The following is a 141,614-nucleotide window of genomic DNA, read 5'->3' as shown; positions in this document are numbered from 1 at the left end:
GAGCACAGATCCCAGAGGAAAAAACATGCAAATATTTCCTTTGTTTTCTTAGGGCAAGAATAAAACAATAATTTCAATTATCTGGCAACTAGCACCAGGGCCAAGTTCTGTGGTTCCAGACCTGGAAGCAAACTCCACCTGCCTCTGTGTGAAGGAGCAGGGTGGAGCTTGTCCTGGGTGATGATGTAAGGTATGTTCAGCCAGGCAACCTAGAAAGCACCCACTTGCTACTGCTGATCTGCCAGAAACACCACATTTGAACATTTTCAAAGATATGGAGAGCTACCCTTGTCCTGGATGTGAAGGAAAGCCCTGCTTGGAGAAGCCTGTGGTGTACACAAGGTTGCTCTGGGGCACTGCAGTGTGTGGCCACCACAGTTTTGCGTGGGTTACCACCCAGCAGAGAAGCAGACTGAAATATTTGGAGGTTTTGGCCATGACAGCTCCCTGCAAACCTCCATAGCAGCCTCAAGCTCAGGTCTAACCTCTCCCTTTTGCTTCCTGTGGGGCTGGACAGGGTGTCCCAAGAGCCTGCAAGGCGTGGCCAGGGATCCAGGCTGGCTGCAAGAGGCACCCACAGCCACGGCCTGACAAAATGTGCCCTGCTCAGGGCTCTCCTTGCTGGCATCAGGGTGGCACAAACTGGTGTTTAGCTACAGGTGTTTTATCAGCCCATAGGTGTGAAAATCCCATTGGTGCAGTAAGAATTAGGTGCCCAAATACTTTCAGAAATTTATTAGTCTCTGGGTAAGCTCTGACTCTGGTGTCCCACTCACTGTTGGTCCAGTGGATGCTGCCAGCTTACCTGTGTTCTCCTTGTGGTCCACGGGACTGACAACTCCTGAGCCCAATGAAATGGAGAAAACTGTCTTGTTCCCAGCTTTTCCAGCACTACCCTTTCTCAGCTGGCCAAGCAGCTCTGCTGTCTACCCCACCATCTGCCTCGAGATGTCACAGCTCACCTTCACATAGTCGTATTCACAGAGGTAGGATGACTCCAAGTCAAAATGCATGAAGTACAGCTTGATTTTAAATCCATCAGGCACAGAGATGTTCCATGTCATTTCCGAGTCACTGGGATAGGAGTCGGGGAAGTTGGGAGACTGGATCTCCCCAAACATGTCTGTCAGCTCCACGGCATCTGCCACGCAGAGCAGCAAGGCACAGAAGGGCCAGACCAGGGGGTACCTGGAACACACATGTGAGGGCATGAAATGAAACTCTGGCAGTGACAATACCTGTGGAAGGCTCATCTCTTTTCCCAGGTGGATCGTGCAATAGGAGGTGCAGCACCATGGCACCACGAGCAGCCCCTGGGAGGTGGAGGTGGGATCTGCATGTGGCTCCCATGAGGGGAAAGCCCCTTTGAAAGGTGGGTGCCACAGGTGCTGCAAAGGCATCACCACAGCTCCCAGCCAGCCTGAAGTGCCATCAGGAGCTCGGTGTTTCCCATGCTTCTGGGAGCAGCAGCCATTGGCAACACATCCGTTAACTAATGGAGCTCTGGTGGGCAAATCTTCATTTAATGGAAGAATAAACATAAGCATGCTTAATAAAATAATGATACTTTCTAAATCGATTTGTGAAAGCATCATGGCAATAACTGCTAAGTATCATTATTATTATTATTATCACTATTACTGCTGAGCCTCATCCTGCCAAATTGGGATCATTAACTCTCAGTAAATAGCACACATCTTTGCAGCTGGGCAAAGATGGAACCAGGCCTCAGCTTTGCAACCCTGCATGTTACACTCCTTCTCTCTTCTCTTCTCTTCTCTTCTCTTCTCTTCTCTTCTCTTCTCTTCTCTTCTCTTCTCTTCTCTTCTCTTCTCCACACAGAGGCTGAGATTCATAAAGGTGTTTTGTCGTCAATCCATCAATCAAATCCATCTTTTAAAAAATCTCAGCCTGAATTCAGAGTTTGTCCCAACTTATTTATGCCAGAGGAGGGCAGAGAGAACAGGTAAATCTGTGGTGGTCCAGCTGACTTCACACCAGCCTCGAGCTTCATTTGACATGAAAGGGAGCATGAGCTGAGTATTCCTCTGCACAAGGAGAGAACACCACCCATGCTGGAGGTGTGAACACAAAAGCCTGTGCTATTGCATAGGACCCAGGAAGAGGAGCAGACCCCAGGCTCTTTACACATAGTGGAGCATACAAAGGAAAAGAAACATGCAGGAAATAAGAGCCATTAGACATTAAAATTTCTAAAATAGGCACTAAGGCCTGCCAAAGGCTTGTAGGTGTGTACAACAGACATTGGAACTACTCACATGTACACCTGGTTTCAAAATCAGGGCTTGATTTAGGTATGCTGGTGAGGAAATTGAAGCTGCATTAGTGGATTATTTTAAACCTGTCTGTGTTCTTTCAAAACCAGGGCAGCACATTTCTGGGGTTCATTTGTGTAGCGCCATCACTTTTCTCAGCTCTTCTTTACAAAGAAAAGTAAATGGGAGCTGAGAAATTTGGATTGATTTTTCTTTCAAGCAGAGTGAGGTTGAACATGCCCTTTTCTGACAGCTGTTCTGAAACCACAAAAATGTGTGAAGGGAAAAACTGTTACTCCTCTGGTCAGAGGACATGCACGGGGCTGGATGCTGAGCTGGTGTAATGGGCATCACCTCCTCCATTTCAACAGGCTGTTTTCTTGTGCGGCTCTGCTTTCTCCGAAGCAGGGGAGCCAAAACAGCATCAAACTTCTTCCTCATGACGGGAAAGTGATAAATGACCGTGGTGTGCACAGAAACCTGAAGCCCGCGCAGCAGGTCGCACCTCGCTGTACCTGTACCCCTCGGCCGTGGCAGAGCGCTGCCCGTGCCGGGATGTCCCTCCGGCTGTGCCGGGATGCCGGCTGCGGCACGAAGCCGGGCCGTCAGCATTGCCTCGTTCGCTCAGGGATAGGGGAACCGGAGCCGCGGTGATCCCCGAGAAGCCTTCCTCGGCAGGACGGCCCCCCCTGCCCGGCCGTGCCCGGAGAGCGCGGGGTGCGGCAGCCCGGGCTCAGCCCGTGGCCGGGTACTCACCTCATCTTGCTGCTGGCAGAGTTTCCCGGCGGCTTTGGTGCGGAGGATCGATGGCTCGCTGGCGGGGGACGGCTCTGCCTCTTTCCCGACGCTGTCCGCCTTATCTCTGTCCGGAGATTTGCGAGCGTGTGTGCGCCTATGTGTGTGCGCGTCTGGAGCTGTCTGGCATTTTCCATGCAGGTCACGCCTTCCCGTGCCTGCAGCCGTTCCCCACATCCAGGCAGGCAGGCAGGGAGACCTGCCCGCATCCGAGCCCTCCTCCCCGCCCGCCTCTCCCTCCTCTCCGCCGCGGGGCTGCCCTGCGCTCCAGCATTCAGCGGAGTTTTTGTCTTCCCTAATCTCCAGAGTTTTGTGTGTGTGTGTGTGCCCGTGCACATTGTGTTTTCTCTCTCTCTTTTTTTCTCCCCCCTCACAGCCTGCTTTGCCAGATGGCTAAAATTTGCCTCTCAATAGGGTCTGAGGCTCCAGCAAAAACAGAAGGCAAGAATGTGTGAAAAAAAAAAAAAAAAACACCAAAAAAACCTGTGCGGGGATAAATAGCTTTAGTGGTGGTGCTGCCGCTGGGATCGGCGCTCGGGAGTTGCTTTCAGCATCTCTGCTTAGTGCCGAGCAGCGTTTGGGATGGGGATCTGGCTTCCAAGAAACTTTGGAGCTGTGACAGTCTGAATAAAATCAAGCCCTAATTTGCATCCTCCTGTAGAACTGAGGAATTGCCAGATTCAGTATTTTGTCCCAGGGCAAAAGAGCAGCTTTAGAAGTGGACTCTGCTCAGGAGTGAAAACTTCAAACACTAAAGTCTCAGTGTTTTGAGCCTGACTCCCTCCTGTTCAGGAAACAGGTTAAAACATGAACACTCCCCGCTAAGCCACGGGAGATTGATCTCCCCTCCCTGTGCCAGGCACAAACCAACCCAAACTCCTCTGTCTGCATAGCTAAGTGGGAAGAAGATCTATCTGGACTGCAAATAAGGGAATAGCACGTAGGACGTCAAAGGATGCGAGCGACTCCCTCATTCAGAAATCTCCTTGGACACACGAGGAGCAAAACTTTAATAATTGTTTACCAACTTCAGCTTGAGCTGGTTAATGTAAACCCCGCAGATATCCACTGGCAGGCACGGATACACATGCGGCACGTTGAAAGGCACACAAAAACAAGAGCCGGGAAGAGGCAGGGAAACAGGGATGTGTTGGCACCACTCCGGGAGCAGCAGCTCCCAGCCCTCCCGGGCTCGCTGATGTCAGGCTGTGGCGCTGCCGTTAAAGGGGCGATGGTACCGCCAGACTCTGCACAGGCTCTGCCCCTCCAGCAATCCTAGAGAAGCTGGAAAGGAACGGGATAGAGCGAAAAAAGTAAAATTTTCTTTTTCCACTTCTTGTCTTTGTATTTTGGGGGGTTATGGTTCCTTGGTTTCCCGTGCAGGAGCTGCTTCTCTTGTTACTGCGAGTCTCTGGTTCTGCACTGAGAAAGAAATGGTACCTAAGAGACACAGTGAAAGAAAATAGAAAAATATGGGTGGAAAAGCACTAGAAAAACAGAAGAAAGGCCTTGAGTAAAGGGAAGATCTCAGTCTGCCATAATTTCTAGCTCTATTTGGAAAGTTTTAACAGCTTATCACTAAACAGAGTTCTCACTCATGCTAACACACCCAGGCAAGCTGATCAAACTAATTAATATGTAAGCAATGTGTCAAATGCAAGGATTTATTTTTGCAGGCAAGTGTGGTCCTGTCTGAGCCCTGAATACACTGTGATCTATTTTTTTCCTGCCACTTCTGCAGGGTGGGTCCTTTATGCATTAATTTTTCCATCACGGCAGTCTTCTATAGCTTTTTGGAATGGCTTCTCTAATTCAGGGGCAATATTAATCCTGAAGTGAGATCTTCTTTGCCTGCTGATACTTCTTTCAAGACAGATCACCTCAGATCAAAGTCAATGTTTACACTTCAAGGCTGGACTGGGAAGTGTAAAGTGGTAGCAGAAGCTCTGCAGGTTTTTGGACCATGTTGGTGGATGCAGCATGGGCTTAGAGCATCCACGCTGACCATATAGGCTCTGGAAGGCAGGAGAGGATGCCCAAGAGGCAGCACACTGAGATCCCATTCAGCAGCCCTCTGAGCTGGTATCCCTGCTAGGCTGCTGAATCCTAGGGGTTTTCCTTGATCCAGTGCTTGTGCCACCCCCCCAACCCCCTTGGTGTGCAGAATCATATCTCTCTGAAAGCTCATGCTGACCAGCTCAGGACTCAGTTTTTTTCCTGGCCAAATCTTACCTGAGACATTGTGGGCTCCTCAAGAAAGTTGAGGGGCAGTGGCTGCACGGCGACCACTTCAATTCTGCTCTACCCAAGTGCTTAAAATTACCTGCAGCCTCCTGCGTCCCCACTGCCTCCTGCTCCAAACTCCAGCCCCAACAGCTACATTGCTGAATCCTCCAGGAAGGGGGACTCTGATCTCCAAATGAGTCCTACTGGAGCCCTAATGAGCTGGCCTGCCTAATTGCACTGCCTCCCTGGGTTACAGCAGGTCAGCCCTGATTGCCCTCTGTAGCCACATAAACCCTGTGCTGCAGTGTCTGCTGGTGGGGAGGCAGATGAGGACCTGCAAGGAGAGGTGATGAGAGCTGTTTTGGCTGCAATGCCTTCTCCAGTGTCATTCCCATCTGATAGAGAGGAGGGCTCATCATAGCCAGGCCTGGCCACTGACACAGCTGTGTGAAGTGTCCATGAAGGGTAAAGGGAAAAAAGCTCACCAGGAGAGGGTCTGGTGCTGTCCAGGCAAGGTCTCATGTGTGCTGTTACCTGCTTTTCATCTGAAACATCCAGCTGCTTCACAGCTACCAGTGATGCCAGGGCTGTGGAAACATGTCCCACCTTACTGGGGCACTTGCAAAAATATTACCTGAGGTCTCACCATGCAGTGACCGGAGTGGGCATGCTGAGTTTTTGGGAAGGAGTGTTTTCTTCCCCAGGTGCTGGTGGAACAGTGGAGTCAGACTGTGACAGGTCACCAAACAGGCCTGGACCTGCTTTCTCACCAATGTCTCCCATACCAGGAGAGATAATTTCTGGAATTACTTCTGCATGTCCATGATGCTCATCAAGGACTGAGCTCACCAGTGTTGTCCAAAGCATTTCTTTAATGTTGGGGTCAAATTCACCTCCTTGAAATAACACCCCAGCACTGAGTGGAGTTAGACAGGGATAAAACAGATGTGAGGGATAAGTATGGACCCACAGGAATACGACTGTGGGGTGAATCTATTACTAGAATAAAAGGTCATACACTGAAAACCAATACCTTGCCAATGTGTGTGACCCTGCTGCTCTCTGGGTCAGGCCAGCACAGCCCACACCACAGCCTGTCTCAGTGCTGGGCACACTGCAACATGTGCACTGCTGCTTGTCATGGTGTATGTGACAGGGACAAAAGCGCTGGCAGATCCTGCTCCTGGTCTGAGCTGGGGCATCTCCTCTGCTCTTTTTCACCTGGGATGCTGGAGGAGACTCATTCTGCAGGAAATGTGAGCTCTGCTCTTAACATCCTTCCTCAATCCAGCAGGAGATGCAGGCTCTGCTCCTGGCATTTCTCCCCCATCTCTGACGGGTTCCTGGAGCCCCCTCGTGGCTCCTGCCACTGACGAGGTCCCACCGAAGCCACCCTTGGGGAGCTGCTGGGGGCGTACAGCACCTCTGCTGCAGCTCCAGCGCTGGGGAGTCACCTTGGGGGTGTCACAGGAGGACAGACCATGGGGGTGACAACAGAGACGCTCAGGGGTGTGAACAGGGCGGACAGTCCCACACCAGAGCCATTTCCCTGCTCTGTGAGCCTGGGAGGAGATGAGTCCTTCAGTGGCTTTGCAGTGCCTGCCCTTGGAGCCTGCTGCTCGACGTGACAGCCCCAGGGGAGGTGGCCAGAGGCCAGATCCGGATGGAGGAAAGGGAGGATGCATGGGAAAGGGGGGATGTGAGACCGCGGGAAAAAGAAGGAAGGTGGAGATCGGGGGAGGAGGCGACGCCAAGGTGGGGAAAGGGGCTGTGTGGTGACAAAGGGTCTCTGTGGAGAGGAGGGCAGAGCGGCTGGGAAGCGGCGTGCGGGGCGGTGGGCAGCGCAAGGCTCGCTGCCAGGAGCTGGGGACGCCCGTCTGTCCCACGGGGCCCGGAGCCGCTAGGTGGCACTTGAAGCTGCGCGGGGCGGCGGCGGGACAGCGCCGGGCGACACGGGGGGCCGGGATGCGCTGGGCTCCGGGGGCTCCCAAAGTGCTCCAGGCAGCAGTTCCCACGGGTGATTCTGTCCGGGGGACTGGATAAGGAGAAAACGTAGAGGCTTTTGGGACAGGTACTTCCCTCCTTCCCTGGGCTGTGCTGGCCCTCCTCCAGCACTTGGCGCTCATGCCACAGTCCCTTGCAGAGGTGACCTGCTGAGGTACCACACAGCTTCCACTGGAAGGTACCTCAAAAGAATCTAGCGCACTCTCAGCACAGCCCAGTGGTTATTCTATAAATCGATGCTTTGTTCGGCTGTGAGAGAAAATCAGATCTATAATGCTGTGGATGGAAATATTGAGCCCCTTTCCCCATTTTCTGTCCCATCCTCTGCCTCTGCATGCACACTGTGAGGTCACGGGAGGCACCCTGACTGTCACAGCACGTTCATGACTGGCACGAGATGACCAGGATTGTTTCAGCAACCAGACATTCCCCTCTCTGCTGAAACTGAGGGATGCTTGGGTGACCCCAAAAGGGTGCACAGAGGATAAAAACGCATATAACATTGAAATAAAACCAGAGAAATCAGGATGTTGTGTCATATATTGGCCAAGTCAAACATATCTTGTCTCCTCTGGATCCCAGCACTGCATCACTGGCTCCTGACAGCTGCCAGATCTGAGACTTTGTGCTGCTGTGTAACCGTGTGTGCTGGGTCTGACTTTGATGGATGTTTTGTCATTGCTCCCCTTTGTATTCCACTGGAAGGGAAGCCCATGAGTGCTTTTGAGAGTGTGAGACCTGAGGTGCTGAGGCACCATCCACCTGACAGGATACAGGCTTGGCTGAGCCCACACCACTGTTGAAGGACAGGCACAAGACTTGTGAAGGGCTGAGGCACTTAACACCCACAGAGGGAAGCAGCAGAGCATTTCTTGCAGACCTTTGAGAGAAAAAGACCTCTGAAATTTATTTTGAGCAGTCCAGGGAAAACCTGGGGTAGGGACAGGCTTTGAAACCTGGTCCTGCCTCATAACCTGTTGCCCCACACCCTCCCCAGTTCAGGGGAGCACTTGGCATGAGAAGGGCTCAGTTTTCCACCCCCAGGTACCCAGACTCAGCATCCTTTATTTGTCCAAGCACTTTTCTTGGTGACAAGTGAGTCACTGGGGAGCTCTGCAGCCTGTAAGGGTCACACCATGACCAATCCCTCTGTGCAAACCAGCGTCCTCTTAAGAGGCAGAGTGCAGTTGTAATGCTTTCAGACAAGCCCAAATTGCTGTGATTTCCCCCTGACAGAGCAGCTGTGAAATTGCAGTGGGACAGAGCGTGGTGTGACAGATTATGTGGGTGGCAGGGGATGATAGCAAATCCATGGCGCTGGAGGGGGCTGAGCTGTGCTCCCGAGCACAGATAACGTGAGCTGCCTGAGCTCACTCAACAGTTTGTTTGCAGGACCTCGCTTTGCTGGAAAAAAAAAAGACCCAGAAAAATCCCAGAGCATTGTTTCCTTCTCTTTTTTTCATTTCCAAAAGCTTGGCCCTGCTGAAGCTGGTGGGTGTTGGACCGTGATGTGAGTCATTGCTGGTCCTGATAGCAGCAGCCCCTGCTCACATGCCCAGGGTTCACTGCAGGTCCCTGTAGCTCATAGCTCCCAGATCTGCAGCCCCTGCTGCAGGTGTGTCACTCTCTACCCTAAATGCAGCTTCTTTCTCCTCTTGGGAAGCCTGAGAATAAATGTCCTGGGAACCCAAAGCTTCCTGCTACGGAATGTGCATTTTTTCTCAGGACCAGTAGACCTCCTGAAGCTCCCCAAAGGGGAGCCCTCTGCCCTGAGTGGCTGGAGTTACTTCTAGACATGGTGGTGAGGGTGTGATGGCTGTGGAAGCCTGCAGGTCTTTGTTAGCTGCAGCAATGAGCAGTCCTGTCCCTGAGAGTGTTGTGTTGGGTCCACCTGCTCCATGGGGTCAGGTTACAGTGGCACCAAGTAGAATGGTGACTGGGGAGCAATTTGTCATGAGTGGTGGCTCCTGGGGGTGCCATTTGGTCCTTGGTGGAGCAGGGGTTGGCAGGCAATTTGCTGTGTGTCACTGGTGCTGGGGACAGTGCCCACACGTGCCATGAACAATGCAAATTCATGCTTCAGGCCCCTGTCTGTGCCTGTGGTAGAGGGAGCATTTTTAAGGCTGGTGATGTCCTCACAATGTTGGCCATCTCAAGCAACATGGCCTGGAAAGAAAATGACCTAAAGAAGGTCTGGTGTACAGAGAAATGTCATGGTGACATCCACTGCTTCTGGACTTGGCGAGGCCAAAACTGTTGGGAAAGCCCTGGTGCTGGGGCTGCTTCAGAGATGAGGCAGCTGGTACAGACATCTGTGCCAAGTGACTCATTTCCTGCTGGCCACAAGGGGAAACTGCTGCTGCCAGCATGGAAACCCACATGTTTTGTAGGGCCTTTCAGTCAATCCAGGGATCATCCCCCTTGCTTCCCATTTCTGGGGTGGGACGTGGCAGCTGGGCTGCTGAGGAGCTGCTAAGGCTGGAAGGTGAGGCAGGAGTATGGGGGTGTTGCAAGAAGGAGAAGGTGTCTCAGACACATCCTTTGGCACTGGTGCACACTGTGTCACTGCTGAGGAGACCCCCGGGCCCCCACACCACAGCTGGGTGTGTGCCTTGCACCTTTCACACAGGGCAACATCCACGGCAGAGGCCTGATGTCCCCCACCTCAGTTTCTCATGGTGCCATTGGACACAATGACAACACAAACGTTGAGGCCATCGTGCCACTACCTGGCAAATGTGCCTCCCGAACTGCTGCCTCTCATGTGGCCATCCGAGAGGCCAGCTGTCCCAGCCCACCGAGCACCCCCTCCTAAGGCAGGTTTGGATCTTCAACCCTTCCACTGGCCATCCCTTGGAGCAGCAATAGGAGGGCTGGAAACTCGTGGCTGTGTGCAGACAGGGGAGTAGAAGAGGACTCAGGGATTGAGGGATGCTGGAGAGGACTGCGAGCTGTTTGCCTGCCTCTGCACTGCTCTGAACCAGCTCGGGAGCTGTCGTTCTTCATGAGGGCTTTGTGAGTCTTGCTGAGGAGGATTATCGACAAGCAGCAGCTCTGCCCTCATTAGAAGCCGTTAATCACCCACCGCGGGTCGTTAGGGGGTGTGCAGAACGGCAGGAAATGCATAATCTGTTCTGTGGGCTGGAGGTGAACACAGCTTGTAGATCACATAGCTGGAGACAGGAGTATGGGGGGATGGAGGGCTGATTCCAACAACTCACCTGGAGATATGAGACCCAGCAATGGACCCTTAGTTGCCTTCAACATCTGCTGTGCCTTGTGCTTTTAGGGACAACCACATTTACAATCTCTTTCAAATCACATCTTACTTCTTCCTCATGCTCCAACCAACCCTTCCAAGACATAAAAATTCAGCTGATGATGAGCCGTGGGTTTGGGAAAAGCAGAAGGTTGTTAGTCCTGAGGGCAGCAGTGGGCAGAAAGGGATGGTGCCCTGGGCTGAATTTGTGAAGAGCAATTTTTGCATTATTCATTCGTGAGTGAGCTCTTTGGGAGAGTATTTGAGCGCAGAAAAATGATATTGAACATTTGTAGCATCACAAATGGACTGCACACAGGTGATTTCAGTTGCTGTCAGGATGTGGCCACTTCTGGGGCAGAGTACAGGTACCTGAGCTACCTGAGCACATTACCAGGGGAGGGGCAGGGGCAGACTGGGCAAGGGAGAAGTTTGCAGCCAGTGTCTGCCTGAGCCACCATCAGGCAGTGACCCAGACACTCTGTGCCCTTGCTTACAGACAGGAGATATTTAAACATCAGTTTTACACCTCAAGGAAAGCTCCACATGGGCCATGGCTCTGAGCTGTGCTCCCACCTCAGAGCAGGGTGCTGAGCACGGCTGGAAGCTGGGGGTTAATGGTGCTTGCTGGTCTGACACAGCTGCACTGGCTTTGCCTTCAGACCAGTTAGAAACTGCAGAAATAGCTACAGAGAAGCTGAGAGTCGTTTTGCTATCCTGGACCTTGGGAAGACTTTCCCCATGATTCCTTTGCTCTGTCTCCCTCCTCTGCTGTTTCCATCGGGCTTGGGGCACACAGGAGTGTGAGAAGCAGCTCAGAAAGCTGAGGGATGGTTTGGGTGAAGCGTGGTCCTTAGGAAAGCTTGGTGATTTGGGTGGGGGCACCTGTGACCTCCTGCAGGAGAAGGATGTAGGCTTGGCTTGCCCAGGAGGACTTCCTTGACCAGGAGGACTTCCTTGCAAGCCAGCAATTCTCCTTAATGGTGTCTCCCAATTTCTCCTTAATGGTGTCTTTTAGGACTTGTGGGGGCTGAGCTGGGACTCACAAACCTTTTCTCAGCTCTCAGTCTGGGCTTCCTGGGGAAAGCCAGTCTGTGATGAGTGGAGGCCAGAGGGCACAATGTGCAGGGGATAAGCTGTGTCGATAGCGTAGGTGGGTGCAGATTCTGTGTGCTACCATGCTATAAACAGTAATAAAGATACCAAACCCACACAGACAGGTCGCTGATGAGACACCAGCAGCATTAACAAGAGACTGAGGAACCATCCAGCTGCCTCCAGCAGGTGCTGGTGGTGAGATATGCTTCATGTCTCATCAGTGCTGGGGAAGTGCTGACAAGAGAAACAAAAGGTGTGAGCAGGGATGGAGAAGGAGAAGCTGGATGGAAAATGTGATTTAGATCTGTTTCCAAGTGAGAAAAATCTTTACCATATCAGAAGACTGCAAGGGGAGGGGTTGCCTGCTCAGCAGGGTTTGGATCACCCCCAGCAGCACTGGAGCACGATGGGCTCTCGGTGAAGTCAATGAGAGCATCCAGTTTGGACCGTGCATCCATGGAGTGACTCCAGCAAACACTTGTGCACCAGTGCTGTGAGCAAAGCTGAACTGAATCCTGGCTCCTGGGCCTCTTACTGCTGGAACTGTCAGCCTGGGAATGTCCTGTACCTTCCTCTGGAGCAGCTGAGTTTGGGAACTGGGTGATGAAGGAGGGCACAGCATAGAGGGGCTGTCACTTCCAACCTGTCCCATCTGCTTTGTACCAAGGTCAGAAATGTTTTGTGGTTTTTTTTTGTTTGGTTGTTTTTTGGAGTCTTTTTTTCACCCCCTAGCTGCATAATTTCATCTATAAAATGCTGAAGTGTCAGCTAGGATCAAGTCCTGCCTTTCATTTTCTGTTTCTGCTTAAATTAATATTGATGTAGTGTTTATCTATATTTAATATTCATGATGATAAAAGACTTGGAGCCATTCACTTTTAATTACATCCTTCTTATAGAAGCAGTCTAGTGCAATTAGAAGTCTTCCAGTGCATGAAAGAAAAATAAACAAAGTTTTTGCCTCCATTTCCAGAAGTGCCAAGTGGGGTTCCCAGGGGCATCCCCTTTCCCTCTGCTATGGTGGCCTGTGAGCAGAAGTTTCTGTGTAGCACTCCTCTGGGCTGTGCTCTTAGGGAACCCACAACACTTGGTGACCATGTGCAGCCCTCCAATGTGGGGCAGTGTCTGGGAGAGATGGGAAAGGGGCAAATGTGCAGCTCCACTGGATGGGGGTGGGTGGCTTTGAATGCAAGGAAAAGCAGCTGGGGTTTCCTGAGTGGGGAGTTGTGATGTGGGGGCTCCATTTCTGTCCTTGCAGCAGCCCCTCTATGGGGGTGGTTGGAGCCCTTGGGCTTGGACGGGGGCAATTGGCGCCCCTGTGCTCTCTACCCTCCTTTCTGGCTGGGCACATGTCCTTGTACAGCTCAGTCTGTCCCTTCTCCCCCAGCAATAACAGCCACTTAAATAAAATCTGGAAAATGACCATGGAGTGACGCCTTGACGGCAAGGCAATAAGCAGCTCTCCTCTTCAGCACTCAGACAGCATTTCTCCTCTCTCCCATTATCTTATCCATGAGCAAATTGTTATATTGAGCTGTGCAAATTGCCCAGGAGCTTCTGCTGGAAGCCTGAACCTTTTCTGACACATAAAGCCAATCTGTCTGAGTGTGCCTAATGTTCAGACATGGTCTGGTGATCAGCATCTCTTTTAGCAGCTGTGGCAGTGGTGGCTTCTCCTCTTGGTATGGCTGGTGACAGGAGGCAGCAAGCCTGAGGACTTCCTGTGGACTGTAAGAACTCTCCTGCTGTCTCAGAGCTGGGTTTTCACAAGTCTCTGAAAATTTGAGCCCTTAAGAGTTAAATGTCAACACCCTATGTGGAAACACCCCATGTTACAGCTCTGTTTGACCCCTGTGCCAAAGAGCTTTCTGTTCTTGGGCTGCCTTTTGGTGAGCTATCAGACGTTGTTGGTCACATCCTGCTCACAAGCAGCTGATTGCTACCTGGGGCTTTCTCATGTTCAGTGGCTGTTTCCAGCAGCAAGGCCCTTTGGCTGAGACAACACCTTAATGAGGAGCTCCTTCAAAGTCTGCTCTGTTCAGGCGGGGCTGAGTGCAACAGGTTGATCATTTCCACCCTGTAAAATGTACATCATTCCATTTTACATAGGGGATAATCACTGCAGAACTGACTCTTATTTTCATCCTTTTCCTGCTGTAATTACTATCCCCCTGCTGGATGTCTGTGCATGATGAGTGAAAATTTAAACTGCCCTGGGTGATGGGACATAGACCTTGCTGAAAAATTTAAATGTCTTGTATCCAGAGAAGGCTGGCCCATAAATAAAGGATGAAGTCTCCACTGCAGGAGGGGGAGAGCTAGTGCAGCTCCCGATTTAACACCTTCCTGCCCACCTCCATCCATGCTTGGAGCTGTAGTTCTTCTCCTTGCTGAAATCTGGGAACTAGTAGGAGCCCCAGGGTGTGGTGGGCTGGAGACCCAGAGCTAGGAAGCCTGGCTGAGTTCACTGTGTGTGTTTTGAGGAAGCCTTGGATTTAGGAGCGAACTGAAAACCATCCTGAGTTTAAGTGAGCATGTTGATCCATTTAACCTAAGAGCTAAAGCTGCTGGGACCTGTGGAGCAGAGAGGCTTAGCTAGAACAGAACTAATAGGCCAGTTTTCTTCATTGAAAAATGAGGAATACAAGTAATTAATCTCCTTGTGACATGGAGGGGATGCTGGGGGAGAGTGATTATAACATGCTATGAGCACTACCATGAATAACTCACTATCCCTTCAAAGGTCAGAGATTTTTTTAGTTTCGCTGCAGAGAACTGTTTCTATTCCCACATCTCTTCAGAGGTATTTTACACTCATAATTTGCAGATCAGCCCAGACAGTCACAGATGAAATGACAGTTTGGTGAAAAATCTCTCCCAGTAGTAAGTTGCTATTTCTGTGCATTACTGACTGTGCTGCTTGAGTTCACTGTAAAGAACAGGAGTTGGAGAGCTACGGCATCATCAGGTCTGACTCCCTTCTGTCACATGCACATCACCACACAGACTTCAGGGATCCCTTCCCCACCTTCTGCGGCTGGCAAGGGCTCATCCAGCACACAAATATAGGGGTCAGTCTCCCCCAGGATGTCTGTCTTCAGTCCACACTGATTTAAGCAGTTGCATGAAGGAGGAAATTGTGTAGGATGGACCAATGTTTCAGGAGGAGGCAGTGACTCTTCTCACTTCCCCGGTGGTAATTTACTCTGCATGTGAAATCTCTCATTTCCAGCTTCATGTCCCAGGAATGAGCTAAGGGGCTGGGTCTCCTGTCTCTCACCCCAGCACCAGGCACCTTTAGCCAACTGATAGTCTCAAAGGTGTTAAATTCCTCTTCAGTTCCATGAAAGGTGGAAGACCGAAATTGGTGTCTCCAAGGGGTGAAGTGACAGCCTCAGAGGTGAGAATCCACTTGGGAAAGTCCCTGAAAAGCCACCCTCAAGTATCCGCTATCTGTGGAAGATGGGGTGTGAACGAGTGGGATGCAGAGGCAGACAAGTTAAAAGCTGTGCTTAGATGGCTCTGTGGCACCTTCTGCCATCAGCCCTCGGGGGTGGGGAGAGGGACTAAGACGGGCAGGATGGAATATTTGCTTCCATTAGCATGGGTAATTACTTTGTCATTCCCTTTTCAGAGCTGGGTGCAGCGAGCTGTGCAGAGTGATGGAAATTGCATTGGCATAATTTGGGGGTGATGTAGAAATTAGCTGAACTGCCAGGACATCCTTCACTGGGGTCCCATGGGTGACTCCACTGTAGTGGGTGTGCTAAAAAGCCATCTTATGGGGTGGTATGGGGTCACAGGGATAGGGAGGAGCTCATTCCTGGGAATTGCTTCTTAGGGAGGTTTGTGTGGGTTCTTCCAATTAAAGGATTACACTTAATTAGTAGGAGCTCCCTGTGGAGGCTGACAGGTAACAAACTTGAGGGTTGGTCCTGATTAACTCTGGGTTAGGATATTGGGTGGGGAAGTGCAGCTTGCTCTGGAATTTGCTGTCTGAATCCTGGAGAAACTGCTCCCATCTCCCGAGCGTCCCTGTCCCCAAGGCAGGCAGTGTCCTACAGTCCCTGATAGCAGTGTGCTCTCTGCAAGGTGTTTCCATGAGGTGGCTCTTCGCCTTCCCAGGACTGAAGGGGCTCTAGATTTTGCAGGAACACCTCAAGGGCTGCAGATTTTTTTTTTTTTTTTTTTTTTTTTTTTTTTTTTTGTTTGCAGGTCTTCTTTAGAGGGAAACTCCCAGAAATGGAATGTTACCCCCAGAGTGCAACCAGGAAAGATCATATTGGTGGCTTGGGGGCTCTGCAACAACCTGGTGGAGTTAACCAGAGATGCCTGTCTGTTCCATCTTCCTGCATTCCAGCTATTTTTTATGCTGGAGACTTTGGATGGCGGTTTTCTAAAGGCCAGAGCAGTCTATCCAGCTCTATTCCAGCTGCATTCTGCCTGCAGCAAGTAGTTTGTGATAGTTCTTTTTTCTTCCTTGTACTGCCTGTTCACACCTCTCTGGTGTGGCCCACCCTCCCCCAAGCGCAGTGAGGGAGCCCTTTCATTTTGCAGCTGCACTGTAGAGAAACAAGGAACTCTGGGTTTGTATTAATTTTGAAGAAATAGATATTTTGATTGTTAAGTCAATCCCAGGTTATTTTGGGCAAATGCAGTTCGACAGACCATTATTTGGAAGGGACATGGATCATTTAACTAAGCCTAATTGCATCTTTGTGACAATTAGTCACTCGGGCTGAGGAGGAATTGGTGTCAGCATCGTTTTGTATTTGGAAGCCAGTGACTAAATATAATGGAAGTGTTTGAATCAGAACTTCTATGTACGTACATTCATTTTAATGCAAAATTGGCCACATCTCATGGGACTGGGCAGGACTGTTGTGAGCGTGTGGTTGTGCTGCAAGGGTGAAAAGAAGTGCTGAGGATTTGGGAGAGGAGAATGAGGTTTTCAAGTGCCTCTTTGGCTGGAGATATGGTTGCCTTCTCCTGCAGGTATGGAGAGCGGTGCTCACTGCCAGTTTTGGCTCTGAGATAGAGTTAACCTCTTGGCAAGGGTGATAGGCTCCTGTTTGCAGCACAAACCTAGAGGAGGGAGGAAAACAGCCAAAGGTCTGGAGAAAGGAAAGGTTCCACAGTCCTTGGACTGCTCCATCACCTGGTGGAGTCACCTTGAAAAGCAAGTCAAGAAGCCTGAGAACAAGGGTGCAAGGCTGTTCCTCAGGATGAGGTGAAAGACTGTCCTCTTTAATTTCCAGGAGGTAAATGATGCTCTGTGGTTGTGCCCTGGCAGTGGTCAGGGTTACGCTGCAGGAGTAAAGCCTTGCAAGCTTCCACTGCCACCCCATAGCACACCATGTGATGCTGAGGTGGTTTATTTGCTATTTACACTTTAAATGTTTCAGGTAAATCTCGTCAGACTTTGAGGCTCTCAGTCGTCTTCAGTGTGGAGTTCAGTGGTGGGAATGTTTTGGGAAGGAAAGGTGGGAGGGCAGTGTTCCTTTGCTTCAGGTACCACAGGCCCTGGAATGCCACTGCAGAATTGGAGGGTGGTAAGTGGTTTCTGGGAACTCGCCCTCTTGTCCCACAAAGCCCAGAGTTTCCAAAGTCTTTCAGTTTTTCAGAGAACTGCAGACCGTCAGCTGAACGTCGCAAGCGAGCAAAGGAGCCAGGAAATGAACTCCTCCATGAAACAAAAATCAAACTGACTCATTTGTTTTCAAGGTTCTTTACCCCAGCAAAATGAAAGCCATAATCACACAGGGGAAATAGGAAGATAAATTGGGTGTTATTTCAAGTATTGCTTGCTCACATAATTTTATTGTGATGTTTGCAAGAATGGGCATTTGTTCCAAAGCTTTGGAATCTGGATTCAGACATTCTTGTTACTCTAAGCTTTTAGTTAAAAAAAAAGATGGTTTATGCCTCATAATCATAGAACACAGCTTGAAAATTGTGGCCTGAGATTGACTTCAGAAGCTCAGCAACCAGAAAATGAGTAAGGAGAGCTCAGAGGACACTTTGTCAGATTCAGGCCAGGAGGCCTTGCCTTTGCACACCTCTGCCACAATGCAGTACAGATAATGAATGTGTCTCAATGTCTGGGGACACCGAGGTGTTGGATGTGTGAGCTGACTGTGACCGAGCCAGCCTCCTGGGGAGCTCATTTGTCTGCAGCATCTCTGCAGCTTGAACTTACAGGGAGCAGAGGAACAGGATCTGTGGGTTATTTGTCTCACTGAATGGGGGAAGGACTTGGTGCTGACGTCGGGGAAGATATTGTGGGAGCTGCCAGACCCTCTGACCACTGAATTTCGGATTTTATTGTGCCCCAATGCTGTCATCAGATGGATGGGGTGAGATGGATGCAACTCCTGCTTCTCCTCTGAACAGCTTTGACAGCTGCTCTGATGAAAACAAAACTGCATTGGTCCCTCTCCTTTTTGATCAAGACAAATGTTTCTGTGCTTTCAAACAGCCAAACACACAGTCTGAGAAGGATAGTAAATTTTAGGGACATATCAGGTAATCTGTGTGTGAGATAGAAAGCAGTGCAACATCAGGGGAGATTTGGATCTAACACAATCTTTCCATGCTCTTGAGAAACCAAATACCCCGGCCCACTATGGCTTTAAGGGAAGGGAGTGAAGGGGACACAGGATCAGTGTGGCACAGTTGAGGTAAGATCATGCCAGGCTCCCTCACATCTCCATCCCACTCCCAACAGATGGATGCCCATCACAAGAGGACCCTGGTGTGACACACACCATTTTGTACCCGTCTGAGCCAAGTGAAGCCCTGGATGGCTGCTAATGAGCCTTGCAGAGCTGTGTCCTCTCTTCATTATTGATGTTTAAATCCCGTTCAGAAGCACAGCCATTAATTTTGCCATTGCCTTCGTGTTGAGGAGCCAGCACAGACAATGTTGAATGTTCCTGGAGGCAAATGTCTGGCTGAAAACACCTCCCACTCCACTCAGCTCCTGTCCTCATCCACACTATCCAGGAGGAGCTGGACTCAGGTCCTTGGGTGCAGGAGCTGCTGAGAAGGTTGGCTTCAATGAAGAAGAGACAAATGTCTCTAAGAGCCAGGAGGATTTTTGTCCTGCTTGGTTGTTTTACTCATTTTTATGTCCTGTGGGAGAGGAAGCTGAAGGCCTGGGATGAAGCTGTGGGATGGCTCCAGAGCATTAATCTTTGACCCAGTAGACAAAGTTTTGTTGACAGAGGGTGTTCAAGACAACAAAGGAAGCATTTGTAATTCTGGCCATAGATGCAATGTTGGGACTAGAACTGGTCAGAAGAGTTCCTGGGGAAAACTTCCCATGCAGTGCAGGCCCCTGGGCATCCCCTAGGGCCAGAGCATCCCGCAGTAGAGAAGGCCAGGCTTCTCCAGATGGAGCATGAATGAATTTGGTTGGATTTACTGTCAGAGCCAGCTCCAGCACTTGGACAGCTGCAGATCCAACAGCTACCCACAATCAGCTGCATGGCTGAAGCTGTGCTGGGGATGGAGCTGCTTCCAGGCATGCTGCAGGTGCTGTGGATGTGGGTGGCGCATCTGTGAGGTCTGGGATGTGTCTCTTGGTACCTCTGGGCAGAGCAGGGGGTCAGAGGAGTTTGGAGGAGCAGGAAGCGGCACCTGAGAGGTGGCTGTGGCAGCAGGGAGGCAGGGATGTAAAAGAGGGAGGGGAAGTCCAAGGACCCATGTTTCTAGGCTATGGGGCAGTCCAGCAGCGCAGGCTGTGGCTTGTTCAGGTGGATGCTGTGGGAGCAAACATCCCTCCACACACGGGTTTGGGGACCACATTTCCTGGCTTGCAGCCACTAGAGGCTGCCCTGCTCCAGCTCCTGAGCTTCCACTCCTTGGGATAACTGCAGCTTTGCTGCCAGTACTGGAGGAATCAGGAGAAGACCTGAAGTTTTTATTTTCTCCTTTCTTCTACTGGCAGCTTGTCACAGCAAACCTGTGACCTCAGGTTTGTATCTTGTGTCCCTGTTCACAGGCAGAGGAACTGGGGTACCAGAAGCTGCATGGGGGCTGTTATCACAAACAGAGCCCAGTGCCTGTCTGCGGCTGCTGCCACAAAAGGGGGCAGGAGCACACCCTGTGTGTGTCTGTGTGTCTGTCTCTGTGTGTGTAATAACAGCAAAATCCTTAGACCTGCTGGGACAGCTTGGGGGGACCGATTCTGGGAACAGCTGGGCAAACCTGATGGCTGGGCCCTGAAGCACCAGAGCTTCTCTGGGAGAACTGTAGTGTCTCCAGCTGCAGATGCACCCTCAATTCTGCACTCATACACCTGTGCAAGCCCAGCACCCCTTTGCTAAGCCACTGTGCTGGGGGAAGCTCACTTCTTCTTAACTTCATTGTCAACACACCCACTGCAATGTCCTGTTCGACAAAAATCCTGCCTGTGTGGTCCAGGCATTTCTGCCCTGCATGGTGGCTGATGCAGAGATGTAGCTGTAGAGTGGGAGTGGGTTGGAAATATCCCTGAGACAATCCTGCTGCCCTGGCAAAAAGCCATGGTGATGGAGATGTGAATTCCAGGCAGGGTGCATGAGGTGAACCCATGGGGGTGCTGAACAGATTATCCTGATGGTTCCTCATAGCCTTCAGATGGCTCAAAAGCTTCTGGGCTGATGTCATCAAATGCTCAGCACCAAACCTTCCCTCTGCTCCCTTTCATTTGAGGGGTGTGTGTGGGTCCCAGCCCGGGTTTTCAAGGTGCCACAGGAGACACTGGGCTGGCTCATGGGCCAGGTCTAGTGTCACTGGATCTGGCACAACTCCTCCATGTCCCAGACATCCCAGAAACAGCTGTGTGCTCCACCGTGTGGCAGCGGGCAAGGCGGTGCTGGGGAGGGATGGTTCCCAGGGAGTCAGGCAGGTTTGGGGTGCTCGTGGGGCTGAGCCACCACTCCTCTGTTTCTCCTTTGATCTCATTCATCGCTGCTCTTCTCTTTTCTCCTGTGCCCTACAGAGGTTGTCATAAATCTCTGCTTCTGCCTTGCTGCTAATGGGCTGCGTTGTCCAGTGCCAGCAGGCTCCTCAGGTGGTGTAAATTGATGCAGCTGCCCTGTGATGAGGGTCCTGGCACTGAATTAGCCCAGGTGAGGATCTGCTCCATAGTCTCTATTTCATTGTTATCAAAGTCCAAGCATGGTTTCTAGTGCCTGAAAGTCGCTGCCTTCTATCACATTTGGTCTTTGGCAGACCAACATGTTGACAAAGACGTCTTCGTTTATCTTCTCAGTACATCTGTTGCAGCCGGATGCTTCTCTGACCCTCATGTTTTCAATAATCTTTCTCCTCCTTCCCTCCAGCATTACAGAGCCTCTTATTCGTTTGAGAGATAAGTATTTATGTATGTGTTGGTGAGGAAAACTTAATCAATAATGCCTGTGAATAACATTTCTTTGTGTGTTAGACCCATCAGCTCTCTCCCCCACCCCCACCTTCCTTTGTTTTGTTGAGGGTTGTTTGGAGAGGTTTTTTGTTTATTTTTATCCTTTCCCTGCAGGATTCACATTCTGCTCTGGCCTCTTTTTTTTTTTTTTTTTTTTTTTTTCCTTCCCAAGGTTCAGTTGTCAGCAGGAGAAAGTGTACTCCAAGTAAAAGCTGTTGTTTTGGAGACACAATCTCATCAGTCCCCCCCACCCACACCATGCCTGTCCAGGGGGCTGCTCACCCTGCTGCCCCCAGCCTTTCCTTGAGGGACAGGGAAGCCTCTCCCTGAAAATTCAGTCTCACATCTTCTGAGCACAGACTTCACTGTTGGCAAGTGGTTCCCCAAATCTGCACATTTCAGAACTGAGCAGTGACATGCAGCTGCAAAATCCTCACACACAGGTTTGTTTTGTTGGTTGGTTTTTTTCCTTCAGGTGATTTAAAAATAAGAGACACGAAATTGTGTCTTCCAGAGCAAGAGTCTTAATGAGGCTTCAGCTGCTCTCTTTGCAAGGGCAGGGTGCTGTGGGCACTGGACCTGTTGCCTTCTCAGGGTGAGCTGGGGCAGCCCAGAGGTTGCTCTGGCCAGGGATTGTGATGGGATGCTCCAGCTCCTGCTGTAGCTGAAGGGCTGGATGGTGGAAAAACGCTGGTGGGAAAACCCCCTCTAATCCTTCTCCCTGCTGTATTTTCTATGCAGTGGGTGCCAGATGGGTCTCATGTAAACCACACTGTGCTGGGATGGTCTCAGTGTGGACCAGTCCTCAGCTAGTGGTTCAGCTCAGTGTTTCTGCACCTCACGCATCGTGTGCTGGCTGTTCCGGCCATCAGCATCCCTGGGGATCCTGCTCCATGGCTGAGCTGCTCTTCCTCTGCCCCTGCAGCAAGTGTGGCAGCTGCAAGTGCATTCTGCCTGTAGTGAGAGGGAAGCTCATACACCAAGGTGATGTCTGTGTGTTTGTGGGAAGCAGCTACAGGAAACTAATGGACCGTGAAATGATCCAAGGAAAGAAAAAAGAAGGAAACTGCACTGCATCCACAACCTGCTCCACTCTCAGCCAGCTTAATGCACTGGCAAATAAGATATAGTAGTTTTATGCTGAAGACAGGAGGGGCTGGTAAAATGGCTCTTTCCAGCTTAGTTGGGTGACCTAGTGTGAAGCTACACTGGAAAGATCGATTTCCTGGCGGGACCTACAAGGAATTGTTACTGCATTAAAAGAAAAGGAAAAAAGAAAAACAAACAAACAAAAAAAAAGGCTTTCAGGGGAAAATGGATAGTCATCATCATCCTTGTGACAGTAAAGTGGACCAATCTAGCAGTCTTTATCCCAAGGGATCCCAAAGCATGTTGTCAAATTGTGTGTACAGAAATTCCTTGCCATTTTTCTGGAGCTCCACCTCCAGTGGGGGAAAGACACATGGGGGAAAAATGTGCTTGAAAACAGAGACTGCAGGGAGAAATTGAGAGACATGGAATAGCTACTTAGATCAGAATTCAGCAATGGGGCAGCATCCCTGGGTGAGAGGGGTGGAGGTTGCTAATGGCCCCGGACGGGTGCAAGGAGAGCAGCAGCAGCTTTTCATCACCAGGCTCCCTATCTAACCTAATCTGGTCTAATCAATTCTGCTTTTTACATTCCTGCCACAGCAGTGTCTGAGATGGGAAATGAAGTTGTCTGCAGTAACAAGAGCTGTTTGGGAAATGTGTTATTTTTTTCCCATCAAAAGCGTCTGGTGAGAACCTATGTTTTTGTTGAAGCAAGAGAAAAGCCCTCTGATTTTTATTTAGTCTATTCAAAATCTGAAGCTCAAGGTTTCAGGTTGCTGGAGTGTCTATTGGAATTACTGCACTTCTCAACTCACAGAGAGGAATTGTCTGGGGAAATGTTAAGTGTCCATTTGATCAAAAAGCTGCTTTATTGCTGTGTTGCTCCAGGAGTAGAACACGACCGGTCTGACTCTGCCAAAGAATCAGTCAGAGATCATTTATCCATCCTGCTGCAAGCTCACCAGGTGATGATAGCCTGTTATGGCTGCACCTTTCTCCACACCTTCCTATACAGAATCAGAGAATACCAGGTTGGAAGGGACCTCAGGGATTATCTGGTCCAACATTCTTGGCAAAAATATGGTCCAGACAAGATGGCCTGGAACTGTCTCCAGCTGAAAGTTAGAAGTGCCCAGTGATGGGGAATCTGCCACTGGGAAGATGATTCCAATGGCTAATTATTATCATAGTGAAAAAATTTCCTTTTGTGACCAATAATCTTATTTAGCCTTAGGTTTTGCATCCCCCAAAACAGAATCTGTCACTGGGACCCAACCCAGGCCTCAGCAACAACTTCAGTTCCCTGTTGCCAGGTCTGAGAGGGATTTCAGAGTGCACCTGCTCAGGGCCCTCTTTTTATCCTGCTAGAAATATCTGGAGAGGGAATTTCATCTGATAAGAGAAAGATCAAGAGGATGTTCTGGGGCTGTTTTGTGCTGCTTGAACCTGTGCAGTAATTCAATTTCTCCACTGCCATGTTCATCCTACACCAGCTGAGGATCTGAAATCTGTTTGCCAGGTTAATTTGCTTGCAAACAACAGAAAATTGACACCAGTGCTGCAGCTTAAATGCTACCTGAGAGAATATAAGCTGATGTGAAAGAGCAAACACCCCCCAAAATAATGGACGGTGCCCATGTGCTCTGCTAAATACAGCTCCAGCTGGGATGCAGAAAGTGGAAAACGTGTAAATAAGAAAGAGGTGGGATTGTCTGATGTGACTGCTTTGAGTCATGCACAAAGGCAGCTACAGGAGGTGGATGGGAGACCAGAACACGTGGGTTTTCCTCCACCTCTTCTGTTTTTTCCTTTGCAAAATCTTTTGTGGAAAGAATAGAAAGAAGTCCCTGGCAAATGAAGCTGTGCTGGGGATCTGTGGGATGAAGCTCCCGCAGAGCTCTCCTAACTGAGATCCTCTCCTCTCACCTGGCTGAGAGGGACAGCTCTCCTCTGGTCCCATGTGCCAGCAGGAGAGGTGGCCCAAAGTTCCTCACCCACAAATGATGTCCTGGGTCATGATCTCCACCCTGTCCACATCCCAGACCAAACCAGGTGGTCCCAGCTGGTCGGTCTCAGGGTGATGGGCTACCAGAGCTATCACAGCTCATGCTGTGCCCATGTCCCTCGGGTAAAGAGAGCTCTCTTCCCATCATGGGTCTGCCTAAGATTAGTCCTCTTGAATTGCAATGAGCAGTGTGTCCCACTGTGTCACCAGAGTGGGAGCAGCCTGGAGCAATGCCGGGCTCCGGCAGTCCGTCACCGCTCAGCCAAGCACAGAGCCCGGCTCTCTGCTTATGAAAAGAAAGTTACATTAGAAAGGCCTTTTACCCAGATACTTAATTAAAATAATATTGAAACAAGCAAGACACACTGTGTGCTAAGCACACGGTCACAGCTTCCCACAGCTCATTTGCAAGAGTGCTCAATAATGGCTGTGGGTAATTATTTTTTAATCAGCCAGTGTAAAGAACGATTGGCATGTTAACAAATGGTACTTATTTTCTCCTGCTCCAACGGGGCGAGATCAGAGGGATGTGGTGCCAGCCAAAGAGTATCCCCTGGCACAGCAAAATCCTTCAGCTCACCATGGCTGGGTCTTGTGTTTGGAGATGCAAAGAAGTGGCTGGGATTAGGAATAGCTGGGGGCAGGCAGGAGGAGGCTGCAGGCATGGGGCAATCCAAAAGCACCGAGATGCTTGGGAATGAGGCTCTGGGTGCAAAAACAGGAGGAGGAAAACTAGACAGAGATACCTTTGCAGCTATAAGGCTCCCATCCTCTGTCCCAGGTGAGCCAGGAGATAATTCAGGATGGTTTTGGGATACTGACTTACATCTGTCCAGGACCAATTCTTCAATCGGGGAGACTTGGGCCGGCTTTCTTATTAATTAGCTGAAATGTCACTGAAGCTCAGATGTTATTTTGAGGGCAAGAGCAGTGTTGCCAGCCAGTGGTGAGCTCTACCCCTTGTGAATATTTTGCCCTTCCTAATTGCCTGCTGTCCCAGTCCCTGAAAGTCGGGACTGGCTCAGAAGCAGGGCAGCTCTGAATTAGTGCAATTAGACAATTTTTTGTCCTTTTAACAGCTAAGTGTCTGTTATATTTTATTCCTTCCAAACAGCAGAGCCATCAAGGGGGCACAGGACCCTTTCTCCAAGGTTCCTGCTTTTCTCCCTCTGCCTGCCTCCAAGGACAAGCCTGGCTGAACCCTGAAGAATGCACTTTCTCAATTCTGGCTTTTTCTTCCTCAGTTTGTCAGCCCTGCTTTGACTCTCAGAGGGCCTTGTGCTCCTGACAGTGCTTGGGTAACTTTGAACATTAATAATTCTGCTTGTTCTAAAACCACATTCTGGGTGCCATGAAAATTAATGAGGGAGCCTCTGGAAATCAATTTGCTGCTGTAAAGTCTCCTTTCTGCAGAGCTGGGTGCTGTGGGCCTTTGGGGTTTATTTTAGGATGGCAGTGTTCTGAATCCTTGGCCAAAGGATGTTCTGTCTTGGGCTTTTGCTGTGGAAAGATGCTCTTTATTTAACTGCCATGCATTTTCTGCCTCCTTTAAGTGACAAGGGTTTGTCAAGTCTTGCTCTGACTCTTCAGGTCTGGGTTTGCTCAGTTGACTTGGGCTCAGGAGGGTGCCAGCAGTGTCTCCTCAGCTTTGCAGGGTTAAGCCATGCCCTTTCTCCCAACCTTTCTGCATGGCTCTGGCTCTTCTTGCTGCTGCTCCATGCTGATCCTACAAATTTCAGCCTCCTAAGTTTTCAGGTTTTGCTCCCCTTAGGAGACATCCTGGCAGGTGAGGAGGAGCAGAAATCTATCTACAGTCCCCTGATATCACTGCTCAGCTGAGCAAGCCCTTGTCCTCTTGTGGCTCAGTGACCAAGTGTTCCTGGAACCTCAGCCCCAGTGGCTGGAAAAAGTTCAAAGATGATTCCTCACTTGGGAAATTCATTGTCATCACCACAAAGGGGGCTCCCAAGTCTTCCAGACAAGCTCTTGGTTTCCCAGCAGCTGGCTTCATGTGGCCTTTGTGTTCCCATGAGACTGTGTGGGCTCATCTTCATCTCGTCTTTCCATCTGGTTGATTTATTTCATTAAGTTGCAAAATTACAACTGACACATTCCTCCCACAATTGAGTTGTTTTTCAGGGTGCAAAAAAAAAAGACTTATCATACCACCCAAGTGCTGTAACTTCTGATTTTCCCATCTGGGCAGATGTGCTTGGTGCCTCCGGGATTTCAGTATCCACATTGCACCAGAGAGTTTTAAATCAGCCACTGTCTCCAACCTCTCCATTGTGAAGTGGTGTTCAGGGGGCAGAGGTGCGTAGTGGAGATTTCCCATTCCTTCGGTGCATGTTTAATTTATTTTCTATTTAGTTTTTGCTAATGATTTTGTTTGGTTCCCCCCAGGTACAGTGAGTTCTCATGGTTGCCTTTCCTTGCAGAGCCAGCAACACAAATAAACCCCAGCATGGAGTACGATCATAGGAGGGAGCTGGCCAAGAGGATGCTGATGCTGCTCCTACTGGGGATGACCTATGGGTTCCATTTAGAGTCTTGAGGTGGGTTTGAATCCAACACCACCAGCCAGCAGATGATCTGTCTGTCCTCTTCCCTCCTTTACTTTCCACTCCCAAGATGAGACTCCATCTATTCCCACCCTATTTTATTTCCCCTGAGCCAGTGTATAATACATTTTGTGCCCTCATCTTTGAGGTGCCCAAAGGTCAAATTTGTCAGAGCGCTTTTCCCTTTCTGCTTTTTAAAAGCAATTTGATTAAAACAGGTCTCTAAACCGTGCCCCTGCCCAGGCTCAGGGGACCCAGCCAGGTCTCTTCTTCTTGCAAGTCAATTTTCCTTCCCAGTCAGTCCATTAAAATGCTTTTCCCTGCCAGAGCTGTTCTGGGTGAGAGCACTTTGCTTTATTAATATGGACATGTTTGCTTGGGAATTGGAAAAGGGGATTTCTGAGTGAATTTTATCCTTTGAAACAATGCAGTGGTTCTGGCTGTTTGTGGTTTATTTTCCTAGAGTAAGGATGAGATGGTTTTGCTGGGGAATTGACCCGTTAGGGTTCAGCTCAGCTGGCTGGGGGGACATGTTCAGGTTAGTAAAACACCAGCAGTCAGTATTTAGGTGCTGCTGCATCCCTGGTCAAATCTACATTGCAGGGAAAGGGTAATCTGGGTCTTGACCCATTCCAAGCATGGGGACAGGGACAAGGTGAGGGGTGCTCTCTGCTCACCCAGCTCCTGGGGCAGTTGCTAGAGGTGAGGTTCTGTGTACAACACATTGCAGTGTTTGCATTGCAATGTAAGCAGCGTTTGCATGCATCAACTAGACAAACAGCTCACTCTCAGATCTGAGATAAACCACCTTTCCAATCTCAGAAGGCCCTCCATATCCATTACAGTTTCTATTTAGACTCACTCTTAGCTGGAAAATAAGTACACATCTCTGCTGGTGGAGACATTCAAGGTACACCCACATCTACATTTGGAGTTAATCTTGTAGTCACTCTCTGCTGGTTCCAATAAAATGAGCTCCCCTTTCTTGATCAAATCTCAGGTGGAAGTTGAGATTAAAGTGTGAAATGGATGTTGTGCAGCAAAGGCCTTTCTGGAATGGCCACTGAACACAGGGACCAAGCACAACTTCCCCACATGTGGGTACTTGCAGGGATGTGTGTGTACAGGCACACATCCTGTCCTTGCTTTTGAGATCACACACATTGACAGAGTCAGTCCCTGCTCCCCAGCCAGCACTCAGGCTCTCAGCAATATCTAATCTCTTCCTGTTGTTAGTGATGATTGCCATAAATACCCACAACACGAATGTGACTTCAGCCAGGCAGTTAAATTCCATTTGTTTTCCTATGATTTAAATCCCACTGTGTTAAAAAGTGTAATTTCTCTGCCTTTCCCCACTGCCCTCTGCTCTCCTCCATATGGAGATTATGAGCTGGGGGAAAGTAAATGTCTTATTTGAAGTAAAAAAAGAGAAAGATATTGTTGAAATAACTGCTGTTGGAGGAAGATACATTTTTCAAACACATCCTCTGTGCTCAGCGTGAGGCAGCAGCTGCCTGTGTTTCAGAGCATTATGGTACATTAGCCTCCACATGCAGTGTTGCTTGCTTTGTTTATTATTTTAATTTCCACATCTCTGGCAGGCGTAGATGATGCCAGGGTGATGGCATGGGAGGAGTGAAAGGCTCTCCTTTGCCGTGCAATGGGGCTGGGGCCACAGGTATCAGTCCCCAGGCAGCCACCTAAGGGAGAAGGGCAGGGTCTAGGACACTGCCAACCCAGCAAGGAACATGACAATTCCTTCTCTTTGCCTGAAAAAAAAGGTGATCTGGAGCCTCCAAACTCAGCCTGTATGGACTCCCTGGAGCCTTAGCTACTGGGGTCTTTGACAGGATGTTGTCCCAGCTACACAACCCTTACCTGCTCCAGGGAAGGAGCTGTCTCACTAACAGCAAGGGAAGGTCAGTGTCTGTCTGTGGAGAACGAGCTGGGTGAGATAAAAGGGGTTATTTTTCTTCTTTCCGACAGCAGCCCTTTCTCACTGAGCCCTCTGTGCTCCCCATGTGAAAGCAAAGATAGCAAAAGGTGGGTTCCAGTCAGTCCCCATCTTCACTCTATCCTGTGCAGATGGATTTCTTTGTCTGTGTTTTGTTTTAGTGTCTCCAGAAAATTAGGGCAAATTTTGAAGAAAAAAAAATTACTTTGTAATGGGGGGAGAAAGACAGAGAATATGTTTTGACATTCTGTCTCAAAACACCATCCTTTTGTCTCCACCAAGACTCTTTGCTGCATTTGACCAGAATTCTCAAATAGCTCTGGCCCTCCTGAAGGTCTGGTTTTCAACAAAAACACCCCTCTTGATTCACCAGATAAAGTTGCCCAGGTCCACTCAGGAGGCTGCCCACAGAGTGCTCTGGAGTTACAGAAGCTCACAGGGCTTCTAAATTCCCCATCAGCTGGGTGACTTGAGCAGAATATCTGTGATTCTGTCTCTGACCTCATCCCTGGGCTGTACTGATGGCTTCATCTGTCCCACTCCATTGCCTGGAGAACCCCAGAAGATGGGAGCCTTGGGAAATCTCTTGCTGCTCTGAGAAGCTATTTGCAAATATTAACACAAAGCCTATTTGTATGCATTAAAGGCCAAAGTTAGGCTGAGCTCCTCTTATCTCCAAAGCCCTGATGAGATGGGAGGGAGCAGACAGTATCTGATGGTGGGTGGATGGGAATGAGAGGTTGGATTCATTAATGACACTATTCCCTTTCTGCCTGGTTCTGGTACCAGCACAGATTTGCAAGGGAATGCAGTCAGTGGGTAGCAGAGATGCTTGGAAAACTGTGTCTGTTTGGCTTTGCAGATATGGAAAGGAAGTATAAATCAAAGTAAACTAATACTGACAGCTCTAGAAATGGACTTGACTTCTGATAACAAATTTGAGAGCCAAATGATTTGACAGAAAAGGGCTGAGCAGCTCTGGCAGCCAGGCAAGCAGCAGTGGCTGACTGACACATTGACCAGTGCTGAGTGCCAAATGGCTGATGGCCTTGGTGAGCTGGTTTGCCATTCCCTGTGAGCATCCCAGGGCATGGCTGTGGTCACCCAGCCTGAGCCCCCAGTGTCACAGCCAGTGGACCTGTGTGGTTGCACTCAATTGTGCCTTCTCAAAACCAAGTGGGTCCTGGTCCAGGATCCAGCTCTCTGGACTTCAGGCCTTGACAATGAGGAGTCTGCTCTGAGCTGGTCCTGCAGGAGAGGACAAAAGAAGGTGGTGTCCTGCCTTGTCATCATCCCATCTTCCTTGAAACCCCTTCCTGGAGTGGAGCAAAGCATCCTCTGGAAGTGCCCATCTCCCCTCTGACTGCAGGGAGAGCAGGACATGGCCAGTTCCAAGGCAGCCAGATTGCAGGGAACGGAATGTTTTCCTGCATTTAGTACCTTTTCACACCCCAGTGGAACAGATGGGAAAGGCATCTAGGGGCCCCAGTGGGAAAGGTGCAAATCCATCCTGCAGCCCTGCATGCCAGCATGGCCAAATGCTCAGCCACTGCAGCTGCTGCAGGTGAAGAGATAAGGGAAGGAGCAAGACTTTGATTGCTGTGAGTACCCAGCACATGGAGAAAACAAAAAGAGCCATTGATCTCCTTTACTGCTTGGTGCTGTCAACAGGAACGGAGCAAACAGCTGCTCAGTCCCACTTTGTCAGAAAATCCTGCCCTGAATATTAGTTTCAGCTCATCCAAAAGAGCCTGACACTAAACATAAATCACAGTCAGAGATGAATGAAATTATACATGGGTATGTGTCCTTACTCTGGTATTATTGTACAGCCCAAAGCTGGGACTTCAGAGTCAAATGCTACGAGTTCAGACAAAAAAATCCGGTCTAAGCTCCCCATAGTGTCTTTGAATCAAGCCAGCATTTCCAAGCCAGAAGGGGCGGCTCTGTCCAGTCTTTATTTTAGGTAGGACTGAAATTTGGAAAGATGAAATGAAATCACATGGCTTTGCCAGACAGCTGACAGTCAAAAATAAATGTGTTTCCATGGGAAAAGGGGAGAATTTTTAGCAAATGTATTAAGGCTTGCTAATCTCAAACCTCTGTTTCACTTTCTTTACAAAGCCAGTAATTGCAGAGAGGATCTGGAGGAGCTGGAGCCACTTGAGATGAGTGACTTGTAAGTAGAAACTAGTTTGAATTTCACTTTTTGGAACTGATGGTGAAGGGGCAGGGTTGGCTGGTTTTTAATGCAGTGTTTTCCAGGTATGTTGTATAACTTTTTTTCTTCCAAATCTCTGGAGTGGTCCATAATGAGCAATTATAAAAGGCTAATCTCATTAAAAGGAAAATCTCCTCATTCATTTAATTCTTAAATCTCTTTCTGTTGGGAGGGGAATATTTAAATGAGCTTCCTCCCATTATAAAGTTACTCCATGGTCTGTTTTTCATCACAGTTAAATCAGAACAGGGGCATGAGGTGCTTTTACTTTAATCTGTTTTTAATTTGATTTTCCTTAAATGAAGTTGGATCATTTCTGGTGCAGAGTCCTAGAAACCAGGGAGATGATGACTAGCAAGAGGTCATTTATTGTGCTCCATGGTCCCAACAGGGACCCTTAAAGTTTCATTAATGATCATTGCAGCCATAAAGAAACCCACTCATTTTACCCATTGGCCAATAAATACTTTATAGTATTTAATGGGACTCTTTATTTAAAGATGGGAGGGACAAGAGCCCTTTGTAGAAGCAGAATCTCACAGAGAGAGCTGTCAGCAGGGAGAAACGTTGTCTACACATCACGGGGGCTGGAGAGAGGGACCCAGACCTGGGGCAGCAGCTGGACCTCATGAAGCCATGTCTGGGGCTGGGGATGCTGGGCAGTGACAGAGGGGACAGCAGCACCCTGACATGGCAGGGGAGGCGGTCACAGGCTCTGCACCAGGATGGTGCTTTGTTATCTGGGCTCTGCACTCCAGCACTGCCAGCCTGCATGCCTGGATAGCCCTTCTGCCTGTGCCAAATTCGTCACTGGGCCTTTCTTCTGCTCCCCTTGTGTCCCTTATCAGCCACCCCCGCGCCTCAGTACCCACCAGTGCCATCAGGAGACAAGGCTGTGCCTCCACCACCGCCCCCTCCTCTCCCCAGGGCAGGACTTGGCCTCTCTGGTCACTCAGTGGGGGAAGGCAGAGCTCAACAGAACAAAAGTCAATCTTAATAATAAAGTGACAGAGTGCTCTAGGAGAAGGAGAGTACCTGCAATTACTTTTCCTTCAGAAGTCAGCCCAAGATAAGGCGTCAGCCCAAATGCCAATATGCTAATGCTGATCCTTCAGCAGGGTGCTCTGCCAGCATCTCTACCTTGCTTGTTCCACATCTGTGACAACCTGTCTCTCCTCAGCACCAGAGATACATATTTTGTATAGAAATTTGGGCAAATCATGCCAGTATTTCAATGTGAGTGATTAAAAAAGGCCAACACCCTTACGCCATCCTCTTAAGTGTCCTTTTTCTTTTTACCCATCACCCCTACCCTGCTGAGCTTCCCACCACATTGTCTTTGGAAGTGACTCCATGGTTTTGAGTTTGATCCCTGCCTTCCATCTGCTCCACTCTCCAACTTTCCAAAAGCAACTATCCAGAATTTGACGTGGAAGGATGGAAAATATTTTGCTAAGGAGAGGAGAAGAAGAATGGAGGATTTGTTCAAAGAGAGAAACTTCAGCACGATGTGGAACATTGTTTGAAATGGTCCAAAGCAAAACCTGGGGTCGAGACATTGTCAGAAAATGGCCAGCAGTAAAACTGGGACTTGGACCAGAGTGTCACAAATGGTTGCTTTGGCAAGAATCTGGAGCTCTTTCTCGGAAGAGGGTTTTGTCCTGGCTCTCTTTTTCTTTCTCTGTATTGTTTCATGTTTTAGGCTACTCTTAGACAGTCCATGAATGTTCTGTGCTTATCCCTGTAGGAACAGAGGAGCTGCACAGAGGCAAGGTTCAGTTTTTATCTTGTCTAAAAGCATTCACAGTCAATCCCGTCTCTCAATAAATGAAGTATTTCCTCTCCAGTTTATCTCCCTGGACTCCAGCAGCCCAGATTGCTAATAGGCAGCAGCCTCTTCCCTCAGCAGAACAATTCTTTCTCATTCATGGATTGTTCTCCTCGAATTCAGTCATGACAGAAGTGGAAATCCATTTTTACACCTCTTGGGCTTTTTGTCTGGAAGAAAACCCTTTCCTGTTGTTGAAATGAGTCCAACATTGAAAGTCTTTTTAAACCTGCTGACTGATTACTTTCTCTCTTGGTCTTGATTAATTTAAATGTAAAATTTAGGTGAGTAGTTCTTGACTGTAGGAGAAGGCTGGCTGTGGAGTCTTGTTTTCTAGGAGTCATCATCCAGAGCATAGCAAATAAGCACAAAATGAAATAAAACTATGGAAATATTATGAAACAGTGTATTCTTATTAGGAGATCTGCAAGTGATATTTTCATTTTGGAATCAATGGGGTAGCCATTATTATGGAAACAGTAACCTTAATAAAAAATGACTGTGGTAAAATGATCTGTGGAAGGAAAAGGTCTAAATCCCTGTATATAATTTGGAATCCAAAATGCTGACTTTAAAGGAAAAAAGGTTGGAAAATGGTTTTGTTTCTTTTCCTCTGAAAATGCTGACTTTAATACCCCCCCACCCCAAAAAATTCCATTGAAAAATGCAGAAAATATTTCAAGTGAAAATTATCCAACACTATAAATATCCCTTCCATTTTTGAGTGATGTGATTTATTTGTGAGGAATACTGCAACTTTCTAAAAAAGTCTACCAGTACTTATCAAGCTGCCTGATTCCCAGCAAAGTGTTCCTGCTTGGAAAAACCAAAGCCCAGCAGGCTGGCCCAGCCTAACTCCCACCAGCACAGACAGCAGCGAAAGGACCCTGGGCAAACCCTTCACCAGCTCTCCAAATAAAGATGGGTATTGTAGTTCAACCTACTCTTAAAACCTGCAGGGATGGAAAAAGGGATGGGTGGATGGATGGATGGATGGATGGATGGATGGATGGATGGATGGATGGATGGATGGATGGACGCTCAGCATCTCCCACCATTAACTCTTTTCCCTGCTTGGCTGGTGATGTTGCAGCTGTGTGTTGGCACAGAATCTACAGGATAATTCCTCGTTTTCAGACACTATGAGTGCCCAGATACCAGAGGGGAAAACAAGTGTAGCCTTGCCCTGAGGTCAGAGCCTGGTTAAACCCCAGCCCAAACATCTCCAGCTGGATGAGGGCTACGTTTAAGGAGAAACCTTTGCTCCTTTTTCCCTCAGGGCCCCAGGAAGCCTGTGAGAATATAGGAGATATGCTGGTAAAACAAGATTGGAGAAGCAAGACCAGCATGACAGAGCTATTCCTGCCTGTCAGTTCTTTCTAATCCCGAGGCTGCAGAAACAGCTGGAGCTACTGCTTTCACTCCTTTCTTCAGAGAGCCAGAGTCCTCACAAAGACGTGCATTTTTTCCATGTGCACAGCTTTCTGGCTGCTATTTTTGCTGCGCTGCTTGATCTGCTCCCGTGGCATGATGATATTTCTGTTCTATACAGCATCTTCCCTGACAGGGTGCACAGTGCCTTGCAAACATCCACAGTTATGAGCTTGCCTTCTCTCTTTGGTAGAGAAGGAAACTGAGGCAGGTGGAAGAGCTGTCACACAGTCACGGTTACTCAGAGAAAGTAGGAGACCTCAGGAGCTTAGCTCTGGGTTCAGTGCTTTAGCAGCAAGGCTGTCCTTCCCCTCTGAACTGGGCTACTTTAAGTTGCCTCCGCGTTTTATTATGTACAGGATTTTCGTCAGACGTGCAAAGTAAATTAGCACCGTATTCACAGCCATAATCACCTACCAATGATCTCATACATGTGGCACAAAGGGAAAGGATCTGCATGGGATTCTGTTCTGCAAGTATAATCCGCCCATAGCCTCCTTGTTAATTAGCTCCTCTCAAGCATCCAATCTGTGGCAATTATAGCAATCAAAAATGCATTCATCCCCCCACCCCTCCTGCTCCCCATCAGCACCTGACAAGCCGCAGGCACATTATCCCAAACCATGGCAAGTGCGCGCTGATAGGACAGAAACCTCCCCGCCGCCTGACTCAGGATTCATCACCCACAATACCAGCCCTGGCACAAGGCCTTGCATACCAGGAATTATTACAAAAAAAGGAAGAAAAGGAGACAGAAAGAGACAGATTTCAATTTTCTCCCATAGTTTTGGGAGCCCATAGAAAACTGAGTGAAAGATGCTATTTAGCCCATTGGGTTCAATTGGTGTCATCTTCTTCTTCTTCTTCTTCTTCTTTTTTTGCTGATGTCAATGAAAAAGTGAATGTCTCTCATTTTAATGTTGCCTGATTGAAAGTGCTGCTCGCCAATTGTGCCAGGAGGCCCAGGTGGGATGAATGCCTGGGTGATGGATGCGTGGTGCTGTGCTCCTCGAGGCACGCTTCGTGAGAGCAGTGGTGGGATTGCACTGGGGGAGCTGGATGTGGAATCCCACTATAAAGATCTGCCAGTTAAATGCAGCTCCTTCCTCCTCCTGCTGCTTCCCCATGCTTCTTACTCCAAGATCTCTGGGGCATGTGTGCAAGGGCAGCTACTGGTGGGAACCTCAGTTTGAAGATTGCACTACAGGCCCTCCTTGCTCCCACTGGGATCAATAATATTGTGTTTGTGGGCAAGCCCCTTTGATTTTGCACTAGTACCTGCTATCTCAGTACTCCTAGTGGTAAATTTTGCTCCTTAGCTTCCTGACTGGATTTTTTGTTTGCTGTCCAAGTATACAGATAAAGAGTATCTTTCTCAGTCCAGATCCTGGCACTGACCTGCATGCACTCACTCCCAGCAGCCCTCCACAGCTACCCATTGCTGTGTCTCAGTGCTGGCACACCGGACAATCCATGTGAGTGCTCCTAAGGCAATCCTATGCAAAATCAGCCAGCTGAGCTGGTTGCAGCAGTTCTCACAAGCCTCATAGCCCAGCTTGTTTGTGGGGAAATCATCCTTCAGGTAGACTGATCTCTAGGGAAAGCTGAACTCTCAGTCTCAAGTTCTAACCTGCCAATGTGAGAGAGACATCAGGCCCAGCTAGTTAAGCCATTCTGGGTCTTGTAAACTGCATGATGTGCCAGGCTTTTAGCTCTGAACTGTTGAGAAAAGTCCATCAAGGGAGAGATGGTCCAATAAAGCACAGGCTGAGCTCAGAAGAGCCCCCGAATGGCTGCTACATCCAATGTTACTTTCCCCTTGGTCCCCTACAAGGTCCTTCCAAAGAGGGAAGTACTGCTGTTGCTCACAGACAAAATTTGTCCCTCTGATGCTCTTGCACTCCTCTGCCTAGAAAAGAAATGTCAGGATATTCACACCCCAACATGGCCTGCACGGAGGAGAGGCAGGCTGATGAGGGAAGGACTACAGAGCCAGAGACAGGCAGAGCACCTCCACAAAGAACTTCTCTGCAGGTATTTGAACGACTGTATTGTGCCCTCTTCATCCATCACAGCAGTCTGGGCATGGCTCCAGCCCACACAGAAAGCACGTGGGGCTGGTCCTGCTTTTCAGGCTCCACTGACAGCTTGTGCTGCCCAGGTCCTCACTGCAGCCTGAGACACCTGCTGTGGCACAGGGCTGCTTCGGCAGGGACAAAGTGGGTGGAAGGTACAAAAAAAGGACAGGACCGTTGCTGCTGTAACCAGAGCTTTTCCACCTCTGTCTAACCAGGACAGTATGAGGAAGTGTCCCTGGGTAGAGCCAGCCCTGCGGGCAGCATCTGCCCTGGATGCACATGGAGACTGCAGTTCCCAGCCACTGTCCAGGGAGGATCACAGGGTCCTGGGCACTGGCTCAGCCACAGTGGCATTAATGGAGACCAGCTTAGATACAGCTGACATCTGGCCTTGGGGTCCAGCAGGATTTCCTCCTCCTGGCATTGCCATTTTTATCTCTCCTCTGCAACCCTCTGCACCTTACTTGGCATCTCCTTCTCTTGCCTCTCTTCTTTCAAGTTCATTTCTCTCTAACCTGGACTTGCCACAAAACCACCCTCACTGCAGGTCCTGCTGGCCCTGAACTTTGTCTGCCCTCGGGCATGCAGGCCAGCACCAGGTAGAGAACTAAGCCCCAGACACCAGCTCTGGCCATCTGCCATCCACTATGCTGCTTCCTTTTGCTTCCCAATAAATAGACACTGAAGAAGTAGCTCCAGCACTTGAGGCAATTCATGTGGCAGCTGAATGTCATGTGCAAGATTATTCAGACATGAAATGACTTTCCAGAGCACTGTGGTTGCCTCAAATCTACTGCTTATGTCCATTTGTTTAGAGGTTCATGGTGGGGTTTCTTTCCTTTGAGCACAAAGCCTGTTTGCTATCTTTCCTCCTTCCACATATTCCTGGTGGGGGTGAGAACTGAGTTGCATCCTGGGATGTGAATGCTTGAGGGGTAGTAGAAAGAGAGAGAGCTGGTAGTAAGAAAGCCCAATTGCCAGCATGCTCCATGGGGGGGATGCTGCATGGAGGTGTAGGAACCTCTGCAGAGGATCCGAGCCTTCGCATCGGTATGGAAATGGCTGGAGAATGGGAACTAATCAGTATACACGGAAATAGTGGGAATATTAGCTGAATTAGCTAAGCTGTCATTCAGTTTCCCTTTTCCCTTCCTGCTTTCTTTCCTTCCCAAGCCAAAAGAGCTGGTTTACATTCTAATGGCTTTAATTACTTCACGAAAATGTGAGCGGATGGGGAAGCGCTGCCACCAACAACGCTTTCATGGTCGGCTGCACGCAATTGGAATTCATTTGGCTGGGATGGCTATTAGCACTAATACTGCAGGGATGGCTATTAGCACTAATACTGCAGGGCTTGCCTCGCTGGTGGTGCTTTAACTTCCCGTGCCCCTGACGGAGTGGAGGCTTCCAGGCACTTGCTCAGTTGCCCACCCGCTGAGGCACCTCAAGGAGAGTTGGAAAGTGCTCCCTCTCCTCATCATCTCCCTCAGTCCTGGCTTTATTTCACTTATATGTGTTCTTCTTTTGGAAATGACTTAGAGCTGTCTTTGAGCCCATATCCAGCCATCTTTTCTGTGCCTCCATCTCTCACAATTGCACTCTCTGGCATCCAGAAGACGTGAAAAATGCATCCCAGCTTGGCTCTGTGCCTGTGTGCTTGTCTCTGTGGGTATATGTGTATATTCTCTGTTGTGGACTGAGGGGCTGAGCTCCAGCTGCTCTGCCTTGGTGGAAAAAATAGCAGGAGCCCCTCCTCAGCTTAGTCACATCTGCTAACTCACAACATTTGTGGGGACTTCACTTCTCTAGGATGTCTTCCTCTCTGGAAATGGCCTGAAGGTTTAAAAACATCAGCAGGGGGACAGGCAGCCCTTTGGCACCATGGTACTCCAAGGTTCAGCTGGTCCATATGAGCCTCATTTCTCCAGGAAGCCAAAGGAGAAGCAGCAGCTCTGGCAGCATTGGGGCAGCAGCTCTGTACCTGAGGGTTGAAACTGGCTGCTGTTTTCTTTACAAGATCCCCTGTTCTACAGCCTCAGAATGGGCTTTAACCCCAGAACCAGCCAGAGCTTCTGTGGGCTTTCTCCTCCCTCTCTGCCTGTGTGTCCTGCTTGGGATCAGGCCACGAGTGCCACCTTGCAGGCAGACCTTGGAGGCAAGTGGCTGCTGGACTGGCAGAGCTGTGCTGGCAGTAGGTATTATGCAGGCTTGAGCAGGTGTGGACTGGCCAGGAAATTACATCTTCACGTATTAGCACCTCTCAGAGCTGTGTTTGCAGCAGGTAACTTGGATTGGTCACTAAAAGCAAAAGCTTGTCACTGGTCCTTTATTCCCATGTCCCCTCCAGCCCCATCTGATCTCATGGCTGCTGTGAGAGAAGCAGGATGTGTAGATGCTTTGCAACCCCCTGCCATCACATTTAGCCTGGCCCCTACCACTGCTGCAACAGCCAGGGAGAGAGATCTGGCTGGGTGTTAATAAAGAGCCTGAAGGAGAAGGAAATTAAAGTAATCTTCTGCATTGTGTCCTTTCCTCTACCCCCACTGTGCTCCCTCCTCCCTGTCTCACACACACACACACACACACACACACACACACACACACACACTCTGCTTCTCGTTGCAAATATTCTCTCCTGGGATGGATTTTCTTTGATCTGTCTGCAACCAAATCCTCACAAGCACCACCAGCTTCACTGACTTACAAATCTGTTGTGCTTGAGTGGGCTAAGAAGCCTGACACTGCTTTGTATTTCATGTGCCTTTCAAACTTCAGCTGGAAAGAGCCAGTGCTGGGACCACCTTAGCCATTGCTGGAGACTGGTACTCCATATCCTCTCCTGCATTATCTGAAGTGCCTGTTTTCTGTGTCACACTGGGCTGGAGGTGGGACTGGCAGTGTTGAGGGTGAAGGTGCTGGTGAGTGCTGAGTGGGGCCAGGGTTACTCCTTTGGGAGCTTTTGCTCTTGGTCGTATCTTCAAGCAAAGCTTCCCCAGACTCTTGGGTCACCTGGCTCAGCCTGTTGCCTCCACCCGGCTTCACTCTCTTCCCTTGCATCTGCTGAATTGGCACAGGGTCTCCACAGCATAATGGATCAAAACTTTGATACACCCTAGTGCTTAGGAGGGCAGTAGGTCCATACCAAGGTCTTTGGATGCTCCAGAGCTTGATGTGAGACACCTTTTTGGACTCCAGCCAAAACCTGAGGCCAGGCAGGTTGCAGGCTGCAGGAGAAGTCAGTCTGGTTCCAGCCCTGCAACTGGACGTGCCAGGATACAAAGAGAACAATCAAATATTAATATTCATCTTTGAGCACTGGTGATGGACTGATTACTGTCTGCAAGGAGGATTTCAGACTGCTCACGGCAGGGACAGCTTTCTGAGGTAGAAAAGAGATTATTGTATATTTAAAATACAGACTTTGAGAAATGTTTTCTTGGCTCCAAAAAGAAAAGCTTCTTTATTTGTGGAGTTAATTTGCATTTACTGTAGCCTGCATTAAAGTTACCCGTTTCTTTTCATTCAAGGGACTTCTCCTTTGTTCACATGAAAGCAGGCAGATTAACCATCTGCAATGCACGTGTTCCTCCTGCTAATTGCTTACGGGATTCTTCCCTTTTCATTCCCCAGAGCGACTTCCCAAAGAGTAAGCCAAAGTCACCTCAACTTCCCAAGAAAATTACCTAGGAGGGGAGGCTCTGTCACAGCAGCATGAGAATACTGAGCATGGACAAACACCGAGGGATGGACCCAGCACCCAGTTCTGCTGATGCACTCTAGGTTACAGCAGCAATCAGAAACTGTGTCTGTCAGACATCGCTTCCCTGCTGGCCCTGTTAGCATCCTGCAAGCAGATCACAGGGGGACGTCAGGCAGCTTTGAAAGGAGCTCTTGACTTCTTGGGTGCATATGCAGCATGTCACAAAGTGTGGCAGTTCCTCCAGCATTCCCTGCCTGGCTTGCTAATGAGAGCTCCTTTGATTCAGCATCCCTCTTTGCCCTTGCTGGTATGTAGCAGGCTTTTGATGGCATCATCAAGTGGGCTCTGCGGTGCTAGGTGCTGTACATAATAAAAGAGACTTCCTGCTCTGAAACATTTACAGTCTGAAATGGCTACACAAAGGAGAGAGGCTGGAAACCCAGAGAAATGAAGACCCAACTTCAAAAAGGTATCTAAGAACCTCAAATGCTCACCAATGCTAAGAAACTCCCTGGAGGCCAAGGCAAAACTGGCACACCTCCCAGATGGGTATCCCACCAACAAAAGGGGCTTTTTTTCTTCTTTGGAGCAATGCTTGGGAAAAACTGGCTGAGGAAGTGATTCACCACAGTACCTGCCCTGCAGGAATGGGGCTTTGTGCCCTGCTCCTGGATCTGTGTGTTTCTCTGCAGAGGTCCTGCTCCCCCATACCACACCTGCAGTTTTGTTAGTTGTTGACAACTTTGCAGATGCAAATCCTTATTTACCTTTCCATCCGGAACACTCAGTCCTTGTCTCTTACAGGATTCAGGAGGCATGAGATATGGATGTGTATCATGGCTGTGCCCTGTTCTTTGGACAGAATACATGAGTGAAACTGGCTGTTTCTAAAGCCCTTGGTCTGGGAGGGACCCACCTCCCACATTTATAGTTTTTGTCGAGGATAAAATTGTCCAGCCAATGTCACTGCTGCCCATTTTCAGCAGGCCTGAATGTCTGTGAACCAGTGAGCAAATATCCTTTCGGTCCCTCACAGGGGGACCTGATCAGACTTTCCCCAGAGATGTTCAGCTTGCAGGAATTCAACACTTAGATTTATACATGTTTTAGCTAAGTGATTTAATGACTGCAAATCACTAAAACAAGTTGAAATAAGAACAAGTCATGCAGCTAAGAAAAGGCTTCCAGAGGAGACAGGTTTGTAAGTTGTCAGAGGGAACTCTCTTCCTGTCCTCCATTTAACATGAAAATTTGTCTATTTTTATGCTTCTAGCACCAAAAATGAGGATTTCTGACTCATTTCTGCGGGGTTGAAGTAACACAGCTTCTTAGGCTCTAAGGAAGAAAGCAGAAATCATGGGGACTAGAGCATCACATAACACCCCCCACAACAATGCTGTACCAGTTTTCAGCATCCAATGTCACTAAATCCTTTGTGGGAAAGCACTGCATCTCTCAGCTGAGCAGCCCAGAATGAAGATTTCATCTAAAGCGCCGCCTCGCCTTCGCACAGGGGAATTTGTAAAGAACAAAAGCTTCAAATAATCCTCCTCATCTTAATAAAAGCATAAGACACAGTTACAAGCAGTCTGGGGAAAATCTAGCCAGGTTTCAAATTTGGACAGGCAGCTTAAGCTGGGGAGATTAAACAGTTTGACTGATATAAGTACTTCTGTCCTCCTGAATTGTTGTGTGAGCAGAAGACAGCAACGTAGGTTCTTAGATGATCCTGGCAGCCTGCTGGGAAGAGCTGTCCAAATTCCTTGATTTCCTTCCTGTGAGGGAATACTGGTTCAGACTGTTGGCTGGCACAGGCTGGCTTTTCCCCTCTGACGGCAGGGGAACCCAGCCAATTCCAGCCTGCTGAGCTCCTGGCTGGCTTTCCGAGCTGCAGTGCTGAGGGTAAGCGTGCCGGGAGAGTCTTCAGTGAATGAGCCTGTGTGCTCACGAGAGACCATCTGGTTCTGCTGGAAGCACTGCAGATTAAAGGTCTCCTAATGGTATTTAATTTAGATTCCACAAGACCTCCAGTGGATAGCTAACAAAGGATCAAAAATGCATTTCTTAAAACATCTCCACTGAGAGATAGCAAAGCTGCTGGGGCTTAGTGGATTTAAGTGTGTAAACACTGCTCAGAAAGCTCGGTTCATGCAGAACAGCAAGAAAAAGCAGACAGCTCTTAAGTTTTTATCTCATCTCAAGGCTTTCCAGAGGGTTATGATGGTAAAATGGGTGCTGGAGCTTGGTGAAAGGGCTGCATGCTCCTGGCAGGGTTTCTCCTTTGCCTGCAGCACAGCTGTATATAGGAATATTCTTGACATTATATTGGTGAATTTGGACCAGACAGAGCGAGAAATGTGAATGTGTTTCTAGGGAGGAAACTGGGCACTTCTTCATGGATGCTCAGCATCTTTCAGATGCAGTCTTAGACTGCTGATAATTGGGTTTGAGATGCATCCTTTGGGATCATCTCCACTTTTAGGGATCGTGCCTGTGGAGCTTTGACCCTGCTGGATCTCAGCCACATTCACAAGAAGATTGCAACTGATTGTTTCATGCAGCATTCACCTGACTTCTCTTGTTCTTTCTGAGCAAAGTCCCCACTTCTTCCATTTGCTGCAATCAAGAGTATTTCCTGGGATGCCAGGAGTGGTGCTGGACCATCAGGCTGTGTAACTCTGTTTTTCACCACAGTAAAACCTTATGGCAGGAACTCTGTAGAACACTTTGCTGCTCTTTCTCCAGCCCGTGCCAGCAGGGAGATTTCCTGCTGTAGCAGTGCAGAACGGTACAACCTGAGCTGAGACTTCTACCACAACAGTACCGTAAATCCTCACTCCAATGCTCCAATTATCCCTCTCAGTGCACATCTGACTTCAGAATCCCATCAGAGAACTTCACTTAAATTCTACGAGCAACAGAGTCATTAAGTGCAGTCTGGGCACCCTAATTCCTTAATAATTTGACATGGGCATTTTTTCACCTTTTTTATGTCCATACAGGGAGGTGATTATAATCAGGGAAGTGACTTGGTTCAAATGACATAATTGGTTTTCATATTTATTCCCCCTCACTGATCTCAGTTCAAATGTGCTCAGCTCACAAGTCAAAAAGATGATTTCTTCTAATTATCAGTTCTGCAGAGCTCATCTTTGGCTCTGCAAATGCAACTGTATTCTTTGTGCCTCTGCCATGCTGTCACCAAGAATAAAGTGTTTGCAATCAGGATGCAGTCAGTCATGTTTTGTTGCTAATGTGCAACGCAGAACGGAGGCTTATTTGCTCCTTCACACTGTTACTGGCTCTGTTGAGCCAAGAGCAGAAAAATGCATGTTTTCAGCTGGGGCATGACTGCAGGAGGGAGATGCAGGGGGCTGTGTAGGGGGAGTAACACGAGAGGGATGTTCCAGGCTGCAGGAACAGCAGATGAGGTGAGGCTGATGAATGTCTTGGGGGATGAAGTCACTCATGAGTCAGTCTCCTTGCACAAAGGGTGAGTGAAAGGGCCATGTCCCCTTGCTTGAAAGCTTCCTGTTCTGTGGGCTGGGGTTTTACAGTAGTCTCCTTCAGCCTTTGTGACTATTCCTGTAGTCAGGAGTTTGGATCACACAGTTGTATTTATAGGTCTGTGACACAGTCCCAGAGCTGAGGCCATACTGGTATTGACTGATGTTCAAACAATCACTGATATTGATGCCATGGATCCTACTCACTGAAGGAGGATCTGTCTCTGCTAATCGAGCTCCTCCTGAACTTTCAAGTCTTGCATTTGTAGACTAAGAGCAAATCATGGCTCTTGGTGACAAACTGGGGTTGGGCTGCTCTTGCCGTGGGAGTGGGAAGGGACATAGAAAGGAAAGAGCCAGGACACCACAACTTTTGCTCCCTGCAGCTGCTGCATAAAGCCACTTCTGTGGATGAAGCCACCACAGGCTCCACATTCTGACCCATTTCCTGGCAGCAGTCACAGTCGATCTGACTCTGTGAAGTGTCAAATTCTGCCCTTGCCAGAGGAAGAAGTGGGTCCACAGCCTCTATATCATTCTCATCACTGTGTTGGCTTACCAATGACTTAATTTTGTGCACAGAGCTGGTGCTGCTAATGGGTTTGATAGACAGCTCATCAAAATCCAGGGCTCAAATGGGCCTTCGCTAAGAACCTCTATTTAGCATGTCCATCTGTTGTGTGGATGGCACAGATGGCAAAAGCCATATTTCAGCAAGACCTCGGCACATCTCCTCACCTGGCAGCCTGGGGGGTGAGCTGATGGCAGGGCAAAAGGGAGCAGCACCAAGTACTGGAAAGCTTTGTGGCCAGGTGGAGAGGAGCAACTGGGGATCAAGCAAGGCAGAGTGTTCCATGAGTCATACATTTTTACAAAGTGGCTTCTACCTGGAAGAGGAACATGCTGCCTGCTCCATCTACCAGTGCTTCCTGCCCCAGGCTGCAGGTCCTGCTACAGCACAACCCCTGTCACACACAAGTGGGCTCAGCACAGAGCAGCTGGGCACAGACCTGGGCTGTGATGGCTGCGGGTACACAGCTCCACTGTCTTATCTCCTGAGCTGAGCTCCTGAACTTCCCCAAGCAAACCCATTGCCTTTTCAGACATCTGGTGACACATTTGCTACCTCTTGTTCCCTCTCCCTGTGCCACCTGAGAGCCGTGGGTTTGTTTTCTGTCAGAGCTCCAGCATCTCAAGGGGATGTTGACGTGCTGTGTACATGGGATGTGGATGAGATGCTCTGGGGACTCTCCTGCATCACGTGGCTGCCCTGGGGCTGCAATTGCCGGGGATGTGGCTTGAAGTCCCTTTTCTTCCTTTCCAGTCTTCTGTGCCTAATTCCTCTGAAACAATCCCAAAAGGGTAGTCAAACATTTCCATAATAAGGAGCATTCTAAATAAGCAGTTTCTGTCTCTGCCTCATCTGTAGGCTTTTCTTAAGACAGCAAGTAGTTACTTTTGAAAGTAAGAACAAAAACCCAAAGAAACCAAACTGAATTTATTTCCTTTAAACTGTTGTAGAAAACGTTAATTATGATGATGAGCTTGTCATGCTCTGTGGGTTTTTTTCAGTGCTTCTACTTGGAGGGAATGAGTAAATTCTACCTACATTTAAAGTATGGACAATTTTATACACTTACACATTTATATATATATATATGTACATATATATACCTAAGCTTTCCTGATCTTGCCTACAGCTTTTTTGAGAAAGCTTGTGTTAGTATTGCAGATATGGATACTAAACTTGATGCATGATGCAGTAGTTCTGTACCTGAAATAAAGATAAGGTGAACAATTCCCACACTTCTATTAATAATTTTCCCAGCAGGAAGAATAATATTCATCCTTCACTTCAGATTGGTCACTTTCTGCAGTGTTATAAAATATCTCTCATACATTGAAAATCACTCCAAAATTAAGGACTGCTTTTCTCTGACTTAAAAAAAAAAGGATTAACACAGAGTACAAATGCAAAGCTGATAGATAATGGCATTTCTTTCTAAAGCTTCTATTACTTTCAGATTTCCAATCACCTGATGGACAAGTTCACCCCAAGTTACAGGAGCAGGCGATCCTTTTTGTTTACCCCTTTGGCATATGAAGGAGATTTATAAAAGCTTTTCCCATTTCTCTGAATTTGAGACTGACAAAGCAGACAGTCACAGTGAGTTCACAGCAGACATTACCAAGACTTTTCAAATATCTTGTTTCTGAGGATCTGCATTATTTTGCTATTTAGTGGATCCATCCATCCATGCATCCATCCATCTGCAGTGAACCCCGCAGTTATCTATGCACTGAAGTACAACCATTATTTTTGCACAAACACACCAGCCCACCCATCCGCCCTCATATTGTACTGGGGCTGGTAATGCAGCAGGAGCTCCCAGACTGGCACCTTGTGGTGTTTGTCAAGGAAAACCATCTTTTCTTCAGCAAATTTTACACTGGTCCTCCCAAGGTCCTCTTTCTGATAAATCAAACACTAAAGGGTTGCCTTGGATGATATCTCACAGCCTCTCAACAGGCTCCCATGTCCCAGCATGGCAAGAGCTGTCACACTGTGGATGAAAGAAGCACCCTGGGAATTTTCACATCCAGGCATGCAGCTGAGCCAGCTTCCAGAAGAGTGGGAGCACAGGTGTAGCAGGCAGGGCGTGGCAGAGTCAGGATCTTCTGCCCTGCATTTGTTGTCTACCCCTGCACATCTCACTTGTCCTGCTCCCATCTCATCTCACCACTACTCTTGTCTCTGTGTCTCTGTTCCCTGGATGGGGAGTGATGCTGTCCCCATCCTCACTGTCTCTGGTTGGGGAGGAAGAAGCAGGGAGGCATGGGATGAGGGGAAGGGACAGCATTCAAGAGAGGAGAAAGATGTGGGACAGCTCATCCATGGCTCATGGAGGGGAGGGATAGGAATCTACACTCCTGCAGAGACACCAGCCCAAGAGGAAAGATGCTGAGCAAGCATCTATCCCCCGCAGCAAGCAGCAGGGGAGGCTTTTGTAGTTGTCCATGAGAGACTGCCTCCTGTGTGGCATGTCACCCCTGCAAGAGTTCCCCTTCTCCTTCTTGGAGACTGCAAGAGGGCAGTGTTTTGAGACTGCACAGGGCAGTGCCAGTCTTGCATGACCAAGGCTTGGCTCCATCACCTGTGTCTGGTCCCTCAGTCCTGCCCCTGCAATGCACAGCAGCAGGCAGCTCTCATCAGCCACACAGGCTGGCAGGGCTCTGCAGGATAAAACACTGGATTTTCCCTTCTGTGAGTGACAACAGCTAAAGCAGCTCTCCTGGCAGCTTTCTGTGGGAGCAAACATGCTGAGAGGACCCTCTGAAGAGCAAGGCTCCATTTTCCATGGGTGCTTGGAGTCGATGCTTTGCATGTGGGAGAATAGAGAGCTCCAGTGCTCAGGGCAACGGAGAGCCCAACCCACTGCCAGGTGCCTCGGAGAGTCCTGCTGCACAAGGTGGCTGTAAACCACTCTGTGTCCTCGCTGAGGTCACCCAGTGTCCACCCCAGCTATGACAGTGGCCGATGTGCAGAGCCTCCTGTCTCCACCAAGAGAGGAGCAGGACCCTGGAGAGCCTCCACTGGCTGCTGTGCACCTCCAGTAGCCCTCAGACTCCCAGGCCAATTAAAATCCTCTTAAAACGATGCGCCTCATCTCCAGATCCCTCTGGGGAACTTGATCCTCATTAGTGTAATTGGGAGATGTTTCCACTCTAGCAGAGCCCACCCAGCCACTGAACCACCAGGCTGTTGCTGGAGTGAGTCCTGTAACTTGAGACACAACAGGGTGAAGGGGACCATCAGCTCTGACACCTCACGGGGACCTTCTGCTCTCACTCCTTGCAGGGCTCAGCAAACATTGCAGCAGCACTTTTAAAATAGCATCTGTTGTTTCTGTGGTGCTGGTGTTGCAACGCCTCTGCCCCTGGAGCTCCACTCACTTCATAAACGCTTGCCACTGTATCTAGGTACCCACAGGTTGTCTACAGTTTTGAAAAGCTCCCAATTTATCCTCAGGGATTGGGAAGTAGTTATCCAAGCCCCGTGTCACCGATAGGGAAACTGAGGCAGAGGGCTGTGAATTAGAAACAGGAACAGTGCTGTCTCCTCTCTGTCCCTGGAAGAAGGTGGGGCTAAAAAAGGTGGATGTGGGGAGTTCTCCCTCAAAAAAAAAAAAAAAAAAACCAAACCTCCCTCCAAAGCTGTTTCCAAAGAGCCAGGGGAAGGGAGCAGCAGTTTCATGGTGTCATGGTGTTGGTTCTCTAAGGTGTCCTTTCTTCCTGGGACAGTCTGGGTATGGCTGTCCACCTTCTACCAGACTCTGCCACATCAACTATGCTGTGGGGCAAGAAACCCCTGGCTCACAGTGGGGGCAAAACTGGTTTTAATGGAGCTGGCACTGGAGGGAAAGGCTGGGGGAGGCAGGCGGTGAGGTGAGCTAGCAAAGCTGCCTATGCTCTATCCTTCTTTCATGTGCGGGGAACTTAACACACCAAAGGCTTTACTGGATGAGAGTTGGCTGATGACCCCGAAATAAATGAGACAGCAGCATGGGGAGGTGCGAGACAGCAGCACGGGGAGGCTGTGGAGTGGGGAGGGGACAGCTCTGCCGGCTCCTGCCCTCTACACTGACACACGGCAGGGCTGTGGAAACTGAGCCCGGACTGCCTGGTCCCTGGAGAGCTGCTGTGCTCCTGGCAGCTGGTGTCCTGCGCCCTGCTTCACCACCGCGGGTTCAGGCAGCCCCATTGCCACCCTGCTCCCACCTAATCGAGTCAAACACCTTACTGAAGGAGAAACACAGCACTAAACTGCCTCATGCTCAGCACAGCAGTAAGTCCTCCCTGATTCCCACCTTAGTGAAGCAGTAAGCATAAAAAATTGCCATTTTCCTGAATATTTTTTCCACCTGCAAGGACCATGTTTGCTGCCTGATGCACTAGACACAGACTGGGACAAAGTAAATTCAGTGACAACGTAAAGACAGAAGGTTTTGATACAAGCTGGCTCAACGAAAAACAAATTTGCACGCCATTTAAGAGGTCTTCTGCTTCCTCTAAGTATTGGCTCCAAACGGATATAGAGCAGGACTTGTATGGCAGGATTCTCCCCTTCCTGTCTTAAAAGTATTATGAAAGATTAGTGCCTGCTGTCATCATGGTTTGCAGGCATGTTATTGTTATTAATTATGGTTATTACTGCAGCGCAGACCTACGCAGCATCTGGCCACGGGCTGCCTGCAGAGCCGGGCTGCCGGCGCCGAGAGCAGCTCCTCCTGCCCGGGCAGCTCGGGAGCCAAGAGCCGGCAGCTGCCCGAGCAGCAGGAGCTCACCCGTGGCCAGCTGGCTGGGCAGGCAGCACGCTGTGCCAGCGAGCCCGGCTGCAGCGGGAGCTCTCCTGCCTCCAAACGCTGCCGGCTGCCGGCCAGGAAAGGTGGGAATGGAGGGAGCACGGCAAAGGGACGCGTCCCTTTGGAGAGCGGCGGCCACGCCGCGGTGTCTGGCAAAGCTGGGTGTAAAACAGGAACGAGTGTTTCCAAGCGATGGGTTTAGCTCTGGAAGTTTTGCAGACCTTCTCTTTCATCAGCCTGGGATGCTTGGGAATGCTAGGGGGTTTTTATGCGGCGTTTTTTGGAGGTGGGGGAAGACTTTGGTGGTTTTAGAGGCTCTCCTTCATCTCCCCTCTGTTGTCTCTTTGCTTGCTTTCTTTGAAGAAAAGTGAAGAGAGGAAAGGAAAAAGGAAACACTCCAAATTGAAACTGGGAGGGCTTGAAGCTTTGCTGAAAAGCAAAGGAGAAGAAACCTCCCCTGGTGGCCTTTCCCTGGGGGAAGAATGAAAGGAAATGTGGTGAAATCAAAGTACTTGTGGAAATGTAAATTCCTAGTAAACACCATGGGGGAAGGAGTCTGTGAATATTTAAGTAACTCTACTTAGTTGTATCAACGGCAGCTTAGCCCCGGCAGGGAGGAGGGAGGGGGAGGGACTGCCACCTCTCCGAGCCCTGCGACATGGGACCCCGATGGCCCACGGCGAGCGATTCATCTCAGGGAGCTAATCAGCCCTGCCAGGGAGAGATGCTCCCTGCTCCATGGGAGTTTCTATTTTTGCAGTGACTTACAGTCATCTCTGCTCTAAAGGGAATGGCTGGGTGTTAAGGAGCATCCCTGGATGGGTGTCTTGGCGGGCTGTTCTTGGCAGCAGGATTCAGGAGCCCCATCCAGCCTCCTCACCCCCAGAAGTGGCTAATGGGCCTCAGCTGGACCTTATGTGTCACTCAGACAGGAGAATTAACAACGACATTTACTTCCTCCAGAAGAGTTATTTGCTGAAAAAACTGCTGCTAAGAGGAGCAAGGAGTGGCTCTTTGTAGGAAAGGGTACTTGCCTTTTGTAGGAAGAGTCCATGAAGGTCCTTGCCTGAGAATCTGAGGTCCTGGGACAGAGGGCTCAGCAGGCACAGGGCTTTTGGCAGCACAACTCTAGCAGGTGATTGCTCGGTTAGTGGCTTGTTTGAATTGTACAGAACCTGGAAAAACGTTCATATCTGAAGGACATCTTAGTAGCGAGCACCACAGATCCACGTGTGAATGGGGCAGTCCCAAACACCCAGAGTGGAGGGACAGACCCTAGGGACCCTGAAGGGTGAGCAGGCTGTGTCCTGAGCCTGTTGCGCCAACAGCTGTGTACTGCCATGGACACAGTGTCTGCAAAATTCAAGGCTCAGCCATGTTTATATGCCCAAGGTAATTCCAGCAAATTCAGGGATGTCTGCTGCTACTTAAACCCAGAGAAGGTAAAGCCCTTGATTTGGCTTTACATCTCTGTGTCTAGATATCCTTTTCCCATTGAGTCTTTGGGCAGGAAAATCAAAGAAGGTGAACTCATTTCGTAAAAAGTCAGGACAAAACCATTTGTTTTATGCATCCTGATGACTTCCTTCTTTAGATCCTGGCCTTGCTATGACTGTGGGAGTCCTGGACCCAGGAGGTCCCAAAGGTGCCCAAAATCCTCTGTGTGATTTCTCCTCCTGGCAGACAGCCCATGAGCTGTTTGATGATTGGGATCACTGGTCCCAGGTCCCCTCCAAAGGCAGGGATGGGGAGCTGTGACCAGGGAGGAAGAAGTGATGAGGAGCTCCTCGAACTTGCCACATTAGTCTGGAGCTGGTAGATGGCAGAGGCAGACTGTTGCTCAGTCCTCAGCAGCATGGAAGTGTGGCTGCAGTTCAAGAGCCTGTTACAGAGCCCAGACATACACAGGCTTCATTAGCCACATGTCAGAAAGCACTTTTTACAGTAAATCCTACTTAATAGCCATATGCTAGGAGAGAATTAAATGCTTTTTAGCTCTCAGTTATGTAAACTTCAGAGAGGAGAAAAAAAAAAGATTACAAGTACCAGCAGAGGAGTCTTCAGTACATACCAGTTATTAATGTATTTATCTAGGCCGTTTATTTATTGAAGATATATTTTTTTTCTGGGACAGGCCTATTAAGTCTGACAGCTTAATCGACACCCAATGGGAAAAATGTCATTTTAAAAAGTAGTTAGACTCCCATTGATTTCAATATAAACTCCATTTTTTATTTTGTATTTTTCCCCAGCCATCACAGTCAGTTTGACAGACTCATTAACAAGATACTAAACTGCCCCACTCTTTTTTTGAGGACAATAAATTACTATGGAGAAAGCTGCTGTTGTCTTAACAGATGCTTTTCACAGTGTAAACATCCCTTGACTGATAAGCAGAGAGGGAAGAAGCGTGCAAACTAGCCTTTTCATGCTAAATAAATAACAGGGCTGGAGAGCTGGCGCTGAAATCAATGCTGTTTTGCTTTGTGAAGAATGCTGCACTGGAGGACAGGATGGTTTAGGAGATGGATAATGGGATGTGGAGAGTTTGCTTGGTTGTGGTTTGCCATGTTAATCCATCTGACTGTGGGGGAGAGGGGCTCTGTGGCTGTCTGGGATGTGGCTGATGAGGGCTGCGGTGTGGGGCTGCATGGCCCCACTTTGCTCTGGCATGGTCACAGTGGGTCTGTCCCCTGCCAGGTGCCTTCATCCAGGTGATGGGCACGGTTTGGCTTTCAGCAGGAGCTGGCTAACCTACAGCTCAGGCCAAACTGGCTCATGCTGACACGTCGTTTGGCACAGGGGAACCCCTGCCAGCCACAGCACTGTCTGGATCCAGGCATTTGCCAGGATTCAGGGTTAGCTGATGGCAGTTCTCTGATAGTGTGTGGGTGAGAAACCCACATCTGTGCACCAGGGAAGAGATTGGGGGCCACAGAGTTCATCAGCAAGAGCCAGAGCCAATTTGCCAGCCTGGACTTTCTGAATGTCCACTCTGGAAGAGATGGGGAGGACAGACCTGCAGGTGCCTCTGCATGAATACCAGCTCCACCTGGGCAGGGACACAAGGAAATGGCCACGCACACAGAGCTGCAGGTGGTAGCTCAGCATCATCTGGCTTCTTTCACCTCCTCTCTGAGGTCTCTCCATGACAGGCATTTGAGGCTGAGTTCCCCCTTTGGCAGCTGCAGCTCCACCCAAGGTGGTGTCATGAGACATCCTCCCCCAGGATGGCAGCACCTTCTTTCCCAAAGAACAGATTCCTGCAGCCAGCCACCCTGGCACGGGTTGTGTCTCAAGGCTGGCCAAGCCACCTGTGAATCACTGACCAAGGCTTGCAGTGCAGCCTCAGCTTTACCGTGAGTGCTGCTGGCCTGTGTAGGTTGGCTTTTGCTTTTCAGCCACAAATAAAGGGGCAGAGGTTTTGTTTTAAAACAGAGATTTTTGCCAGGCAAGGCAGTCTGAGAGGGGCAGTTTTGGGCCAGGGCAGCTTTATCCCTGCCTAACAAGATGGTCCTGGCTGTTGTCACACCCACGGTGTTTGATGCTGGGGTAGCACCAGAGTGTCACAGCTCCCGCTGTCCTCAAGTGCCTGGAACACTCTCAGGAATACGCATTGGTCATGCTCAAAGCCCTTGAAGACTGTCACACTGGGGCAGCAAGCAGGAAACAAGAGAGTTAAGGTTTTCTGTAATTCTACTTAATGCTTGTATTTAACCTTGCTCAGGATCCTTTTCTTACAACCATCACATGGGTGCTTCCTCAAAATCCTTACTGACTGCAGCATTGAGTCAGAAAGTTCCTGGTTTTCCTGGCATCCCCTTTCTTCCTCCCCCTCAAACCAGCCTCCCCATTTCCACATTCCTAGCTCAGAGCACTGCATTAATGCTCCATTTTATTGCATGCTCTTAATGACGCATCTGCAGATACTTCCCCTCTCTAACTGAGCAAATTCTTGCTGGGATGGAAATTTTAAAATGAGAGTCAGATTGTTTCCACATCACAAGGCACAGCCAGGCTTTAAATACAACAAAATTCCTGAAATCCGTTATCCTGTCACCTAAGTATTTAAATAATTAACTACAGAAACATCCCACAGGCTTGGCTGAGAAGGCGAGAGTGTTTGCATACTAATTGATCACTAAATGCAAAGCAAACAGCTCATGGATCTGTCAATAATTACTTTAGAAGAGACAGCCTGGTCACTAAAATGAACTTAATCTACTCAAAGACTCAGCAGCACTTACAGGTGTAAGCACTGGCTCTGGCTGTTCACTTTAATGACTTTATTATTTCAATGTCATTAGCCCTGTTCCTCTCCAAGTTTTGCTAATGGGCACACACATAACCAGCCTTTGCTACTGAATCATTCTCCCACTTCTTTATTTATTCCTTTCACTCTGTGGGGGCTGCAATTGCTTTCTATATCTATGCACACACATATATTGATATTCTCCTTTTTTTTAAAATTTTAATTAGAACTGAAAGGACAATTTTCTTGCTGAAGGTGGCAATCAGAGGAAAGCACGGTTCATTTCCGAGGGGCTCCCACCTCCAGATCCCCAGCACATGCTGTGCATCCTGGGCTCCCTTACATAAAGACACATCAGAGCGAGGAAATGAGCCTGGCTGCTGTTTAACCATTGGGATGCTAGTGCAGATCTTTTCTAGGAGCCTGAGATGCTGAAACAAAGCCAGAGCATCCTCTGAGCATGTTCCTTCCTGAATCCATCATGCCCTGGCTCCTGGTCTCCCCCTGCATGTCTCTCCAGGACCTTGTCTGAACCAATGACACTTGTTCTCTGTCCAGCTTCTCTCTTCTAGCCCCTTCTTTCCCTGCTGCCCAAAGCCCCTGCACCAGCTTGTCTTTAAAATGCCGCCCTGCCTGTACCAAAACCCTTGGATATGCACAAGGGAAGCAGCTGCTTTGGCTTCCCTGGGTCCCCCCTGCCTCGGCTTCCCTGGCGCTGCGGCGGTGGCTTGCTGCAGCCTCCGTTAATGAGGACTGGTGCAGGGGACTCTGGAGCTCCCCTAGTAAAAATCTCCCTGGGACTGACCCAAATCCATCTCAGAACTCCAGGGGTGGATGCTTCTCAGGATTTTCTGTGAAATGACATCTCAGCAGCCGCATTCACACCGTTCCCAGGTGGGAGATGGATGCGCTGGGGCAGTGACAGAAGGGAGACAGATAATTTTACACTTTCTGGATATTACTGGAGTAAAAGGATGCTGGAGGTGAATAGAAGGAGGTCTTGGTCTGCAGTGAGCTTTACAAGACTCCCTGAGCTCTGCTGAGCACTAATAATGCTCTTCAGTGTGCACACTACAGGTGAGCAGTACCCAGACTCCCCTGCTGCCCCCAGCCTGGTGTCTCTGCACCCCACGGCCAGGTGCACATGTCCCCATTCCTTTTTTTGATGCTGGAACAGGGGATCTTTCAAGCAGCTACCACTGCATTTATGCAGCACATAAGACACCCCAGGCCATGGTAGGCAGAGATGAGAATTTCACTTCTTGATCCCTTTGAAAGCATTAGTAGTTCTGCATTAAACAATGACCCCTCACTGCCTTGGCTCAAACCCCTTGTTTAGTCCAAATTCTAGCAGGATGGAGGGCCAGACTCAATCTTTTCAAAGTCAGTCAGCTACAAGATGGGAGGAAAGTTTCCCTGCAGGCATCTCAGCACTGCCTGGAGGTGGTGGAGATGTTTCTTTGAGGCACTTGAAGTCACACATCCCTCAGTGCAGGACAGGCATGGCAGCCAGCTCTGACTCTGCCATCCCCAGCCCTCTCGAGGATGAGGTGGTGATGGGGGTTGCTTCTTTTAACCCAGAGTACAAAGCCTCTCGCTGGGAGTGTGAAAAAGTGCCTCGTAGGAGGATTATTTGCCTTGGCATTAAGCTTGAATAAACAGGCAGAGGACACCGGGTGAGGGATGGAGGGCGCTGAGCTCAGACACACGCTAATGAATGTGGCATCCTTGAGTGTGTGAAGGAAGGGAAGGCAGACAGAGCTGTCTGTGTGGGAGGCCTCAGCACTGGCAGTACACTAATCAGTACAGCCTCTGCCTCAGCCCTGCTATTGCTCAACCCATTAGTTGAGCTCTTATCACAAAGCTTTCTCATAGCCCACCCCTTCGGCAGTTCTGGCTCACAACAAAAGGTGACCTTTGGTCTTCTTCAGAGCATCCTACTTACAAGATCACCTCTGACCAAAGGAGGGCTGCTTCCACATCCACCAGATGCATCCTAGATCCTACTATCCAAATTGCAGCCTCATTAGGCCAGTCTCTTTTTTCCAAGTCATGTGGCGCAAATATTTATTGAGCCACTTTGCTCAAGGCATCTTTCTTTGTTAGAGATTGAAATAATTTAAAAAATCGGGTCCTCTTTCCTTATTTTGTGGGGGGAAGGGATGATTTGTGTTGCTGTCAGAAGTCTCTCTGTTGTCTGTTGTCAGCAATGTCCCAGCCCCTCTGTCCCTTGAGTCCGTGTGCTGTGTGTGCTGGTTTGCAGCCTTTTTCCTCCTTTGTTGCATTCATCAGTGAGGTAGGAATGAGAAGGCTGGAAACAGCTTTTTTAACAATCCCTGCCACCACTCCACCACCAGCCTCTTTGACTTCATGATTTATTTCTTTTCAGGAGTGAGCTAGACTGTGAAATCACTTTGAAGTTTTGCTCCTGAGAGGAAACATCAGGAAAGTATTAATACAACCAATTTTTTTTTTCCGTGCTAGAGGTAAAAAAGAAAACCAAGGCAGAAATAAGAAGAGCTCCTGCAGAGTTGTTTACTCTAGATTAAACTGTCCTAGACTCTCCAGATCTTAACAGCTTTAGCTGAGGAACAGGCTGAAAGTGATTAATTTATAAGGTGGCAAATATAACTTGCAGGCAAGAGGCAATTTGACTGTTTGGCTGGGAGCGAAGAGGCTGTAAACAGGTTGTTTCACCCTGTGAACAATATATTTGCTTTCAAGTTTGGGATAAAATTCAGAGCTCTGAATACCTTAGGTTTTGGTATCTGACCCAGAGCTTTTTGCCATAGCTTTACTGGTCTCGTTGACAGTCTTTTGCCAGCTGATGGGCATTCATAGCTCTGTGTGGCCTGAAGGTCACTGCACCCCCTGGGAACTGCTGCAATGAGCGGTTCAGCCAAAACTCTGCTGGGTTGTTGAGCTCAGGTGGGCAGGGGAACATTCAGAGGGAAGGCACATCCCGGGGGATGCAGCCACGTTCCTGTTGCACCCATCTGCCCCAGGGGCTGACCAGGGGCTGGGGCTGCATTCTGGGTACAGGCACAGTTACCTGTCTCACAAGTTCTCTGCAGAAAAGCCAGATGATCTCTTAGGACTAATGACATTAATTGTGCCTGGATGAAAGCAGACACACGCTGCTTAATTTATTCTTCCTGTATTGCTGTTGATTGCTTGTTATTCTATTACCCCCCCACTGGATAGATCTTGTACTCAATTATTACACTGATGACCCGCCTTTGCTGCTAATGTGACACTCTTGTTTCCTCTTCACTACAACAGCCTCTGAAATAACATAATGCACATAATTCATCAGTTCAGTGCAGCAGCACACGGGGCTGGGCGCTCTGTGGCGATCCCTGCAGCACGAGGCACCATCCTTCTGTGGCACCAGCTGAATGAAATAAAATATTCTGTGAGCTGGAGCTGTCTCTGCTGCTGTCCCCAGGTCCCATGTTTTCACCAGGCACCTGAGGCTTGAGAATTATTGATCTGTGTAAGTCAGGGAATTGTGAGTAAGGTTGTTCCCCCTGACAGAAGGAGGGGTCTCAAGGAGATATATGAAGGCATTGGCTCGCTCCTTGTAGCTTCTGCAGCTTTCCCATGTGGCTTCCTGTTAAAATGTGCTCTGGCTTAACTAAGACAAGAATTAGAGGAAGGCTGAGGGCTGCAGGAAACAAAAATCTGGCGACTCACAATCAGGATGTGGCATGCCTTTGTAGCCCAGCACATCAGGCGATGGGGTACAACACAGATTTATGTTCTTCCTGCTCATAACTTGGGAGATCACCCCTTCCCACCCACAGCTGTGACATGATGCCTTTAGTGCAGCAAGACAGGAGTAGTGGTCTGCCTCCCAGAGCCCCTGTTTTAACTTTCTGGCCAGGCTCAGCAGGGAAGAGGATCATAACCACCCAGGCTGAATGAGACTTGGAGGAGCCATATCTGCAGAGCAGAACGTGCTCATCCTGCCACAGTGATTTGCCTGTCTTGAGCTGTCCACTGAGCATCTTGGGCCCAGGGTGCTCACATTCCTTTCTGAGCTCTCTCTGGAGCTTTGTGTCTAATGCCTGTCAGTGTCTGGCAGCTCCCTTGTACCCTCTGTGTAGCTGTGCCCATTCTGCATAAGGAGCATGCTGGAAATGTCTTGCTTGCCCCAAAACTGTGCCTGGGGCTGTCTGGAACAGACAGATGTGGAAGAGTGAGAGGCTGGTCCTCTGCAGAAGAGTTCAGAGTCACTCTGACCCTGCTCCAAGCAGACCCACAGCCCCCCACTCAGCCTGAGTGAAGACCTGTTACTCCCTGTGCAAGAAGGGCCTCCCTTCCTCACTGCCTCCTTCATCACTGATGTATTTCAAAACAAGAATTTTTGCAGTTCATTTTTTCCAGTTTCAGAGAAAAACCCTTCCTTAAGGCAGCAGTTCTCTGAGTCAACAGCTTTGTTTATATCACTGCCTGCAAACAGGCTTCCAGAAGCCAGGCTCCAACTTGTCTCCTAATAAAAAAGTTTCAAAGAAAATGTTTTCAGGGAGGTTCCTGAAAGCTACTACATACCCAGGCCTTAGCAATGTTGCTCTCTGATAAAGCCAGTGCTCAGGATGGTTTTTGTGAGCTCTGACTATTGCAGGGCCATTGGAGAGACCCCATGCAGGTGTGGGGAATGTCTTCTTCCCTGAACTGGAAAACATAAAAGCAAATTATTCACAAAACTCAGCCCCTGAATGGCAGTTAAAGGATATGCTGGGGCAGATCCTTCCAAACCATGGCCAAACCCCATTAAATGAGCCTGCTTCTGCTGCCAGCAGTGTTTTATCAGCTCCATGAATTCACGATCCAGGGCTCGCTCCTGGCCCTTGGCGATGACTGTGTGTCTGACTGCTCAGCCCCTGGGGCATCCCTACTGCTCTTCCAAAGTTTCTCCCATGGAACAACAAATAAAACATCCCTGGTGCTAACAACTAATCTTGGAGATGTTTTATTCCCCCTTCACGTTATGTCCTGGTTTCTCAAAAGCACAGGAGAAGCAGCCTCCAGTTCTGCGTGGTACACAAGTGCCATTAGGGCAGCCGGCGCGGGCACTGAGCAGCAGGCAATTTAGGATGATAGTGTGCTAAAACAGTTGAACAACCCACAGTCAATTCAAAAGCTTTCTGGCAGCTCTCCCTTCATTTTGGAGATTTCTATCTTACAGATCTATATAAGAGTGGATTAGTAGAGATAAATTGGATAGCAGCTCTGCCTAATGTGTCAGCAAGGCTAGATTACAGCTCTCAGATGCTTTGTAATGCTTGGTGGTGCTGTCAGAGGTTCCTCCTAGGTCCTGAAGGAGGCTTTTGTGAGACTTTGCCCAGAGCACGGGGGCCAGAGGGGAGCAGCCAGTTCCAGTGCTGAGTTTTATGGTGGTGGTTTCAGGCTGTTCTGTACCCAGATGCTGCCTTGTCCTTGTCTGGCTGTACTAGCTGTCTGTTCCCCTAATTACTCCATGGGCACTGGAAGGAGAAAGGGGTCTGTCAGAGCATGAGGAGGACTTCAGGCTTGGTGCCATCTCCAAATTGCTCACTGGAGACGTTGTTCCTCGTCCTCTGCTGCATGCAAAGCAGAGGAAGGACCCCCTGTGAATTTATCCTGTTTGAAGTCCTGAGAGGCAGCGAGCTGCCTCCAGTGTGGGCGAGCCTGCCTTGGTGCTTCTACAATTCCCTGTGATCCTCACCCTCCTCTCTGATCTTGTCCAGATGCCACCACCACTTGTTAACTACAGCATCTCTGCATCCAGCTGCTCAGCATCACCCGGCTCTGATATGCAGAGATTCACAGCAGAGGGTAGCTGTGAGCACGTTCCTTTCTGCCCATAAATACAGATATTTTTCCTTTTAAATCGTGACTATCTGAACTCCATTCTATTTACTCCATTACCCACAGGCAAATTGTAAAATGATAGCCCTGTACTTCAGCTGGAAGGCTGTGCTTTGAGCAGCTTCTGCAGCTCAGAAACTCTTATTAATGCTGTGCTGTCAAGGGAAGGGTTGGGGACCAGAGAACGTGTGGTTATTCAAGAGAAAAATAATGGGAAATACTCCAAGAGGAGTGTACTAAAAAGGCCCCCCTGTCTATTAACCACCGAGACTGGAGGGTGTGCTGAAGCTGCTCAGTTTAAACCTTATTTGCCACTCTAGGGGATTTTGCTCACTTTCCTGATTTAATCCACTTTTATAGGCAGACAGGCAGATGGACAGGGACTGACCCCTCTCTCACTCCTCACCCTGTTATCTGCTGACTTCCGTCTGTCTGACACCATCATTTTGTGGCCTCTGCCTGCATTTTTTAAGGGTGTTCAAAGTTATTCTTTGAGAGATAAATCCTCCTGCAGTTCAACTGAAAAATCGGAAATAGTCCTGGCTGGAGCAGGGATTAAGCAGCAAACTCTCATTTATTTTCTCCTCAATGCTCAAATCAGACTTTTCCTGCTGTTCCTCTGAGGAGTAGCTTATCCTGCCCCTGCAGACCCATCCTCTGCTGAAGGGCACTTCTGGCATCAACCTGCCCTGGGAATTGAGGAGAATCCCCTGACTGAGCAGGGGATGCTCTGGGGGATGTCTGGGGACCACAGGGGACACAGGAAGCAAAACAGCCCCATCTGCCCACAACATTTCCCATCATTATGCATTTCATCTGCTTGTCCTAAAAGCACTCACATATCTGGAAGGAAACATCCTTGTGCACATTTACTTTGTTAATATGCTTGTTTTTATCAAAATGCACTAACTCTGAACATTAAATTGTGTTTACTACCCCTCTGGAGACGTTTTGGAAACTGCCTAGCAGTAATCTGGCCTCTAGCTGTAATCAAAATGGGAATCCCCAGAAAAATCTATGAAAGATGGTATCTGGGGTCTGAACCGACAGGTAATGGAGCCTTTAGAGCTAATAACTTCATGCCCTTTTGTTGACTGGCAGCTTCAAAATTGAATGTCTCTGGTTGTTGCTCTTGGGAGCAGAGCTTCCTGTGGCTGTTCCTCGGCAAACAGTGATTAAACTGCTTTATGCTGCCCGAAAAAAAAAAAAAGAAAAAAGATGGAAAAAAAGTAGCTTTGTAAACAAGCTCTCAGGAAAAGCCCTCCAGTTTGCCCTGATCGCCTTGTACCTTCTCAAAGTGAACATAATCCTCCATCTTCAAAGTTCTGAGGTTAAATTAAAAATTGCCAGGCTATTTTTTTTTTAAATATTTTATTGTTGTTATTACAATCAATGTTGGGAAACTAATTTGTCTTTTTCATTTTGCCATTGTTCAGGTTCTTATTTTTTCAGCTTGACTCTGAGCTGCATGGGCAGAAGAGAGCAGGACGGGGACCTTGAGCCCTGGCTGCACAGGACAAAGATGTGGGGATCATTCCTTGTGCAGGCAAACCCCTCTGCTGGCTCAGTCCTGCTCTCTTGGCTGCTCAGAGCCTCTGTACCCCAAATGGGAGCTGCCTTGGACAGACCTAATAAGGGGCTAAGGAATAGCTGGGCTATGTGGTTATCCTTCCTGGCACATGGAATTACCACCTAGACACAGCCATTCAATTCTCCACTCAAGGCTGCTGCATCCCTGTATTTGCCTGCTGAGCAAATTTCTGACAGAACATTTGAAAATTAGACACTCCTAAATGTCATAAATGAGCAATCACTTTATTTTCTTTCCCCCTATCCTTTGACTGTTTTTTCCTCTTCATTTTCACTTGCTGGTACTTGGGGTCAGACATGACTGCAGTGGGGGCAGCACATGAGCCACCTACAACTGCCCCTTTGCTGTGCCAGGGCTCTGGAGCAGACACTGGCTGTGAGACTGGAGCAGATGCTGATAACAAAAAATACTGAGATTAAACCCAGAAAAATCCATCATTTTCCTCATGCCCTTCAAATAAAACTCTCCTCCTGTTGAACAGGGACTTATTATTGCAGCATCTTGAGAGGAGGGATGTTGCCATATAGCTAATGTGATGATTTCAGGTACAGTTGCTGCTGCCTGATTAAACATCTCTGGGATCAAGCAGACTGCTTGGATTGAACGGGCCATTATTCTATCCCACTAACAGCAGACTCACAGAAGCACGTTATAATTAAAATCAGGATAAATGTCATCACTAAATTTTGATGAAAAGCGCTTCTGGCTTTGTGCACATCCAGGCATGTTGGGTGAAATGCAGAGGACAGATTCTGCAGCTTACTCCAATTCCTTTCCCTTCAGCACAACGGAGCACATTGTAGTGGTGGATTAGGGATTTTAGGGTATAAAACATAAGATAATTCAGAACTTGAAGGACTAGACTAGATCTGCTCCTATTGCCAGAACTAATAACACCTGCCGTGCCCCAGGTTCAAAGAAGCTGGCACAGGAGTTGGGTGAGGAGACCCTGAGTCCAAGCCCTGCTATGGGTTTGGGGATGTACTTGAGCACTGTGGACAGCCTTGGTCTTGGAGGTGATGTGGAATATTTAGAGGAGTTACAGAGAAGATTGAAGTACTGGAGAAGATGGGAGAGCTGCCATAGGAAGACACAATAAAAAAGCTGGGCTTCTCAGCAGGGAGAGGAGAAGCCTTGAGAAGGATGTAATCATGAAGGTTTTAGGTGAGGTGGCTGGTTAACTGCACCCCACAGCATCCTCACTGAAACTAGCAGGACACCAATCTAAACCAGGTAGAAGGTGCAAGGATTTGCACAGAGGCAGAACATGTCCTGAGCATGCTGCCTGGGAATTGTGGACTCTGACAGTGTCAGAGGGGCTGGTGCAAGAGCAGGTGTTATTGAGGCTGTCCTTCAATCCATGGCACGGGGTAGAAGCAGCAAGGAGCACAGCACCACCCCACTGCTCAGAGCTAGGCAAGCTCTCCTTGTTTCCCAGTGTAAGATATTCAAGTAAAGGCTGTACAATTCCTGAGGCTGCTTTGCATGTGGGATGTTTGTCATGATCAGCGTGGGGTGTCACTTAAAACCTGATTCATCCAGATCCCCCTGGAATGACATGTTTAATATGAATTATCTTTTTTCCTCCAGCAATTTTCTGACTGCTCCTCTCTATAGATCTGTGAGATATATAAAATGCCATATTGCTCCTTTCATGCAGCCAGTGTGGAAATTAAACATCTTACCTCCTCAAGGGACAGATTTTCCCCCAAGCAGGAGCCCAGGTAGCAGAGCTGGCAGGCTGCTTTGTCTCTTCTGGTTTCAGAGACACAGGCCCTTGGGGACACATGCTGTTTGTGCCCCACAGCCCAGGTAGCACCCCTGCCCCAGTGCAGCTGGCTTCCACCTCTCTTTCCTGACAGGTGAAGACAGGAAAGAGATAAAATCCTGCCAGGGATTCCTTTGGCAGGAACTGGCACTTTACAAAGTGCAGTTCTTGCATCATGAGATGCTTGAATCTTTTAGTAAATGTTAAGCCCCCAAATTTGTATAGATGAGGCATAAGCAAAGGGATCCTACACCTCCCAGCCCCACACAGCATGGGTCATTTTCCAGAGCTTTTCTTCTTGGAAGTGTTTTCCATAACTTCTCTGGTTTTTCCCTCCAATCCCACCCTGGCTCAGCACCACCTCATTAGTCCCACTGAAGTTTCCCTCTCTGAGTTGTTGTGGTTTAACCCCAGCCAGCATCAAGGCCCTCACAGCCATTCACTCATTCCCCCACCAGCAGGATCAAGGGGAGAATCAGAAGGGTAAAAGCCAGGAAACTCATGGGTGGAGATAAAGACAGTTTAATAGGGAAAGCAAAAAGTGATCAAACCAGCAAAGCAAAACAAGGACTTAATTCACTGCTGCCCATGCTGGCAGGTGTTCAGCCATCTCAGAAGTTCAGTCACACGGAACTGTGACTTGGGAAGACAAACACCATCACTCCAAATGTCCTCCTCTTCCTCCTTCTTCTCACAATTTTATATATTGAACATGATGTCATACGGCTGGAATACCCCTTTGGTCAGTTGGTGCCAGCTGGCCTGGCTGTGTCTCCTCCCAGCCTCTTCCCCATCCCCATCCTCTTCTTCATTGTGGCAGTACAAAAAGCAGAAAAGGCCTTGGCTCAGTTTAAGTCCTGCCCAGCAATAACTAAAACATCTCTGTATTTTCAGCCCTGTGTCCAACAGAAATCCAAACCACAGCCCCAGACCAGCCACTGTGACGAGAGTTAACTCTACCCCAGCCCAGCCCAGCCCAGCCCAGCAGGATTTGCTGCCCCAAGGCCATCAGGGGAGCTGTGTGCCCCAAAGGCCCAGCAGAGAAGGCAGCCCTGTCGCTGAGGAGTCTCTGGCCCAGTCAGAGCCTGCAGTAGCCATGCACGGACACATCCCTGAGCAGCACCGAGGTGTGGGCTGAGCAGTGCCCGGCTCCGAGTCTGGAGCAGGACCATGGGCCACCCCACAAAGCTCCGGGCCAGCAGCCACAGGTGACAGGGGTGTGTGATGAGTGCCTGAGCGTCTCTGCACGCGTCCACTCCTTGTCCTTGCCTCTGCAGGTACATGTGCTTGCGAGCACACGTGTGAGCCTGCGTGTCCAGACTCCTAACCCCATTTCTCTAGGAAGAAGCCACTCAAGAGCTCTTTCCAAGTAACAATTCCAATAAGGAAACCTGCGCAAATGGTGCGTAAAGCTTTTATGAATCAAGGCCTTAATCAGGACGTCGGGTTTCCGAGCACATCCTTCAGGCCTTACAGCCCTTTAATGCATTCATCACATTAAGAGTTAATTTACGACGCGCGGTTTGAGGCGAGCTCTCGGCCCTTCGCTGAGGATCTGCCTGAAGTGTGAGCCCTGCATTAACAACCCAAATGTATTCCACTCTCAGGAAAAAAAAAAAATACCCCGGATATTTTTGCCCTTCAAGGGAGACTCTGGGCCGTGGAACAACATAGCAATGGTGTGACAGGACCACCACCGCGTTCATGAATTTTAGATGCCTGCGAGAAATTATCTATTTTTCTGGACCCTTGCTGGGCTCAATCAGTTCCTCCGTGGTTGGTGACAATTAAAGAACCAATATGATGCAAGGAAGATATTTTAGACACTGCTTGACACCAAGGCTCCCATCTCACTGGCTTTGGACTCTTCCCTACCTCCCAGGACATGTCCCTTCTATCTCTTTCCCCAAAAAGGACCAGCACGTTTAATGTGCTCCCAGGAAAGCTCCAGGAAATTGGGCTTTCATCTCCAAAGGTTGTGTATCTCTATGAAGAAATCACAATTATGTTAGAAGAGGAATTGATTGCCTAATACCCTCTGCCCATGCAGGATGATGGGAAGTCTTGGGGCTGGACTGTGGAGCACTGTGCTCCATGCAGTGTGGATATCAGAAAAGCACATCTTCCCCTCCTTCTCTCTTTTCTTCTTCTCTCTCTTTTTAAAGCAGATGACAAATTTCAGACTATTTTTCTCATTTGAGACAGTGCTATTCTGGAACCAAACCACAAATCTGCTGGTGAAATAAAAAGGCCATGCAAAGGCTTTGTTAAGCAGCATGTTTCCTGGGGACATCTTGCAGAGCTTTGCAAAGCTCTGCAGTTCCAGAGGGTCACAATAGTAACAGTGTACTGTTGCCCCCATGCTCTCCTTTGTCTTCTTTCTCATAGAAACTGATCAAAAACTAAGACGGGGGCATGAAGGGAGATTGCAAAGCCACACTGCTGGTACTGGGACACTTTCCCCCCTCCTCAATCCCACTGTCCCCCTTTGCTGCCATAGCATTGCTGTAAGGCACAGCTCCCTGTCACATCCCAGCTGCAGGTGTGGGTTCCACTGTGTTCACTGAAGTCATACCCAGAGAAGGGAGATGATAATCAGCTGTGCCCCTATTAGAGATGGCCAGAAAAGCTTTACAGTTTTGGATGAAAAAAAGGCTATTTTGATTTAAATGAAAATCTTTTTTCAAAACATATCTATTTCAGCACAATATTGTCTAGGGAAAAGAGGCTCAAATTATCCTGTATTCATATGCTGGCATTGGATGATTTTCATTTTTCATCTGTTTTGATTCAAAAACAAATTCACAGTTTATAATGTGTATACCTCTCATATAGCTGTAAAGGTCAAACCAAAAAGCAGCTTGAATTTACTAAAACTAGACATTACAATTAAAACAGTTTTTACAAGCTGAGAGTGTTGGAAGAGTTTAAAACTTCATGTTTTTCTACTTCAGAACTGGGAAAAAAAAAGAAGAGAAGGATTTGTGGAATTTCAATGAAAAAATATGGAGTTTCCACACTGCTCTTCTACTGATGGACTGGCATGATGGAAGAAGGAAATCAGAGTCCATGCCCCTCACCTGCATACTTTGGAGTTTTGGATGCCTCTTATATAAAAAAACCCCTAAAACCACTTTATTTTTCTGTCATGGGCTCCTCTCATTTTGTCCTATTCAAATTGTTTCACTTTTCTGCAAGATAAATTGAACAGACCTGTTAGGCTTTGCCTGGACCCTGCTTGGAGCAGCATCCCTCCATCAGGGTGTTTTCCTCTTCTTTGGTCTGACTAATTTTAAACAGCCAGAAGAAGCCATTGCTTTCATTAGGTGAAATTTGCCCAGTACTCCAATTAAAACCACTCAAATTTCTTGGCATGTCTCCAGCCTCTGCTCATTTCTCCTGTTGTATTTCCCTCAGTGTTCCTTGCTCAGCAGAAAAACTCTGCCTGTGTGCACCTTCCCAACATTTCAAAGCCTGGCCACAGCTGAGGTTGTTTCTCTTTTCTGTTGCACAAGGACCTTGGTCAGGGTAATGCCACTACCCAGCTTTCCCTGTGTTTATGATGGATGAGGAAAGTTGGGTGGTGTTATTGAGAAAGCTTCAGTTTCCCAGCCCAGGCAAATACTCCACTGACTTTTCCAACAGAGCCGAAACAAGTCCTCTGCTGCACAACAGGCAGACAAATAATCCTCATGCAATTTATCTCAAATCTCTTGATCCAGTCTTTGAACCTAGGAGCTTAAATCATGTAAATACATATGAAAGCCTATTAGCTCCTTTGATCACATTAACCTGCTGCTGTTCACAATTAGTTTGAAGTCTTTGTCTGAAAAGCTCCACATTAGTGTAAGAAGAGACGCAGGGGAGGAATTCAGGCTGTCAGAAGAAAATGACTTTTGAGAAGGCGAAAATTTTGTACAGTTATGTGATTCAAACATAATTCTTGCTAGTCTAACATGGAAACCAAATCCAACTGTAGCAGAAAGAGCTCCAGGATGCCACTGAGCCCTCTGCAAGGCTTGTCTTGGGGCAGACAATCTCTGGCTGTGGGTGGACACAGCATATAATGGGGTGACAAATGGGGACAGCATGGGAAAAAGGACAAGGTCAAGGTCTGGACGTTAAAGATTTTGTGATCTAAATAAACAAATATTTTGGGGGAAAAAATATGTTGTTCCCATTTTAAGTCTTATCAGGGGCTAGTCCAGATGAAATGCTGAGTTTTCAGCCCAGTACCTTGTCTTATTCATGGGATGATCCCTCCCTATGTGGAGGGACTTGATTGTGTGTTCTTTGAAAATGTGTTGATCAGGCAATGGGAGAGAGGATTTTGTATCGTGCAATTTCACCTTGGCTGTTAATTATATCGATTTCACTGCCTGGAATAGCCTTGTCTGGAAGGGATGGCAATCCTGTTTCCTCCAAACACTGCCTGCCATGATTCTTGGAGTAAACTATTGGAGAAGGTCATTATCCTTGTGATATCTGAGCTTGGACCCATCTCTTCTGTCCCATTCACCTGATTTTTTTTTTTTAGCCCCTCCAATTAGGTGAACAAGGATCAATGACAGCATTGTTTTTCCTATAGAAGGCATGTAAATTAGTGCTTCTAATCTTGGATTTCTGCCTTCATCTGCCACTGTTTGAGGTGGCTGGAGCTGCAGCCTCCCAGAGGAAATGTACAAAGCAGCCACATCTCCACTTGTGCAATAGCAGCAGTGTCTCTTGTCTGCAAAGACGATATAAGTGGTAAAACACTCCATCTGAGCCAGGCACAGCCAGGTTTCCAGTTTAATTAAATGTGAGGATCTGTTGTAGGGGGAAGGGAAGAAATCTAACCCTGTTCAGTGAGGGTATTCCAGAGGGAGCTGGTTAAAATAATCCACAAGGCTAATTAGGCATGTTATTTTCTTGTTATTTCTGTGTACCCTGCATGGTATCAAATGTTTATAGTGGCTATACTCCAATCATCAGCAAAAGGAAACAAAGAGCATCCTCTAAACATGATGCTGGAAGAAAGTTCACTCTACCACATCTTAATCTGTGCAAGACTCTGGGAGATCAGTGTCTCTACACAGCTCCTTGGTCTGTCAGTGCTAACAAAATACAGTGGTTCTCCCTGTTTAATGTGTCTGGCAGTGCTCACATGCTCTGATATTCCTGGATAAACCCTACTTCACACTGCTAAAAAAATCTGCTAAGCTCCTTGCTCTGCAACTCACCCTGCTGCCATCCCTGTAGCTGACAGCCAGTCCACACAATAAGACTTAAGTGCTTTGTTTTTCAAGAGGGAGATGGAGGCAGATGAGAGCTACACATGCCTCCTGTTTTGTATTTGCACTCGTCCTGATTAAGCCCTTGCAGAGGTTGAAGTAGAGCAGCAAAGAGGCTCTTATGGCCACTATGAAGGACCCTGTTGTGTCCTGACTCTGCCTCACTGAGCCATCGATGAATTGTGTGGCCAAAGTGCACCAAGGTGGTAAGAGGAGAAGAAATCCACTTGTAAACCTGAAAAGAGTTTGGGAAACCTTCACCTGAATGTGATAACCTGGTTTGTATCAGACAACAAAGTGTTGGCTTAAACACCCCAGCCAAATATTTTGGTAGACCGAGCAAAGCCTTCAGCAGTGGAAGGACCTGTGCATACAGGACATCAGTTACTTGTACGTGGCACTTTCAGAGGATGTGGGACCTCATCATTGGCAGAAAAGGTGCACATTACAAATGAAACTCATTTTCAGACCTGTTCTTGCCCTTCTACCCACAAACACAATGTCACACCAAGCAGCAAGCATCAGCAGGGGATTGTTCCTGTTCCTGCAGGCAGAGGAGATGGCTCCCAGGTGCACACACATCCAGCAAAAGCAGTGCCACCTCGGGTGGAAAAGCCACATTCCTTGGACAATTTGATAGGGCATGATCTGGGAATAGTAACAATGTCTGATCATTGCCATGCTTCTCTCCTCACTGAGCCGAGTGACACAAGCTTTTCTGGCACTGTGAGGGACTGTTTGCTAAATGACACAGCAGCCAGGCATTTCCAGACTCGTGATAATTTGGGGAATTGTAAAGAAATAAATTGTTTACCAGCTGGATAGAGAAAGGAGAGGAACCAGGAATGCAAACACTTGAGATGCCTGTTCTCTGCTCCCCTGCTAGTAATGATACTCTGAGAAATGATAATTCAGGAGCAGCCCTTTACCTGGCAGAGATGATTTTCCAATTAGCCAAACTTCCAGGTCACCTTATGTGAGCTATATGGAGAACTCAGCAATGCATTTTGCAGATATGCTTGCCATTTCTACCCTTTCCATTCACCTTGATTTCTGCTCTTCAGAAACTAGGAGAGTCAAGAACAGGTTCTTACCTGGATATGTTCTATATCCAGGAAAATGCCAGAGATCTGCTTCACAGCAGCTGTAGCAATGAGGAAGAAATGAAGGCAAAGGGAGCTCTGCTGCTCTCTCTGGGGTTTGTCCTGAGTGTTGGACTCCTGCAAATGCTACTGTTTGGGGATTCCTGTCCTCAGTCATCAGCCCTTGCCATAGTCATGCAGAGTGGGCTCCCAGCATGAGGCATGTACCTGTAGCTGAAGCATTTTGAAGCAAGCTGAGGTTCTCATTATTTTCTGAGTCTGGCCACAGCTCTGTTACTTCCTCTGAGACTGTTCCTTCTGCTTCTGAGGAGCTGGCAGGAGCCCACCCACTCCCAGCGGGCAGAGAGAATTTCTGAATAAGCACCCTGAAGTTGTGTGCAGTGCTCAGGGCCCAGCCTTACAGACCAGGACTGTGCTCACACCACTGACAGGCAGCCAGGCAAGGAGAATCTGGAGAATATCCTGAATATCTGATCCTGGCTAGATCTGTGCCACAGACAAGCCTACAGCCCTACAGACAAGCAGCATCTCTGTCCCAGGCAGCCTTTTCTAAATGGATACTGGGAAGCAAATAAAGATGGCAGAGGGTGGTTGGAAGCATGGAGAGATCTCAGCTGTAAGATCAGAGCTGTCTTGGTAATTCCTGTAGGTATGGAAATGGTAACTTTTCTATTTGTCCCTTGGTGCATTTTGGTTCAAGCCCTGCAGGTCACTGATGAAGTGAATTATGGACACTCAGAGAGTAACAGACGCACAGACCTCGGAGAGTAAATGGTGTCTCTGTTTGCTGTGGTGGTGTTTAGTCACAATGCTCTCACTGTCAAAGCCAACAGGGAGCCTGTTGTGAAGAACATCACCACACAAATGCTGTAAATCCCATTGGCTCCAGCAGTGGAGCTTGCAGGGATGAGTGTGTGCTGTGGGAAACCAGAGTTTGGGAAAGGTACTGGGAGCCAGGCTGCAGGTTGCTGGTGTGCCAGAAGTCCCAGTACTGAAAGTTTTGCCTGAGTTTCTTGGGCGTAATGGCATGTTTCCCAGTCATGATCCCTTTTTCCCACAGGCTCCCAGACTTTTGAGCCATGCCATATTTGTCAAATGCTCTCAGATCTGCGCACTGAAGTTTCTCAGAGATGAATTACCACATGTAATTGCTGTGATGGATAACACAGCAATGTATTGAACAGGGCCCTGGAGTCATTCAGGACCTACATTTGCCCCTTTTGTTCAGATGGAAAATTAAATGATTCTTAAAATAATAAATGTGCACCCTGGAGAAAAATACTCAGCTGCTCCCTCAAGAGGTGCCGTGCTGTTGTGTTGAGCAAGGCATAACGAAGGTAATTGAAAAGTTATTACTTTGGGGGCAAATTTGTCTTGGCTTGTACTGCCTTGCAAATAGATTTAGTTGTGAAGCAACCCATGTACTGCAATGGGGAAACAGCTGTGCTTCAGGAAACCAGGCCACCAGATCTGGGGCCAGATTCTGCTCCTCCCTCTTCTTTCTGTGGTCTTGCTTCTTCTTGCTGGAACCAGCCTTTCTTCCTGTAGTTTTGTCTTCCATGTAATTTTGTCTTCTCTGTGGCTGTAGTGAAATGGTGACTGTGAGAATCTCTGTCTTTGGAGATGTAAAAACTCAGCATGATGAAACCAGAGCAACACAATCTAACTGTAAAGCTGGACCCTTTGTGCAGAGGGGAGGGCCAGAGACCTCCAGAGGTCCCATCCTGCTTCAGTTGTGCTGCTGCTTTGGCACTGGTTTGAAAAGAAGAGGAATTAAACCTTGCTAGTTCTGCAGAGGCAAGAAAGCTGTGGGAGATGCACTCTGCCTCACCAGAGAGTTGTGTCCCAGACTGAGGTACAGCTGCTAAATACTTTGTTGGTCATGTTACACATCTTGAAGGGGTTTTTGTGTCTCAGATGAGGCAATGACAGTGACTTTTTCCCCTGCACCTATGAGAAGGTTCATTGATTTATTGAGATGTTTTCAGTGATGGTGCAGGAGGGGTTGTGTGAGGACCCAGTGTGCAGCTGGTCATCCCTGTCCTGCACACCCCGAAGAGAGAAAAGCTAGAGAAAAACAAAAGGGAAAATTTGCTTCTCAGTGTCAGCTTGGGATTTAGCCTGGCTCCAGGGAACTGGGAAGAAATGTTTTAAAAACAGGTTTTCTGTTTTTTTATTTGTTTGGTTTTTCCAGCTTCTTTTAAAAAATTAATTCAAGTGAAATTACAGTTTTCACATGTCGATTTTCTGTTTTTAAAAAAGCTCTCAAATAATTAGAGTACTGAAAGTAAACGGTCTGTTATGCTTTAGTACCTGATGTGTGCTATGACTCCATTAAAACCCTGTTTCACTTCTGCCATTTTTCTGTATTTCAAAATGCTTTGAAGATGGGACTCAAATCATCAACATTAATTGCCAACCAAACAGAAATGAACCTTTTAAAAGGGAAATAATTTTATAGCTCTAATTTGATTAAGTAGCAAAGCGTGTTGTTTCCATTTTAAGTGGACAGTATAAACATAAGTAAAGTTAATATTTATTAATCTTAATGTGCATGCCAGGTAATTGCAGTGCCCACCACAGCAGTGAGGGCTGCGTGACTCTTGCTCTCTCGCTGTATGTTTGCACACTCTTCAGGTAAACAGGAAGGAGAGGAAAGTTTGGTGCTAATGAGATAGAATTCTCTTTCCAAAGGGCTCCTGATTTTAATCATGTGCAAAGGGCTAGGGATGCAGGTAGGTAATTGTGTTTGGTGACCACGGCCAGAGTCCAGGAGTGGGTGAGCACCTCTGGGAGAAGCTGTGACTTACACACGCAGAGTCTCACATCTACTCTCCTGCATGGTAGTCATTTCCCACACAGAAATCCTTCCATACTTCCAAAATTGGTTTTGTAATTTTATTTTTTTTTTTTTTTTTAAGTTCTTGTCCCTTTTCTTGCAGTCTTGAAGCAAATCCAGCAGAGCTGTCAAGCATCCCAGCACTGTGAGCGGGACCAGCACTGTGCTGTCACCAACAGGAGTTGTGGGACATTGCTGGAAGCTGAGTCTTGAGTTCAGGAACTTTTGGGTTGGTTTCTGGCCTGCTGTGACCCTCCCTGTGCAGGGGATGACACAGGGCCAGAGTGAAGGCAGGGTCAGGGCAGAGCTGCTCTTGCTGGCTGGCAGACAGGGCTTGCAGAGCAGCAGAGCTGTAGCAGGCACTGGAGATTTGTCTCTCCTTGGCTGCGAGTTTGAATCCATCTCAGGACAGCCGTGTCTGAAGGATTCTCCTCCAACAGTTTTACTTGCCACGTGTCTGTAATTCTGCTCCCTTCCACCACTGCAGTGAGCTCCTCAGCATCTTGTCTGGTGGACACAGGGCTTTCTGTAGGAAAGGTGCATTAACAGGGAGTGGAGATCCACATGTGGGAGAAAGGCCGTGACAGCTGCCCAGGCAGATCAGACCCATCGTGTTCCTAAGTCAGAACCATACCAGGGGCAGAGAGCTTTCCTGGCTCTGACGTGCCTGTGCCTGAGTCAAGCCCACTGTAACCACGTGGGCTTCACATGGCAAGCTGAGTGTTGCTTTCATCACACCGTGGCTGTTTGAATCCCAAGCCTGGCTGGGGCCTGCCAAACCAAGGCAAGACTGGCCCCCTGCAGACGGGGCCAGTTGGAATGAAACCTGTGGCCTCTGGATAAGTACTGACTCAGATTAAAACAAGCTATTTCCAAGACCATTTGTGCTGGGCAGGAGCAGATGTAGAAATTTTCTAACCAGCTCTCAAATAACTTGGTTGAGAAGAAAAGAGCCCCAGAGCATCACAGGTCTAACATTTGATTTCCCCATCAAGCCTGCTCAGCATCTTGCAGGATTTGCCCTCCTGCATCCTGCCTTTTAATTGCTGACTGATTGTAATATAGGATTTTATTTTCCCTATAATGACTCTTGGGGCCCCCAGATGTTCTCCTCAAGTGTGGTTGCGTCAGCACTAGAGATTGAATGACTGATACCAGCAATTTTTACAGCTTGAAAGAAGAGAAATATGTGAAGGGGATTTAATTTAGCTCCAATATTGTGTCTTCATCTTCAAGACTCTACAAAAAAATGACACCAAAAGGTTATTTTACAATGAGAGGAGGGAGAATTAGCCCGAGAGAGGGAGAGATCACCAGGCTGGCTTTCTAATATCAGTTCATTACAGAGAACACATTTGCGCAGCCACTTCACTGCTGCTGTTAATTTAAACTGGGATGATTAAAAGCTGTAATTGCACCATTTTAAATAAATGTCCACTATCTGGGTTATTATATTTTTAATTAGTGTGTCTCTGTCAAATGTTTTTATCCCTCTGATTGATTTGTTTATACTGTATTTATTTATAATTCCTTGATCTCCATGACCCTGCTACCTTCTGAGAACACAGTTTGATTGTGATTTCAGCAAATGGAAGAGGACTGAACCAGGAAAGAGCAAAAGGTACCAGGTCAGTTTTCCCTTATGAGATCTTTGTAGCTCTCCTTCTTTGTCTCATGACCCAGGTGCTCTTCTGCTCTTTTTTCTTCCCCAGGGCTGTGGGGGAAGATGAACAGCCTGGAGAACTGTCTGGCTGGGAGGCAGGAGAGAGGAAAATTGAACTGTTATCCAGCAAAGCTCAGCCTGTGGAGCTGGCAAGAGCATCATCCTGTCTGTTAGGACCCATTCCTTAACCATTGCTTCACAGGCAGGAACCTGCTCCTGTGGTGTAAGTTCCAGAATAAACACTTAGACCCATGATATCCCGTTGCGTGTTGTTGTCTGCCAGGGGCAAGGAGCTGCAAGCACGAGTGACTTGCAGAGATCATGATCTGGATGCTCAGGGCACTCCTGAGAGCTGCTCTGGGGCTGTGCTGTGGGGCACCTGAGAGAACACTGCTGCTGAGAATATTTGAAAGGCTGCTTGCTCCTGTAGGACTCCAGGACATCTCTGCTGATGTGTTTATCTCCCATCACATGCAGTATCTGCAGGACAGGGACTGCTACTTGTTCTGTACCCACTACAGGAGGCTTCTGATGGCTGGCAAGCGCTCTGAGGCACTCTGATAGCATGAATGCGTAGTTTGCTGCCCAGCAAATATTGCAAAGCTTCCAAACACTTCACTTTCCCCCTTTTCCTACAGTCTCTGGAACCCTTAAGGAATGGATCAGGCCTTCAGCATAATAGAAAAGGGGTCTGCACGTGTCCCCTGGATGCACACAGTGTGTGGCATCACCATATCAGCTCTGTCAGCTTTTTAATGGCTTTTCCTCTGGCAGTGATCCAGATGCAGCACTGCAGCTGCTGTGTGGGGCAGGGGGAAGCCTGGTGAGAGCCCATGGCCAGGGAGGCTTTTGCAAAGGGAACATTCTTACTGGGCAAAATTCGGTGTGGATTGAGTCACAAGGCAGTGGATGGACAGACTTACCAGGTAACTATACTGGCATGGTGTTTGGGCATCTGTAGAGAGCATTTCCAGGAATGAATGCTCATGGGGCACTTGCTACTAGGAAAAAGGGAGCACAGCACTGGAGGAAGCCTCCTGGAACAGCACATCCAGTTGCCTGACCTCAGAGTTCAACACGGATATGAATTTGCTCTTAGAGGGCCACATACAGGGCAGCCAATTATGTTGCATGTAAGTGACACAGCTCCACTCCAGGTATGTCCTTTAGCACAAAAACAGGGGGTGTCACAAGGACAGAGCAGCAAGGAATGAAAGAACAGAACCTCTGCAGGCATCAGCCATGTCCTCATTGTGAATCCTCCAGCTACACAGCCAGAAAATTAGGCAGAAACCACATATGAGCACCAAAGCATGATTTCCTGAGTACTTGAGCAGCCCCTGGGCAGGTACAGCGCTGGATGAATGGGATAGGTGAGAGGGTGGCCATGATTTTGTAGCAACATTAGAGAGAATTATAGTCTGCAGCAAACCAGTCATTTTGGTCATTCAGAAAGGGTAATTACACTTTGAGATCTCTGGGAGGTAATTTTCTTGTTGGCTGGTAATCAGCCTGTGTGTTACTTTTTTCTTATTTTAATTAAAAATATTGGTTTGCCATGTTCACCAGGCACCTAGCTCGCTCTGCCCGAGCACAAATGCTTAATAGCATTTTGTAATTGACTGAATTGTCTATTAGTAAAAAAGCCTTGTAATTTAGTGAACATCATTGAAGTGCTTACTGTTACACCTAACACAAAGCTAAGGACTCCCACCTTAAGAACTTAGAGACAAGAGGGATGTTAAAGACAAATTAAGGCGATTTTACATGAGAATAGCAGTGTACTCGGAAAAGTGGAGTTGATGGATGGGCAGGGTGAGGCATTGGCATTCTGCAGTCGTCCATAGCAGCTCTGCTCTCTCAAACACTTTCAGTCTGACAAGTGAAAGAGGGTTTGAAAGTCAATGTATTGATTTTACCTAAGAGAAACCCACAACTTTTACAAATCACTTTCTCCTCTGAGCTTCCTCTTGCAACCTTTGTCTTTGGAAGGCTCCCTGGGCAACTGGTGGTCAATGTTCAGGAAGGTAGAGATACTGTTTGGATGCCCTGATCCCTCCCTCACATGGGAACCAGGGCAAGGTTGGTCTGATACTTTGCTAACTACGAATATTATAATGCTGGAAAATCCCATGGCAGGGCTCCAGTGAAGGCTTTCCAGGAAGGGTCAGCACAGAGCCGATCCTCTGCCCTGGACAGATTTGTGTGCTCTGTGCTCAGTTTTGACCCAAGTATCGGTGTTACCCACCTTGCTTTTTTTAAAGGGCAAAAAGAGATAACTCACATGGTTATTCATGCTGGAATTTATTCTTTATTGGTTTGTGGCTCTCACAATCTGCCCACTGATGTGTGGAGGAGACCCGGATAATTCTGAGGTCCCAGTGCTTTTCCTGCTGGTGGTTCTTCCTGCCCTGAGGGACATCACCCCAGGGAGAAACATGATATTGGCATCCTTGCAGAGGACCTGACTAGCAGGGAATCTCTTGTGGGCTGTTCAGCTTGCAGGATTGTGTTGCTTCTGCAGGGTAATGGCTGTTGCTGCAGTCTTCCAGGTAGCAGGATGGCATCAACTCCTTCCCCTTCATGGACCCTCCTGTGACCTCTATGGTTCTAAAAGGAGATGTTTCTACCTCAGGGTATTCCCCAAGGGAGGAGGAGGAAGAAGCTTCTCTGGTGTCCTGTTCTGTCTGGATGATGCCTCGGTTTTGCTTCACACAGCTCTGCAAGAACAGGGAGAGGTTTTCTATGGAAAACTCCAACTTCCCCCTGGGCACTTTTTCTTACATTCATGTGTATAACTCCTCTAGACCTTCAAACTCTACTCGGAGAAATTTTTCTAGAAAATTATTTCTAAAATATCATCTGCTTTGTGTTTTGCAATCCTGCGAGCTGCCCTGGGCAGCTCCCCTCCTGCTCCTACAGTTCTTTCACTTGCCCTGTGCTTGGCAGTAGGACTGTCTGTCCTTTGGAAGGAAGCTTCCACCTCAGAGTCAGCTGCATCCCGAGTCAGGGTGAGGTGGTCCAGCATCCTCACCTTTGTCGGCTTGCACAAGTTATGCAACAGTTTTCAGGGTCTGCAGTGGGACTTTGTTTGTGTGCTGCCTCAGTGTTTCCTGTGGAAGGTCTTCATGAGCGTGTGGGCATCCAGCAGGATTGCATCCAGGCTGCTGCTGATGGTGCCTGGCAGAAGCCACGTGATCTTTCATAGCCACTTGGCCATCAGCTCAGAAACTTATCTGGCTTGTCCTCAGCAGTCAGGCTGCCTTGGAGCACAAAAGATCAGCATGTGGTCAGATTTTTCCAACACCCCCTTCATGAGGACATTAATGCTGTGTTAGTTTCTGATTTTCCTCTATGTCTCCATTCAGGAATTCTAGCACTAAGGTAAAGAGGTTGTTCATTACACCCTTAAGCATTTCCACTAAGGCCTCCTGAGCCAGTTTCTTCTCCTGGAAGACAGAGTTAGTTACAGGATGACACAATTACATCACAGAATGATTTGTTCCTTCCCTTATTTCTTATCTTCTTCCTGCCGCTCGTTGATAAACTTGATTGATTGAAAGCTGGCTACAGGGAACTCATTAATGTGCCCAGACATGGCTTCTACTTTGTTCCTCTGTCTCAGGATCTCCTCAGTTTTTTTCTTTGCCTTGTTGCTGGTGTCAGTATCACCACTGCTAATGTGACAAATAAGGGAATTGATGGTGGAGGTGACGTTATGACATGTGTCATCACTGTCTAAAGAGATAAGCAGGGTTTGGAATTCAGGGTTCATATCTAACTGGATTATATCTTTCAGTCTAAAGAGATTGTGTTTTCTGCAGACCAGCCTTCTCACTTGCTTACTTGCATGTGGAGGCAATGTCTGGGGAGCCATATCCACAACTGAAATTTCCTCCTTGAGAGCAGGGGCTCTGGCTTCAAGGGTGCCTCTCTGAATGCTGGCAAAAGACTTCACATCTTGTGTTTGAACCATGCTGAGGTTTCTCATTGAAACATATTGTTGAAGAAACTCTCGACCTGCCAGGTTCCTGTTTTGCAATATGACCCAGCATCCTCATATGTTCTTCAGGAAGATCCCCAGCTGTTTTGAACAGGCTAATTCCTTCCTCTGCCCCTGCCACTGCTGCTTAGACTGTGACGTTTCAGAAGATCTGAGTGAATGAGAGGATGAAAAACAAAAAATGCCAAGGGAAGAAGATTTACATGGAAGCAGTTTCTTGAAAGTTGCCATTAGGACAAACCCACTGCATTTTACCCTAGGTAGAACACTTAGGTTATTATCATGTTATTTAACTTTATTCTAGCACGTTAAAAACTGGCAACTGTGACATGAGAAATGCCCTTTAGAAATGAGAAGCAGGCAGTTTGGGAAAAAAAAAAATCCTTGTCAGTGCAACAGCACTGCCTTCATCCTGACACATCTCTGGCCCCCAAAAGTGCTGCTCCATGGAAAGCCCCTCTTTGCAGGACCTCTGACTGCAGCCCATCTCCCTGTGGTGAGGTCGTAGCCAGAGGTGGAACAGCTCCTGGCTCAGAGGACCCTCATCCTCAGCATCTGGGCACACACGGACCTCGAGCGGGGCTCTCTGTGCTCTTTGGCTCTCTCTGCTGGCTGCAGAGCACCCCGATCCTGGGCTTGCGCTCGGCGCTGTCCCCCCAGTGGCACCCTCTGGGGAGCGGCTGTGGGGGCCAGGCACACGGGGTGAGGAATATTGTGTTTGAGCCTCTCGGAAGAATCACAAACCCTGCCAGGCACAAGAACTAAAGCAGGAAAAAAGAGCTGCCAGAAAAGAATTACAAAAGAGCTTTGCAAATGTGACAGCCGATTTCCAGAGGGATCCTTTTTCTTCCTCAGCCGTCAGCAAAGGGAGAGGTTTTCCTTGTAGGCAGAGTACAGAGCTCTGTGTAAGGGAGCAAATGATCTACCTCGGGCAGAGCAGCACCGGGCTGATTGCCGGGCTGGGAGGGAATCACTGGCTCTGGGTCTGTGCCTGGGACAGCTCCTAACAGGGGTTGTGGGATGACTATGGAGGGCCTGGAGCATCTCTGAGCTCTCCTCCTGGGAATGCTTTTCCAGGGCTGGAGGCCAGAAGTGCTTCATCCTTCTGCACCACAGAGCACAGCAGGCTGCTGCCTGCAAGAGCCAGCTGCAAGGGAGGGGGAGGCAAGCAGTGGAGAGCATCAGGAGGGATGCTCTGTTGTTGTATGTGAGATCAAGTCGCTCTCTCTCTCTTGTCCAGCAGCCAGTCTCGGTGATAAACATTGCATTATTTATGTTTTCTCAGGGAATATCTTTGTAGAAAATACTAGGGTCCTTTGTTAAATTAATTTTGTTAATTGAATGACCAGGTGTGATTCTTTATCAGATGATGCTAGAAGTAATTGTTCGTGGCACAAACTGGCATTTTTACTATACATATGAAGAAAACTGAACATGTGGGGTTTTTTTGTGACTTTGTTGTTTGTTGTTTTTTTTTTTTTAATATTCTACAAGTTGTTTATGGGGTAAGTTTTCTAAGACTGGGATACAAAAAATTTTCTGAGATACCCAGGATCTGGCCAAACAGCTATTCTCAGAAGTGTAATTGGGTTTTGGGAAAAAATAACAAATAACTCCCTAATAAAATAAAGACAAAGGTGAAGAAAAAAGGAATAAAAGTGTTCTTTATTGCATTATTCTGGTGATAAGCCGACAGAGAGTCAGAAGGTGTTCAGTGTGCAAAGAGTACAGTCTGTTCCTTTATCATAATAACTTTTATTGCTTAGGTATATCTTCTCTTACCCTGCTCAATAGCCATCCTGCTGCTTTGCTTGCTGAGAATTAGGACTCTGTTGCAGCAGTGAGTGCTTCTCTCCAAGCACCTGATGCTCACCCATGTGGGGGCTGGGGGCAGATCTGGTGCTCCTCAGAGATGCTGGGAGTTGGGTGGGATGAAGGGGAAATTTCCTGTGGTGCAAGCAGAGGTCTGGGAATCTGAGATGTTCCCGGTAGCTGCAATCATCTGGGGCAATTCTTGTGAGGAGCCCCAGAGGCAGAGTAAAGGCAAAGGCACCACAGAGCATCTTATGAGCTCTTCTGGAGGGAGGAAACTTGTGCCCATGGGTCCAGGTTCTTGGTCTTTTCTGCAGAGCCAAAAGGAGTTAGATGGTGCCAGAGTGGACTCAGGAGGTGAAATCTGGGTCCCACAGGTACTTCCTCCTAGCACAGCTGTTTGTCCCCAGTGAGCCTTCTGGACCAAGGAAGACTTCTCTTTTTTACCAGTTAGAACTGCACCTGAAAAATAATCTTGGCCTGCTTGCTAGATCAAGAGACACCCCCCAGCATCATTGGAGACTTTGCCTTTGGGGATGGCTGAGAAGCTCCTCACTGACTTCCTACAGGTCATGTATGTTTCCAGGCCTTATACAATTTTTCTGGTTTTCATCAAGGGCAACTCTTCAGGCAGCAGTTTCAAGCCCTTTTATGTTGTTCCTTACAGACATTTCTCTGCATTGCCTCAGATGAATCACCTGCTGATGAAGGTGCCTGCTGGAGGAGCATTACTCGGGTCTCACCATGGCACCAAGAGCAAGAGGGGAGATGAATCATCTGAGTGTGGATCACCACAGCCCCTAACCTCCCCCAGACCCATGCTGAGGCTGTCCCTCCATGGAGCCTCCTCTCTGACCTGCAGAGAACGTGGCTTGAGGACCCTCCCAGAAACTGCTCTGCTCTTGGGCAGCTCTGGCCTGTGTGCTCTACCTGTGTGCTCATCCAGACTCAGCCTTGCCCAGCAGGAGTGCTCCCAGCATGGAGCACTGTTCCATGGCTCCGTGTCTAGGGATTGAATATACTTATTTAGTCTCTTTAGCCCATAACTCTCACATATCAAAAGGGAAAAAGAAATATTTCTTTTTCTTTCTAGTCTTTTTAGCTCGACATGCAAAGACCATCTCCTGCATCATGTTTGCACAGCTCCCAGCACCTGGGATTGCTGGCAGTGCCACAGTGCAATTACATCTGGTGATACTGCATTTAATGCCTTCTAAGCCAGCTCCCCAGACTCCAGGAACTCCTAAGCTGACACAAGGAGCAGTTTGTCTTTCTGTCTTCTGAACTGGGGACCTGCCTTCACCAGTACATCTTCATTAAGCTTCCCAGAAGCTGCCATGGCATGCCATCAACTGCATTGAAACAGGCTGGTGTAGCTTATGAATCACTGTCTTTAATTCCTGCTTGTGACTGGGAATCATCCTCATCCCTTTTTGGGATGAGTTTCACTCCGGCAATTGGCAGGATTAACCTCCCTTCAGAAGCACTGGATGAGCATTATGAACAAGGGGAAAAGCCTCAGGCGAGTAGTGGTCTATTTATATCCCATGAAAGATGGACTCTGTGCATAAGAATATTCAAGCCCCTGGCCCCTCCACCCCCCTCCTGTTCTTCTAGCTGCTCTCTTGATGCTGTCTCAGCACTGAAAAATTAGCTTCTTCTTGAAAGCTAGGAGAAACCTCAGTCAACACAAGAGTGAACAGCCAGGGATGGGGAGGTCTCTGCTTTACTGAATCCCCTCAAATCTGCTCTGTTGAGGCTGCACAGCAGTGAAGGAATCAGATATGAGCTGGACAATTACTGTCTCCTCACAGAGTCTGTCTCCACATTTTCAAGCAGGGTCCTATTCTTACCCTGCCTGCATTTTGAAGCTTATTACTGAGCTAAATTACCGGCACTTCTCAAATATATTTTTGGAGGCTTTTCCCTGCAGTGCATCCCTGTCCATCCCACAACAGTGAGGTAATCCTGCACCCTCCACAGCTGCACCAACTGCAGAAACACAGGGCTCAAAGAAGGTAAGGCTCTCTCCCTGGCCCCAGAAAGTGCTGTGAGGACCATTGTGCCCTGCCCAGTCTGCACTGCACCCAGCTATGGCAGAGAGGGTGAGCCCCTAAACCCAAGCTCCCAGAACCCCAAGGTACTGCATGTGGAGCAAGCATTTCCCCAGACCACACCATAAAACCTATCCCACTTTCAAAGAAGGAGGAGAGAAGCTCCCAGGAGCTGGGGAGACACAGGATCGTGTCACAGCAAGGCTTCTCCAGCAGGTGCAGGATCCAGCTGGGCCAGCAGCAGTCCTTAGCCCTGCCTGCAGCACAGGCTAAGCCACGACTGCCCTGCTCCAGGGAGGGAGGGCAGAATCCAGCCCTGCCTCTGGCCCCTCAGAGGGGCTGATACCAGCAGCTCCCCTCCCTGGGCATGTCCCTGTTGCCTTTGCCTGTTGCCTTTGTTTGTCGAAGAGCCCAGTGAGATCTGTAGCAGGGCTGGGATTTCACACTTGGCACCGACAAGGGATTCACCTTCCCCTCAGCTCGTATCCTACAGCCCCCTGCCTACAGGGAAAGGAGGTGCAGACCAAGAATGAAAACAATGGTCCATGAGCCATCAAGAATGATGCCCCACAGAGAGCTATGCTCAGCACAGACCAGAGGCAACTTAACAAGCCTTCAGCTGGGGAATCCACCTTCACTGGAGTCCTGCTGAGCCCTCCACCCATAAACATGTCTGAAATCCCCCATTTTTCACCCTTCTTTCACATATGATGGCTACAAAATACTTATTTTTAATCCTGACTGATGAATTTCTCATCAAAGTGGCACCTTTCCCCTGTGCAGGATGTTTGCTCTACGGCTCCAATTCACCTGTGAGTGTGTGGTACAAATCAGCACGGCCAGAAAGCTGAGACTCTGCAAAAGCATGAAAAGATTTTCTTCCATTGAGAAAATAATGTTTTTCTCACAATGCTATCTCCTACACTGCTGAAACCTTCAATATTGTCTTTCAAGATGATGAGGTGGGTAGAAAAACTGCTGTGACCAGTTCATTAGATGGAGAGGGGCTGGTGTCATGGGATTAACATCTCAGCTTTACAGGGATGCGAAACCTCCCCCTGCACAGCAGAACAAAGGAAAACTTTGAAGGAATCCCAGGAACAGTGTTTGTCAGGAATGCTGCAAGGAGTAAAATATGCCAGGTAAGGAAACCTTTTCGTTCCTGTGCCTGAGGAGGGAATGAGATGTGTGGTGTAAACTCGTACCATGAACTACTTGTACCATCCCCGTCACTTGAAATACGCAGCTGAGATTTTTACTGATCCCTCTGGTGATGGGTGTAAATCCTGCAGACTGACTTGAAGCGCCAAGCGCTGTGGATTTGCCACAACTGCAAGGATTTGATAGCTAAAATATCACTGTGGCTCTAGTTCTTTTAGTAAGACCACAGAATAGATATCACATTACGATACGCTGCGTGTGTGTGTGCATACGTGTGGATGTGGACGGTGTTGGCTGCCCTGAGACAGGCAGCGTTCTGAAGATGAGCAGCCTGAGAGCTAACCTCAGTTTTCTCATTGACCACCGAGCCTCAGCATCACCGTTTGAAACATAAATTTTATTGCAACAGAGAATTAAAAATAGTACATTTGAAAGAGTTGCAGAGTGCATGTCATCAAAGAACTAGTCAGAAATCACAACTCAAGCAAATCATGTACAATTGGAACAGAAAGTTTTATTAAAACAAGTGGAAATCAAACTCAAATTTTCCTTGTTTGTTTAATTTCACCATAACTGTGGATTGTGTATTTACAGTCTTCGCCTCTTGTGGTGAAGGTTCTGCTCAGGGCAGGGCAGGGATGGATAGGGAGGAGAGGTGGGTTTCAAAAGCTAACAGGATGTGAAAGTTTTCCAGAAGAAGTTCTTGCAGCCTGCTTTGCGTTCCCGGGGTGCCAGAGCGGGATTTGAGTTAGCCGAGCGCTCCAGCTCCAGTCTCACTTCATCCTGCTCAGCCCCTCGGGACAAGTCCTCAGACTCCAGGGCTTCATTTTCTGTCTGACTTGGCTCTGAAAGCAGTTCTGCCAAAAAGTACTTGGCCAGTTCCTTGGGGACAAAAGACAGGGAAAAAGAGATAGAGAGACCACAATTACTCCTTGATTTTTGGGGGCTCACCACTCTGTTACTCTAAGACTTCTCCGTGGCCAGATTAGAGACGTTCAGGATGCAGGAGGAGAAGAGGAGCCCTGGCTTTCCGAAGAGCCCAGCCTGACAGCTGCTATGCAGCGATTGTGTCTATGGCATCTACCTGGTGTGAGGAGCAGACTGCTGTCCTGTCCATGACAGGGAATGAACTTGTCTTTACCCTCTCTTCCCACAGCTCCAGCACTCAGCGAGGATGCCACGAGCCTGCTGCTAAAATGACAGGGGAAAGGTCTTTGGGGGAGCTGGCAGGGGAGGTTGAATTGGTCACCATCTCACTGGAACTTATTTTTCTTCTAGTTCCTCCAAGCCTCAGCTGTCACCCAGCAAGGATAAGACCATTGTTCTGTGCTCTGGGAAAGCTGCCTTCGTTCTGCGACCCGGAGAAACCCTTGTGAGCTTCACCAGCAGCTCTGCCCTGTGCTCCAGCAGTGCCTGCTCCTTACTGACCACCAGCACCCAGCTGGACTGCCTCACCTCCCAGCACCAGCTGCCCAACCTGTCGATGGCTCAGCCCCGGCGGGGACCCGGGGGATCTGCGGGGAAAGGGGGGGTCTGCAGCAAGGAACCGGGTGTCTGAAACAGGGACATTGGGGAAGTCTGGCAAGGAGCGGGAGGGGTCTGCAGCAGGGGTTCCAAGGGCTGTGACAGGGAGCGGAGGTTCTGCAGAGGGGAATCGGGGTCTCTGGAGAAGCGGGAGCCTGCAGCGCGGCCGTCGGGGCGCCCGAGGGGTACCCGCGGTGTCCGCCCCGTCGCGGGGCTCTCACCTGCTTCCCGGCGGCGGCGGCCAGCGACTTCTGCAGGAACTGCCGGAGCCGCGGGTCCGAGGGGGCGGCCGAGACGGTGCCGAGGGCCAGGGCGATGGAGAGCAGGGCCAGGGCGCACTGGAGGCGGCACGACAGCATCTCGCCGGCGGGTCGGGCGCGGGAGGCGGCGGCGGGAGGCGCTGGCGGCTCCGCTGCGGCTCGGCTCCGGCGTTGGGGATCTCCTCGCCGCCCGCCGCCTTTATAAACCCTTCTCCTGACGTCAAGGCGGGGGCGCCCCCCTCGCCCCACGCCGCCGGGGGTGGGTCTCTGGGACGGGGGGGGGAAAGGGCCCGGGGATGCTCCGCTCTGCCCGGCGCCGGCCAAGCCTCCACGGTTCCCCCTGAGCTCCCCTCCCCTCTGGCCGCCCCCGGTCCCCGTCCCCAAATCACCGCCCTTCCAGAGCTCCCGACTCGGCCCGTCCGCTCCCTCCTTCCCGGCCTGAAGCCCACCGGAGCGGCGGTGGGGGGTCCCGGCCGTCACCGCCCACCCGCGGCTCTGACCCAGTGCCCGAGGGTGAAGCCCCCCAGCAGCCGCTCTGCCAAAGCCCCTCGCCCTGGAGCCGGGTCCCGCCCCGTCGGTGAGACACGGTTTCAGAATCCGGGGAGCTGCAAAGGGTCCCCTAAGGGCGATTGCCTCCGGCTCCTGCAGGGGGTGGGGGTGCTGAGGTGCCCTTGGGGGTCCTTTTGCCTCCCCTGCCCCTGTGGGTCTCTCCGGCACCGGTCCGTTCCCAGGCTCCCTCCCGCGGGCAGCTCCCGGGGCAGCGGGAGCCTCCGGGGACAGCGCCCCAGCTCCTGCCGTGGCTCGGCCGCTCCGGGAAGCGATAACAGATCTGTGCCTGGCTCGGGGCGTGCTGGTCCCTGGCTCAGCCTGCGGGACCCTTTTCTCCATCTCAGGGTCGCTGGACATGCTGGTCCCTTGGCATGCACCTGTCCCACTGGGATTCTGGGACACTCTTCCCCACTCCTCCAGCCTCCCCGTGAGATGGCTGGTGCCCACAACGGGAAAAGCTGCTTCAAACCCCCTGAAGGATCAGCCTCCTCCGCTGTTTCCCAGCTGGCAGGAGCAGAGCAGGATGTGCTGGAAAGGGCATCTGTTGTCAAAAAGGAATATCAGAATCTCTCCTATCTCAATTTCCAGCTGAGGAAAGTCAAAGACTTGAGGGGAGAAGAATTCAAGTACTGCAAAAAGGTCTCCAGAAACCTTCAAAATGACATTTTGTTTAATGATGAATTAATGTGCATCCCATGCCCCACTTTCAACCCTAGTGCTGCTGTCTGGATTAGTTGAAGCTGACCAGGGAGTGTGAAATGTGAAACAAAGTGTTCCTGCTCTGTTTCACAGTCCAACATGATGAATTGGTGCTGGTTGCTGGTTCCAGACCAGGCAGAACTTTGGGCTGCGCTGCGAACTGCCCTCTCTAGATGGTGCCTCCCTTCCTTTGTGCAGTGCAGCTCTGCAGCTTCACATAGCTGTCATCCTCTTCATCTTTCCCAAATTGTGGAGCAAAATTAATGAAAATCATGAGATAATAAGCCTTCATTTGTAGCCCATGAGACCCTGAGGGACGGGTTTACTTATGCTGCATTTATAGACAGTTTTTCCCCACCTGCCTGATGTGGACAAGGCCCAGCTCCGTGCTTCTGGGACCCTGTCTGTCTTCTAGCACTGGTCTTGCTCTGGGGAAACCAGTGGAGAAGAATCAGCCCCTGCTCTGGCTTAGAAAAATTCCCTTGCTTTGGGCACAGGGTACAGCCTCCTACCAAGGCCAAGAGAAGTGATTGGACCCAAAAGGGCAGATTGTCCCTAAGGGCTGTGACTGTCAGAGCTTTTCTCTCCACCAAGATCCTGTGTTAGCAGCTGGACCAGCATCTCTCTCCTCCTGTGGGCAAAGAAGCAGAGCCAGTCCTGTGTGTGGCAAATGGCCAAGGCAGCAGATGCCAGGGCACCAAACCTATCCTGGAACTCTGCCTGCCGTCAAGAGAGGATTCCTAGGAAAGGATTCTCTCAGCAACAATAACTTTGCCACTTTTCTAGATGTGCCAGTAGCAGCAAGCTGGGCTCTCCATTCTACTTACTCTGAGAACAGAGTTGTTTTGTAGCCCCCGGGCTCTCCTGCTTGGCACAGCCCAGCCCAACTGCACCACGCTGAAGTGCAAGCCTGGGCCAGCTTTGCAGAATGCTCCAACTCTGCACCAGCTCATCCCAGGTCCCACAGCCCAGGGCAGTGCAGCCTACTTGGGTTCCACCTTGGAGAGGAACAGAGATGGGAATGGGAGACAACACTGGGTTATTTCAGACTCCCCTGTGGCTTACTGGAAACTGTTACCTAACATCCCCTGCCACTGCACAGCAGGCAACTCTCCAGGCTGGCACCCCTTCAGTCATTCAGTGCATCACCCCAAGGAGATGGGGACGCTGGGAACTCCCATCACTCCAGAGCTACCATCCTCCCTTGGCTTCCACAGTGATGGATCTGCCCTGAAGTGCCAGAGGGGTCAGTTCAGCACCTGTATTTCTTAGACCACTACAATGGGCTGGAGTGCAGCCTTGGACTGCTGCATAGGATGGAGAGCTGTGCTACATTTCATCACCCTTTGGACCCACCTGGACGCCAACACAGAGATGAGAGCTGTAGGAGCTGGCACAGTGCAGGAACAACCTCATTGGTGAGTTCCCCTCTTTCTCATTTCCTGATAACTTCCTGTGGGGCCAGCAGGACTTAGACACACCTACTGGGATTTTGCAGAGTTGCATAGCTCAGTCGGAGATGGATGGGTTCCGTGTGGGCTGGCAGGGATGGTTTCAGGAAGTTGGTATGGTCCTGCTGCCATCAAATGGGGTAAGATACCAGACTTGATTCCTAAGGGATTTTGAGAGGCCATTCTTGATATCCTTCCCAAACCCAGGCTGCTCAGCGCCTTGTTCTTCCTCAGCTACCCACAGCACCTCTGTGTGCATGAGCCCAGCTCTATTAAAGATGTTCAGACCAGAACTGTTCCTTCCCTGTCTTCACCCACACCTTGTTTTTCATTTTTGCATTTACTCAGCCCAGTCCTGTCCAGCCAGCCCTCCCTGGCCACCTGGCAGTGCAGGGCATCCAGCTATGGAACAATAATACCCAATGGGACTTTGGGTTGGAGAAATGTTGCTGGAGTTGTGCTCCTGACAGTCCAGTTCCAGGCAAGCACAGACCATCAGTCACACTGGGAATTCCTGGCTTTGATGTTCACCGGCTGCTATAGCTTTTCCAGGCACATGGGGACAAGGCTTGGAATATGAGGTTGGCTCTGACTCCCATCTCTCTGTGCAGCACTGGAGCTGGGTGACCATCCCTCTGTTTCCCTCTCTGCCTGAGGGAGGCTGGAGGAATTCCATCGGTGTTCCCCAGCAACAGGGAAACAGTGACCACATGGAAGTGTCTTGGATTTGTCCCACTGAATTTCAGAAGCTCACCTGAAGAAAGTGTGGTTGATTTCTTCTCTATGGTCACACCCTCCATCAGGACAAGGCTAAGCTCCTGAGCCAGAGCAGCTTCAGAAAGGCTCTGACATCCACCTTTTGGGGAGTTTATCTTTTTGAGATTCAGCTGAGGTTATGAGGCTGGTGAGGCAGGATCAGAGACAAAGTTTTGATGGGACTGTTCCCCCAGAAATAACTCAGCCTGTTTAAAGGAGAGAAACGGAACTCCCATGGGGACTGAGCCTTGTTGACAGATACAGTGTTGAATGGACCGAAGTTCTCAGGTAATGTTTGTGAGAATCCTTCTGATGTTCTCCTTCTGAAAAACTTTTGTTTCTTTTCAAGGAAAATCTGAAGGAAAAAGACCACGTGCTTTGGTTCAGAAAACCACCTTGTGCTGACCTGAAGGAACCAGCAACAAGGGAGTGGAGAAAGGAAGTCCATCTGCTCCCTACAAGTCTGGACTGTCTCCCACAGAGGACTCCAGGGGAAGGGGTAAGGGCAGACCTCCAGATGTCCTCATGGCTGGTGCAGGCAAGGAGCAGCGAGTGAGCTGCAGATGGATTTACCAGTGTCCCTTCCCCCAGCTCCTCTATAGGATCAATGTGCTCAGAATTTTTTTGCATTAATTCTCCAGCCAGATAAATCCATCATCCGCTGGGCTGTGGCAAAGGCAATTCTGTTCCTTTCTTTCTGCCACAGCACTGCAGGGCATGTGGCTTTGCAGATGATTGAATTGCACTGAATTCCTGTGACTGCTTCCTTACCCCCACGCTTCCAGCTTGCTCCAGGGACCCAGAGCAGTCCAGCAATGCCCGGGTCTGGGTGCCCAGGCTGTGTGCTCGGCAGCGAAGCGTGCCCTCTGCTGTCACCGCAGCCGCCAGCCCGGCTCCCATTGTACCTTATCTCCCTCGCTATCAGCTACAAAACACTCTCCACACCCTCAGCTCTGCTTCCACGAGCAGGACAGTTTTGCCCTGGATCACTACCTTGCCAGCAGGGAATACTGCTTTTCTTTATATTCTAGTGCTCAAACTGCGCGGTGATCGGGGACCCAGGGTGGTGGCATTCCTCACACTGCCTCTGGACTTGCAGCTGGTGCTCTGGGGCAGTGAGGAAGCTGCTACAACCCCACAGCTCTAGCAGCTTGCTGGAAATCTAATAGAGCAGGTTCCTGCCACGGGAGATCCAGATGAGTGGAGAAAGGGTAGTCAGTCATGCCTGGGTGATAATAAAAACCAAGAGCTCCATAAGGGAGAGAGCCTTTGGCTGAATGGTACCATGTACCCCTGGAATGGGGCACAGAGACAGCCGCAATGTCGGGGTTGTACATGGACTTACAACAGCCCAGAGAGGTTTCTGTTTTTGTAGTAAAACTTGGGCACAGTTCCAAAAGAATTTGCCTCTCCATCAATTACAAGCCTCTGGGATTTCTGCTCCAGTAGCAAAGAGAGAAGACAGTCAGGCTGTGGAAGTTCACAGAGGTGGAATTATAGTACCTAATTTTTGAAATGTCTCTGTCTAAGAGCCTGAGCTGTGTTTAGGATTTCTGGTGCTGCTACCTGAGATTTATTCCCAGTCTCAGCCACCTAGGATACTGCTATGGCATCCATAGGGCTGATAGCAGCTGCCTTGAAGGGAAAAGGGAAAGAGAGAGGGAAGAGAAAGGGGAAGGGAAAGATATGGCAAAGACAAGGGAAAAACCAACACAAACACTTTCAGAAACAAGGCTGAAAAGGCTGAGCTAAGAGTGATGTACCAGGTATAATATGAGAGTTAAATACCAGGGTATTTATCTATACTACTGCAGTGGCTGCCAGGAGTCAGGGCTGTGTTTGGGACCATACAGAGAGATGCTGGCCTGAGCTGTGAGGAATTATTAGCACAAGGAAAGAGATGATGGGTACAGATGGATGAGCACATAAAATCAGGAAATAATTATCTCTGCTTTGTCTCTGTATATAACTCTCCTCTATTAACTCCATCTCTGTTCAGCCTGGAAAAGGCCCTGCGGAGAACTTATAGCATCTTCCAGTGCTAGGATTATAGAAAGTCAGCGATGGACTTTATACAAGGATATGCAGGGACAGGACAAAGGGGATGGCTTTAAACTGAAATAGGGTAAATTTAGGTTAGATATAAGGAAGTCATTGTTTACTGTGAAGGTGGTGATGAATGGGTAACCTAGAGAAGCTGCGGATTCTCCACACCTGGAAGAGCAGGCTGGATGAAGCTTTGAGCAACTCCATCTTGCGGAAAGTATCCCTGTCCACCGTTGGAATGGGATGATCTTTAAAGTCCCTTCCACCTCAAACTGTTCCATAATTCCAGGGCTGCGTGCTGAAACTCCGTCTTCCACTGCCCTCTTGTGGAGACTCGGCAGAATGCAGAGGAGCGCCCCGGCCCGGCCCCGGCCCCGGCCCCGGCCCCGGCCCCAGGGGTCGTCCATCAACGCTGCCAAAAGAAATAAAGCATCCCCTCCCCTAGCCCTGCTCACTCCCCTGGAGTTTGAATCCCTATTTCCATGCTAGGCCCTCCTGGCAACCAGCCATTCCACAGGCTTGGTGGTGACCTTCCCTCCGAATGCCAGCCTGTCTCTGAGGCTGGGTTTTGCAAGGGCGAGCAGCCCAGCAGCACGGACACGGGCAGGGCCGAGCAGCTCAGCGTTTGTGGGTATAATGCAGGCGTAAAGCAAGCGTAGGGCAGCTCTGTGTGTGCCGGCTCCCTCGCCTCTCCAAACACCATCCGTGCCAGACGCCCGCAGGCCTTTGACCGAGGATTGCTATCGCTTCAGCTGAACTGCCCGGAAAAGCCATGACATCACTGTTTAAAAAAAATTAAAATCCGTCAGGAGGAGGAAACCGTGCTCCGGGAAAATACAGTATTTATTTTGCAAGTGCAGCTGAGCAAGTCAATAGGAAATAGAGGTCGTGGCTGCACAGCTGCTTTTCTAGGGCAAGTGGAGCTGTCAGTCCAGCCCAGCCGCTTCCAAAAGTGACAACTGCAGTAACCAGAGAGGTGGTGAGCTCAAAGGCAAGCAGGTCCTGACAGGGAGGGGAGAAACCTAAATATGTGTGTCAAATGAGAGCAGTGTGTCAAAACCCTGCTGTGAGGACAGCCAGCTTTACTAAACATTAAAAACCCATCTGAGAAAGGTAGAAAGGGAAAGCGAGTGAGGGAATAAGGTGGGAAAGCAAGGTTTTGCTATTGTTAATGCTCAGGCAATGATCCATTTGTGGTCATTTTCCCACCACCCTGTGTCTAAGACAAGTAAGTTGGTGAGGGCTCAGTCTTTGGGGTAAAAAATAGGCTCTTGCCCAGAAGGATGCTTGGGAAGACCTCACTTCATGAAATGCCCGCCCCACAGCAGGCAGGCGCTTGCTGCAGGCTGCCAGGCAGCCGTCCTGCCTGGCCAAACCAAACAGGAGGAGACAGAGGCTGGCTCCAGCTCATTGCTCAGCCCTCGCCTTTTTGTGAGGTTTCTTCACATGCCAGCAGGTCTGGGCTGCTGGGAAACAAGCCAGAGGAGCTGGGGGGTCACAATATCATAGAATGTCTTGTGTTGGACGAGATGTTAAAGATCATCTTGTTACAACCCCCTGCCATGGGCAGAGACACCTTCCACTGATTACAGTTACTCAAGGCCTCATCCAGCCTGGCCTGGAACATTTCATGGATTTGACATCCACAGCTTCTCTGGGCAACCTGTTCCAGTGCCTCACCACCACCATGGTAAGAATGTTTTCCTAATAGCTAATCTAAGTTTACCTTCCTTCAGCTTAAGGCCATTCCCTCTTGTGCCCCCACTACATGTCCTGGTGAAAAGTCCCTCTCCAACTCTCTTGTGGGCTCCCTTCAGGTACTGTAGAGTGCTCCAAGGTCTCCCTGGAACCTTTTCCAAGCTGAACAATTCTCTCAGCCTGTCTTCACTGAAGATGTATTCCAATCCTGCAGCCAGCTTGTTGTCTCTCCTCTGGACTCATTCCAACATGTCTTCCTTGTGCTAGGGGCCGCAGAGCTGGGGGCAGTACTCAGGGAGGAGCCTGGCAAGACCAGAGTAGAAGTTAAACTTTTAAACTTGCATCCTGAAACAATGTGTTTATTTAGAGGCAAACAGGAAAAGGCAACTGCATTGCCTTTAGACGAGCACAAAAAGCAACACCTCAAAGATGCCATAAGGAAGAACGGCGGAGCTAAATGCCACACGCTCACAAGGATGAGGAACCAGTCACTCTATCCAGGTCAGCAGCCTGTCCAGATCCAGAGGCTATGCTAAGCAAGACAATTCCTCAGGTGAAACTTTTCTAAGAATAGCATTGCTGTTACAGTCACTTATGGGGCCCAAAAGCACCTTCATAGCTCCTGGTCCTAAAAACATTCAGATGATGTCAGCAATAGTTGTCTCAGCCTGCTGTGACCATCCGAAGGCCAAGTCAGAGCAGCAAGGATGCTGCAAAACAGCAAATTGGGTCCCCCTCTTCTTGGCATTTTCTTGCCATGCAAGGCTGCTTTGGTTATCTCACATCCACCTCTGTCCCAGGGTGTGTTGAAATCCTTCTCTTCATCTCCAGCTCCTCCTAAGTGCAGCCCTTCCTGACCCTGCAAACAGCCAGGCCCTCCCCTTCCTGCTGGTGCTTCCAAGTCCCCCCACTGTGAATCATCTGGCAAGCCCTGAGAAAAAGTTATCCATGAATTAACTAAACTCAAAATGAAACTCAGACCCCACCCCGGGCCGTGCTGAGCCGTGGCCGGGCTCCACACCAGTGCTGGTTCCAGCCAGTCCTGTCTGTGTAATAGAGAAACTTTCTGCCTGAGGCTCTTCGATTTTCTGAAAGCAGCGGAGCAGCACAGAGCTGCTGGGCTGCCTGCACACAGCCTGGGCACTCGGAGCTTCTCCCAGCACAGCACAGCCATCCAAACAGAGCAAAGCAGCTCCTCTTCCCACCAGGGCGAGCCCAGGGACTCCCTCGGGCTGGGCTGTCTCAGCTCTGGCCCAAAGCCAGCGTGCAATGGCTGGAAACAGAGATGCTCTGGGCCAGTGAGGTCCTGGATGGGGTGACAGACCCTGCTCCCCTGAATCACCCCACAAGGCAGGCAGAACAGCAGCCCCCCCATCCCAGGCTTTGAGAAGAGAGAAGCAGCAGGCAGTCATCTTCCCTGAGCAACTCTGACAAGTGCACTGGATTCCAGGAAATATAAATAACTACTCAGCCATCTGGAGCTGTCCCTGGGCTGGTTAGCAAAGGCTTCTCCCAGGCTCTGCCCTGCTCCCGCTGGCTACTTGGTGCCACTCAGAAAGCACCAAGAGGGTGACACAGTCCCCACCAGGATCCAGAGCAAACTTGAGTCTTGCTCCTGCCAGAGAGCACCCTCACTCAAGGCTGAACGAGGCCCTGCCTTCAATACAGGGCCAGAGCCACACTGAGCCAAGAGCTCACACCAGGGCTCAGGATGCTCAGCCCCTTCCCCAGGCACCAGCCAGGCTTCAAGGTGCTTAAGGAGAAGGACAGGCAAGAACAGACCTCTCACTCCATCATACATCACTTTTCTTCATTTTATTCTTTTATTTGTACAGCTATATTTTACAGAACGCATTAATGCAGTTTAGACACAGCCCAAACCCTGTCTCCCGAGATTGTTTATAACACAAGCATGTAAAATAAGACCGAAAAAAAATCCAAAACAAAAAAAAAAAATAAAACATTCCCCCACTTAAGAGTTCCACCAAAACTCCTTTTGCAACATCAGGCTGTACCTTGAAGAAACTGAGCTCAATATAGTCCATACACTGAAAACTTCCATTGAAAAGAAAGGCACCGTGCGAAACCACATTTTACATATATACAGACTGAGAACTAGAACAAAAAAAATTACACTTTATTATTATTTTAAATTCCTTCTGCAGCTTTGTTGGTTTAATACACACTTTTTTGTAAATTGTAAACCTTCACTTGCAAAAAAATACAAATACACTGATGCATTTAGACAAAATATTTTCTTACTTGTACAGATGCAATACTTTAAAATATCTCCTTAAGTGCTCTATCATAATAAAGATTCTCAGAGTGGCTTCTGCCTGCAGAGTCCAACTGAGCCTTTAATGCATTTTATATATTTTTAATATAGCTTTTTTAAAGGTCTATATATATTTATTTTATATATATATTTATATATTTATATCTATATATATTTACAACTCTGCCATAGATTCCTTCACCTTTGGTTAAAAAAGTTAAAGCCCTCTCTTTAATAGCATACTTTCTCTTTAAAAGAACACACATTTTGCATACAAAAGAAAAAAATCTGTTCCCATAAATCAACATTACATTCCTCATCTTCAAACGGCAAAGGCTGTGAAGGTTAGACTCCAGAGTTTATCAACACTCCACTGCACAGACATTTAAAATGACTATTTTAAATTTTTTTATGTTTTATATACAGTAAGATCTGAATAATTTTATTTTTTCTTTTTGTTTCACATAACTGGGAAAAATAAAACCCGTGTATTTGTAATTTTTTTTTTTTTTAATTTCTAATGTTTTTCCACCTATCTGTACTATGGGTTTAGAGGCACTCCATCATGTGATGAATATTTTTTTCTCTCTCTTTTTTGTTTTTTTTCTCTTTTTTAAAGTGTTGCAAGTATCCTTTGGACAGCTTCTCCCCGCCATACCCCCCCACAAGACGACCTCCTCCTGGGCAATGCTGTGCGTTCAGCAGGCCTTGGGGAGCTCGGGAGGCACCTCGCTGGCCGAGATGCGGTACTGCACCTTGGTGTTGGTGATGGCCCCGTGCTTCTGCCGCAGGTGGAGCCGCAGCTGGCTTTTGTGGCGGAAATGCAGGTTGCACTTCTCACACTGTGGGGCGACAGGCAAAGAGAGAGGTGTCAAACGCCGTGGCAGGGGACATGTCCTCCCCTCAGGGCACGCTCCACCAGAGGCCCCAGGGCACTGCACCCACTATACAGGCGGATGAGGGGAAAAGTGGGAACGTGGTGGGAAGAGCAGCAGCACCTGGGGCATCCCAGGCATTCAGCAGCATATATTGGTTTATGGGATGCACAAAGGGCAAAGTCCCTCAGGAGATGACTCTGGCTTTGTTAGACATAGCACCAAGCTCCATATCTAGGTGATCAAACCAGCTACAGGGCTATTTCTGGAGCTGCTTTTGACCGCTGCTGAGCTGAATGGCTCCAGGATGTTTGGATGTCAAGCCCTTCTTGGATTCCCCTTCTGGCAGATGGTGAAAGTCGGGAAAGCCCCAGCAAAGAGCTGGGAGCCCACAGGGCTGCAAGCAAGGCAGGGCATACTGCTTGCTGGGTGTGATTATCACCATCAGAGGGGAGCTCAGGCCAGGCTGTCTGCTCCTTTCCCCCATCCCCACACACCACAGGCAGCTGTAATTTAAGCCGCAGCTATTTGAAGAAGTGTGACCTTCTTCCAGATGGGGTGGAAGAAAAGAGCAACTAAGATGTACCCAGCTTGTGCTGCATGTCAGTGTTTCCAACACAGCCACGCCTGAAAAAATACCACATCAGCATCAGCTAATGCCCGGGAGGGAAACGGGGCACGAGAAGCAGGGATGTGACCTTGGTGCAGGGCCTCATGAGGCCGGCAAAGGGCATTCGGATGCTGTAACCAGCCTGTGCAAATGCCCTCGTGCCTTCACAGCCCCTCAGGCTTGGCAGCATTGTCCCCCAGCCCAAGCTGAGATTCCCCACCACTAAAGAAAGCAGGGCCACTCACATGATAGGGTTTCTCTCCTGTGTGGATTCGAAGGTGACTTTTGAGGGTCTGCAGGTGCCGGAAGCGTGTGCCGCAGATCTCACAGGGGTACGGCTTCTCCCCAGTGTGAATGAGCACGTGAGCACGGAGGTGGGCCACCTGCAGAGAGCAGCTCTGGGTCAGAACAGCCCCAGGGAGGATGGCATCCCACTGGGAGCATGGGTATCCCTGTGGGAATGGGGTTCTGCCCAGACAGCTTTTTTGGTCTATTGGGTTATAGCTGGGAGTCAGGGCCATGTGTCTGAGCTCTGGTACCTCCAGTCCTTAAGACAAAAAGGAGCAGAATAGCCACAACCAGCAGTCAGGATTCCTTACTAAGCCAAATTGTCCCCCTCAGACCTTAAGGTCCATATTTATTCCACAACATCACAGGAAGAGCTGCCCAAGGTAGCAAGCTGGGCCATCATCACCCTCCTCTCTGCCATGAGACATCACCAGTCTTCGCAGTGAAGATCTGCCAGTCTTGGGCAGAAGATCTAACCACATCCCACCTCCCTAAGCACTGTGGGTCCCAGAGGCTACACGCACCTGGACAAATCTGGCCCCACAAGTCTCACACTTGTAGGGTTTCTCCCCAGAGTGGATGCGTGTGTGGGTTTTCAGGTTGGCTGGTCGGTTGAACTGTGCTCCGCAGATGTTGCAGCGGTACGGCTTCTCTCCTGCAGAACCCAAAAGAAAGGGTGAGGGATTAGCTACAGGTGTGCTCAGCACCCAGGATCCACGGTGCTCCCCAGAGCTCAGTCCTTTCAGGTTCCAGACCCCATGGCATGAAGCACTAGCCCTGACTCCTGTCCCTTTTGGAGATGGCTGTGGACAAGCAGCATTGGGCAGGGTGTCTATAGGGCAGGGTGAGCTCAGGAGGCAGCTTTTCTCCTCTGGATTGGGAGCTGCAGCCCTCAGGGAAAGAGAGGAAGTCAGGCAGCTCTGCCAGCAAGGATTAACAGCATTGTTCCTCCTGACCCGGTGACAGCAACTGGCACCTACATCGCCCTACAGCTGTCAGTAAGCACCCTTGAACACTGTCCTGCTACTTGTGTTGTTTCAGTCCCCTGCTCAGCCCTCCTGGAGCTCAGCTGGGACTGTGGGAATTTGGGTCTAATTCAATGCAGCAGCACAATGTCATCAGCCCAGACTTCCCTTCCCCAGCTTGTGAACTGGCTATTGACATGTTAAGCATTAAAAGCATGAAATAAAATAAGCCCTAGGTTTGTCAGCAAATGACTAAACCCTTAATATCCTCTTCCTTTCTCAGCTTTCATTGTGCTGATTCACAGAGTCCATCCATTCACAGATTTTCCCATCAGCAGAGTTTATGCCAAGCTAGATGTGACCTGGATTTCTAGGATGTAAAAACAAATCTCAGACTTCTCCCTAAATGTTCTTTCTACCATTTTTAATTTTTTTTTTTTGCTTAAGTCTACCACAAAGTTACCTGGAGGCCATGCATTTGCTCCTAGTTATGAATTTTGCACGACACCTTTAAAAACAGTGGTGCCCAGTGCTTTACAGCAAAGGGTGTTGAGTTCCACCTCTGCTGCAAGGGCAGTATCTCCCCCATTCCCAGGTTTGGGGCTCTGTCCAAGGGCTCTCTGGCAGTGCCAAGTAAAGCACCTTGCTCTTCCCATCAGGGACAGCTTGTGACACAGAGTAGAGGACGCTGCACCAGGCACAAACCCAGCCATAAACACCCACATGCTCACCAACCCACCGCCTCCCCAAAGCTGTCCCCACAGCCAGCACTGTACCTGTGTGGACGGTTTTGTGGCTGGCGAGGTTCCCCTTGTAGCGAAAGGAGGCCTGGCAGCGGTCACACTTGTAGGGCTTGTCACTGTGGACTTGCAGAGAATGCCTCTTGAGAGAGGCCTCCTCGGAGAACCGGCAGTCGCACTCGTTGCAGAAGAAGGCTCCATTCTCTGGGAGGGCAGAGAGAGGAGCAATCAGATGGACAGCGCATGGATTTGGGATGGAGATGTGATGGATTTGGGACAGAGGAGAGGGGCAGCCAGAGCAAGTGTTGGAACAAGGAGCCAAGTGCAGGTGTTCACATTCAGTTGTGCTTGCACTGTGCTCTTACCTCCTGACCTTGTGCACACAGCAACAACATGCACGGCTTGAGAGCAAAGCCACCATGAGCTCTAGTTTAGAGCATTCTCTCTCCTTTAACGACACACGGGCTGCTTCCAAGAAGCCAGCATGTCATCTGGACATCTTCCAGAGAAGTCCATGAAAGCACTTAAGATATCAGGCATCCTCTGAAGGATACTCCGCTCTGGAGCGACTCTTGCACCTTCAGAGGTCTTTTAACCTTTACAGGTACAGAGGTTTGCCTTGAGCTTGGGAAGACGATTATCACCCAAATCACAAGGCAGGCTCCCCCAGTAGGAGGATGCCCAACTCTTAAGTGTTACCACAGCGAGGTTCCCTCCTTGGATCTCTGCCCACAGTAGAGGTGGCAATGCTGCATTCCCCCTCCCTGAGCTACAGGCAGATGAGTGCACAGATACCTGTCTTTGGGCTTGTGGGATTTTGTAACAAGATTGCAAGCCTCATTATCTGCACTTCCCCAGATGTGCACACTGGACTCCCTGATAATACAGATATCATGACGGATGCATGAGACATGCCAGCTTGCCCAATCCCCATTACGGGTCATTACATCTGTCAGGCTTGTTCTCCTGTGGTTCTGGTGGGGTGGGGTGCACTTGTTTCCTGTCCTTACCTGCCAGCTTTGCAGCAGGTGACTAACTCCCTGCACAAGGTACCTGGATGGTGCTGGGGAAGGGGAGGAAGGCAGCAATTCCTATGTGCATGTGTCCCTCATAAGCATGCACACAGCTGGGCAGACAGTTAAGAGGGGGCTGTAAAGCACTGTGGGATCCACCAGCATCTGGGACAGGTCTGACTGTGTGTTTGATCACAGGGCACTCAGTGATGGGTCCTGACATTGCACAGCCCCCCAGCTGCTGGTTGAAAAAGACGACCAAAGATGCAAGACTCACCACAGCTGGAGTCGGAGTATTCAGACTGGGTTTCCCCCATCTCTTCTCCAAAGTTTGAGCCAGGGGTATGAAGGCACATCTCAGTATGTTGTGGGGACTGGCAGCCACAGGAGCTGCACTTCGATGAATGCATGTACAGTGGGGACTGCCCTTCGCTGCTCCGAGGGGACCCATCCCGGGACCTGTGGAAGGAGAGCAACACACACAGCTGTGAGAAGGCCCTTGCTGTGCTTGAGATACCGAGGGTGTTTGCACCACTCCCAACACAAGGGACAGACATGTTTCATGGGGACAACTTTGTGGTGAGCTGCACAGCATAGCCCTGATGAACAACAGACCCTTAAGCTTCAAACCTTTAGATGTCCATCACCAAATGACCTCAAATGTCTTTAGGAACATCCAGGTCCAGAAGACAGCATATTGTTCCCTGATACTTTGGCCATTCAAATGCTTACAGCCAACAAAAAACTTGAGGCATAGGGAACCTGGTGGAAACACAGGCTAGGCAAATCCAGGCTCCAGAAATCATCCAGAGCTGCCAAAGTTACCCAAGGATTCACAATCCAACATTCCCAGTTCCTTTGCCAGTCCTCACTGGCACCACTACAGTGGGGATGGTGGGCACTTAATGTCACTGGCAATGACATTGCCAAATGCAGGAGGTTCCATCTGCTCATGACTGGACTTCCCAGCCAAATGCTACAGATATTTCACACTTCCAAACCCTCACCAACAATGCAGGAAGTCCTGTTTCTCAGGGGGAGTGGCGTGGGGGGTGGAAATCTTCTCACCTGTTAACAATATTGTTGAGTCTGCTCGCTTGTGGGATTGTAGAGTCTTCACCATTCACGCTTATCTTGGTGGGGGATTGCACATTGAGATGCTCCGGCTCCATGGACTGCTGGCAAGTGGACATGGGCACATAGGTGCGAGGAGAGAGGGTTCCCATCTCGTTCTGGTCAGCGCTGTCTTGCTTGGTGTTCTGGTTGAGAGAGTTGAGGACAATGAACTTGTACTTCTTCCAGTTGCAGGCTTTGGGGTCTGTGGGGCTCTTGGTGAAGAGGGAGCTGGAGTTCTGGCCGATACGGGCATTCTTGCTGCTGCTGGACTCAGTTGGTGAGTTGGGCTGGCAGTCTGACTTCTGCGGGCTCTGAGGGCTGATGAGTCCCTTGCGGTCCAGGGGTGTGTTGGTGGGCTCAAAGTGCTGGCTGATCTCGTCCTCTGAAGAGGTCCGCTCCTCCTCTTTGGCCACTTTATCACAAGGGAAGTAGGGATTGTTCCGGACTGAAGGGATGACAGGTTTGGGCCCAGAAGCCACGCTGTAGTGCATGTCACTCCTGGCTTCTTCAGCAGCACCTTCTTTTGGAGCATAGATGGTAGCGTGGCACATGTTGGCAGAGATGTCGGTAATGGTTCTCACGTACTCAGTGGGGATTGTCCTGGAGCTGTCGCACGGCAGGATCCTCTCCTTGGGGAAGGCACCTGCCCTTGAGAGTTCAGAGAGAGGCATCCTCATCTCCCGCAACTCATCATCCACCAGGAAGCTATTTAGAGGGAGAGGGCTGTATCCATGGTAGGAAATGGGGGATCCAGACAAACTGTTGATCAAGCCAGGTGCAAAGGCCCTCCCATTGCAGAGGGACCCGTTTTGAAGAGGCATGCCGTTCTCTGAGACATCTCTGCTCCGATAAGCCATCACCTCTGGGTGGCCCAGCATCCGTCCAGCCAAAAACTCTTCCCTTGGGGTCTTCACAGCAGACACCATCTCTGCTTCACTGGAATCGGGAAAAACAAAGTAATTGTTTAGGAGGGAAACAGTCATTTTCAGCTGTTAAAGATACATTTGCAGACACTTCGTCAATTCTTCCCCTGCCCACCCAAACACACAGTCCCAGGATCTTCAAAGCTCCCCAACAGCACTCACCTAGACTTGACAAACCTTCGGCAGGTGTCAACCACATGCTCCATCTGCAGGTAGAGTGCTGTGGCCATCACAGCCATGATATTGTTCTCCCTCAAGTTCAGGCGGGAGGTGTACATGAAGTCCAAGAGGATGCAAAACCCCTCAGGGTTAATTTCAGGATCCAGGTTGATAACATTCAAGTTGCACTTGAGCTGGTCAGTGAAGATGCTGTAGAAGAGGCCACTGCAGAGGGGAGACAGTAGAGAGGACAAGTGTTATGACAATTCAAAGGAAAAAAAGGAGAGTTTGTATGAAATCCCTGAGTAAAGAGGGGGTTTGTGAATGGGAAGGGAGGAGAAGGAGGCAATTACAGAATTCCCTGAGCTTCCCCCTTATTATCAAGCTTGGTTTCTCAGCTTAGTAAGCGTCTTCTGCACTGCACTTTTCCCAACTGGAACAGCCTGCTTTTAGATCTCACCTGCTCAACAACTCCCCACTGCCTCTCTTTAGTAATTCCCCAGCTTTTTTGGTTTTTTTCCATTGTTGTTCTTACCACCATCCCCCATCCACTATGACTCATTTCTTTCAGAAGCCTCTCAGGGCATCCACACAGTTTTAAACCAGAAAAATAAAAAAGGAGAAATGTTGGCAAAACATTTTTCAGACATTTTAATAGTCAAAGCCCAGCTTTTTGAAATCTTTGCACCATGTCAGCAAGAGAACCTGAAGGCATTTGCTGTAATTCAACTGGGCAATGGTGGGATATTAATTTGCGTTCATTGGGAAGCAATTCCAGCAATCTTAGGAGCTGGAAAGGGACTTCAGACCCCATCAGGCTTAAAAAAAGAAAAAAAAAATTATTCAACTGAGGTGGGTGCAGCCAGCAGTCTGGGAGCCAGGGAGGAATAGCTCTAAAAATAGCAGCGGCAGGGGACACCTTGGTCACAGAGGGCTCACTCACCCCCGTGAACATCCAGCCCTCCCTCTCCTCTCCTGTCCCTGTGGCACATTTGTGCTTTGCCTTCAGGGATGTGCCTCACAGCTGCTGTGCTCCTGCTGGTCTCCATGGGCTGTGTGCAGGCAGATGTGGGTACACAAGGAGAGAGGTGAGGGCAGCACACTGGAGGGAAGCGGTCTCAGCTCTAATCCCATTACAGGCACAAATTTTTTGGCAGTCCCTTTCAGTTCTGTTTCTCTGCCTCTGATTCCCATGAGCCCCCACAGGACTGCAGCAGTGCTTCTGGACGCCAAAGGCTGAAGGAGCAAGGACTCTGTTCTCACCTGCAGGCCATCAGAACTGTTTTGTGGGCTCTAAACTGCTCCCGGTTCACGATGATGACCACATCGGTCAAGATATCCCGGCTTCTAAGGCGGTTGAGATTGAGGAGGACGTCGCTCGCGTGGCGGGTGAACTGGATGCAGCTGTCTGCCGGCGAGGCCATCTTGAGTCTGGGACACAGAGGCATCAGAGCAAGATGAGAATGGAGAACAACTAGGCAAGCATCCTAAACCTGGGGAAGAGATGGCTGCTGCTCTGGGACATGCTCAGATGGCCAATTGCTCCTGGTAGGGGCAGCACCAGCTCCTTGGTCCCGAGGCAAACAGTCCTGCACCAAACCAAGCTTTTGCCAGGCTGCCTAGTGAGGTTCCTGGTCTCCCGATAGCGAGACCTGTCGCATCTCATCCCACTCATCAAGCTGGTGGGTGAAGGCAACCAGACCCTCCTGATGATTAGCCAACCATCTCCTCTTTCTCCCTGCCTCACCCATGGCAGCCCCACCCCAGTCCACTCCACCCACTCAGGTTTATCTCCATAATGTTTCCAACATTAGAAGCTTCTAGCCTTCCAAACTCCCTCAGGAGCCATCCTCCTCACTTGTGTGATGTCTGGCTGTAAATCCAGCCACAGGAATCAAAACAAGCCTTAAGGTCCCAACTGAAATTGAATGATTTCAACATGTGGAAAGTCCAGCCCACAGTGGAATACCGGCCCTCACCCAGGAAACTACTTTCCTGCTCCCAAGTGGTGGTCACTCTGGAGAAGACCTGTCCACAGTTTCCTAATTAACTGGTGAGGAGTAGAACTCATCTAACCTGCTGGGCTGCTACCCACACCATCGCCCATGAGCAAGGTTTGGGTTAGTCGAGGAATATGAAGCCTTCTCCCAACACAACACCTGTTGACACATCTCAGAGGTGTCCTCCCAAGCAGCACCCAGGATGGCCCGTGTCTCCCTAAGATTTGGGCTGGAATGTGCATCTTTGGTGTTAAATTCTTCGATGATCAACCCCCTCCCATAATCCTGACTCCTCCTTCCCCAGTGGCACATGAACGTACAGTGGTTTCTACAGAGCAGCTGCTCTCCCAAAAACAAATTCCAGCTGGGTCAAATGAAACCTTGCATTAAGGTAAGGGGGAGACAGATTAAGAAGGAAACTACAAAATTTAAATTTACATACCCAATGCCTCAATTCACAGTCCAGAAGTTTCTTTCAAACCTACAAATAAATCACAAGAAAACAAACACCACATTAGCTGCTAATTATGAATTGGCATGGCAGGTCACAAGGCTGCTATTTCACTCAAGTATCAGTTGGATAAAAGCTAGAGATAACAAGCCTTCTACTCTCCAGTAAGGTTAGCATTTGTTTCTTCCGGTACAGTACGTTCTTATCACAATCACAGGCTTTGAGAATCCAATCATAGCTTCTTCCACACCCTCTAGCCCAAACCATGGGCGGATGCCAAGGAGATTTTCATTTCCATGACTCAGGAACTTAAAGGCAGGTGGGGAAGGGAAGTCAAGCGGGAATTTTCTCACCACTTCTTTTGGAGATAACTCTTCCCCTGCCAAAACTGAATTCCTGTCCAGTGCCACATTCAAGACCCATACCATGCTCCCGGCACCTTGTTAACAGGTATGACATACACACAAACATCTGCTGCCACTCTACTGAGAAACCCACATGCTCCAGCCATTGGTGAAAACGCCCTGGGATGGGATTGCTTAACAGATTTGGGAGGATATAGGTGTCAAGTACCAACGTGACTTGGCCAGGACTGCATAGGAAGCCAGTGGTGGAGACAATAAGGATGCAGAACAAATGTCCCTTCCTCTTGCTGCTGCCAAAGCCTTCCCTGAAACCACAAGCCGTGTCTCCAGGCACTGGTTTCACCCAGCAATGTAGCTGGGACAGAACCAGCTACAAGGAAACCCAGGAGTTAATTGCCTTGCAGAACTCATACTAATCCTCCAAAATTTACTTAAACCAAACCCAACTGACTTTGCACCAATGCAGGAAGAATGTCCTCAGAGAGTTGCCTCGGCAGGTAGACGCACAATAAATAAGTGAGCCAACAAACCCCAAGACCTTCCTCACACCATTTTGAGGACCACCCCCTCGACTGTTAAGACTGCAGGAAGCCCAATAATCCCTGCGAGACAAGGGACTGTCAAGTGTTGCCTCGCCTCTCCCTTGTAGAAGATGTGCAGGACTGGAGCCCAAGATCCCCTCCCATCCCCAGAGACACTGGGATGAAGAGCTGAGATTTAAGGCAAGGTATCACACACAAAACCCAGAGGGTGTCCTACAGCTTTATTCCAGCCATCAAACACAAATCTTCAGAGCCGCTCCGAGCCTGGCCAGCTTAAAACTTTATGCACACACAAAAAGTGACTCATTTCCCAAATACAGCAGACTCTGACCTTTCTGTACATGCTCACTGCCAGCCACTCACTACCGTCAATTGCAAGCCAAAGGACTCACAGTGTTCTGCAAGGAGCCCAGCGCACATCCCTGTGCCCACATGAGCAGATGTGTGTGCTTGGGGCAGCTGGCTGGCACCCCAACCTCAGCCACAGTGGCAGACATACTCTGCCAGGCTCTGGGGAGTCACCCGAGTGTCACAGAGGTGAGGAGGGGACCCACTTGTAAATCAATAAAGTTACAGCCAGATGAACTCTGTACCCCTGAGCATCATGTGAGAAGCTGCTACTGTTGCCAAATCCCCTTATCCACAGCGAGGGCACAGCACTGCCAGAGGGACACCCAGCTTCTCTCCCAGAGGTGGACCCCAGCACAGCCCCCTCCCCACCCTTCCAAATTATCCCTCCCAGCACTGTGCTGCTGTAACATCCACAGCTCCAAGAGCTAGGCAGGTACATCCCAAGCAGCTCCTGGCTGCAGGATGTGGGCATGCAAAGGGAAAGGGACTTTCCTTCCTCTCGCTGCACTGAGCTGGGTTAACCCTGTCCCTTCCAGTCCCTGCACAGCACCAGCTCTGTACCCCAGCATGGGAGGATACTCAGACCAGAGAGAACAGGATGGCAAACAAGGACCAGAGACCAGTGATGGGGAGCAGAAAAAAACCACTGCAGCCAAGCATGGTCTTTGCCATCCAAACCCTCCTCAAATCCCATGAGGCTCCTCCAGGCTCAGCTGGGGCCAGAGCATCATCCCACACCCCACACCCCCCCTCCCCTCCAGTTTTCCTGTCCAGTACCTTGCAGGTGTGGGCTCTTTGGAAGTGCTCGAGGCTGTGTGCCAGGGCTGGCTGTGCCCATAGAGGAAGGTCTGGAACGGGCACAGGGCCCATTTTGGGGGTGGCCACACGGGACAGTCACTGCTGTTGCCTTCCAGGAAGGCAATGGGTCTGCCCCAGCAGTTCAGGGAACAGCCCTTCCCTGCCGGCACCTCCCCAAGAAAACCCATTCCTGGAAAGGAGCCCAGAGCTGGCTCTGCCTTCCCTGCAGCTCTGTGAGCACAGGGAGGGTGTACCTTCATGTGGGGGAACCTCTTTCAGCTCAACCCCAGGCAAAGGGAAGACCCTCTTTGCTCACTTACCCGAGGGCAGAGGGGAGAACCAGGGACTTCCAATCCATTTTTCTGCCATGCCTCTCCATTCATCTACTCTCCCAGTTAGAGGAAATCCCTTTTCATTCATCCTCCTCCCACTCTGTGTACAGGGGGGAACACCTTGCTCCCCTAGCCTTCTTTGTGTGATGATACCCCGTCTCAACCCTTCTCCCACCCCCCATCTCATAGGCAGGGAGGAGGGCATCAAACACTCCCCCTCCCTGGGCCCCAATCTCCTACCCCTCCAGAGCCTGCAGCGCCGACTCACTCACATCACCTTAGAGGGGTGACTGGGTGAAGTCTTCCTTCCCCACAGCCTCATCCCACACAGTGTTCTGAAACTGCCCGCCCAGAGGAAGCTCCATCCTGCCCTCCTCCTCCTCCCCAGTCCCTGCACCCTGCAGGGTCCCAGCCCCATGGGAACATCCCCACCGCCTGCCAGGGCGTGCTGCCAGCTGCCTCTCCACCCTGCCAAGGAATGCCTGGTTTCTCTTGAACAGGGACCAGAGGGACAACCAAGAAAATGAGGTGGGGTGTGGGTGGCTGCCCCAGCAAAGCCATGGGTGCTACATGCCATGGTGAAGAAGATGCTTTTGGCTGTGGGTGTGTGAGTGCCCAGCTCAGCTTTCTGATACCACACGATCCAGGGACACTAAGTGTCCTTTAGTTGTCACAGCAGTTTTATTAGTTTAGTAGCTTCTGGTTAGTGTCTAGGCCAAAACGTGGCTGGGTTAATAATAACCCAAGACGAGACTGAGAGAAGTCCACAGCGTCAGCACAGATCAAAAGCAGCATCACCAGTGCAAGCCCTGTCGTATTTTTCACCGTACCCTTCCGTGAGCGGATCGCGCTCGCTCTATCGAGCGGTCTCAATCTGATCCAATTTCCTGCCAGCAAACAAATGTTTCTAGGAAATGCAATGCATTATCTGGACGGGTTTATTATCAGCATTTGGAACCAGGAAAACTGCATATTTTCTCGAGCGCCGCAGGGAACTTTATAGTTCATACTTCAAAAGAGGGTTTAAAGGATTGCCCTTGAAAGCTGGCCCAGCTCAAGTCTCACATTGTTTTGGTCTTTGCAGAAGAAAATGCAGAGGAGGGAGGGGGTAAGCACGCTAAAACTGCCTCCAATGTTTTCCTACTAAAGAGGACTCCCCTGCCCTCTACGGAGCCAAGCTCTGGCTGTGAGGCAGAGGCAGTGCATGCCCTTGGGAAGCAAGGAGTCGAGTCTTCCTCAGCATTTCCAACGACCCCAAGCAATCTGGCACATTAATTTTTCAAGGGAAGGCAGGAACCATGTGTCCTGGCTGAAAACTAGGGAGCTACTCCAGAGAACAGAAGATGGACTCCGTGCCCTGCCAACACTGAGCCCTGCACCAAGATGCCGACCCAAGAGCAGGGTGCAGCCAGAGCCGGCTGTCCCCAGCAGCCGAGGTGGGTCCCTGGCCCTGCTGGGCTCCAAGGAGGTGTCTGATCATCCCTACCCTGCACTGGGACAGAAAATAATCAGCTGGCACCTGACCCTCAGTGTCTCTGTACTCCTGGGGCTAAGGGTGGCACAGCTCCTTCTGGCAGTAAGGAACTGCTCTGGCATCCCGCCTGGATGGGATGAGACACATGCACAGTTTGGGGGGCCTTGGCCAGGGCAGAGACACCCCCTTGCCCCTATATTTAGCCAAACAGATTTAAGGAGGTGAATTTCAAAGGGTATCTAGTCCTACAGAACACCTTCTTCAGGAGCCATTCAGAACCCCCTGTCCTGTAGTGTGCTTGTCTCAAGCTCTCTCCTCCATAAAAAGGGGTCCAACATTCCCCATGGGTACTCAGCACACAGCCCAAAGGCAGGAACTCAGCAGGAGAAAGAGGGGAAGGAGAACAATATAGATCAAAAATTTCCTACCCCTCTCCCAAATGCCCTTAGTTCTGTCTCTGGGTTAGATGGGAAGCTCCTCTGAGATTACTGGTGTTTTAAAGCAGTCCTAAAGACTACACACTTGCTCCAGTTTAGGGGTGTGTGTCTTTTGGCTGCCAGTGTCCTGCAGTGATGCTAACACATAAGATCTAGCTTGTATTTTTAAAAGAAAAAAAAAAGGAAAAAAGAAAAAGAAGGACTACATTTGCAGTCTAAATTTGCAGTCTGAAGGAGCTTACTGGTCAGATGCTGACTTTTGGATACTGATCTAACCAAACTGCAAACTGTGAACTCCTGAGGTTTGCCAATGCCTGCTGTAAACATGGAAACCAAGTGTCACTTTTTGCCAAACAGAAGAATGGTTTAAAAATAGATCTAGAGAAGAATACGGGCACTCGGCATACAGGCTCCCGTTTATAGACTCCCATGCTACTATAAAATGGAGCAAGAGGTTATGAGCACACAAGCAACCTTCCACCAAATTTAGATTTTACCAACTTCTCAGAAAAATGAAAACAACAGTTCAGGCTCCAGCTGAACCAGTAAAAGCTCTTTGAGTGAAGTTCCCAGCCCAGGTATTACAGCATACAGACTAAACCAGGCACAAAACAGTTCTTCAACCTTAACACCATAAATATATGAAGGTACACAAGCTGCACACTAAGAAATGCATCTACTGATTAGAGCTTCATTTTATTCATCTACAGACTTTGTGAAAAGGTTTTATTTTTCATGGAAAAATAAAGTGAGAGGACAGTCCTACCACATAGGACTGGCACACAAAGTTTTACCACCTGTATTTGTATGGGGTTTTGAGGATAACATTACTGTTTACTAAGAAAAAAAATGTGCCCCAAACCCAAACGCTATTCCTACAAATTCATGTTGGACACTGAAAGCTTTCCCTGCTCAAGAGAAAAAAAAAAAAAAAAGAAAAAATAAAATAGAAAAAAAAAGCATAGCTTTACAATACATCCTAAATTAGGCAAAAATTCAAGGGCAGATTAACACCACAACTCGGAAAGATTTTCACATGTGATTTCATGACCAGACCCAGAGAGAACTCCATATGGAAATGTCAGTGACTTTAATAAGCACTCGGTTGTTTCCAATTAGGCTCCTTAAGTAAGTTCAGTGGCATCCAGAGTTTCCTCTGCCACCTTCCTCCAAGCTGGCAAGCATTTTTTTTTTTCTTTTTTTTAACGAGCAGTTAATAAACATGTTCCCACTCTCCCGAGGCTGCCGGCCCCGCCAGCCCCGCGCGGAGCGGCGGGAGGTGACACTAGATGGCACCAGTTCGCTTTGCTGCAGGAGCAATTTTTCCCCTTGGAAAATAAAACACCCCAACCAAACCTGGAAAACATATAATTTTGTCGATGTAATTCTGTTTCTCTTAAAACGCATCTGAGCAACATTATTTTTATGAGCTTTTCCAGCCTTGTTTTGAAAAACTTAATGTTTCTGTTAGGTTTATTTTTGTACCATCCAACAGCCGGCTGAATCCTCCCTGCACTGCAAACAGGGATGTCTAAAAAGTGTCACAAAGCCTTTTGACGGATTTTTTTTTGCTTTGTTTTTGGGGTGGGATTTGTAAGAATCACTTCTCATTCCAACTTCTTCCTTCGCAATAATAACTAACCAGTTAACCTCCACTTCCTCTCCCAATATTGACTCAGACAGTCAGAACTGAGGGGGATTGGAAATTGGAATTGAAATGCATCTCAAGAGATCTTTGATCTGTTTTGCCAATCAAAATTGAACACCAAGAGATGAACTCTTTTCTTACTGGAACAATATAATAATCCATTCTTCTGGAAAAATTTCTAGATACCCTTTGAATATTTTAATGGCTTGGTGATATGTTTCGTGGGGCAAAATGTTTGCCATCTATAATGCAAGTTTTTAAACCTGCAATCCTACCCTTAGGAGAAAATAACAGAATCTTTGGTTCTGCTTGTCTGTGCATATAAAAAGAGAGGATTCTGCTAAAATATTTTTATACACACTCAAGAAATGCAGAAAGGAGCCTGCATTTGCTCCTAAAACTCTTATCCTTTAAATTTTTGAAACAGTATGGCCAAAAATATTTTTTAAAGCATTTAAACACTTCGGAGAGGAATCAGCAAGATTCCCAGATCGAATAAGTGCCAGATCCCAAACCTGGCCCTGCTGACACTTCCACTGGCACAAGTAGCAATTTGGCCCAAGACAGAGATGTCGGACCAATGTAGCAGCTTCTCACTGTGCCTCATCCGTCTGTCCCCGGCCTCCCTTCGTACTGATCCTGCGCCTACTGAAGTCAGTGGAAAAAACTAACAGGGGATGGGTTTGTTTTTGTTGATTTTGACTCATGATTTTAAGCCCAGATTTGCCTTTTCCCTGGAAATGCAACAGGGGGGTTAAAGGCAGCTTTTGAGGCACATCTGAGAGGCTGCCGCGGATTTTTCTAAGCAAACGCCTTGCTTTCTGTTTCCCTCCTTCCCAAGAGGCGATTTCATAACATTTCATATTGTGACTTTGCAAACTACAGGCGGGGGGAACGGCGGGGGAGGGGGGGTTGGGGGGCCGGCCGGGAGAGGTCGCTGCCGTCCGACCACGAAAGTTTTCATAACAAAGTTGGGCTTTTTCGGTTTTGTTTTGCCTTTTATTTTTAAAGGGGGGGAGGGGGAGCTTAAAAAAAATAATAAAAAAAAGAGATATGCGCACACAAGATCACGCACCTAATAAAAACAATTAAAAAAACCCCAACAAACCAAAACAAACAGCGCCCTGTGTTGCCCGGCCGCTCTCGGCGGTTTCGGGGCCGCAGCGGCGCGGGGGCTGCGCGGCTCCCCGCGGCCGATCGCTCCAGGAATAGCGTGTGGCCGGGGGCCAGCCCCGCGGCTGCCGGCGGCAGATTTACGAGCGCCTGTCCCCGCGCCAAGTCCGCCGCGGTAGTAAACACAGGGCAAGGGCTGCGCTGGGGGCAGCGGGGGGCTCCGCACGCATCGCGCCCCGGACCCCGTCCCCCGCATCCCTCGCACGGCTGCGCTCCGCTTCTCCCGCCCGCCGCCCTCCTCCCGGCGGGGGACGCCCGCTCCCCGCCACGGGTGGTGTTGTTGTTATTATTATTATTATTTTCAGCCCTACGCGTGATATTCAGAGTCGCTTCACACACTTTTGCCCCTCAGCGAGTTTTGCATCGCGGTTGGGTTCCCGGCCGGCAGCCGCCCCGCACGCACCGTCGAGGCGAGCGCGGTCCCCGCCGCCCCGGGCCGGCGCTCCGCGGTGCTCCGGGGCCGGCAGCCGGCGGCGGCCGAGCCTCCCCGCGGGCTCCCCCCTTCCCCGGGCAGGGAAATGCCGCAAGTCTTCTCCATCACCGCCCGCTCTTAGCCCGGGGCTTGACAGATCGCGGCGCAGCCCCGCCACAGGTTGCAAAACGCACCAGCCCTTTCGCGGTTGCGCCGGGGACAGAATAACAATAATAATAATAATAATAATGCTTTAATAACAGAAACAGAGAGAAACGGGGGCTGGCGCGGAAAGGCCGGTGCCCGGTGCCGCCGAGCCCCCGCGCTGCCGCCAGCCCCGCTCCGCGGCGGCTTCGTGCGGCGGCGAAACGACAACAGCGACACAACACGCACACACCAGGAAAAAAAAAAAAAAAAAAAAAAAAAAAAAAAAAAAGGAGAGAGAAAAATTAAAGAAAAAAAAAAAAAAAGGGCAAAGAAAAATAACACACCCCGACCGAAGGATCCAGCCATTGAGAGCGGACCCCGAGTCACGCCACAAGCCCGGCGGCCGCCAGCGCTCGCCGCCGTCCTGCGCCCGCGGAGCGGCTGCAGGTGCAGAGAGAAGCCGCCGCCGTCCCCCCCGTCCCCACCCGGCCGTCACGCGTGCGGGAAAGCCAATAATCCCAGATAACCGATAATCCTCGGGAGAGGACGGCGAGGGGAGACACTCCCACCCACCCCGCTCCCCTCCCCTTATACACGCTCCCAGCGTTAAAGACATGCAGGCACCCCTATTTCCCTATTTTTTTCTCGCCTGACAGCGGGCAAGGGAAAAGGGGGGGATGTGTATATGAAATAAATAAATAAATAAATAAGGCAGGGAAAAAATTAAATTGAGATGATAATAATAATAGTATTAAAAAAAAATAAAGGGCACCTGCAGCGGGAAAGGGGGGGGAAGGAATGAGGAGGGAGAGGGAAAAAAATGGGTAGAAATATATAGAGGCGGCTCCGCGCCAAGCGTCGGAGCGGGGCAGGGAGGGAAAGAGGAGGGAAAAAAAATGGAGAGAAAAAAAAAAAAAAAAAAAGCGAGCGAGAGAATTAAAGGGTAAAATCGGCCGCGGCAATAGAAGCAGCAATCACCTGGTCTCCGGGCTTTCCTAGAAACTCCTTGCATCACCACTTCTAAGAACCCCAGTTCTAAGAATCAACAGAGCCCAATTCTCGGAATTTGAGCTGCGGACTCTACCATCGCGCTCGGCATGGGGAGGGCCACGGACCTCCCCCCTCCGCGCCTTCCCCGGCGCCGCGCCCCTCCCGGAGCTCGCGCCCCCCCGGGGAGGCCTCCGACAGGGTGGGCGAGGTGGGGGCGCGTATCCCGGGGGGGCGGCGGCGGCGGCGGGGGTCTCACGGCGTCGCCCCCCGTCCATCCCCCTCCCCGTTCCCCCCCTCCAGCAGTGGTCGCGCCCGGCCGGCGGGTCACGTGGCGGCGGGTGCTGTCGGTGACGTGGGGAGCGCGCGGGCGCGGAGCAGCGCGCGCGGCGCGGACCGAGCAGCGGCGGCGGCGGCGGGAGAGGAGAACGGGGGGTCCCGGGCACAGCTCCGGGCGGTGCAAACACACATCACACCCCCTGCCACCACCAGCCTCCGCTTCTGGTTTTTTTGTTTTGTTTTTTGTTTTTTGTTTTTTTGTTTTTCCCTCCCAAACCTCTCCGAAAACGAGCGAAGAGATCTTGGAAAAAAAAATGCGCCTTTTATGTATATATATATATGCATATATATATATATATATAGATAGATATAGGTATTTTAAATTATCATTTATCTTTTATTTATTTTTTATTTATTTATTTTGGGGCGGGGGGTCACTTTCGCGTTTCTAAAACACCCTCCCCCCCAAAAAAAATACCCTAAACCAACCAAACAACCCAGCGAGCAAAGCCAGGAGCCAGCTGCATTGTTCTGGATTTTTACTTTTTTTCTTTAATTATTTTTTCCCTCATTCAGCTTTTTTTTATAAATATTTTTTTGCAAACAGCCACACTCGGCTCAGGGCCTCCAATGGGATTTACTCTTGGGGAAAGAAGCTTTTTCCTTAAAGACGGTTCCCCATGAACTCCCGATATTCATTTTTGGTTTTATTTTTAATTTTTTCTTCTTCTTTTTTTTTTTTTAATTTCTTTACCAGAATCCTTCAGACATAAAAAAAAAAAAAAAATTGATGATTTTTTCTTCCTTTATTTTTTTTCCATCCGTGTTCTCTTTTCCTTTCCAGGACACTGAAGTGGTGGGTTAATTCTGTGTAGCTGTTTTGTTATTGTTGCAAAATAACCTGTAAGTCTATAAATATTCTGCTTGTATGGAATTGTTGTACTGTGCTAGGGATGCAAAATCGCTTTGGCTTTTCTGGAAAGGGAATTTATTTCTGCACTTTTTGCGTCTTGCCGGGCAAAGGCCTTTGCTGGGAGATGGGAGGGGGGGAACGATGCAAAGCCTTGCAATCGGTGTCTCGGGTGGGTTTCGCAGGGGGTGCAGAGGGGGGGACCCGTCACCCCAACCTTCCCTGCTCCCCTGTGGAGATGGAGCTCCGTGGATGTGAATCTCTGGAGGTTTCTGCCTCTGTCCCCCAGCCTCGCGTGTTTATTCCTTGGGGGCCTGCAGCAAGGATTGCGTTTAGGGGTGGTTCAGATCGCTCATTTTGCTTTCCCGGACGGGTTTTTGGGCTGCGAGCTGCCGGTCCGGGTGCTGGGGAGCGGGGGAAGGCACGCTCTGGGCTGTGAAGGCATTCCCGGGCCCTGGTGATTAATAGAAATTTGTTTACGAGAATAACCACCGCAGGTCACGGTGTCCTCGGTCCACTGGTGCAGTTGCTCGGAGCTACTGATTCCAGCACTGGCGAGCCCACGGAGCGGCCGCCTTGGACGCAAAGTGCCCGGGTGCTGCCTTTATTTTGATTTCTCAGCTGAGCTCTTGAACCGAAACATTTTAAAGCAAGGAGGTTGGGCGGCGGGGGGTGGGGGTAATAAATTAGGAAGAAAGCCCTTCTGCTAATACGACTCGTCATTAAAAATAGCCCGGTGGCAAGACAGGGATGGTACTCCCGAGACACTTGAGGTGGTACAGATATGCTGGAGGGACGGCTTCCCTGTAGTTAAATGCAGTGTGGGATTCCCAGGGAGTGAGTGCAGCTGGAGCTGTGTGACTTGTGCGACTCCGATCCCGGCCCGGGGCAGGGAGGGGGCTCCCGGCTCTGCGAGTGACCGAAGGAGGGACGCACCCAAGAGCAGCAACTCTGTTCCGGGATTTTGATTTGGTTTCTTTTTCTTTTTCCCCAGCAATGAAACCCAAAGGAAGGGGGCTGTTGGGAGCGACAGATCTGTTCTGTTTGTCATTCCTCTGCAGCGTGTGACGCTTTCGCTTTAGCCGGAGCCCCGCGAGCCCAGCGCCCGCGGGACGCTCGGGAGCAGCAGCGAGAGGGCTGCCGCTTGGGGGATTTTTGGTGGAGACCCGAGGTCGAGCACAGCTTCCGTTCAAGTAGCACTCTTACGGGGGAGATTTCTCGCTCTGCCTGGCCACAGCCAAGCCGGGCTTGCATCAGAGTTTCCATCCTAACCCGCCTCGTTGCGGGGACACAGGGAGCAGCCAGCAGCATCCCTTTCGGTCTGGGAGCTGAGCGGCCTGGGCGCCTTTGCTGAGCTTTTGGCCTTTCTGCTTTGGTGTCATACCCTCTCCTACTCGCTCGCCGTCACTCAGGGCCCGGCTGCAGCTACCCACGGGCTCTTGCCACCCGCCTCTGCTCCCCGCTGCTTCCTGCTGCCCCAAAAGCAGCAGCGGTCCCTGTGCTGCCTCGCTGGGGACTTCGGGGAGCTGGGGATGGAGTCATTTTCCTGGGAGCCCTCTCCCGCCGTGTGCCAGAGGGATCGTTGCTGAGTGAGGCCTTGACACCCTCTTCCTTTGCCTGTCCCAGCTCGGGAGCAGCACGGCAGCCGCTGGCAGTGGTGGTGGCTGCCAGGGCGGACACCTCCCGGTGGGACAGCTTCCCCTGCCTCCGCAAGCGACAGCAAGTGTTTTCTCTTTGGGGAACAACGGCGGCCCCGTGGTGGGGAGGGCTGCTGGTGGGAGTGTGCAAAGCCGCCGGCAGCCCCATGTCGGCTGTGGGACGCTTCTCAGTGGCCCCGGGCTCGGCGTGGCTCCTGCACACCCACGAGGTGCCTGGGCGGCACGTGGAGGAGCAGCCGCTCGGCCCTGCCTGTGGGAGGCTGTGGCAGCCCCTCTGGGGGGGTCAGCCCCACTTTCCCCCCCTCTCAAAAACACCCTCTGTGCTGCAGAGAGCTCCTCACTCAGGCAAGGGTTTGAACCCCTGAGTGCCACCCCTCAAAGTGGTGGCAGTGCTGGAACAGGGGTGATGCTGCTGGGAAATGGTCCCCCTTGGAGTTGGCAGGGGTATTTCTGGTCGTGCTGGAACGGCTCCAAGGAGCAGGAGCAGAGGCAGGAGCGGTGCCGGGCATTGCCACAGGTGCCTCACACTCTCCCACGGACTGTCCCTCTCCAGCTTCTTCATGTCCTCCCCTGGCAAAGCTCCTGGGATGAAAAACAACCCCTCTGCCTGTGTGCTGGCGTGCAGGGCACAGAGCAGTGTGAAATTATTCAGCCATCCCTGGGAGCTGCAGTTGGGTGCTGAAGGGCCTCGGAGCTGGAGGTGCTACTTGGCAGTGAGGGAGTCCCTGGGTTTGGGTTGTTTTCCCCCAGAGGACACAGAGCAGGTTTTTATGGTATATTGAGGCCAGTGCGTATTTTTCCCAGGTGAACCGCACCCCTGGAAAGAAATGCCTTGTCTTCTACAAAACACTGCTTAAATAAACAGTACCCCACTATAATTTTTTCTTTTGAAATTAACTCCTTCAGGCCATAAGGCTTCCCCATCCTCGCACAAAAATAACTGCCAGGACTTTTTAAGGGAAAAAAAAAAGTGTCTAAGAGAGAAAAGTTCAGCCTGACAGAAGAGAGCCTGTGAACCTCTCCCCTTCCCCGTAGCCCTGAGGATGGGTTTCAGGAACAAGCCTGCCCGTTTTGGAGCTGGGTGCCGCTGCTTGAGGATGGGTTTCAGGAACAGCCTGCCCATTTTGGAGCTGGGTGCCACCGCATGAACGTTACTTAAAAGGAGTTTTGCGCATATTAATGTGAATGCAGCGAGGCCAGGCTGCGCAGGGACAGCCGAGTCCCTGCCTGAATTCAGCTATCTTGTTTTCTAATCTAACCTACTTTTTTTTTTGCCTTTTTTTTTTTTTTTCAGAGGCCGGTGCTTTGCAGGAACCTGTTCTCAGTGCAATCTCAGAGCTTTTTGTGGGTGTCTGATTTCTGTAACACGTTTTGGTTTCCAGTATGAATGTAATGTACAGAGAACATCATGACACTGCTCTAGGTGTATGTGATCTTATCTACCTGACATTTAAGGTTTTTTTAAACCGTCCAATACATCTGATTTGCATAAAAATCACGTGATTTTACTTTTTTTCCTCCTTTTTTTCATGCATCATCATAACAAACTACTAAGGTTTACCAGGCTGTTTTGTGTCTGTCAGCATGAACACGGGGCCCGTTTCTCTCGTCTTCATTCCTCCCTGGTGGAGGTTGGGGATGTGAAAGGTAGCACTTGGAGGGGACTTACGATCCCAGCCAGCCACTGAGATCCTAAATAAGCAAATGTGTGCAGTTTAACTTCCCAGAAAACAAAGCAGCTGAGCATGCATGCCATGCAGTTGTTGTTAATTTCAATAGTTGAGACTTCTTTTTATTGATAAGGAAACTCCTCTGGAACAGCCCCCCGGATCCCAGCAGGCTCCCCCTGCTGCAGCCGTCCTCATTACAAAACAAGGCCGCAATTAAAATAAACTCCAAGAGCTAAACAAACTGCTGCCTCTCGCTGGTCATGTGTTAGCTTTAGCCTTTAACGCAGAACAAAATGTTTTCCTGGGTATCGGAAGAAGCTGGGAGGAGAAGAGGGAGCAGCAGCTGGGCGTATGGGAAGGGCAGGGAGTGGGGTGCTGCAATGCTCATCGGGGCTCCTTTCTCTTGCTTTCTTTTTATTTTTTCTTGTTGTAAATTTGAGTGTTTGTGTTCTAACTCGGCCTTTACTGCAAGGGAAAGGGCTGGAAGTGGAAAAACTTGAATGTTGGGGTAAAACCTGGCTGTCCCAGCACGCCCTGGGCACACCTGACTGTACCTCGGCCCCTGGCCCAATCTGTGTTACTCCCTTCACGTCTCATGCAGAGGCTTTAGGGGGTTGCAGATACCACTTGGCATCTGCCAGCATCTGGATGGGTACTGGGAAGGGAAGCACAGGGTGCCCTGGAGGACAGGACCAGGGGGATGAGGTCTGGATGGAGGGAGGGACAGCCAGGGGCTGTGGAGAGGTGTGTGGCTGGCCGGCCCTCAGTGCCTCCATGCCACGCCATGGCTCCCCACACGGCCTGAGAACACATTTTAATCCCTGTGCCATGTCCAGACATCCCGTTTGGGGTAATGAATCACCCTCGGATGAATTCTCTGCTAGAAGAGCTGCTTGGATGATGGAGGGCTGTACATCCACGCTGTGTGCACATCAACCCCCAGGATAATATTCTGGCAAAATTGCCCAAATAACTGGCATATCTGCTTGGTGCTTGCTGCCAGGAGACAGTGTAGACTTGCCTGTCAAAAATTACTTTCTTGCCACATAGGAGCAAGATATCTGCCTGTCTCCTGCCTGATCTCCCAAACTGGCTGAGCATAAACAGCACTTCTCGGAAGGTGGGTAAGGACTGTCCCCATTGCACTGAGCACTCACAGCCCCACATCAGTTCTGCCCCATCTTAGATTTAAAAGGGAAACTTCATCCTAAAGTTTTCAAGCTGCAGATAATTACCTCCCACCCCACCCTGGACCCAGTCGATTTTTAACCGTTTATGGACCAAAGCCTGTCCATGCCTAAGTGGGGCTGTGCTGGGCAAGAAGCCTCCTGGCAGGGGATGTGGTGGGGGAGCTTTCACCTGATCAGCATCCCCAGCAAAATCCCTTGCTTGTCCCCAAATCTTGTCATCCTGGCACACACCAAACAGAAGTGTGTGACCAGTGGAAGCTGAAAATCCCTGGCCCGTGGCTGAGCAGCACTACTGACCTCTTTTTCTTTTCAGCAGATCTGTCAGCGTTCAGATGTTACAATGAAAAAAACCTCACTAACCCCTACAGATACTTCTCTGATTAGGAGTTGTGCTGAGGTAGTTCAAACCCAAGCGTAAGTTGCTTTGTTGGGGAAAAAAGTAATAAAAAGAATAAAAGGCAGTGCTTGCTTTGAATGGTTTATAATATTATTTATTACTCCTACGTCTCAGAGAATCTTGCAGATACCTGATATTAAAAATCAGCAGAGAGACTAAGAAGAAGGACAATGCCTCAAACTTTTAGAAGCACAAGCACATTGTAATTAAGAGAGGGATTTGCATTGACCCTGATCATTTTGAAACAGGCCTCTAAAGTTCAGGCTAAACTAGCCTGGTTTATTTCTGTTTTTCCTTTAATAACTCCCCGGACGCTCAGCCAGTAGAGTACTGTGTGAATTTCAATTTCTCTCTTCAAATAACACATCGACATAATTTTTATATTCTTTGAAATGATCTGTGCAATTTTGTTCATGGAAACTCTTTGATTTAGACTTAAAGGATTTAGTGACTGGATAGGAGAGTATCTGGAAGTAATGGTGAAAATGGTGATTATTTGTTTTACTGCCTTCTGGAATTCTTTTATTTCTCCGTACTATCTCTAAAAGCATGTCTGGCAGTAACAAGCTGTCTCTAAAAAGAATTCAATTAAATGTATTGCCAACAGAATATTTTATAATTTTTTATACCAGTAGTTAGAGTGTTAAATAATATATTAGTAGATTTATAGACTACATTTAGGTATGACTATGAATAGCTACAGTAAAAACTCAGAATATTCATGTGAAAAGGGAGGGGAGGAAGTTTGGTTTCTGGGGTTTAAGATTTTTTTCTCCTCGTCCTTATTTGAGTTTCAGTTTTAGGACTTAAAAAGAATTAGATTTTCACATCTTTTTTCTGTTATTCTCGTGTGACAAGAAAAAGTCAGCTATTTTTTGAGAAAAAAATTCCCGTGAGATTTCTCCTTTTTAAAATAATTAAATATTAAAGGAGTAAGAAAGAAGCAGGCAGATCCTACGATATGGACATGAATCGAATGGGATATTTATTTGCATAGGTACATGGCAAACAGGAAAAAATCGATCCCGAAGCTGTATGAAATTGCCAGTTACTCCATTACAGTGTTACAAATAGATTATTGCCCATAAGAATGTAACTCTTAATGTACTAAAAATAATTTAATGCCTAGGATTATTTTTATTTAATTTGGTAAATGACAAATATATTTTTGATTCCTATAAAGCAGAAATAAACCATCTCCCAGGAACTGGGAACTAAACCCAACTGCTCCCCCCACCCCTCCTATTTTTTTATTGACTTTTTTTTCTTTTTTTTTTTTTTTCCTTTTCTTCTTGTTTTCTTTTTTCTTTTCAAAGTCTCATCGGCTCTTCTGAATTTTGCAGCTCATTTCTCATTCCTTCTCCCTCAATAAAAACACTTTTCATCAGAAAACTTGATACTTTTCTTCCTTCCGAGCCTCCCTGCGAATTGCCTCTCTCCCTCCAGACAAGTTTCGAGGATCAACAAGTTAACCTACTGAAAGATTACAAAGGTACAAGTGGGCTGCTTAAGAGGTGAATCATTAAACGTAAGGTGAAGTATACGACTGCAGAAGGTTTCAATTAAAGTGACAGTCGAGGCAGCCTTTGCCTGCCCGGGAAGGTTTGCTTTTATCGTCAGAGCCCTGCTGGGAGCTGTGTCCATCCCAGGCAGAGAGGTTTGGTTCCCAGTGTCCGCATTCTGCATTCCCAGGTCTGCTGCTGCCCCAGTCCTCACTCCTGAAACAACTCCACCGGTTTCAGCGTGATAAATTCGACTGTGACAGCGTTAAAATATGGGAAAGGAGCCAGATCTCCTTCATGTCCCATTCAGGCTGGAATCAAGGAGTCCTCCTCGGAACTGCCTTCACCCAATGCTCCTCATTACCACGTCCGGAGGAAGAGCAGGATCGAGCCCACAACCTTCCCCATTACTTCCCAAATCCTTCTCGCCCCTACTTATTTTTATGTTTTTAAATTAGTTTTGGTTTAATATCACAGTATATTTAATGAGCAGCTCCAGGGTGGAGGGAGAAATGTGAGATCCTTGCTGGGTGGTGGAAATCCTGCCCCGCTGCTGCCTTGTCCCCACATCCCTGCGTCTGCTCGGCGTCGGGTACCCCTACTTCTCCTGCCAAATGTCTCATGGGTGCCCAGGGACTGTTTGCCCTGACACAGAGCCTGTGTCCATGCACAGAGGGTAAGGCACAGACAACCAGTCCACGGGCAACTGCCCCTCATGGAGGTTCCGCGTGCTTGGAAGCAGTATGTGCAATGCTGGGCTTTTTTTTCCTGGCTTTTTGGAGTACAGACAGCACAGTGGTAAGGCAGGAGCTAGAAAGGGGTCAGGCTAGATATTGTCCTGACATGGAGCAATGCTGTGACATTTTTTGTCACTTCACTGATTTAAATTTTAAGTATTTCTGAGTTTTATATTTTGCTCTGACTTGTTCCCATATGGCAGCCCCGAGTGTGGATGATATCCTCTCCACAAGGATGCTCCAGCGATTGGGTTAATTCCCTCCTACTAATTCCTTACATAATCATGCGGGCTCAGATCCTCAAAAGTATTTGTGTGCCTGCCTCCCTTGGAAATCAGAGAGTTTAATTGTCTGCTAAAATTATTGTGTTTTGTTTTGAAAGCAGAGGAGGAAATAACAAACTTGGATTTTATGAGATTTGTTTGCCTCTCTGTGGTCACAGAGCACTTTTTTTACCTTTGCAAATGAATTTCCTGTTAAATAACGTAGAGCCCAGATTACAGATGGGTTTTTAGACAGTGACCAACAGGAACTTGAGTGCCAGCAGAGGTTAGGGAAGCTGGGTCTTGGCCCTATGGTACTTCTGGTCCTGGTTAGTAAAATGTGTGTAGGACAATGGCAGAGTCTTGAAGAAATGCTGGAGGGAAGAATCCATTAAAGCCTGTGAGATGCTGAGATAGGAGGATAATAGAGATCACGTCAGTGAGAGATGCCATCTATTACAGATAACGATTGCACAGCTGACTGCATCTCCCCCTCTGGAGATGGCTCCTTTCTTAGTTTCATTTTTGGTTGTACAACCCAAAAGAATTCTTCTCACTCCTTGGCATTTGTCCCCTTCAGATATTTCATGCAATACGGAAGAGGGAGGAATCAAAATTCCATGACATTGAAGTTCATTGCCGATTCTGCTCACGTCAGTTGAAATCAGTCACTAAAACCTCAGCCCGCAGGACCCCGTGCTCTGTATTTTTCTAGTCTAGGTAATCGCGATGGCAGCAGGGGGAGGTAAGTAGAAGGAAAAAAGAACTGATTTCATTAGGTGTTAGAGGAGCTTATTAGAAAACAGGAGGAAAAAAAAGCAATAAAATTATGAAGACGGGAATTAAAACAAGTGATGAAATCCAGTCTCTGCTGACTGCAAGGGGACACTTCTCACGCACCCTTTCTTGGTTTGGAAGATGCCCAGGCATTGATAAACATTTTACGAGAATTCAACTCCACAGCAGCAAGCGGCGGCGAATACCAAGAGAAAATATACTCGTGTGCCAGGATCAGCCCAGCAGCTTCAGAGGCAGCGTTTAACCTGCTGTCTCACAGCCTCTGGGCCCTGTTTGGGTTTGTTGTCAGCCAGCAATCTGGATCTGCACTATACCTGGGTTATATTTAGGACAATTAAATTAATTGCTGGAACAGACAACCCTTTTTAGACCCAAGGCGCTTTGCCCCCCTTCTCGATACCGTAGGGCTGATGTAGTGATTCTGGGGCTTTGGCTTGGCAGTCAGAGCAAGTGTGTGTTTTATGTAAGAAGCAGCAGTGGGGATGGATGCTGCTAGACAAATATTTGGTTAATTTTTGTAATTATTAGTAATAACAATACTCTGCTTTCTCAAGCACCTTTCATGTCTGGGTGCTTTTGAAACACTGGTAAAGCCAAGGGATGGAGCTTTATTCTAGGGGCTGTAATTAGCTTTAGCTCCACTTTGTAGATGTGGAAAGTGAGGTGGAGGGAGGTGAGAGGATTTGAGGTACAGCAGAGTTGGGGGGCAGTGCCCTGAGCAGCAGCCAGCAAGAACCACCAGAAGTAAAGCTCTGCCAGCCTCTTGGTTGACCTGTTCTGAGAGACAAGCTCATCTCACCACACTGTGCTGATATTTGGGCCAGCTCCTGAGCCAGGAGCCTGAACTTTTCCTCCTAGGAGGTTCAAATATACCCTGTCCAGGAGGATATCCCTTGGCCACCTGCCCCACCTGCCCGTGTCATCTCCTGTCATTGTCAGAAGTGATGGGACAAGATGGTTTCATGTAGTTCCTCTTCCCAACCCTCCTCCTGACTGGGCTCCGTGTGCCCAGGGGATGAGAAGGGTCCCTCAGTGACCAAGAACAGGAGGGACCTGCTGGGCTTTGGAGCCTGGTCCCCACAGGCCTGGGTTACCACATCCTCTTTGGCCAGGTTGGCTTTTTGCCTCTGCCTGCCTGTCACAAGACCTCTTTCCCCACATGGTTAGGGTGTTTCTTCCAGTTTCCTCCCTGAGCTGGTTCGCAGACCATTGGTCCCCCACCATGCTTAGGTCAGCTCTGTACCAGCTTTGCCCTTTTGCTCTGGTCTGCTCTAGATCTCTTGGACATCTGTGTCCAGGCTGTGTTTGTCTTGGTAACAAATAAGTAGCAAACTCAAGAATTTGCCATTATCCCTTAGGAAACTCACTATTTCATTCCAAAATGAATCCTCTGAGATTTCCAGGCATGGATTGTTATTTGCATGGGCTCTTCTAGTCTGCACCTTCCTCTAGTAGGGTCATGTCATGTTAGCTAGGATCTAAAACAAGGATGGGTAAGTTCTAAATCGAATCTTGAGTAAAAAAAAAAAAAAAAAAAAAAAAAAAACCAAAACCAAACGACAAAGAATTAATAATCTATCAGTTCTATTCTATTTTTTTTCTCTTCTGTTCCATTCTTATCCACCCCGAATGTGTCTTCCCAGCAAGTTCCCTGGCTTAGGCCTTCAGTGCCAGCACAGAGATTCTGGCTGTAATGCTGAAATTAGTTGAGCCCAGCAGATCGTCAAAGCTTCAACCCGACACAAGGATTCAATCACCTAAGTATATTTTCAGCTCCCAATTGACCTGGTGCTTCTCTCTTATTATCCATGCACAATCTCTCCTGCTGTGCCAAGATTCCTGTGTTCTTCATTTCTCTTCCGTTTCTGATGCCACAAAGTCAAGTGAATGTCTTCAAGGAAATCTCGGTAATAAAACCTATTTCCTCTTCCCAGCTGCAAAGAGAAAGCAGAGTAATAGTTTCTTTATCCATCAGGGACCGGTTAATGCCTCACTCCTCATCATCACCAAATGCAACTAATAAAGGAGTAAAGGAGATTTGGCAGTTTAATGCAGCAGCTAATTTTGTGCCTGCTGCCCTGCCAGAAAGTATTTTCACTTTTGGGTGATGCCAGAACAGCAGAGCTGATTAATTAGCCTTCTCTTGAGCAGGAAGAGCTCAGCTAAGATGCCTGAAGCCCCCAGACATCCCAGGCAGTGGCCAACCTTGTTAGCAGCCGGCATTCCCGGTATCTCAAGGGTTCATCGGCCTGCCTGTCTGGGTAAGGCAAAAAGATGACAGTGCAGAGCTTTCCCTCGGGAGGGAGCAGGTCTGTTACACAGATCAGGTCTAGCTCTGAGACAGACAGAACTGGCTGGAGAATGCTCAGAGCATGGAGGCACTGGCACAGCACCACTGACGTGGTGGCTCACAGCGGGTCACTGCAGAGCCCAGCGTTGCCTTGGAGGGAGGCAGTGCACAGACTTCCAAGTCCCTCTGCAGATGTGGCTTTGGAGGGGTCAGCACTGCAGCTGTTGCACACAGGCGTGGAGATCCGTGGAAAACAGTGCTCGAGAATAGTAAATATGTTTGTGAAACGAGCAGAAATGCAAAACAAGGAAACTCCAGCCTTGATAGGGAGTCTCTCAGCAGAGACATTCAGACTTGTTCCTTGACTGAGAACAATCAAACACACAGAAAACACAGGCCACGTGTGAGGACACCCTCCAGAACAGCATGAGCTCCACAAGACTGCAACAAGCAGAGCTCCTGTGCTGGTAAAGTAGTGCTCTCTATGGGTCATTAACACCTCCTGAGCTCTCCCTCTCCTGCCTTCATCTTCCAGGAGGTGTTTCTGAACAGCTTAAGCCAATGGACAGATTAATTAAACTTGAGGACAGGACCAGGCAGTTTCTGCAGGGCCTGGTCATTTTCCTTTCCATGTAATTTCTCAGAGGTTTTATGGTAATGCCTGGAAGAGTTTGCAAGACCAGGAACTCGATGAGTGTGTTCACAGACAGAGAAACTTCCTTCAAGCACATGAGATGTTTAGGATCCAGCAAAACAAGTCCTTTGTTCTTGGTTGGGTCCTCTTTAGATGCTGTAACAGTAATGATAATACTGAGAATTTCAGTCTGGAGACTTGGACAGCCTCTGCTGTCTGGGAGCTGGTGAGGGGACAAGTAGCTGCAAAGAGGGGGGCAGGTAGATGGTGTGGGGTGCTTCTCCTCTGGACCTGCCACTGGGCCACAGTATGAACCTGGGCAGGTACACCAGTGAGAGCATCCTCACAGGGGCTGGATAACTCTGCGCTTTTGTAATGGGTGCGGAAAAAGAGATGCTCCAAAGAGGCCCTCCAACTAAAGGAGCAGTCCATGGCAGGCTGGCTGTGCCCTGCAAGTACCTTTAGAGACCCCCTAGATGACTGCCTCAAGTGTGAGCACCAGCCTTGCAGGTGTTCATACACAACCCGTTTGGGCTTCTTCTGGCTATTCCTGCCTCCTTGGGCTTTCAGAGCATCACTTCTGCCAGCCCCATGTGTCAAGCTGAATTTCCCCACTTGGTTATCTTTTCAGGGAGACAAAGGCTTGAACAGCTTGAGCACATCTAGTAGGAAGCAAGGGCTTATACCCTGCTGCAGGTAAGTGAGGTTTAAACCAGTCTGTAAAGAAATCCTGTTGGAGGGAAGCACGGTGTGTCTTGGACAGAGACACAGAGCAGCTGGTGATAGCTGAAACTTGCCGTTTCTACGTGCCAGACTGCTAAACTGCAACACAGACAGAGGAGACCTTGATTCAGCCAAGGAGATAAGGTGTTTCAACTGGTACAAAGTAGCCAGTACAGAACTAGACTGCATATGCAGAGAAAGTTGAAATGTTGAGGTGGTGGTGCAGCCTGGAGATGGGGCACAGCCTTCAGGCACAGCATGCCATGATGTGTTATGGAGATAAGGAGATAACAAGAACACAGCCAGAGAATGGAAAGAGTATCAGTTTTGCATTTTTCTGCCGTGAAACACTTTTCCTTGTTAAATGTGTAGTATTGGTGTTTCCTTCACATTGTAACCAACTTCATGATGAGGGGAAATAAGTTGCTTTTCTTGCACAATCCAGCTTTGATATGGTTAATCCAGTTGGTAGAAGACCCCCGGGGTTGCTTATAGGATGCAATGATGACGCTGTTAGGAAGGGTGGCCTTGGTGCTTCCCAGGCATGGTGGTGTGTGTGCAGTATGAGAGCTCGGTGAGGCCGAAGGCTCCCCCTGAGCTTGCAGGGCAGCCCCTGTGCCCAGGTGAGGCTGCTCAGGGTTGGGTGGGCTCGGCACAGACGGTGCTGCCGGGGCCATGCGCTGGCTGCGTGCTTCACAGAGACTGACAAATCAACTCGCCCGGATTTATCTTGCTTTCCCAGATGATATCTTGCAATGTCTCAATCCTATTGCTCCAGCCCAGGCTGGCAGATAAGAGGCAGCTCGTGCCTTGCTGGGGCAGGGTTTAGGCAGCCAGTGAGTCCAGCTGGCAGGAAGCACATTGCCTGACTGTGAGGGGACGGAGCTTTCTGCTGTGGCAGTCACGAGATCAAGAAATGCTTTTTCTTCAGAAGAACTTGTTGATTTTAAAAATAAAGCAGCCATGGCCTATGCTCCAAGGAATGTCTGGGATCAGGAAAAATGGAAAGGCATTTTTCTGTTCCTAGAGCGATTTGCACTGTAAAACCTAAACAATGTTTGTTCCTCTGGACCTCCCCAGCTCCACACTTCTGTGGTATTTATCAACACAGTGTTTTAGTGAATGATCTTCCTCCAGTTAACTAGCATGACTTAAGTAGCACGGTGATATTGCCAAATTCCTGATATCTGACAGCTTCCCTCTTCCTGCCCACAGCAGCCAAGTGGATCCAGGGAGTGCTTCATTCATGGAGCTAACAGGCTGACCTGAAAGTATCTTGGACAAGCCTAGGCCCAAACCTGTAAAAACTTATGCACATGCTCAGATTTTATAGCATGAGTAATCTCAGAGACGGAACATATTACTGCTATAATTTATTCATACATACTATCTCTATTCCTCTCTCCCCCTATTATCTGAGTGTCTTGTAAACATTAATGAATGATTCTCAGGTCCCTGCACACTGCTTCATTGTTTGGGCAGCCGGTCACAGGGAATGATTAAAGTGATGAGAAAAAATGGCAGGTTGGATTAAAAAATGTCTGGTTTATTAACCTTCCTTTGCCAAGCTTCTGGAACATAGGAAATTCAAGCTACCCTCATGTGTTTTTTGAGACGTTTCAGAAAATAGGAACCATTTCCCAAGCTGCTTTGTTCCATTCCCTTCTGAAAGGTTTGTGAAAATCATTAGAAGTGTCTCCAAACCTTGCTGCCACTAAAGAGTTAATGTACATAGCTACAAACCAGATTTTCAGGTCATTTTGGATGAAAACCCATTTCCTCTTATTTAACTTACCTCTTAGAAAAATGTTGCTCCTAACCTTGGCTACCTTCTTTTATTGACCACTGCCGTTTTCAGTGGGACCTCAGAACGACAGGATTGGCCCAGGTGCAGCCAGGCTGGGCTGTGTGACCAACTGCCTTCATCCCCCAGAGGATGCTCATCCCCTCCAGCCCTGGGTACTCGTGCAGGGAAGCAGCCTCTGTGTCCCCACCAGGAAAAGGAATTTCACCAGGGGGCAAAGCCTGAAGGGTTGGTTTTCTGCAGCCATGCATGTGAGATGGGGACCTCATGTTGAGGGTTTGGGAGTGACATTTTCTGTCTCTGCACCCATGACCTGGTTGCTGTGGGGTTGGAGCAGGTTGTCTCAGTGTGGGATCATGACTTGGGGTGGGTTCCCTGACCTTCCCTAGGGACTGGCCTTGTGCCTTCTGCCATTGTGGGAAGGAGAATGACCCTCATGAACTCAGCCAAGAGCTGGAAGACCTCCAGCTGCCCCTTGAGCTCTCTCTATGTGACACCACACTGGGGGGAAACCTTGCCAGAATGTTAAAAGGACAGAGCTGCCCAAACACAGTATGGAAAGCCTGGTCTGGAGATGTATCCTCAGCAGTGAGAGGTTATGATTTGGTATGATTGTCCAGTTGAGTTAGTTCACGCAATGGCAAAGGGCTGGGAGATATCCTCAATTCCCAGGCTCAGAGCTGGGGATGGGTGCAATTATTTCACCTGAAACTTCCCTTGTGTGAAAAATGCAAATTTGGTGACAAATAGTTTTGAGCATTAGTGCTGGTTGAACTAAATTGTTTGTCCTGAGAAAAAAATTCCAAGAAAGTACATTTGCAATGTTTATTTCAGTTTAAAATTCCCCTCCATTTTACTTGTAAATAGCTCCAAATCAAAGCACAGCATTTTCTCCTCACCTTTCACATTTTCTGTAATTTAAATTAATAGTCCTAGTTGCAATCTGAACTAATTCCCTCCTTCCTGACTTTTCAGAACTGTTCATGAAACAAAACAACTCCAAATTCATTTTTTCAGACATCTCTCCTTAGAATCATTAGACACATTAACATCCACCACATAAATGAAACCACAGGCTATCAATGTTTTGAGACAGCTGTATTTCCCACCAGAAATTTGCATAGCACCTTTGTAGCACTCTGAATTACTCTACCAATATTTTTTTGGGAAAAATGCAACTTACTGTTACTGAATCTAGAATTAGAAGACTAAAAGTCCCCAAGCAAAACCCCAGCCATGCTCTTAGCCACCAGTCCCAGGTCTCTCTTCCTGCCTATGTCTAGCACTGGGCAACCTTCATTCCTTCCCCACCTTTCCTCATTCTGTCTATCCCTAGGAAAGTGGTGTCATCCTGTTTTACTAACCCATTTCTCCCCTTGCAAAGCCCTCCTGCTGAAGGAGCTGGTGCAAAAAAAGGTTTTAAATTCTTTTTTATCACCAAAGCATGACCTTTCAGAGAGTTCCAGCAGCTATCTCTGCAAAATTTCCATTTTTGCCACCACTTAAGGTTTTCATCAAACTCCCATCTAACAAAGTGTAGTTCTCAGCAACTGGAAGCAGAAGCAATTCATCCCTCTGGGAAGTGGTATTTGTCTGCATCAAGAAAATTCTTGCGATTAGACAGAAAATGGATATTTCTTCCCCTGTAATATATACTTTAGAGAAATCCCCCAGCTCAATTCCCCTCCCCCCTCCAAAAATAATAAGAGCAGAAACAGAAAATAATGAAAAAAAATGCTTTTCCTGCAGAAAGCACCGTTTCCTGGTGAGGTCTGCCACCAGAGCTCCCACTGTGTCTCTTGGGAGGTTTGGGCTGAGAAGGTGCAGGAAGGCAGCAGCTCACCCTGATGGTTGTGTGCCTCCCACACCCCCAGGAAAGTGCAAGGTTTGGTTTCCCACAGTCAGGTGGAGGACAGTGGTGGGGCTGATGCTTTTCTCTGCTCTCTGCTGAGCCGTGTCTCCTCATCAGGGATGCTGATGGAAACGGCCAAGCTCCCTCCACCCAATGCCATGCTGGGATGTGCAGCGGGACAGCTGAGGGTTGTGTCCCTGGGTGGAGTGGCTCAGGGTGGACTTCTCAGGCCCCATGCCTCCCACCAGAGTCCCTGTGGCTCCCACGGGGTGGAGGAGGCTGGCTCTGCATGGCCCTGGGGCTGGCAGGGCTCCGCACAGTGAGCTCACCCCACTGCCTGCACCCAGGTGGAGGTTAGGCAATATTGAAGGAAAAAAACATGGGGGTGGAAAAAAGGGAAATGAGAAAGAAAAAGAAACATGAAGGAGATGATGATGAAATGTTTGCCCTGCCTGGAAAACTGCCCTATCAGGGCAGGGGTGATACAAGCTGCAGTAGCAAAACACGCTCACGCTGCCCCAGAAACAGCCTGTGGAAAGATGTGGGTCAGTTAAGATGGGTGTACTCGGGAGGGCCATGCCCAGAAATGCCAGATGCAGTGGGAGCCCTGCTGGGCAAGAGCCAGGGTGCTGCTGTTACATGGCCATTGCAGAGATGTGCTTCCAGGGCTGGAGAAGAGGAAGAGAAGGAGGAGGAGAAGGGGGAGGAAGGGAGAAGGAAGGTTGGGGGAGTTTCTCTCATGTTGTTGCCATGTGGAGCCCAGCTCAACACTTGTTTTCTTGGGAAGGTTCAGTCTTGTCTTGCCAGGTTGTGCTGGAGCAATTTGACTGAGTGAGGAAGGTCCTGAGCAAGATGATCCAAGATGGGCCCAGGCTCCCTTGTTCCATCCCTTCCTCTTGGCCTTGAATTTTGGGGCTGGAGCTGCTCAGCAGTCAAACACTTAACCTCTGACCTGTCTCCCCAGGGCTCCCTGCAGAGTTCAGGCCTTTTTCAGCCCATGCACTCTGAAGTGTTGCCCAGGAGAGCTGGGTTCTTGCAGGGCTCATTTACAAACCCTCACGACAGGTTACTGTGCACAGTAATCCTCTGCAGAGCTCTCTCTTCTGGGAGCAAAACTCTTCCTGAGGACAGACCTCCTGAGAGAGGCCTGGAGTCGGTGTTGGGTTGTCAGGCTCCAGCAAGGACAATATTTTGCATGGAAAACTTCCTCTAAAAGGAAGGCTTTCTCTGTGCGCAGCAACATCTCCCAAAGGTGTTGGAGGCCGTGGTTTACCACATCTGTGTCATGATGCTTTGCAGGAAGGAGCCTGGGTCCAGTCCCATGTGCAGTGCTGCAGCAAATCCAGCACAAATAGCTAGAGAGGGTGTTAAGAAATGTGTGTGTCTCCTACAGCCACAGAGCTGGAGCTGGCAATGGTTTGGCTGGCCCTGCCAGGCACCGTTTTCTAACTCCACAGCTGGCAAAGGCTTTGGCACCTGCAGCTGCTCCCTGAGAGACTCCTAGGAATGAAGGAGCTGATGGCTGCTTGCAGAGCCTAGTATGGCACATTTGTGGAACAGATCAGGATCAAAGTTGCATGTGAGTAACTGGGTTTGAGAGATGCAGCTAAAAAACCCCGTGGTTGGGGACCACCTGTTATTGCTATCCCTAGGCCATTTGTTTGGGTTCCACAGAGATGTGCTGGATACTTAGAAACTCTCAAAGCATGAAACTTTCTGCCCGTATCAAGGGAATAATGAAAATCCAACTCTAGTCATCAGGTTCTCAAATTTAAACGGTTTAAAACATGTCAGCATTAATCCCAGCCCCCATGAATACTTAATGACAACAGCTATGTGTTGACATTTAGAAGTCAGGTATTTTTTAAAGGATTGTTCAGATCTTTTATAAGTAAAGGAATCAAAAAATTTAGGAATGTATTAATTTTTCTTCTAGTTTCTTTATCCTTCTCTTCTGAACAAGCCAATGAAGTCATAAAAAGCAGGTGTAATGGAAAACAAACCCAGAAGTCTCCCTGCTGGGAAATGTTGTCTAGCAATGTTTTTGGTTTTTTTTAGGTTTGTTTTTCTTTTTTTTTTTTTTTTTATTTCAGCAGGAGGAAATGGTGACATCAAAATGATATTGTAACATAGTTGGCACTAAACAAGAATAAAGTGTTCTAGATGACAGCACATCATCTCACATGCCTTCTATGCTCTAGGTATTGAAAATAAACCACCTGTCACGTACACCATAAATATATTTCAGAGACTGAGTGAGATCCAGGAACACTAGATATTGCAGCTACCCTCGATGACTGGGTGCACTGAATTTCCCTCTCCCTGTGAGGCATTTCAGAAGCATCCCAGTGGCCCCAGTGGCCCCAATGTTCAAGAACAACATTGGATGGAGCACCAAGCCTGTGTGCGAAATGTTCCTGGCCTTGTGCTGTCACCTATACCATGGTTTTGCCTTGGCAATCACACTACAGCTAGTCCCCTGGATATCCTCATCAGGAAGGAAAGGATGAGCCTGTGGGCTTGCTGAGCAACTGTCTCACTTGTTTGACATCCAAAAGTGTCTCACCTTTTGCTCTGGGCATTTCCACCTGTCTCTCAGCTACAGATGTGTGCTAGATTCCCAATTCTGAGCTGTATCTTAAGCTCTGTTCCTTGCTTTCCTGAGCCAGACTCTGGGCAGAACAGTTGCTGTCCTTTGCATCCAGAGCCTGTAGCATTGGACGAGATTTTGTGAGGTTATACCATCCCCATGGACCATGGGAAACAAGAGGGAAGAGAAGCAATACTTGGACTCTGTCTTTTGGAAAAGATTTGGTCAAACATCTCTGAGCTTCCCAGACCCTTCATGTGGTACCAGCAGCCTGATTCCCAGGCACAGAACAGGTGCCTCTGACCAGCTCCCTGTACCAGCAGCTGGCAGTGGTCATACTGACATGGATATCGACAGCTTCATCCCAACACTCAGGTGCTGGTTCTTGCTTCCCCATGTGCACTTTACTTACCCACTCTCTGAGCCCTGTATGTATAAACTCTCCCTGCCAGGGAGTTGATGCAGCACAGCCAAGTATTTGTCTGCCTCCCGCAGGACTTCCAGTGGGACCAGCCAGTGGTGGGCAGGCAATGAAGACAGGGTCTGACAGCAGCACAGGGGGTAGATTCAGTAGTGGGAGGCCAGATGAGGAACTTGTGTTGCACCATGACTGGAATCAAGGACTGAAATACCCAGGTGGTTTGGTTTGAGGTTAGCTCTCTCCATTCCTCTGACCCTGGCCCTCACCTCATTCCTTCCCGTGTCAGAGCTCACCCACTCCTTGCCAGCCTCAGGTTCATCTTTTCACTGCTGGTGCCCTGCTCGCTGTCCTGCAGGTCTTCCTCACTTGAATCCTCTGTTTGCATGATGAGGACACAGGTTAAACACACTTTCCTCCTTCCCTTCTGCCCTTAGAGGAGCGGGGGTAACCAGTTGAGGAAGAACTGGGAAACTCCTTCTTCAGCCTAGCAGACCCAGCTGACTTCCTGCAATGTCCCTCTTGTTGGGAGGGACAGAGAAGTCATTCTTGCTTTGTTTTGCCTGTTCTTAAGATAATGTACAGCATGATGAAGAGAAAAGAAGCCCAACCATTTATTTGTAGACTCCAGGACCTTCATGACTGACTCAATTTGGTCTTCGTGTTCAAGTGGGGAATGATTGAGCAAGAACTTGATTTTATCAGAAGGAGGTTGTCCTTTCTCTATTCCAGCAGGGATTTCTTTGGTTATTATCTATTCATGCATTTAATTTCTTTAGAAACAGCATCTGCCCAAAAGCTCTGGGCAGTCTGCCATTCCTCTGATGTACAAAGTGTACTTGTTATTGAACCTGGGAATGCATTAGCTACTGATCAGGCCTTGGTTTTGTAAAGCCTTTTCCATACACTTAATGCTAAACATATAGAAGATAGAGGAACAAAAAAATGAAGCTTGCCATTTCTCTTTGCATTGCTGGAGTTATAGTGGGTCACATTCTGACCACTTGTAAATGCTATTTCACTTTTCCTATAATGCATAAGGTTTTATCCCACATGGACATGTGGAATGCAATGATCGTTCCTACTTGTGAAATTGTGTCAAATAACTTGTGCTTTTAACAGGTGTAATTTGCTATTTAATTCTCTAGAAAGATCTCAAGTAGAGCAGTTCTTCTTAGTTGCAGTCATACGGTCTTGTCACTCTTAGGAGGACTGGACAGGCCCATCAAGTGTCCAGGGTTTACACCTGGGAAGTGATTTAAAACAATCACCTGCCTCTGACTGCACAAATCACAGGTCAGTGGAGCAACTCAAACACTTTATGCAGCATCAGTGAAGGGACATACAACCTCCTGTCAAATCCCACATGAAAGCAAAAATTCAGCTTTGCACAAGCATTTCTGAGAACAGAAGTATCCAGAAGAAAGGATTCCAGAAGACCCTATATCTAGATAAGGACATGTTCCTTGTAAAATATGCACAGATGCCTCTGGAGAAATTTCCAGGTGCAGCAATTACCAATAAAGCCTATTTTACACCTTTGCGACCAACTGAACTTACGCAATCCCTCTGCTCCTTACATAACGCTGGCAAAAAGCCACCCCCTCCCTGTTCTGGAAGAACCAAACTGACGTGTTAGAAGAACACGATTCGAAAGGCTGGCCTGGGCCATTACTTTGCTGGAGCACTTAAAGGACATGTGGAATATACTTGAGATGCCATGAAATAATAGCCTATGTCAAACTAGTTCTAGGTCTCCTAACGCGCCTTGATCTGGCCACTGAACACACCTGTTCCCAAATTGGGGTGACACGTCGCTCCTTCTTTGGGAGCGCATGGGTGGACCCAGACGTGTCCTCCTCTGCCCCACCCAGCTCAAGAGGGTGGGTGAATCCAAGAAGGCACCATGGCAGGAATTAACCACGTGGGGAAACCCGTGATGTTGCCACCCTCCACCAATAGCTCGCTTACAATCAGTCCCTTATGAGGAGCTGAGCACACGCCAGTTCCCTGGGTAGCGCCAGTTCCCCTTCCTAGGTAGAAAGGAGCTCCCCACTCCTGGGTTATGATGGGTCAGATGTGGGCTCTTCATTCCACTGCTGCAAGGAGGCTGCTCAAAGTCACTGCTGCTGAGGATGTTCTCCCTCAGCTCATGTGGTTGTGTGAAATTTTGTGGGAAGGGATAGCAGAGCTGCTGGTCATGCTTGGGTTTGATGGATGGGGAGGATTGCATTCCTGTGAGCAATGTTCCTTCTAGACCTGCTGCGGAAGCATAAAGGAATATTGGAGGTAGAAAAATAGAAGAGAAAGTGCAAAAGCTGCTAATGAGTTTTATGGACATTAAATATGGACATTAAATACCCTAACCATAAACCAGCTTCTGTGATTCCAGAGGCAAAGAGGAGCATGAGCACGTGCAGCTGGGGACCTCCATTCTTCCATCTGCACCACAGCTCTTTGCCTTGTGATCACTTGAGTCCAGAAGGACCATGCAAAGTCCTTGGAAGGTCGGGCAGCACCGAAGGGGTCCAGACCCCGTCACTGCCCAAGGGGAACAGAGTGTGCCAGGGCCCTGCTGGGTGCAGGAGCCAGGGCTCAGTTTCAGCCTGTGCTGGAGCGAGCACTTTGGTGTAAACAGCGGGGTGGGGAAGGCGTCTGGGCCAGGGCAGGCTCAGACCTGTGTGGCACTGGCAGCCCAGCTCCCTCCGTGGGGCTGCTGATTGCAGGAGCAAAGGCGTTCAGAGAAAGCGCCTGCGCTGGGCACAGCGGGCCAGCACCACACACTGCTCACTCTGTGGTCTTCTTCAGACCCTTTCTTTGCCTTTCTGAAGCAGCTCTTCTGTAATTTCTGTAATACAAGTGGAGTTATGGGTACAGGTTTTTAATAGAATAAATAGTTTGTGCAAAAAAAAAAAAAGTGTGGTTATTGCCCTCTTAAATTTGCTCCTAGAGGGCTACAACAGGTGAGGAAGGAAATAACTGCTGACCTGCAGCTGGGCAGATTCTGGGAAGGCTCCATACAAGCCTGGCATTTCACACAGTTTTTCAAGGTGTCATCATGTGAAATTTTACAAGCTCAGTGTGAGAGGAGCGAAGTGATGCCAGGTTGGGGTGCGCTGGTTTGGCAGGCAGTGCTCTTGCCCATTCCCACCACGCCGTGCTGTGCCATGCCACGTTGTGCTGGCTGATCCACGCTCTGGACTGGGGCTGTGATTGTTTCAGTAGCTGCAGGTCCCGTGGCGTTGGCTTTCAGTAGCATTCAGGTGGCAGCCACAGCAGCCAGGCCAGGCTACCAGTGGTGTGGAGACAGAAGGCCACCGAACAGGTTTGAAGGGATGAGGAAACATTTAGGTCATTTTTATCCAGAGCTCATCTGCTATCTCTAAATCTTGCCAAGTGGGCACAACACCAGGAACAGGAGGTGAAGTGCAAGAAAAAAACAATACCAGGCTTTTTTCTTTCTATTTTTTCCCCCCACTTCTTTTTCCTCTCCCATCAGGTTCAGTGAGATTACACCAAACACAACACATCTCAATGCACGTGGCTTGACGGAGGTGCAGGCAGTTTTAGGGGGAGGGAGCCAAACTGGCAACCCAACTATTTTGGTGGAAATAAAACTTCACTGCAGCTTGTCTGCACCAAAATGAACATCCCTGTCAGCTCCCTGCACTGGGTCTGCCCAGCTGCACTAATGGGGAAGACCACAGGGATGCAGGAAAGGTCTGGCCTAGTCTTCACAGAGTAAAGCAAAGGCCTAGGCAAAGAGATCCAATTAAACACCTAGATTCTCCACAACACACTCTTTTTTGAGGACAAAGTGGGGCTATTTATTTTTACCCCTTGTCTTTTCTTCTGCTGGCTCTGGAGCAATGTGGGCTGTACACACAGTGTAGGATGTGAGCACATACTGTACATCTGAGGTGAGATGAAACACAAATATGCTTTTCATAATAGCATTTACACCTGGAAGAGAAGACCGGTTTATTACCTTGGTAAACAAAAGTTAGAATTCAAGCAAAGTACAAACTTTGCCCCGGGCTATTCTGACAGCGCACCTTGTGTTTGTGAAGTGAACTCGGTTGCTGATGTGCAGCGTGAAGCAACGGGGCCATTTCCAACCCTCCCCCACCCCTCATCTAGGGCCCACAGTTTAAAAGTTCGTTAATTTTGGAGGGAGAGGGTACCTTTAGGTGCTGAGATGCACCCCAGCCACTCTGGCAGAGATGGCCACTGCTGGTGGGGAGAGCTGTGCGTGGCATATCTCTGCTGTGCATCGGGTTTTCTCTCTTTCCAGAGCGGGTGAGGATTACAAGGTGTGTAGATTTAGCAATACGTGTTGTGCTGAAATGAGACTTGTGCTGCAGGGACATGGTAATGGGGGAGAAATACCTAGAGTGCTCCTCTGCAAGTGGCAGCAATGCCAAGTCCCAGCCTGGGAGGACCTGAGGACCACGAACCTGGATATACCCGGCACTGTGGGTCTCAGACCTCCAACACTCCAGTGTTACAAGACCTGGAGAAGGCTCTGGGCCATTTGGAAACAGTCTTTTGTTTGAGACACATGGGCCTAAGCTCAAAAGCCTTCATGAAATCGAATTTCACTTTGCAGCAATGAGATTAGCTCCTGTGTTGCACAAAATAGCAAGCTCTGCCCTGTGCCCCAGTTTGCTCTGTTGCAGTCCACACAATCTGCCAGCTGGGCAGGGAGGAAGGGTATCCAGATAGATCTGAGATGAGTTGGAGCAGCAGGATGTGTCTGGCACCATGCTCCCAGCCCATCAATCCTCAACCATTTTTCTCCGTGCCAGAGGATGCTTATTGGGCCAGGCATCAGGCTGGCTTGGGGCTGCCCTGCTCTGTATCCTTATTAGGCAGAGCCATGTGCTAAGGGCAGAAAAATGCCAGCTTTGCCTGAAAAATATAGGATGAGCTTGCTGGCTTAAAATTTCCAGCTCAAGTATTTGACTAATCCCAAAGATTTTGGGGTTTTTTTGCAAGTTTGAGATGTCCATATATTCTCACTCTGTTTTCATTGGTGCCTTTATGTAGTTCTGGTAAAAAAGGATAAGTGACTGCAGCCAGTTTCAGAGAGGTTGTTGGTTTCAGATATCTGCAGCTCATAGGAAAGACTGGACTTCTGGTGAGACTGTTCTCTTGAAATTTTGTGAATAACCCACTGCTAGGTGTTGTTTCCAAAAATTTGAATTGCCCTCACAGGGCCTTTGTGGAGCTGGTGTGCCCAGGGCTGCAGTGAGGATGGAGGCATGCCAAAACAGCAGAGCTGTGTCTGCTGCCTTGCAGATGATGGTGTTCCCCACAGTGGCATCTGCTGACCCAGCTCTGGAAGTCATTAGCAAGATGAGACATATCTCACCAGGCCATGTATTTTATTGCAGGTCACTGCCTGCTCTTTCTGATGACTTAAACACTTTCATCCCTCCGTACAGGAGCCATACCACCAAGGGGAGCTGAGCTTTGAAAAAATCTTGCCCTTTCCTAGACCACAGTGTTTTTGCTGGTTGTTTTGTTTAGCTCTGTTGACCCTAGAAACCTCCTGGGTTACTTTAACAAAAAAACATGTCTGTTGATTAGATGCAACTGAGCTAGCAAATACACTGGGTGTTTATTCTCAGAGACCTGAGTCTCTGGCTGTAAGAACTGATTCCTTTTGCTTTGTGTGAGCCCAGCTACAACAGCATGGCATGCATATTGCAACTTGCCTCTGCTGCTACCTCTTCGGGCTGCTGGGAGGGGACCTTCCTCTTTTATGCTTTCAAAGGAAGAAAACTAGGACCCTGGATGATAACAAATTACTTCTATAATCACATTTTTTTTTCTGAGTCATTTGTTTCTCTTTGTTTGCATGAGTGGAACATCACCCTGCTGAAAGCAGTCACCATCACCAAAGGGCAGACCCGTAAGAAGACCTTAGAAAACAGCACTGAATTCACTTATTATATGAAAGAGATTCTCAGTGGAAACCAGGAGGGATGTGTTAGGAAATGTGCTCTGCCTAAGTGAGGGATCTCTGGATGAAGTGCCTTAAGTCAAGGAAGTGGTGGAGGAGATGATGGAAAAGAAATGCTCACTCAGCTTTCGGATAACAACTTCTGTTGACCTGCACGCTTTACTGGATTACAAGATAAAGCCATGAGGGTTAAATTGCTTAGAGTATAGCAACCACATTAATACAAGTGTGATTTCAATTTGTTGAATGATGGCTTTGGCGATGTTTATTGCAAGGTCTTAAAAATTCTTGGAAGACGAATCCTTGCAGAAATTAAATGCATTTCTGCATAGGATTTTTTTAACCACATCAAACATGCTCGATAAGCATACATTGTACAACTGTGGGACTCAGTTCTGATCAGAGATACAAGATTCCCCAGTGCCCCTACTGCAGCAATATGACATAACTTTGCCTGGCTGTTCTAGTCTCTTTGCTTGAGTGATTAAAAACAAGACGAGGCAAAGCAATGAATATAGCCCAGGGAAAAATGCTGCCTGGCTCTTGAGAGATTGCAAATAGATCTGATAGATCACTTCCATCTCTAGCTCCTTTAGATTCTGTCATGGTTCTCGCAGGCATTTTGCGAAATACGCGTGACTGTACACAAGGCTTTGCAATGGGTCCAGAGATAAACAGAGCTGCATGTAAACCTGTTTGAGAACAGCTCTGTGAACTGTGGGTTCTGGTCAGTGTTATATGCAGAGGCCTTGCCAAATCTCCAATTTTCAAGGTTTTAAGCTAGACCAGAACAGGTCTTATCAGTTATGAACATCTGTTCCACCTCTTTGCATGTGACACCGACCATGGCCATGGGATTTACGATGGACTCCCTGGGGTCTCAGTGCTTCTGTTTAATCTAAAGTTTGTTTCTACAACATCCCTGCAGAAAATCTCCAATGGGAGACAACACAGTGAGTGGAAGACAATCTTATCTTTGTTCCCTGTGAGAAATCACTGGAGTGGCACAGCTACACCTGTGCTCCGGGCAAGATGGGCCACATATGACTGGTTGTATTGGCATTTACAGCACTTGCACCAGCACTTCACTGCAGCTCCAGCCATCTGCATGTGGCAATGAGACCAGCTCCATTACTTGTATAAACACTCCACACCTGTGCAACACTGCTAAACAGTTGCTTTGTGCATGGAGCAAGCATGTGCTGGATCATGTGCAGAGCAGCTTTGTCCAGTATTCCCTAAGGTGGATCTCTTCTGACATTGGTCCCTCCTGTTACCAGTCAATTAAAAAAAAAAACTATCCAGGAAGATCAGAGAAGGAATAGTGACCTCCCTTGTTATGAGCAAAGATATGCCCAGGAGCAGCTGCCTGTGCACCAGGCTTCCTCTGCACAAGGCTGGCATGAGCTTAGCTGCAGCCCAAAATTGCAGCTGGGCCATGTGAAAGGCATCTTCAGCTTACAGAGGGCTGGTCATGGGTTGTCTACCTGCAGACAGCGCCATAACATTCTCCAATATGTCTGTCTCTCCAGGAGCAAGAGCTTGGCTAACATTATAGCCCCAAAAAGATTGAAGCTCTGAAAGAACTGCAGAGAGCTTCCAGACCCAGATGGAGCTTGGGTGTGAGATTTACAACACAAAAAGTCCAGAGAGCAGGGCCTGAGATTGCTCAATGGTCAAAGCATGCACATCTTGTGAGTCTTTTGGGGACAGTGCTCAGTGGGGGACAGGGATCAGGATTTTGCCCCTGCAAACCCTGCAACACAGAGATGTGAGCTTGCAGTGCTGGACTATGGACGAGAGCTGAACTGGGGTTTATTTCCCCATATGCAGGTGCCAGTTTCAGGTGTGTCTGCTGTGCTGTGCTGCTGTGAGTGACTGGGGCTCCCTGGGCAACCTGACATGCACCAGGGAAGGGCAGCTTGTGGCACTGAGAGGTGGGAGGAAAAGAGCTCAGTTCAAAGGCTTGAAATGCTCAGTTCAAAGATATTTTAACACTTCATAGCTACTTCCTCCTTGCTGTACTGTCTGCCCCTTAACTTCAGTACAATAGTTACATTAGATTCATGGTAAACTTATTGTACAGAAGGGAACCTTCTATTTGTTACTTACTAAATCAACAACCAGCTTTGTCCTAAAGCATAAGGCATTCTCAGCAAATGCTTGCTTGCCTAAGATAATGTAAAATGTTGAATAGCTATTCAGTTTGCAATTCATGGAGTATTTCTTAAATACTGATAGAACAATAACAATAAACTGTGGGCTTTATTTTCATCTCTTATTGAGGATCTTACAGTGTGTTACAGAAGGTAATTGTTAAGGTTTCACAACAAGATGGAGTTGGGCATTGCTTTGATAAAAACATTATTTGTTCAAAAAGCACTGAAAAGTGTCAGATTTTGAAAAAAAATTGACAAATTCTTCATGTTTCTTTGCTGGATCTGCTTCATCACCAAGGTTGTCTCTACCCAATACACCACTGTCCCCTTCCCAAAGAGCCCCATTAGAATTTTGAGGGATGTCCAAAGTCTGCCGCAGTGCCAATAGAGCAGGCCTGACTGTGACTGTGCCTGTGGGACACATGGCAGCTCAGTCCCACTCCACACTGGTGTTTGGCTGGGCTCATCAGCCCCACAGAATGCTCCCCATTGTGGATCCATACCATATGCAAGATCCGATGATCCTCAGACAGACCAAAAGGTGCTGCAAGGTGAAATGTGAGGGATGTTCTCCCTGCTTGCTAAGGCTCAGCTGCAGCTCTGGGCTGATCCAGTGAGGGGAGGTTAATTCAGAGAGGAGGGAGCAGCTGGGCGAGTGGTGCCCTGCCAGTGACTGCCTGGGAGTAGAAACAAACCTGTTTCTGGAGATATCTAAGGAAAAGTCAGTCAGTGCCTTTTCCAAAGGGCTCTGGTATGGTCCCACCATGCCAGCCATAGGATGCTCTGATCTGGCGACCTGGGCCTCTTGTGTCCCAGCTTTGCATGCAGGAGCACTGCTCATCCAGAGTTATTTATGGTGAGCGGCTGAGCGCCCAACCATCTGGAGCCCAGCCCCACTAATCATGTCCTCTGCCAAAACAAATTGGACCTAATTGGTTGGAAAAGAAGGAGGGGGAGAAGCAATAACAACAAAATCAACAACAACAACAACAAGTACCCCAACTCACCCCAACCCAATGCTAAAAACAAATCATTAAGTATTATCTAAAGTCAAATTGCACCAACTGTCTGACTGAGGCTGGTCCAAGTCTGGCCTTATCAGCATTCAGCACCACTGCCCCAGGATGGACAAGGAAACAGAACACCACTGAAGGGTAAGCCAGGGACAGAGGACCCATGCTCCTGTTTCTTCTCCAAGGCCCTTTATGCTCTTTTGGAAAATAGAAATAGATATATCTAACTGAGAAACAGATCTCTTCATTATCTTTGATTAAACTGGCTGGAAGATGTCTCTCTTTCTCTCATTTCTGCTCTTTGCAGGCAGTGCAGGAGCTCCCATTTCCTGGCATTGGGATTGGCACAAAGCTCAAGGCTGCAGGTTGGCTCTGGCCTTTGCTGCAGCTGTGGGAAAGTCACCCTGCAGCCCTCCTTCTGTCCCATCATTCTTCCATGGAGGGGCTCAGGGCCATCTCTCAGAGTCCACCTTGGCCCCAGGCACTTCCTCACCCGGGGGTGATGCCAAGGGGGGAGAGCGGCCTGTGTGCCCGCACTTCCAGGACCTCTCTGCCTTGTGGTCTTCTCCTGCATCAGGGGTCTCCTGCTGCTTCCTGCTCTGGTGGCTTCTCCCCCGACGTTGCCACCACGGGAGCCGATGCTCCCGCGGCGCCGGGCGCGGTGACACGGTTCACATCTGCCGCTTGTTTGTTCTCTCGCCCTCTCCTTGGGGGAGGACATGTGCAATGGACTCTCCTGGTTTGTTTTGTTTTCCCTGTGTGTGTATACATATTTTTATGTACGTATATGTGGAAACATGGATACAGATACAGGCCTGGGTTTCCCAGCTTTTGCCTTCCCTCCCACTCACAGATTAATACCTCTAGGCTCACTGCTCTCTCCCTAGCAGTAAGTGAGGCTGTTTGGCTGCACAGTCTCCCACCCCCAGTGCATCCTGGCCCCAGATCTGTGTCTTAAAGAATGCAGACATCAAAAAATACTTCAATGTGTCTTACACCTACCAGCTGGGGGACTTGTTCTGGGCTTGCACATTGAAACCCTTCTCCTTCCTAGGCAGGTTCTGATTTCTAAAATACTCAAAAATCTTTTTCCCCTCAAAAATCTTTCCACCAGAGGACTTCCTCTTTGCCATAAAGGAGGTGGTTCCATTGAGACTTAAAGAGGCATTGCCAACTGGGAACCTTCTCCTGCACGTGGTGTGTTTCCTGTGTTTCCTATTCCAAGGCCATGGCTCAGATGTGATAATAAGGTTGGGTATGGAGGGGTGCATATCACAGGGAAAAACTCCCTGCTCCCACATGCACAGAGCTCTCCATGACCCATGGTTTTCTCCTCAGCAGAGGATTTTATGCTTGTAACTAGATGGGTTCAGATAGGCAAGTCCTATCCGAAAGACATCAGATATTCTTTTGCAGACTGATTTTCCTTAATCTTTTTCCTGTGTTTCAGAGTTGATGGAAATCCTTTGGATTCACCTAGGAAAAACATCTGTGATGTTTCAAACAGCAGT

At 48.9% G+C, this 141,614-nt stretch overlaps 3 protein-coding genes and 1 long non-coding RNA gene across 6 annotated transcripts in view; 1 reads left to right on the top strand and 3 right to left on the bottom strand.

The window, feature by feature from the left end:
* Window positions 1–3,274, bottom strand: part of MASP1 (mannan binding lectin serine peptidase 1) — a 22,767-nt gene extending 19,493 nt beyond the window's left edge. For both annotated transcript variants that reach the window (XM_038146381.1, XM_038146382.1), the window contains exons 1-2: window positions 3,033–3,274; window positions 963–1,188 (exon numbers count right to left, since the gene is read on the bottom strand). In XM_038146381.1, coding sequence (XP_038002309.1) covers window positions 963–1,188; window positions 3,033–3,208 — 402 coding nt within the window. In that variant the 5' untranslated portion in view covers window positions 3,209–3,274. The remainder of the gene's footprint in view (window positions 1–962; window positions 1,189–3,032) is intronic.
* A 79,286-nt stretch (window positions 3,275–82,560) lies between these two features.
* Window positions 82,561–89,691, bottom strand: SST (somatostatin). Its single transcript, XM_038146115.1, has 3 exons — window positions 89,576–89,691; window positions 83,930–84,953; window positions 82,561–83,066 (listed from the first exon to the last, which is right to left on the bottom strand). Exons 1-3 carry the CDS (start codon window positions 89,674–89,676, stop codon window positions 82,854–82,856), a joined length of 1,338 nt encoding a protein of 445 aa, XP_038002043.1. The 5' UTR covers window positions 89,677–89,691; the 3' UTR covers window positions 82,561–82,853.
* Window positions 89,692–92,963: 3,272 nt separating this feature from the next.
* BCL6 (BCL6 transcription repressor) lies at window positions 92,964–111,317 on the bottom strand. The gene is made up of 10 exons (XM_038145677.1): window positions 111,240–111,317; window positions 102,574–102,612; window positions 101,395–101,562; window positions 100,135–100,356; window positions 99,002–99,985; window positions 98,211–98,392; window positions 96,957–97,124; window positions 95,740–95,870; window positions 95,173–95,310; window positions 92,964–94,284 (listed from the first exon to the last, which is right to left on the bottom strand). Exons 3-10 carry the CDS (start codon window positions 101,553–101,555, stop codon window positions 94,141–94,143), a joined length of 2,130 nt encoding a protein of 709 aa, XP_038001605.1. The 5' UTR covers window positions 101,556–101,562; window positions 102,574–102,612; window positions 111,240–111,317; the 3' UTR covers window positions 92,964–94,140.
* A 285-nt stretch (window positions 111,318–111,602) lies between these two features.
* LOC119704425 lies at window positions 111,603–122,158 on the top strand. Of its 2 annotated transcripts, none has more exons than XR_005257971.1 (4): window positions 111,603–112,430; window positions 116,816–116,885; window positions 117,272–117,352; window positions 118,669–122,158. It is a non-coding gene; the product is annotated as an uncharacterized LOC119704425 (long non-coding RNA). The 2 variants fall into 2 exon arrangements; XR_005257970.1 differs by having other exon boundaries at window positions 117,272–117,369.
* Window positions 122,159–141,614: the final 19,456 nt, after the last annotated feature.

The sequence above is a fragment of the Motacilla alba genome, chromosome 9 (assembly GCF_015832195.1).
Source record: "Motacilla alba alba isolate MOTALB_02 chromosome 9, Motacilla_alba_V1.0_pri, whole genome shotgun sequence".
Lineage (NCBI taxonomy): Eukaryota > Metazoa > Chordata > Aves > Passeriformes > Motacillidae > Motacilla > Motacilla alba.
This window is presented reverse-complemented; position numbering and strand designations above follow the sequence as displayed.

Coding starts and splice junctions, on each gene's coding strand:
- BCL6 (XM_038145677.1), bottom strand. CDS start 101,555: ATGGCCTCGCCGGCAGACAGCTGCATCCAGTTCACCCGCCACGCGAGC. Junction 95,871..96,956: donor CCACAAAACCGTCCACACAG/GTACAGTGCTGG, acceptor TGGGTTCTGCAG/GAGAGAAGCCGTACCGCTGC. Junction 95,311..95,739: donor GTGGGGCCAGATTTGTCCAG/GTGCGTGTAGCC, acceptor TGCTCTCTGCAG/GTGGCCCACCTCCGTGCTCA.
- SST (XM_038146115.1), bottom strand. CDS start 89,676: ATGGAGTTGCTCAAAGCTTCATCCAGCCTGCTCTTCCAGGTGTGGAGA. Junction 84,954..89,575: donor CACCTTCACAGTAAACAATG/ACTTCCTTATAT, acceptor TGTGGGCACCAG/CCATCTCACGGGGAGGCTGG. Junction 83,067..83,929: donor CCGCCGCCGCCGGGAAGCAG/GTGAGAGCCCCG, acceptor TTTGTCCCCAAG/GAACTGGCCAAGTACTTTTT.